We start from the raw sequence: 139,781 nt of genomic DNA, 5'->3' as shown, positions 1-139,781 counted from the left end.
TTAGGCTTTTTTTATATACATATATATATAAGTTGTATTTCTTTTCTCCCCCTCCTGAGTATCCTTGTCCAGCCCTCCCATTCCAGCCATAATTAGCATTGTGATCCGAGTGGGTGCCACGTGGGAGAGGAATCGCCACTTTCCCAGATAGAGACGGCCCTTCCAGGAACCAGCAGCCTCTAGGCCAAGAAATCCCCAGTGCTCGGTCTCCACCCAGCTCCTGCTTGCCCGCTTTGGGAGACCTGGTCACTTGCTTGTAGGTCCTCCTGCCCCTCACCTCCACCCAATAGCTGTTTGCTGGCTTGCTGTCTGCAAGGCCCACTGCCTTTTGGCTGAAGCATTTGTAGAACCAGCCATATCCCCCCTGGTGGGGGAACTGGGGTCTCTGTGTTTAGCCATTTATATCTACTTTAGCTCTCGAGTCCAAATGAGAATTGGGGACCATGGGATATGGGGGGTGGGCAAGGTGGGGACCCTTTATGTTGTTGAAGGGCCTGGTTTATGGCTCCCTGTGGAGTCCAGACTGCGCTTCCCAGTTAGAGATCAGCCAGCAGTCAAGTGTGTGTTCAGTCCTCTGTGACTTGTTGTCGCCTGCATGCTTCGCCTGTCCCCTCTGCCTAGGATGGCATCCTGTTCTGAGACTTGGCCATTCTGCTGGCCCCAATGCTCTTTGGCGCTTGCATTTGCTTGGCTCTGGTACCAAATAGTTGGGATTCCTGATGAAATCCCCTGCCCCGCGTGTCAGCGCAGATGCTGTGACTGCCACCCACATCCCCACAAGTGCCCTCTTCCCGAGCCCGTCCTGGTATTGACTTTGCGGCTGAGTTCCAAGGTGCCTTTCCTGGATCCCGAGTGTGGTGGCAGCTCGGGCTGGGGCCCCTGGTTCCCAGAGGGTCTGGGTTGTGTCGGCTGCTTTAACTAGGTTTAGTTCCGTGGTGCTTTGGGGGAGTCGGGGAGAACTGAAGTGTGAGGCTGGGTGGATGAGAAAGTTAATTCTGGTCTTCAAATTTATGGTTTCGCTTCTGGTGTTGTGACGCTTGTTGCTGTCTCTATGTTAAAATGCCAAAAATGATTTAGTCGCTGCTTTCTTCCCGCCCCAGTGCTCCACAGCAGCTTCTGGCTTTGCAAGGTATGTTTGTCTCGGCCAGCGCCATGGCCTGGCGGGAACGGATCCGAGTTCCCACTGTCTCCCATCACGTGTTCAGCTAGTCAGTCCAGGGACAAGCTTCTGCAGTGGCAGCGCTCCTGCAAAACTAACCTGCTTTGTCCAGGTCACCCCAGATGCCACCCCTTGCCTCCACATGCCGCCTGAGCCTTCCCTGCTCTCTCTGGCTAGTGCTGCTCAGTGTATGCTTCTCTGTCCTGGAGTTGTGTGGTCACCAAGAGGGCTGAGGATACAATAGCCCTCAGCTGAGCTGGGCTCATCTTCCAGGGAGCAAACCATAGCCAGCAGTCAACTCCTGGCTAGTGCGGAGGTGGGGGTTGAGCAGAAAGTACCTTCTGGGGAGAGATCCTTGAGTCCAGCCACAACCCCTTCCTTTAGACTAAAGTGTCCACCTGAGCTTTCCACTGGGAAACACCTTTAGAACAGGGACAGTGGGAAGTCCTGGGCGGGAGCCACTCTGGCCGCCCGTGGACTGCTGAAGTCTTCCAGTCACTGATGAGAGGGTAGCAGGAAGGGAACAAGCGAGGATGGTGTGATTTGGTTGAAGGTGCCTGGTTTAGTGCTGTTAATTGTCTTTTTTTTATATATATTTCTTGGAGTAAACATTTTAAATAAACGGCATCATTGTTTGCTCTGCCTCGGCTCTGTGTTTCCTCCTCAGTAATATGGACTGCACCCTCAGCACTGTGCGCATGCCCCATAAGAGTGTCCAGAGAAGACTGGAGAGATGACTCTTCTTCCAGAAGTCCCGAGCTCAATTCCTAGCAACCATATGGTGGCTAACAAACATCCATAATGAGATCTGGTGCCCTAATCTAGCCCGCAGGGATACATGCAGTCAAAACACTGTATACATAATATATATATATTTTTAAAAAGTGTCCAAAGAGGGTGAAAGTAGCCCCTAAAGAGCTTCTGGGCCATCCTGGGCTAGAGGAGTACAGAGAGCCCTGACCATCCCTAAAAAATGGATGGCCAAAGGCTGTCATGTTGACAACTGCCACAGGCTTCCTTAGTGGGAGTGTCCACGGAGGTGCCCCAGGACACATGTCCCAGCTCAGGAGTTTCATGGGTACAAGGTCTCATGTAGCTTAGGCTAGCTTCCTGCTTCCAGCATATATGTGATGTGTCAGCCCTTGGTTAATGGGAGCGTACTGGGCATGAAGGTGGCTAGCCGTTGATGTTTATGGGGGTCGGGTGTGTTGAATGTTTGATTTTGGAAATGGTATCACTACATAGCTTCCTCTGGCCTGAATTTTGCTGTGTACACTAGGCTGGCCATGAACTCGGGTCTACCTGCCTCTGCTTTCTAGGTGTTGGGAGTAAAGGTGTGCTCTACCACACTCAAATGTTGACCCTAAGATGTTTTTGACTCGGCCTTTTTTAGGTTTTGGTGCTGGGGATCAAACCTAGATCTCAGCAGTCTCAGCAAGTTTTATCCACCCCAGTCCTGTGGGGTCTATGAGAAGGGAACCCCACATTAAGAACAAGCCATCTAAGACTATCTGGCTGCTTCAGTTTGGCCAGTTAACCCACCAGGGGGCGCTGAGGTCAGCCTTTTGTCTTCCCGCCACAGGAACTGAGCTTGAACCGAGGTCCCTGAGGGCTACTGCACATCCTGGCTGTCATTTCCTGCAACATACATCAGCAGTCTTGAGGGTGAGGAAATGAGGTGTAGTCACTTGACACACTTGGTCACAGGGAACCTCTGCTGAAAGGCTGTAGTCATCCGCCCCCACACCCCTCCAGGAACGACCAGGCCTGGTCCTTGCTGACGGCTGGTGGAGAAGCCTCCCTAGCTCTCTCATGTCACTGGAGCTCCTTAGGACGAGGACAAAGGGACCCCAGATGACCTGCCATCACACCCTTGCCCCATTAGGGACCCTGGTTCCTGGTGACTACAGCGTGGGAGAGTTCTAAGGAGCAGCCTTGTCCGGGCACGAGACAGGGACAACAGCTGCAGAGCCCAGACGTCAGGAGCCAGGTCAGCAGAGGTGGGCAGAGCAAACATAAGACAGTAAGCTAAGCTTAAAATTTTTACGTGTTTTGCCTTCATGTGTGTGTGCATCGTGTACCATGTAGTGAGTGCCCCAGAGGCCAGAAGACGGAGCCCCTGGAACTAGAATTAGTCATCAGTTGCCATGTGGGTGCTGAGTCTGGGTGTCCTGGAAGAGCAGCCAATGTTCTAATCCACACACCTCCAGCTCCTCCCTAGCTGTCTCCTGGAAAGCAGGAGTCCCAGGGCCTGACCTTGGTGCACCTAAGTAGTGCTAGGCCTGTCATTTCACGGCAGAGAGCTTGTGCAACTCGCCAGATCACTGTTACAGAGAAACCATCTCACAAAACAGTGTAACAGCCCTGGCTGTCCTGGAGCTTGCTTTGTAGACCAGGCTAGCCTCGAACTCAGAGATCCACCTGCCTCTGCCTCCTGAGTGCTTGGATTAAAGATGTATGCACCACCGCCCGGCCCCATTCCTGCTGTTAACCATAGTTAAGTTATACACAGGCCAGCACTTGTGTAGGAAGGAGGCAGGAGGATGAGGGTGGCAAAGGGTTTACATTTGCGTGTGCGCCTACATGCATGAAGTTGGAAATCCGTTGTTCCGCTGTGTGGGTCCTAGGGACCAAACTTGAGGTTTACCTTCTAAGCCATCTCTCATGAGCCCTCAAGGTCTCTTTTTGACTATGTAGGGAGTTCAAGGCTGGTCTGGGCAACGTGAGACCCTGTCTCAAAAAAAAAAAAAAAAAAAAAAAAAGCTTCAGAGGTGGATGGTGGGGGGGGGTCACAAGTGATTTTGTATTATCAGCCCTCAGGTTTTCTCATCCACACAAATTGGGCGGTGGAGCCCCAAGGTGTAGATGTACCATGGGGGCTTTATGTTCAGGGCAGTCAGGTTCTGGGATTATCTTCCCAGCCAGACAAGTCTTAGCATTGGCCTCATTCTAGGGTCTTCACACCAGGCTGAGTCCTCCCCAGTGTGCCCTCCCCAATCTGGTGGTTTAGCTGTATCAATCCAAAGCATTTGGTAAGCCCAGGTGTATTGCCCATTACAAACTCAAAAGGAGCAGCGGCTAGGGGCTGCATTCTGCCCAAGTGGGGCAAGCTCCTGCAGCAGCCCTCTCCTCCAAACACAGGCAGCTTCCGTAAGCTGCATTCAGAACCTGTTTTATTTGCTCTGTAGTTATCTAAAGCCCCCCTCTCTCCACACTTCCCTTTCCCTCCAGAGCCATCAAGCTGGTAGATCCAAGGGGCCCCACCCTTCCAGCTTCCCCTTCCCTTCAACCTAAGCACCAGGAATCACATGCCATTACTGCTTTATTACTGCTTAAGTATGGTAAAGACCATTCACTCTGGGTGGGAGGGGGAGGAACTGGCAGCTTTGGGACCCAGGGCTTAGGGGATCATCTTCCACCACTTGAACGCAAATGGCACCCGGCGGATAATAATACAGGCACAGGCATCTCCCATGTTGGTCAGGTAACAGTCAAAGTCTTCAATGAAGGTGCACTTGAGACCCAGGGGCTCCAGTAAGTCGCAGACTCTCTGTTCCAGGCAACAGGTGCCCTTGATTAGGGGCCCAAAAGGCTTGGGGATTCCTAGATTCTTGTCCAATACAACCATCTGCAGCTGTAAGATAGAACTAGGGTCAGGCAGGGCCAGGACCCAGAAATAAAAGCTATCCCTAGCTCTTCTAGGGTGTGGGTGGGTGAGAGGGAGGATGAGTGGGAGGAGCATAGATTTCGATACAGGGAAAAACCACGCATCCCTCCTAGGGTTAGCCAAACTTAAGCCTATGTCCATGAAGGCATCTCTAATCAATCTCCGTGAAATCAATCCACTTTTGCTTAGTTGTCCAGTGCCTGCCAATGTTTCCCTGAAAAACACAGAATTCCCTCTGACTAGCAGCTTACCTATTTGCCTCTGGATTATTTGTTCTGATCCTGTCTGAACCCTATCCCAGGCAGCTTTACGACCCCAGGGGCTCCAGTAATCGAGTTTTCCCACCACACCTAGCTTTGTTCCTTGATATCCTTCTTAACCCATGCATAGCAGCTTTGGTACTAGGCACATGAACCTGCGGGCTACATCACGCTCCCATTTCAGGCTATAACCATCTGATAACAATCCAGCACCATGGCCGCCAATGCACCAGCAGCACTGGCTTGTGTTTGAACCAGCCATGCCCAGTAGCCCTCACCATGTCAGGGAAGAATGGCCTCGCGTAGTGTTTTGTGGTCTGCTGGTTGGAGGGGACGTTTGTCAGCAGCTCCAGGCAGAAGAGCTGCGGGATGGCAATGATGTCCTTCTCCACCAGGCCCAGTTCCTTCTTTAGGAGGGTGCGGTTCAGGCCAATGCATTTCTGCAGCACAGAAAAGGCAGGGAGAGACAGCAGGAATGTAAGCATTATCAGGCAGGAGCTCCCGCTTGATGCTACACAGATCCAGAGAAGTCCTTAGAGCAGCTTCTATCTGGCTCAAATCCCATGAACTAGGAACCCTGTCGGCCATGCGAGCCTTTCCCTAACGCGTAGTATAGCAGTCCTAAGGTAAAGTGAATTGAGAATTCAGAAAAGGCCAGGGTCCCTCACTCGTCTTTGCTGGGTGGCCACTAGTGTCAAAGCCTCCTGCAGGTGAGCAGTTGGGAGCAGAGGAGCAGAGTGGGAATTGTGGGAAACAGAACTCTTCAGGTCCTTCCCTAAGATCTAAGCAGCCACTCCTGCCTACTCAATACACCCTTCCCTTGGGCCCATCCCTGCTGATGCCAACACCCTTGGTATCCAACTTCAGCTTGAAATAACATCAAACCACCTGCCCTAGGCCCATCTGGTACCCACCCTGCCAGGGCAGGTGGTCCCCACTGGTTCTACAGAAGCCACGGCACCAGCGCACCGTGGCATGGTATGTTCTTGGTCTGAGCTGTAAGGACCTAGTGAACAGAGCACCCCACTGCAGCCCCGAGGTCTGTATCTGGGGATGGCAGTTGCCTGTACTCCCCAAGCCCTGTGGTGCCAGCACCATGGGGACAGTCCTGCGCCTCAGGCTTTTACCTCTACATATTCGTTCTGCTTTCGCAAGTTCTCATCGGCCAGGATTTGGGAGATGGTTTTTGCCTCCCTCCCTGTGGAAAGGAAGAGACCAGGGAGGGACAGATCAATGCCCAACATGACCCAGCCAGTGGGGCATCCTCAGACCAGTGACTGCATTGTCACAGCCTCAGGTACCACACCTGGGTCTAGCATCTTATATCTGATGCCGATCAAGATACACAGCACCAGAAAACCCAGGCAGGATTCACTGCCACTAGCCACTCTGGCTCGAGGGGGAAGCAAGCTCAGAGTGTGTTAGTGTGGAGTCATCAGCCGCGCCTCAACTCAGGGCACCTCAACCCTCTGTGCTAACGCGCCCCCCCGTGTATACCAGGAACCTTCTAGCAGTGATCATCAGGCCCAAACTTCATTCCCTCAGGTTCCAGCTCAGAGGCGACACAGCCTTTGCCTTCTGGTATGTATCCCATGACTTCTCACCCCGAGACAAGGTGTCCCTGGACCCTACCACAGAACGTTACTCAGGAGAAGGGTGGTAACAGAGTCTCTAATCCAGGTCGAGAGAATGCCCTGATGCCCCCACCTCGTTATTGGCGAAGTCAGTCCCTTTGCGTCCCCTCACACATTTAGGTCAGAAGATGGCCTGAGGCACACCTTTGTGGGTTCCCTTAAGGGAGAGCTGGAAGTGTCCATGCCACCAAGCCCTGTGGCCCCTCATGGAGGTCATATAGCATCAATTTGGGTGAATGGAGTCACTTTAATGTGGCGCAGAATCTCAGGTCTGCCTGGATAGTAGGGTGATCTCTCCTGGTGTGGTATGTTCCAACAATGGCCATCCCACCACCTCTTAGGATTTCCTGTGCCCTCTTCCACCAAGAATGACAAATAAAGGACCCTAGACCAGTGGTCCTCAACCTTCCTAATGCTGCTATCCTTAAATACAGTTAATGTCCTGGTGACCCCAACCACAAAATTATTTTGCTATTTTTATAACTCATTTTGCTACCATTAGGAATCAATGTAAATATCAGCTATCCTGCATGTCAGGACTCCTGCGAGAGGATCGTTTAACCCACAGGTTGAGGACCGCTCTGGAATGTACTAGGGTGGCCAGGTGGCGGTGGCTCATGCTTTTAATCCCAGCGCTCAGGAGGCAGAGACAGGTGGATGGGAGTTTGAGGCTAGCCTGGTCTACAGAGCTGAAGTTCCAGAACAGTCAGGGTATACAGAGAAACCTTGCCAAAAAAAAAAAAAAAAACAAACAAACAAACAAAAAAACCCAGTTCCTAGGTGAAGAGAAGTCACTTTACCATTAGAGAGGAGCTGCTCTGCTCTGACTCCTTCAAATAGGGTCACATCCCCAAAGCCTTCCTTCTGCTTCTGTTCAAAGAGCTCATAGCAGGCACTGGGGCTGGCCAGCAGGAGACGGAAACCCTGGGAAGGGAGATGAGGGTCACCCACTGTGGGGATCCCTAGGCTCAGCAGATGTACCCTTCTCCGGCCCAACACAAACCTTCCTGTCACCATTTTTATCCTTCACCGGGACAAAGCACATGAACTCGTCCACATGGCCTGTCATCAGCCAGTCTGAGAAGAGCTCCACAGGAGCCTGTACCTGCTGGGCACACACGAAGTCTCGCAGGGTCTTGCTCATGTCCCGGCCCACAGAGCTGGAGGATGGAAACAGTGTTTGAGACGGTGTGGCTCAGGGCAGCTGCCCACCATCCACTGAGAATCAGGCTACCTCCAGGCTGCGGACTGCTTTTGCCAATGGGTAGGGCGGCTTTAAAAAAATTCCTTACTCTGGGCCAATGAACTGGATCAGAAGATAAAAGTACTTCTTTTTTTTTTTTTATTGGAAATCTTTAATTTCTTTTTTTTTTTCATTTTTTTATTAAAGATTTCCATTTCCTCCCCTCCTCCTCCCCCTTCCCTCCCCTCTCTTCCACCCATACCCCCACTCCCTCCCTCTCCAGGCCAAAGAGCCATCAGGGTTCCCTTCACTATGTTAAGTCCAAGGTCCTCCCAACTCCCCCTAAGTCCAGGAAGGTGAGCAACCAAACTGACAAGGCTCACAGTGAGCCCATCCATGCTGAAGAGTCCAAGTTCATCGCCATTGTCCTTGGTTTCTCAGTCCTCCTCCACCGTCAGCCACATTCAAAGTACTTCTTGCCAAGCCTGGGGACCTGGATTGACTCCCTAGGACCCACACAGAGAACTGACTACCTATAGGTTGTCCTGAGTGTAACGTGTGTACATGGTTCTCAAACACAAAATTTAGGGAGGGGTGTGTGTTTGTGGTAGCCCTTACTGTGACCTAGCTCAAGTCCAAATCACATGGTCTTAACTGATTGAACCCCAGACTACATGATCTCCTGGTTTTTAGGGTTAATACCACCAATCCAAACCCATGTTTGTAAAAGACATGTCTAAGCCAGGGGGTGGTGGTGCATGCCTTTAATCCCAGCACTTGGGAGGCAAAGACAGATGGATCTCCGAGTTTGAGGCCAGCCTGGTATACAAAGTGAGTTCCATGACAGAATGGTTATAGAGAAACAGCCCTGTCTCGAAAGAAAGAAAGAAAGAAAGAAAGAAAGAAAGAAAGAAAGAAAGAAAGAAAGAAAGAAAGAAAGAAAAAGAAAGAAAGAAAGAAAAGAAAAAGTCATGTGTTTGGGGTCAGTAGCCTAGTTGGATTTAAACCCAAGAAAATCAAAGACATTTTTGGGTAGTTTTTACTCAGACAGCGCTCCACATGCTCAGGCTGGCCTCAAATCCATAAAGACACGAGTCAAGGAAAAATCTGAACCTAGGACCTCCTGCTTGCTAGGCAAGCACCCCAAACTGCCACGTCTCTAGCCCCGCCCCCAATCTTGATTTTTCTAACCCCAATCTTACCACAAACCAAAGGCTCAAGTACCCTGAAGTCTCAAAAAGAATCCAGAGCAGGCCTGCTGAGGGGGAACTGAGAATTACTGGGACCAGGGTGATGGCCTTTTCCCTTTAAGACAGCTGGTCACCTGCCAGCTGGCCTCCCACCTCACCTGGGGTAAAAGCTGCCACCAATGAGGACCCTGCCTAGCGGGTAGTCTTTGCCTTGAGCCTTGACCGGTGGGGACACCATCAGGTTCCCGATGGAATCCAAGCTGCCCACTCCATGGTCCTCGGTTTGGTGCATCAGGTAGCCAATACCAGGGCTCTAGGAGGGGAGCCGGCAGGGAAAGGAGAGTTATACAGGAAGCCCTGGATGTAGGCCCTGTCTCCTGTCAGGGCCATGCACATCTTTCCCCCAGAGGCTACCTGGAACCCCACCCCCAGCATCCCATCATCCCAGCTCAACACTAGATCTGAGGAGTTCACTAGAATGGAACATAACCCAGCACCTCACCAGTGAGTATTTCATGGGGAAATCTTCCAGCTTGGAAACCCGAGGGGTGTCAAGAACCAAGGACACCGTCTTGTGGGGAGCCTGAGTATAGCAGAAAGCCATCTCATCCTGGACAAGACAAAGAGGGAGATGAACTTTCTTCAGCTGCTTCCTCTTCTGCTACCCTTTTCCCTGGGAGCAGCCAGAGGTAAACCTTCTGGCCAGCTCCTGCTCAGCCCTCAGAATCTTCCCAGAGGCTTCACCCAACACATTCCACCTTCCAGTTTGAGACCGAGAACCTCCAATCCCATCCCAGTGACAGGTCTTGTCAAGTTCTACTTACAAGTCAATTGTTTCTGGTATCTGTAGGCATTCGCCATGATCTGACTTGCCCTATGCCCTTCTAGTAAGACCCCACCACCACCACCAGGGTTTCCTGCTTCTCAGCCAAGGGACTCGTTTTTTCGGTGTGTGCGTGTAGAAGGGGAGGGGTGTCTTTTGAGACAGCATCTCATTTAGCCTTTAAAGTTCTATGTGGCAGAGGACTGGCTTTGAATTCCTGATCCTCCCTGCCTTGTCTCCAAGTGCTGGGATTACGTATGTACCACCTCACACCCCAGTTTACAGGATGCTGGGAACTGAACTTGGACTCTGAGCTACATCCCTAGCCCCCTCTCCCTTTTTTCTGAGACAGGGTTTCTCTGTAACAGCCCTAACTGTCCTGGAATTGGCCTCGATCAGGTTGGCCTCAAACTCAGATCCACCTGCCTCTGCCTCCCAAGTGCTGGGATTGAAGGGGTGTGCCACCACTGCCCAGCCTGCTACTGACCTTTCAATTCAGCTATACCTTAAAGTGTCACCCCTGCCTTACTTTTTTTGTTTGTTTTTCGAGACAGGGTTTCTCTGTAGCTTTGGAGCCTGTCCTGGAACTAGCTCTTGTAGACCAGACTGGCCTAGAACTCAAAGATCCACCTGCCTCTGCCTCCCAAGTGCTGGGATTAAAGGTGTGTGCCACCACCACCGGGCCCGCCTTGCTTTGAGTTTGCTTCTGTACTTTGCTGGAAGGGTCTCTTATTCCATGGTGCAACCCTTCCCTGCCCCTATCACGCCTCACTCCCCCCAAGCACATCTCACATTGCGACCTCCATGTTAATGGCACTGCCACCCAAAGACCTGGTGCCCCACACCCCCATCACAGCCACAGCAGAGCCTGGCTTATAACCCACCTAAAGGTTTCCTCGGCTACCTAAGTGACCCGCTTAAGGCTGTCCTGTCTGTTCCCTTCTTTTTCTCCGCACTTAGAGCTTGGGTCTGGCTGGAGGTATCTGTTCTTAATTCATCTCTAGCCCCTGGTGGCATACCAGCCTCTGGTAAGTGCTCAGATGTGCTTGGTGCAGGATTTCCAGAACCAAAGCTGAGCGAGCTCTGGTCCTGCTGTTAGGCCAGGCACAAGGCCTGACCCACAGCCCAGCTCCAACACTTGCAACTGAGGTCTCAAGTTGATCTTGAAACAAGCTTAGCATCTGGAGGGGGCTGGACTCCAGGCTTATCCTTGACGAGCTGCAGTGGTTTGCTGTCTGACGGTTAAGGTCATCTTGTGACGTGTGCCAAGCCTCCCTGCCCCTCCTCCACAGTTAGGGCACCCCAGGTGGGGTCAGTTACCTGGAGCCACTTGCCCTGGCGGCTGGGGTCCTCATAGACAGATGCCACCTGCACGCTGCTCTTCTCACTCATCCTGGCCACTGTATCCACAAAGCCCTGTAGCTGCATCTCCCTGCCACAAGAGAGAAGCCCACTAGGATTTCCTCAAGGTCCTTGAAACCGTCACACTCCCTATCCCGGGGGGGGGGGGAGGCAAGGGAGAGGGTCACATTCTGCCCACAAAGGTGAATGGAACCACTGTCCCTGTCCCTACTCCAGCATAGCTTGGACTTTTTCTGCCTAGACCATGCTGGCCACTGGTGGTATCCCAACCCTGTTCACACCGGTTCACACCTTTTGATCCCCTCTGCATGCACACGCTCTTTTTCCCTTATGTGGACTCTGCTCAAACCATTGGACGACTGTAGCTCCAACAGGGCTGCCAGAAACTAGGCAGCTCACGATGGATGACCAATAATGTCATTGATTTGTGGGGTGTAGGGATATGGGGACATCTAGATGCCTGGGTTGATTTTTTGAGATGGGGCGCTGTGACTACAGTGTTCTGGAGCTTGCTTTGTAGACTAGACTGGCCTGCCTCTGACATCCGAGTGTTGGGGTTCTAGGTCTGCATCCCACCACACTTGGAAAAACTTGTTTAATATTTATGTATGCAGTGTTCTACCAACATTTATCCCTGAAGGCCAGAAGAGGGGCACCAGATCTCATTACAGATGGTTGTGAGCCACCATGCGGTTGCTGGGAATTGAACTCAGGACCTCTGGAAGAGCAGCCAGTGCTCTTAACCTGAGCCATCTCTCCAGCCCCAAAACTTAGGGTTTTAGTGTTTTCATTCAAGGCATGAAGACTTGTGGATCCACAGTGGACATCCTTTCCTTGGGCATCAAGTGACATTTGAAGGTGATGTCAAGACATCCAATTTAACAACTGGACCCGCAAGAGCTGGCTGTACCAGGAAGTCACAATTGGGAAGTGTACTAGTTGGGATTCTAGTCCAGCATTGGGGGAGGAGAGGATGCTAGTGACACCCCCTCCTGGGTGGCCTCTTACCTGCACAGGTAAATCTCAAGCGGTATCTGGGTGCTGGGAGTGAAGATGTAAGGAGCCACCCGGAACACTACTGAATCTTTGTATAGCGGTATCTCCGGGATTAACTGCAACACATGACAGGTCTCCATGGTGACCTGGCTCCATCTGCCCCCTTCCATCCCTGGGTCCGCAGCTGATCTCCACCCATCCCTGGAGTCCACTGCCTTGCACAGCTTTCTGTAACATCCCCCAGCTGTGCTGAGAGCCATACTCCTGGGTGTCCTGCCTAGCACTGTGGCTCTCTTCCTCTGAGCCCAAGGGATCATTGCTGACCTGGCGGCATACCTGGTCATGAGACATTTCCACTAAAGACACAGAGAAGGAAATCAGGCCTGTAAAGCTGGTGGATGGGAACTCCAGGGCTTCTATGTAGAAGGTCTCTTTCCCTCCATTCTCAAAGGGAGCCAGGACATGGACAGGCTTGTTGGGTCCTACTACCAGCTTATAGGTGTCTTCTAGGAGAGATAAGGGGGTGAGTGGCTATTAGAGCTGTCTGGTTGCTATTGCCAGTCCAGGTGGGCACGCGTAACAGGCTTGTGATCCATTCTGACATCACAGCTGAGGGCTCCGACATTGTCAGTACTGTCATGAGTCACTTCATGCACCATCACCGTACTGTATGTGTTTGCATAGGTATGCACATGCATGTGGAGGCCAGAGGTTGACAGAGGTGTCCTCAATAACTGTTTTTGAGGCAAAGTCTCCTTCAGTGAACCAGGAGCTTACTGTTTCAACAACAGTGGCTGGCCAGAAAGGCCCAAGGATTCCACCACCTACCTCCCGCAGCTGTGGGGTTTCAGGGGCAAGCCACGCCTCACCTAGGCTTATGTGTGTGCTGGCAACTGAACTCAGGCAATTCCTGATTACAAGGGTTTTACCGACCCAAGTTACCACCCCAGCCTCTGCAGCAACGTTTTGTGAAGGCCTCTGACAGACACGCTAGGAGTCAGAACTCCGCTAGAGAACCCATTCTCGGGAATCCAACTTGAACCAAGTAGGTAGTTGCGTCCTTGAACTCACATATCCTACATTTGGGAAGAACTGTAGGAGTCCCTAAAGGCAAGACACTCAGTATACAAAGACGGGCTTGGCAGCCCCACCGGCATATTGGCCAGCCACATGACGGATGGATGGATGACTCTGCAGAGACATTTCTGGAGGGACCTAGAGTTTTGGTGCCCTGCTCCCACCACCAAACCTAGTTCAGTTTTAGAATAGAAGAGACCCTGAAGGTAGAGGGCGACATTATCAGGCTGTCTTTATAGTAGACAGACTCCAACTGTCATTCTCATTGGAAACTGTCCGTCAACTGCGCTACCAAGCTTCTCCCTGGTGTCAATGATTACTCAGAATTCTCACTGCTCCTAGAGCCGTTCATCCAGGCCAGTTATGGGAAGTTAAAACTAGCACCCTTCCACAAACCCACCCCTCCACTTGGTCCCTTTCCCCAGGCTTTCAATCAACCTGGACAGCAAGCAGCACATGCTACTTGCCTCCTGGGGAGTGAGCAGGGGATTGGGTGCCATCCCCATATGGATGCACCATGATGGCTGCCACTCTGGCTTCTGAGCTACTAGATCCTAAAGATTTGCTATAGAGGGGTCTTGGGTTAAGAAGTTGGTTCCGGACTAGAGATGCCTCAGTGATTAAGAGCATTAGCCAGCTCCTTCCAGAGGACACAGCTTCCCAGCACCCATGTGGCAGGCTCACAACCATCTAACTCCACTTCCAAAGAACCTCACAGTCTTGTGGGCCTCTGCAGTCACCAGGCACACAGTGCATTCCTTGTCTACCATGGGATGGCTAACCCACGGTAGACAACGGGACGGGATGGCTAACCCACGGTAGAATGTGTAAATTATCTGGTAAAGATAGCAGTCAGACAGCCCTGTAACATAGATCTGGCCTGTGACTTGCAACTCTAGATTCTGGGCACCCTCTTAAAGGCGGTATAGGGCCACCAGTTGACTAGCATGCCAAGGTGGAGTAGGGCTGGGACTTACTCTGGCGCAGGTAGACTCTTGCCTTGCTTGCCTCTTCCTTGGAGGTGTGGAGGACCAGCCAATAGTCCTTAAGGACAGAGGCGGGACCCTCCACAGACAGGGTCATCTGAGACAGGTTCTGTATTTCTGGGCAAAAGGGTGAACAGGCTCAGAACAGGCTCCGGGGATGAGAAAGTAAGCAGCAGGGATAGGGGTAGAAATTGCATCGAGTCTTGTTTAGTAGTCCAGCATGGCTGAACTCTGATTCCCCTGCCTTAGTCTCCCAGGTGCTGGGATGACAGGTGAGCTCTCATGTCAAACTTTAAGACTTATCTGAGATCCTTTGGCCCCTGGGATGCTCTCTGGTCCCAGGCCTTGAAGGCTCCTACTCACTGGAGAGAGGTTCCCACATCCCTTCTATGGGATCAAGGATTCTCACCACCTTGCGAAGTCAGCTTCTCATTTCTACCCCCCAGATGGCAAAATGAGGCTCGTTCACAGCCAGGAAATAATGAGTTTGGTGTTTGGTGTTTGATATTAAGCCTCTTCAGGGCTGGAGAGATGGCTCAGGGCTTAAGAGCTCAGGCTGCTCTTCCAGAGGTCCAGAGTTCAATTCTCAGCAACCACATGGTAGCTCACAACCATCTGTAACGAGATCTGGTGCCCTCTTCTGGTGTTTAGGCATAGATGTAGGCAGAACATTGTATACCTAATACTCTATTTTAAAAAAAAAAAAGTTCTCTTCATGGGACAAAGGATGTAGCTCAGCTGATAAGAGTGTTTGCTGTGCACAAAGCCCTGGGAGTCCGATCCCTAGCACTACATATAAACGGTGTGGTGAAGCACACATTCCCTCGGGAGGTAGACACACAAAAACTAAAGTTTACGGCTACGCAAAAGCTTTGTCTCAAAACACATACAAAAGAGCTGGAGAGATGGCTCAGCAGTTAAAAGCCCTGGCTGTTCTTCCAGAGGATCAGAGTTCAATTCCCAGGAACTACATAGTGGCTCACAACCATCTGTAACGGTATCTGGTGCCCTCTTCTGACCTGCAGACATACATGCAGGTAGAACAGTGTATATATAATAAATAAATCTTAGCCGGGCGGTGGTGGCGCACGCCTTTAATCCCAGCACTCGGGAGGCAGAGGCAGGCGGATCTCTGTGAGTTCGAGACCAGCCTGGTCTACAAGAGCTAGCTCCAGGACAGGCTCCAAAGCCGCAGAGAAACCCTGTCTCGAAAAAACAAAACAAAACAAAAAAATAAATCTTAAAAAAAAAAAAAACACCTACAGAAGAGCTGAAGAGATGGCTCAGAGGTTAAGAGCATGTGCTGCTCTTCCAGAGGACCTGGGTTTAGCTCCTAACATCCATTTCAGGTGGCTTACAACCAATTGTAAATTCCAGTTCCAGGAGATCTGCTGTCCTGACTTCAAGGTCTCCAGCTCATATGTGGTGCATATAAACTCATGTAGACACATACATGTATGAATACTTTGGTTTTTCAAGACAGGGTTTCTCTGTCTGTAGCTTTGGAGCCTGTCCTGGAACTAGCTCTTGTAGACCAGGCTGGCCTCCAACTCAGAGATCCGCTTTTCTCTGCCTCCCGAGTGCTGGGATTACAGGAGTGTGCCATGATGACCAGTTTGATTTTTTTTTTTTTTAAAGAAAGATTTTTAAATTCTATATGTATTGGTATTTTGTCTCCCTGGCATGTCTGTGTGAGGGTGTCGGATCCCCTAAAAAAATGGAACTACAGACAGTTGTGGACTGTCATGTGGGTGCTGGGAATTGAACCCAGGTCCTCTGAAGAGTAGCCAGTGCTCTTAAACGCTGAGCCATCTCTCCAGCTTATGAATAATTTTAAAAGCTATACACACATCTTTGTATGAAACCATATGGCCTCGTTACACAGCTTCAAGGCATAAAATCCTTTGGTATGTCAGTAATGTCTCCCAAGGGCCTTTGTACATGTTAAGCAAATGCTCTCCTACGAGGCACTACACCAGCCTATGGGAAAAAAAAAAAAAACTTAGCCAGCCCTGAGGAATCAGCTGTGACCTGTATGTGTACTGAGGAATGGCCAAAGCTCCATAGAGATTGGGGACATGGAAGATGTACCTTTGGAGACCTCCTGATCACTGGACTGGTCATCAGGCTCGCCTGTGTCCCCAGGATTACAATTCACCAGCAGGATGGCTCCCCAGCCATTCGGGCCCCACACCCATCTTTTCTGCAATAGACAGGAACATTGAGGCAGGAAAGAGACAAGCAAACCCCCTGCTTCTCATGTGCAGAGCTTAGTCCTGACGGTCCCTGGAGACCCAGGAGGCAGCTTGAGAACGATGACCTGTGACAGTAGAAGGCTTCTGGGTGAGTAAAAGCTAAATACAGGTTACAAGTGGCCACCCGGTTTCAGGAATGCTGGGACAGAGGCCTGCTGCAAGAGATGTGTACCCTAGCGGTCCAGCGGGGAGAGCGCTAACTGCTATGGCTGGCTATATAACCAGGCCAATGCCCGCTGCATACCTGGCTATTTTGGTTTTGTCTTGAGACAAGGTCTTGAAGGGCATCCCAAACCCATCATTCTGCCTTTGCCATCCTAATACTGGGATGACAGGAAGGTGCCACCACATCTGGCTGTTTCGTTTCTAGACGGGAATTCCAGGCTAGCTTGGAATTCCCTATGTTATCTGGGAATGGCCTTCAGTACCTGATCTCTCTGCTTCTACTCTGTGGATGCTGGAAAAACATCCTACCGCACCTGGCTGTCTTTCAGTAAGTCAGAAGTCGATCTTATTAACCTTGACTTGTATAGCAGTGAAAACTAAAGACACCCTGGAGGTCAGATAAAAATGGGCCTGGAGGTCAGGAATGGCTTCCCTTGGGTTCTGCCTTGCTCCCTTGACCAGGTAAGCCTCACCTTAGCCTGCTTGTCACTTGGCATGTCCAGCTGTCCATCTCGGTAGATGTCTGCCTCCAGGGAGATCTCTGAAAGGAAGGAGAAGGTCTCACACCTGGACTGCTGATGCGGCCCAGAAGCTCTGGTGGTCCTCACAGGGCAAGCCCAGCCTCTGACGCTGTTTGAAAGCCTTATGTGGTGTCTTTATGTTGAGAGGTTCAGCATTTTCAAGATTCATGCTGGAGACCCGTGCGATAAGTCAGAGGAAGTCAGACAAAAAAAAAAAAATCTCAATTTTTCTAGAGTGTGATTTTATATTAGGATGTATCCATAGCTAGACTGGGCCACAGGTTAGACACTCCTGGTGTGGCAGTATTCTCAAAGGCAGGCTGGTTCCCAGACTAAGTCAGGGAGGTAGCTATCTCTTCCCCCTATCCTTACTCGAGCTCAGACATGGATTGCGAGGTAACCTCATCCTCCCAGCTTTCCTCCTAATCAATTCCAACAGGGAACCTACCTCCCTACCATTCTAGAACAATCTTTGAACTTGAAGCTACACAATGATCAGTACAGAATCCCTTGGGGACCTAAGGGTCGAGGCTTCTGCCCAAAGACTTCCTGGGGACTACCTTCCTGTGGCATCCCACTGCCCACCCCCTTCCTACACAGATCAACTTCCTTCAACTTTACCTTAGTCTCACTCCTAGATCTTGTGTGAAGCGCCACCTCCTGCCTGGAGGGTCAGGGCCATAAGTCTGGCCCTAGCTTGCCGCTGTACCCTCAGAACCCATCTGTGGGCATGGTGCCCCACTACCCAGTGAGCTTGATTGCTTAGGGGATAGCCGTGTGTAAAACCTGCCATTTGAGTCCACAGTGTTTTAAGTATGCATAGAGTTTGGCTGTAGATGAACATAGTATATATGTATATGTGTGTGTGTGTATGCTTTCATTGACAGTAACATGGGCCAGGGGATGCAGGACTAGAGAATGGAGCCAGGTGATTGTCTTAGGTAGTCAAAGGGAGTCTTATAAACTGACATCTTAAAGCCCTGAGAGAGGCAAGCAAGATCCTAATATCTGGAGTAAAAGGTACTAAAAGAAATGGGGAAGCTGTACAAGTGGCAGGTTCAAGGGTCAAAGAAACCACTGATGCCAAAAAAATAGAAGGGGCAAGGAAAACAGACTCAAGTGTCAGAGGGAGCTGGGTTACTCATGGAGGACTTGTGGGCCGCCATGACTTTGGATTTGATTTCGGTCCTAGAGAAGCTGAAGAAAGCTTGGGAACCCAGGTGCTGTCGTCTGGCATCTTCCTAAAGATACACTACTCTGCTTGTGGGATCAAAACTGGACCCACAGAAATGGCAAGAGGCTGGGAGCCCCCACTGAAAACCTGGGCAAAAATTGAAACTAGCAGCCTGGACAGAATTATGGACTCCATGCGGTCCAGCTAAGTTTACAGTGTCTAAATGTTAGACTGAGTGGAATTCAAGAGGATGAAAGGTGCCACCAAGCCTGAACACCCAGGATGGAGCTGTGTCTGCTGCAATGGGGAAGCTACTAGCCTCAGACAGATGCAGTTAAGAGCACTTGCTGCTCGTGCAGAAGACCCGACTTCAATTCCCAGTGCCCACCTGAAGCTCACAACTACCCGCCAACTCCAGAGTTTGAGATGCTCAGTGCCCTGCTGGCCTCCAAGGACAGAATATACCACTGGATGCACATGGACAAAACCTACACGGAATTTGATAGGCTTGGGGCAGGGTAGAGGAAAAAAATCAGTTTTTGCTTAGGATCCATTAAGTTAGACACATTAAGAAGCTATGTTGGGAAGTCAATACCCATGGATCTATGGGGCTGCCTGAGTAGAGAGTGTTGGGAGTCTACAGAGGCATGAGTGACACAAGCCTGGTACAATTTGGTGGCCAGCTAGGGGTGAAGGGCTCTGCAAAGGGCCTTGGGAAGATCAGGGAGCGAGCTTGATATGTTTCAGGTGACGTGTATCGGGAACGATAACAGATGTGTCTAATACCATCAGGTCAAGGCAGAGAAGACGCAGTGATCACAGGCTCTTACAGAGCAGCTGCGAGATGGAGCTGGCGAGATGGCTCAGCTGTGAAGAGAAGCTACTGCTTCTGAGGAGCCAAGTTCAGTACCCAGCTTCCATCAGGCATCTCAGCCACCTGTAACCCAGTTACACCAGTCCAGGGGCATCTGATGCCCTCCTCCTGAGCACCCATGTGGAGTGCAAGGCCTTCTTAGATCAATCAGTTGCTAAGGGTGGAGATGCACAGGGAGAGGACTTTGGACCAGACCCGTCAGTGGTGAGTGAGGAAGGAGGCAGAGAACGCATGTCGATTCTGGATGCCTTTCTCCTCAGGAAATTGAGAAAGTAAGGAAGAGGCACCAAACCGAGGGAACATGTCTGTGGATGCCTTGGATCCAACGGGAAGCATTTATACACAAGCAGTCTCTGCCTAGCTTGACACCACCTGCCCTGCTCTCCAGAGGAGGGCTGGATCGGCTTCAGCTTCTAGAGGGAGCAAGACTCACCAATGCCAGTGAGGTACAGCACAGCTGTGGCTGTGGGGGACTCCTTGTCGGGACAGTAGTAGGAGACCAGCACCTGTGGAGACAACGTGGAGAATCTTTAAGGGCTGAGAGCAGGAGCCCAGTGCCAGAGCCGTAGACAGCGTCTAAGTGTTTGACGTTGGCTTTGCGCTCTAGCACATTAAGTTTCTGGTGACCCGCTGCTGAGCTGACCCAAGGACCTCGACCACTGAGGACCTTAAAGAGTGTCTCACTGATGGGGTTGGAGAGTTGGCTCAGAGGTTAAGAGCACTGACTGCTCTTCCAGAGGACCTGGACACAGACAGCTGCAGCTGACCTGTTACCAATGGGCTTCAGCTAGGCTTGCCAGTTTCCACAGTGGGATCACCTGGGTAGGTATGGTTACCCTTCTCCCCTCCCCGACTCACCTTGTCCTCGTCCACAGCGGGGCTGGGTGACACCATCCTCACCAGTGCCTCCGTGGGCTGGGCCATTGGTCGCCAGACCACGGCCTCCCCCTTCCCAGTAATGACTGAGCTGGAGATGTTGATCAGAATCCTGGGGGAGCCACGGATGGTGAAGGACTCGCAGTTCTCGGGTGCACACCTGCTTTGCCAGAGACAACACGCATTAGAGGCGCAGGGATGCACTGACCTAGGGGGCAGCAAGGTTCAAGGACAGCCCTCCAATCTTTGTCTTACGGGGTTGATGATGTGGCCAGCTGGTCAGTAAAATGTGGGGGCTCCTAATGTCTTCAGATTTTCTCTTACCATCTCTACCCTGGAACCTCCATCCATTCTCTGAGATTTCCAGCCCCAACTTCACTCTCCCACCAATGCCCCACAAGTGGTCGAGTCTTCGTTTTATATTCAGGCCCCAGCTCCCATGCACGGAGTGAGAAAATGCGAAAACCACAAAGAAAACATCCCCTGGCCTACTCATGGCTACGCCTAAAGTTAAGGGGGCTCTTAGAAGCAAGGGGCAGAAGAAAGCATTAGCTCAGCATCCTAGTGGGACTGCAAGGCCCCCCGAGACCAAACCAGATTCCTGAAGACCAAACCAGATTCCTGGAGACCAGCCAGTTCAGCTGAGAGAAGTAAATTTAACCTTAGATTCCTGGGCACAAGGACTCTACCCAGACTACCCGCACAGGTACCCCTTCAAATGCCCCCAAGCCTCACCCACTGATGTCCAAGGTGAGTTCCATGCCCAGCACACAAATGACATGGGTGGGACTGTCCAGGGACAGGCTCACGGTACTCTGGAACGACATGGCAAGGCTTCTGAGGCAGCCACTCTTGGGTGTGGCCCTTACCTAACAAATAACCGAGTAACCGAACCGCACAGGGCTCTCGTGCCCCCTCGCCCTCCTCTTTAGTAGGGGAAGGAACGCCCCAGTCCGGCCCCCTCGTTAAGGGTTCAGGGCCTCAATCCCACCCAGGTGAGCCTGCTTTTCTCCCTGGTAGCTGTGCGAGGTGCACGGGAAGGGGGAGGGGGATGAGGGGACTCTTTCAGTCAGTAGCAAGGTTTAGCAGCTGCTGTCTGTGGACCCTGCAGCCCTAGGGAATCAGAGGCTAATCACTTGGGGCTCTGGCCTTTTACTGGGAGCAAGAGACATTCTGGGAAGTTGGAACCCGCATGGACAGAGACCGTGCAGAGTCTGCTAGAGTTGCCAGGGTGAAGGTCTCCAGAGGGCATAAGGGGCTGTGATTGGGGTGCTACATCTCAAGGCTGGGGTCTTGGTTCTAGGATAGTGGTTCACAACTTGTAGGTTTAACCCCTACTGGGCTCACATATCAGATACCCTGCGTATCAGATATTTACTCTGCAATTCCTAACACTAGCACAATTACAGTTATGAAGTAGCAACGAAATAATTGTATGGTGGGGGGGTCACTGCAACATGAGGAGCTGTTTTCAAGGGCTGTAGCATTGGGAAGGCTGAGAACCATGGCTCTAGGGTGTGTGCTACTTGGCAATTGATGGAGGAGGGGGCTTGACAAAGTGTTAAGGTAGCAGTTGGGGAAGCAGGTTAGCTCTGCAAGTCCCTGGTCCTGGCAGACAGCCTACTCCTTTTCCTAGTGATAAAGGTGACACAGTGGCCCACAGCTGTGTCTCCTGCCAGCACAGGGATGGGGTGGGAGTGGGGTAGAGGGGTGGGGGCGGGGGCTGGGTAGCACCAGCTGGTGCATGGAATAAATCTGTGGCGCCCTGCTTACAGCTGTTGTCCATCTAGGCCCACAAAGCAGAAAGGAAATTTTATAATTATCGTGAATTTTAAAATTGCTAAAACAGGGGTCAGCATTCTCACGTCCTGCAATAACTTGCCGGGATGACAGGTCCATCAGGGAGTTTCGTGGTCTTTTTCAGAGATGCTTACCTAGGTCAAACCACTAAGCCACGTGTGGCGGTTCCTGCCTGTCAATCAGTTCAGCATTCAGACTGAGGCAGGATTTCTGTGAGTTTGAGACCAGTCTGGGTTACAGAATGAGACTGTTTCAAAAACCACAAGCTATCATATAGCATTCCATAGTAAACATTTATTGTTAGGGGAAAAAAGACCCAGTCGAGGTAGGCCAGCCTGTCGTTACAGAGTGAGCGATTGGGCGATTCAATAAGATTCAATAAGAGTGTGTCAAAGTTTTTAGAAGGTGGGTGGATGGGAGTGTAGCTCCTGATAGAGAACGTATCTTCCTCCAGGTCCTAGGCTTAGTTCCCCTTGTTCCCTCACTGAAAGCTGAGCGTGGTGGCTCATGTCTGTAACCCTGGAACTTGGTAGACTGGCAGGGTTCAAGCATAGGATGCCAGCCAGGGCTAATTAAGGGGACTCCATATAAAAACTTCTCCAGCTTATTTCCCAGAAGACCTTGGTGCAGGGCAGAGCTTAGAGGAAGCCACCTCCATTCCTCTGTTTCTCCTTTCTACCCACCTATCTGAGGAGTGATGGTATCAGCTGCCAGCCGGCTTCCGAGGTGCACACCTGTGATCTGTACACTTGGGAGGAGGGGGCAGGGAGGGGGCTGTGAGTTTGAGGGCAGCCTTAGCTACAAAGGGAGTGTCAGGCAGGTTAGGACTACTAGCAAGACATTGCCTTCCCTCACCACTACCCCACCCCAAAAGGAAAGCAAACAAAGCAAGTGACAGCAAAGGCAGAAACTGGAAGCTCAGTAGGAGCTGGAAGTGGGGAACCTCTGGAAAGCGAGGGGCCCAACCTCACAGCCACTCTGTTTCCAGCCCTGTGGAACTGCTGTTGTCTCAAGTCCTCAAGAACTACGAGGGACTCGGTTCCTTCCTTGCAGTCTCTGAGGAAGGGAGTGAGATGAAGGGATTTTTTTTTTTTTTTTTTTTTGGCTTGATGAAGTTAAAGAAATGCCAGGATTGGTCGGCTGGCTAAGTGGGTAAAGACACTTGGCATCGAACCCGATGTGTGGAGTTTGGTGTACAGACACACATGATAGACAGAGGAAACTCAGCGTTTTGAGTGTCCACACATGTGCACTGCTGTATGAGGCTATATACACAAACACACACACGGTGGGGCATGTATGTGCCCCACTTTTAATCCCAGCACTTGAGGCAGATTTCTGGGTTCGAGGCCAGCCTGGTCTATAACACAGAGTTCTGGGTAAGCCAGGGCTACATAGAGAGACCCTGTATCAAGGAGAAAGGAAGGGAGAAAAGAAAAAGAAAGATCAACAACACCAAGAGTTTCTCTAAGGAAGAAGTCCGTCCATGGGTGTACACCAAACTGAGATCATTAGCATCATAAGAGTGAGGTGGTAGAGACCAGTATTTATTGGGAGAATAAAGAGATAAAAGGACATTATTTGATTGCTTTGTAAAAGCCCTGGGTCACAGTTATAGGCTGACAGCTTATCATTGGCTGGGGTTAAATTTTGTAAGCAAAATTTTCAGAAAATAACCCAAATTTCACTTATTATTTGTAATGGGGCAAGGTAGAGGTTGCTGTTGAGACCCATCTGATCTGCTTTTATCTGCTCAAGGATTCTGCAGGCCTGGTGCTTTGTTTAATGTGTTAAAGGCATTGTCCCCACTCCACGGTGCTCTCTAGAGGTGATGGACTCTTAAAAAAATGTTTTTACAGCTGGGCGGTGGTGGCGCACGCCTTTAATCCCAGCACTCGGGAGGCAGAGGCAGGTGGATCTCTGAGTTCGAGGCCAGCCTAGTCTACAAGAGCTAGTTCCAGGACAGGCTCTAGAAACTACAGGGAAACCCTGTCTCAAAAACCAAAAAAAAAAAAAGCCAAAAAAAATGTTTTTACAACGGTTTTATTTTATGTGTAGGTGCCTGAGTGTAGGTAAATGCACCACATGTGTGCATGAGCCCACGGAGGTCAGAGGGCACATCAGATGCCCTGGCACTGGAGTTACAAGCAGTTGTGAGCCATTATATATGTGCTGAGAACTGAACCCAGGTCCTCTGCAAGAGCAGTAAGTGCCTTTAACCACTAAGCGGTTCTCCACCTGAGGGCTGCGACCCCTTTCACAGGGGTGACATATCAGATGGCCTGCATGTCACATATTTACATCCCGATTCATAACAGTAGCAAAATTACAGTTATGAAGTTTAATGCACATCATTTTAGGGTTGGGGGTCACTACCACATGAGAGTAGCAGCGTTAGGAAGGTTGAACAAGCCTTCCTCTTTTAAAATGATCGCAGCTATCCTCCTGTGAGACAGAGTCTTATGTGGCTCAGGCTGGTCTCTGACTCGCTATGCATCTGAGCCTGGCCTCGAATTCCTGTCCCTCTTGCTTCTGCTTTTCCAGTGCTGGCCTCGCACACAGTGAGAAGCTGGCCAACACACCTGGTTTCCATTTGAATTTAGCCAGGTCACCCTGTAGTTTGCTCTTTGGGTTTTACCCTGGCTCTCTTGGAGGCAGCTCCTTCTCCCTGACGACGGCCGGCTGAAGCAGTCCTTCCACTTTCAGGGCTGCTTTCTCCATTAGCCTCCCACTACCCTTTTGCAACCTCAGATCGCTCCTCTGTGGGGTCTGTCTACTGCGTAGCTTCCCACTGACCCTGGCCTTTCTGGGCTACAAAATGTTGCTTTGACTCAGACAATTCCAGGCCCTGGAGCAGCTGCTCCATTTCATGGCCAGACTCAGGTTTTATCCATCCCTTTCTTGTGGGCAGGGCAGAGATTTTAGGAAAGAATCCTGTTCAGGACAAATCTTACTATCTAGCCTAGGCTACTTTTAACTCACAATAATCCTCCTGCCTGAGCCTCCTGAGTGCTGGGAATATAAGTGTTCATCTCCAGACCTCTCAGAATCTGAGGTTTAAAAAAATTGTATTTGCATGTGTGATATTTGTGCATGCGTGTGTGTGTGAGAGAGAGAGAGAGAGAGAGAGAGAGAGAGAGAGAGAGAGAGAGAGAGAGAGAGAGAGAGAGAGAGAGAGAGAGAATGCACGCTGCATCATGCCTGTGGCCATCAGAGGACAACGTAAGGGAGGTGGGACTCAGGTCTTCAGGTTGTACCCACTGAACCATCTTGCTGGCCCCAAACACGAGTCTTTTGAGCGCTGTGCCAGCCCTCACTCTATGCTTAGTTCCACCAAATTCCATCATCCCTACAGTGTTCCAGGCCCTGTTCCAGGCAGCCCGACACACCAACAAGCAATGCCTAATTGTTGAACTTAAGTTTGTGTATTGACTGGCTGGTTGGGGAGCCCCCAGGTGGATTTATCTTGATTTTCCTCTGACCAGCTGGGATTACAGGCATTATCATTTTAACATGGGAGCCAAGGATCCAAACTCAGACCCTCACGTTTGTTCCATGCATGTTTTATCACACAGAACCATACCCCAGTTTCTGGAGGAATGTGGTTTTATTCTCACTAGTACATAGGGTGTGTGAGTCCTGGCACACCAGCGCCACTCACTGCATGCACGTGGCAGTCACGGGACACTCCGTGTGGTCAGTTTTCTCTACCTTTCCACGGGTTCTGGGTACTGAACTTGGGCTGTCAGGCTTGAACTCAAGTACCTTGGGTCCAAGGAATAGGTTTCTATTTATTTATTTTTAATTAATTAGCTAATTAATTGAGCCTGGGTCTCATTATTTTGCCCCTGGATAGCCTGGAACTCAATATACACAGACCAGGCTGGTCGTGAATTTACAGATTGCCTGCCCCTGCCTCCCAAGTGCTGGGATTAAAGGTATGAGTCACCACCCTGGGCTCCAAGGCAAGTGTTTTTAAAGGGCTGAGTGTGTAGCTGATTGGTAGAGAACTTGCCCAGCACCCATAGGCTCTGGGTACTTAAAAAAAGAAAAGACAGGCTGGAGAGATGGCTCAGTGGTTAAGAGCATTGCCTGCTCTTCCAAAGGTCCTGAGTTCAATACCTGGCAACCACATGGTGGCTCACAACCATCTGTAATGAGGTCTGGTGCCCTCTTCTGGCCTGCAGACATACACACAGACAGAATATTGTATACATAATAAATAAATAAATATGCCGGCGGTGGTGGCGCACGCCTTTAATCCCAGCACTCGGGAGGCAGAAGCAGGCGGGAGGCAGAAGCAGGCAGATCTCTGAGTTCGAGGCCAGCCTGGTCTACAAAAGCTAGCTCCAGGACAGGCTCTAGAAACTACAGGGAAACCCTGTCTCACAAAACAAAAACAAAAACAAAAAAAAAAAAAAAAAAAAAAAAAAGACACATGAGTTAAGTCAAAAGAGCTCCCAGTCATAGTTGAAGCTATTCACCTCATGGGTGCTTTGAAATTAATTTCAATGTGCTTTACAGAGAGGGTGGGACGGGGGGGTGAAACTCAGTGATAAAATAAAGACACAAAACCACATCTTTATTGCAGCAGCTCTTGAGCAGAGCTGAGCTTGCTAAGCAAGGATCATTTTAGGGCATGCAAAGATGGAGGAAGAGCCAGACATGGGCAAAGCAAGCTGGCCACAGCAGGGAGTTAGGGCCACCCCTGGGGAAGCCCAAACATCCCCAAATCTCTTGCTGCACCTTTCTGCAGGGGCCCAGCTACCTCTGGCCAGGACAATCTTTGAGGTAGGTCGCCAGAGGCGGTAGCTCAGGGCACCATGTGCCACCACTTGAAGGCGAAGGGCTTCCTGCGGACATTGGTGCCACAGTGAACCTCCCCGTGGTACACGTGGTAGGCATAGAAGTCATTGATGAAGGTGCAGTGGAGGCCCAGCGGCTCCAGCAGGGAGCGCACCTTCTCCTCCAGGCAGCAGCGGCCGTTGATGATGGGCCCGAAGGGCTTGGGGATGCCCAGGTGCTTGCCCAGCACCAGCATGTTCACCTGCGGGAAAGTGGGGGTCCAGATCAGAGGAGACAGTGGCTAGGGTGGGACCCACAGGTCTACTGGACTAGGTTTCTGTTTTTAAAGATTTTTTAACTTTATTATTATATTACAAGCATTGGTGTTTTGCCTACATGTATGTCAGTGTGAGGATGCTGGATCCACAGAAACTGGAGTTACAGGCAGTTGTGAGCTGCCTTATGGGTGGCTGAGATTTGTAATCCAGACCCTCTGGAAGAGCAGCCAGTGCCCTTAACCTCTGAGCTGTCTCTCCAGCCCTGGGTGTTTTCTTCTTGTAACAAGCCTTCAATTGGTAAAAAGTCACATGTTGTTTAAGTTTGTTGAAAGGCTGAACCACAGTGAATTATGACGCCTCAGGAAGAGAGGGGGACAGATGGAGTCTACATATAGCTCAACATGTGGAGAAGACATCTCAGTAGCCAGATTTGAGCTCCCGACTTGAAACCCCAGAGCAGGCTCCTTCCTGAACTGTAGCCCCCAGTCCTACACCTGCCCATGGGCTTTCTTTGGAGAAGGCTGGTCAAACTCCATGGGAGGTGGGAAGATGCTTGGGGTCACAGTTAAGTAACAAAGGGGTCCATGCTCTGAAAGGTCAGATCTGGCCCTGAGATTGTTGCAAGACTCTGAAGAGGCTCTGGGTGCCATAGTGGACATGTGAGCCTCTCAGTGTGAAGGGAGAGTCACCTGCACCCACCTTAGGCCTGCTTTAGGCCTCTCATTGGTTGCATGCTGAGGTTTAAGCCATTTGAGTGAGATGAAGTTGGGTGGTGGCTGTCACCTCCTTACCATGTTTGGGAAGAAGGCCTCGGCCTTCGGGTTCCCTCTGGAGTTCCCCACGAGCTTGAAGAGCTGTGGAATATCAATGATGTCGCCCTCCGCGAGGCCCAGCTCCTGCTTCAGCACCACCCGGTTCCAGTCAATACAGCTCTGGTGGGGAGACCAAAGGGGTGCATTAGGGGAGGAGGAAGTGTGGAACAATAAGGGTGGGTAAGAACCAGGGTGTGGGCTCCCAGGAACCTCACACACTCCTTTCCTGCTCTCTACCTGTTCTTGGGCTTCAGACCCTGGGGGCCAGTAGCCAAGCCGCCTAGGGAGCAGCCCTGCAAGGCCGCCACCCCACCCACCCATGTATCTAATGGCAGGCAGTGTCTCCAGGGCAGTCTGGCTGATACCTCCACATAGGCATTCTGGTCTCTCAGTTTCTTGTTGGACAAAATGTCATTGATTGTCTGGTTTCTTCCTGTCGTGGAGGAAGAGAGAGAAAAGATGGACCCAATTTAGGAGGCAGGCTATCATACCCCAGTGAGGGAGGGGCAGAGCTGGACCCAGTGTCTCCATCTCTTTAGTGAGGATGTTTTAATTCAAGATGCACTTGCTCACCAGGTGGTGGTGGCACATGTCTTTAATCCCAGTACTCGGGAGGCAGAGGCAGGCAGATCTCTGTGAGTTTGAGTCCAGTCTGGTCTACAAGAGCTAGTTCCAGGACAGGCTCCAAAGCTACAGAGAAACCCTATCTCGGAAAAAAAAAAGATGCACTTGCTCCTGTATGTTTTGGAGGAGGGGTTCCAGAAATGCTGTCTTTAGTGGTAAAACTTAGCACACTCTAGCACCAGGATTGGCACAGAGTCAAAGAAACAAGGACGGTTGAGTGACCCACAGAACCTCATTGACACAGAGGATAAGGAAGGCGACCTAACAGAAGAAGCCACAGACTGAGACCCAGGGGCAAAGCCCAAAGCGGCACAGAGGACAAGCTGCTGCTTGAGAGATAGGATTCCAACAGAGTCAACCAAGCAAACCAAAGAACTCCATTCCGATGCCAGCCCCGGATCCAGCAGCACCAACTGTGGTGGCCCCAGCACCAATAAATGAGGTAGCTGTGTCAGCGTCCCCAGGAGGTGGCACTGGCCAGCTGGAAAGGGAAGCTGCATGAGGAAGGCTATTAGGTGGGGGCTCAGGTTGGCTTGGAGGCGACACAACATGGCTGGACCCCTGACTTGGGGTGGATTAGGACTGAAGAAATGAATGGGGCCCTGGTGCTCTGGGCTCTTCCAATCCCAGAGCTTTAACCCTTGGTCTCAGACCCTGTGTGTGTGTGTGTGTGTGTGTGTGTGTGTGTGTGTGTGTGCACCATACATGCATCTGATGCTCGAGCAGGCCATAAGAGGGCGCCAGATCCCCTGGAACTGACAGGTAGTTGAGAGCCATCATGTGAGGGCTGGGAACCGAACTCAGGTTCTCTGCAAGAGTAACAAGTGCTCTTAATTGCTGAGCTCTCTCTCCTGTCCCTATATTTACTTTTGAGACAGCCTCTCATGTAGCCCAGGCTAACCTCAGATTTGCTATGTAGCCTAGGATGACCCTGAATTCCTGGTTCTCAACCTCCTGAGTGCTGGGATTATGGGCACGCACCACCATGCCCAGTTTACAGTGCTCAGGGTAGAAGGGGCTGATGCCTAGCAAGCCCTCTTCCATCTGAGCTAAGTCTGCAGCCCCAGAGCCAGATGCTGTTAGAGAAGGAGGAGACTGGGGTGGGTGTGGGCTCTGTGCCAGAGCGCTTCCTTGGTGTGCATAAGACCCTGCATTCCAGCAATACAGGGAAGGAAAACTAGTAAGCAAAGGGGCATGGGGCTGGTTTGCTCAGCTCTGTCTAACACACTCAAATATATTTAGAGAAAACTCTTGTGTCCCAGAAGGTCCTTAGCCTCTGACCCTGCCTGTTGAATTTATTGAAAACATTATGTCCCATGGACTTTTGCTCAGTTCTTTCTCTCTGTTGCCCTGGGGCCTTCTCAGTTCCCTGTCTGTAATTTTCCCTTTCAGTTACTTCACGGACTCTTTTCATGCTGCTAACCCTGGTTCATACCCTGCCACTTCCAGGATACCTTCCCTGAGCCATACTGACTCAGGCACCCCCAAAATACCTTTTGTTCTCTTAGTAGCTCATTGGGAGTTTGGGGACTCTGTGCTGAGTATGGTGCCCCGCACACAGTCGGTACACAATCTCTTTAGACCCACAGTATCTCATGGAACAGTGGAGACTATAGACAGTAGAAGAAGCTGTCCACACAGGATGCCAGCCATGGTCAACTTACTTGGGATCCCTTCGAACAGCGGTACCTCGCCATGGCCCTGACTCTGCAGCTCCTGGAGCAGCCGGTAGCAGGCTCTGGGGCTGGACATCAACAGTCGAAAGCCCTGCTGGGAAACACTGGAGTCAGAGGGTGGCTCTGCCCCCCACCTGGGGTTTCTAGGAGGGGGGATAGCACCCTCTGTCGCCTTCCCATCCCCACAGAGAAGGAGAGCTGGCTTGGAAACCCAGGAAGAAGGGCTACGCACCTGCCTGTCAGGTGCTGGGACGAAACTCAAGAACTCATCGATGTGACCCACGAAGAGCCAGTCAGAGAAGAGCCTCACCGGGGCCTGCACCTGCTGGGCGCACAGGAAGTCCTGGAGGGCCTGATGCATGTCTCGGCTCTCGCTGCTGTCCTCACAGGAAGAAGTTATGACAGTCATCAGCATCATCAAACAATACAGGGCCCTGGAATCCCACCTGTGGATCTTCCCTCATAGAAGGAGGGCGTGAGGAGGGTCATGGGGCCCTCCTGTGAGATTCCAGTGTCTGCCTGCACCCCTTCCAACTGGATGAAGGTCTTCCCTAACCCTGTATCGTCACGTGCTCTCAAGAGGCGCGAGAGCACTGGTTCTCAAACTGGGGATCAACGACCCCCCTCGGGTCAAAACACCTTTTCACAGGGGTCACCTAAGACCATTGGAAAACACAGATATTTACATTACAATTCATAACAGCAGCAAAATGGAGTAGCAACAGAAATAATTTTATGGTTGGTGGTCACCACAATATGAGGAACTGCATTAAAGGGCCTCAGCGTTAGGAAGGCTGAGAACTACTGTACTAGATAGTGTGTAGCAGTGCGGGAGGAAACTTGAAGGGGAGAGGAGGTCCATGGATGCAGGGAGGCGGGGGAGGAGTCATCCATGCTGGGGTGAGACTTCAAGGATGCTTCATGGTGACCCACCCACCTGCAAGTAACCTCTCGCCCATGCTCAGTGTAAGCCTAATTCACCCCCAAGTTGGACGCTGGAAAACCAATTACTTTGGTCAGTTGTTGATCTTAGCTGGAAAAGTTCATGCAGTGGGCGTGGCCATGGGGACAGTGGACTGGTAGAGGACTCAAGGCTCCGCCCACCTATGGAAGGGACCACGGAGGAGCATGGGCTGCTGCTGTTGTTGCCCTGATATTTGAACAATTTAGGCTTTGCTGCTACAACTTCCTTGGAGGGAAAATGAGGCACAGCCACTGAGGCTCATAGGATCAGGGTCAAACCCACAGAGAGCATTGCCCACTGACTCAGCCTAGATGCCTGTGTGATGGAGAAGCATGGGCTTTGGAGCCGGTCACGCTCACTGTGCCACCCCTGGTTTCTGGCATATAGTAGATGCTCAGTAAACAGTCACTGACTGAAGATTTGTAAGTGGGCAGTGGTAGGCCCTGGAGGTTCCTCTCCCTATGTGCAGATTCCTCTCAATATCCTCTGACCTCTTGGGTTTGGAGAAGGTACAGGAGGCTCCACTGTGGCTTTTGTCACTGTCCACTACCCCAGCACCTGGGACCTGGCCACCCCTCCTGTTCTTCTCCTTACCTGGAGTAACCACTGCTCCCGATGAGGATCCTGCCAAGTGGGTATTCCTTTCCTCTGACGGTGACTGGGGGACTCACCTCCAGGTTCCCGAAGGCATCAAGTCCTGTGACCTCTGCTGTGTAGGGCCCTCTGGTCACATAGCCAAAATTTGGACCCTAAGATAGGAGGAGGAGACGCTGAGAATCAGAGGCAGCTGTCCCTGGGTGGCAATGGTGACTGAGGACTTAAGGCTGGTTTGGCCACGGGAAGGAATCCTGTGATTGCCAGAGAGGAAGCTTATGACTGTGAAGTGTGGAAGGGTTGCTGGATTGAGCCAGGGACCCTCGAAAGAGATGGGGCTTCTTGGGTCCCTGGCACATGTGCAGAACAGAATCTCAAAGCATTCTTTCTGCTCGCTCTCTGTAGGCTGGCAACAGGGAAGGAGTGGAGACAGGGACTCCTTCAGCCAGTTTGAGGAGGGACAGGAGTCCAAGCCACCCCTGAGGCCAGCACTTGGTCTACAGCACGTCCCCATTCTGACCCTGGCCTGGAATGGGTTTTACAGAGCATCTGTGACATCTCCATGTGAGTCTTCATCAGAGGTCACACCTGTTACCCCCAGTATGAGTTTTGTGGGTGCTGTGGCAAATCACCACCAGGACAGTGGCTAATACCACCCTGGTGTATCCTCCTGCATGTCTAAAGGCCTCAAGTCACTTGTCACACGATGGAACCAAAGTGTGGCCTCACACCCCTCATGGAGGCCCCAGAGGAAGAGTCTAAAGAGAAAATGTCTTGAGCTGGCTGGATGCCTATGTGGGCCTTGTGCTACCTCCCCGCTGTAGTCCTTCTCTGCCTTGCTGTGTGGGAAGGGCAGCCCAACCGCTGCCTCCTCCATCTGCTGGTGCCAGCAGCTGGCCAGGTGGCCTTGCCATCCCATGGAATCCCAGCTGTGAGCTGAGCCCACTACCCACATCACTCCTCCAGCCACCAGCCACCTCCGCTCCCGCAGATGCTAGACACAAGATGCCAGGTGGGTCTTGGCACCTGCCTGGCTTCCTACTTGTCCTGCCCAGAGAGCTGGTGAGTCCTCCTCTCATCAGCCTGCCACCTTCCTATGGGCCTCTCTTCCCAGGGGACAGCCTGGAGGTTGCCTCTCCCGATGGCCCCCAAATCCTGCTGGCCTGGTCTTGTGGAGCATCTCAGAGTGTGAGCACTCCCCACAGGGCCAGGCACTGCTCCTCATCAATCCTGGTCCTTTTCCACTCTGTCCTGACAAGGAGTCTAATCTCTTCATAACGGATGGGAACGGACAAAGTCCTGGCAACCGTAGGCTGGTGCTCCCACCTCCAAAGGGGATGAACTCGCCTCCACCATCAGCCCACACAGAGAGCCTAGCTACAGCTTGGTCACAGGCATAGGGTGTGCCAGGAAGAAACCTGTTAACGAGACGGACATATCCCTACAAGCCTCTGACATGGGGCGGGCCACTGCCTCTCCCTGGACAGCAAAATACTCCTGGCTGCAAAACGTGTTCCTTTTTCTGAGGGTTCTAGGCCCCAGTTCAGGCTAGAGTCTTCCGGGGGGGGGGGCTGGATGGGGAAGGGGCAGGGAGGCATTGTGGGAGGCCTGGTGTCCTCACACAGAGCCTCAATTTCTGCCTCTGTGGAATGGGCCTAGTGATAGCATCTTAATGGTTGTCACGTGAAATGAGTCAGTCCCTGCAGAGAACTCAGCACCGTGGCTGGAAGCACATGGGCTCAGTAAACATACTATTATTGTTATTTATGATGGGGACAACCTGTGCTGAGCTGGCATCTATCTACCAGGCCGGGCCAGTGTGACTCACCAACATGTCAACTCCCACTCCCAAATGTGTTGACCGTAGCTGATAAAGGCCCGGCTGATCCCGAAGCCCCAACACAGCCCCAGTGGTGGCCCCAAAAGACAAACCACACCCAAGAGATGGAACTCCTGTCTTGTGGCAAGAGCACTCTTAGGTAACCCAGGATGCCCCTGACAAGGTTATTCCAAGGATGAGCTCATTCCTGAAGAGGCACTGAGAAACCAGATCTTATCAGGGTCATGGCTGGAATAACCAGCACCGCCCCGTTGAGTCCCGCTGGAGCAGAGATTCAGCTTTGGGGACTCGGCTGCTCATGGACAAAGGGTGGGGCCCACAGGGTTCCTACCATGACCCGTTTGATGGGGAAGTCCTTCAAGCCTCTGTCCCTCGGGGAGTCGAAGACCACGGGCAGCGTCTTGTGGGGAGCCTGGATGTAGCCAATCTCCATTTCATCCTGGAGGTGCACAGAGAGGCTGCTGGATACGCCACAAAGTCTGTACCTGGTGTGATGTGGACCCGCCCCACCTGCTACCTATTGCCATCTAGAACAAACTCTGTGGGACACCTGGGCCGAAAGAATGGCTCTGAGGCTGCAGACCTGTGTCCTGCATGGCCTGCTGGGAAAAGGAATAGAACAGAGACCCTGAATCTGGGGAAGGGGGACGACCCTGGGCTGAGGCTGGGATGGGTGATTGAGCCTTGTCCTTGAGGAGAGACATCATCCAGTGTTGGGGTATCTAGGGGTGCTGAGAGGATGCTGGGGGACCCAGAGGACTCCCAGAATGGCTAGAATAGGCAGAGGCTTCAGTGGGAAGGCAGTTGACTGAGTCCAGGTGACAGTAGCCTTCTGGACCTCACAGGAGCAGGCAGGAGGCCCACCCGGGACTCTAGAGGGGTGTCCAAGTTTTCAGAAATGAATCTGGTGGGGACTTTGCCCCTCCAGCAAGCAGCTGTGCAGTGTGTGGGGACAGTCACTATGAGAAGTCACAGGATAGAAACTCTGGCTAGTGGGGACCTGTCTGCAGCGTCCCAGGGATGAGCCTATATCAGAGGTGGGATGACAGGGGCGGGACTTAGGGGACAGGAAGAGAAATGCAGACCCACTGGAGGGACGGCATACATGGAGGGGCAGCCTTCATGCTGGCCTTTGATGAGCATGACTGGGGTATGGGTGATGAGGAGGGGAACGTCTGCGGAGCGATGGGCAGAGGGCACCAGGTGAGAGCCAGGGGACGGCCATGGAGATGGCGGGGGCCACCAGCAACTCACAATCGATGTCAAATGAACTCTTAACTTGAGCCCCCGGTGTGAGTATCTTCCAAGGCTCCTTCCTCCCAGTCCATCCCAGGAAGGATGGCCCCAAGTTCTAGGCTGTGCCCCAGGAGCCCACAGCCCGCATCTATCCCTTGGCCCTCTGGTGGACAGGGCCACGTACCTGCATCCACTGGTCATCCAAATTCTCTTCTTCTGGGCACACAGTCAGCTTGCACTTGGCTTTCTTGGTCAGAGCAGTCAATGAATTTAGGAAGTCTTCGTTTTCAGAAATCCTACAAACATTAGCCCTGATGTCCACAGAGCAGCGATTTGTCCCTCCCCCCAGGGTCCTGAGCAAATTATGGCTTCCAGTGTCTGATGGCAGTCTTTTTTTTTTTTTCCCATTCCCAACAAACATAGCACCCAAAATTCAGGGCTCTTCCTAGTGCACCCAGACCCCACCCCCCTAGAGCTTCACCTGCACACGTATACCTCCTGGGGGGGCTGGGTGTTGGGGGTCATGATCCAGGGGGCCACACGAAACGTCACACTGTCTTGGAACACCAGAGCCTCAGGGAGATCCTGGAGGGGAGAGATGAGAAGGTACGTCATGTCAAGCAGGGTTCATCTGCTTCCTCTCCCCGACCCTCCTCTAGACTGAGACCTACCGGGTTAGATATGTCCAGCAGAGAGACTGTGAGGGGAATGAGTCCCTGGAAGTCAGCGTCAGCGAAAGCAAGACCCTCCACGTAGAAATTTGTGCTGTGTTGGCCGCCTGGCAGCTCCAGGCGGTGTGAGAACTGCTGTGGGCCCAGGACCACCTTGTATCTGGATGGCAGCTTACCCCCTAGACAGAGGCAGAGCACGCTTAGCCCTAGCATGCCTCTGTGGCTCCGATTTCCTCTCCTCCATGCTGAGATGCCTAGAGTCAATGTGTGCCACTACCCAAGGGTCCCTGGAGGTGGTTAGGAGGGGAAATACCCAAACTCCAGTTGGGACCTTGTTTTCCTGACTAAAGGGGTCCAGGAAGGGCACGACAGGTGCCAACACCATCCCTAACTCCGCTCCGTTCATCTATTCATTCGTATACTCATACGTTCAGTTATCCCCAAGCACCCAGTGCTGTCTCCTGGGTGACCATGGAGGAACAAAGACCATTGTGTACAACAGACACCAATTAAAGCAATGGTAGAGGGAAGTGGGGGGGGTGCGTCCTGGGGGTGGCAGTGCCTAGACGGAGGCATGTTGGGGATTGCTACCACCAGACCCTGAATTTTCTGTAAGCAACTTGTTTTCCTCTGCTCTGAGCAGCCTGCAGCTGCTCTGAGCACGAGACCCTGATGGCAGGGGAGTGGGTTCTGATGAGTCTGCAGCTGAGAGATCCCGAGAGCTGGGGCGTGGCCAGAGCCCTATATAAGCTGCCCCTGAGCACAATAAAGGGGGTGTTCTTGTTTCAAGGATGACCCGTGCCTCTGTCAGTGTGTGTGTATGTGTGTCCCCAGGCCCTTGCCTGCCTCATAAACGTCCTGTAGTTTAGGCGGTACAATACAGGCGTAGTGCCGTAGTACAGGTGCTACGGGACCGTGTAGCAGGGACGCGACAGAGGCACAAAGTTAGTCACCGCTCCATCAGCTTGATTAGCTAGTTCATCTAGGATGGAAGGGTGGGACCAAGCTGAGCCTTGGAAAGCCCCCTCCTGTCCACCATCCCTGGGAGAGCAAAGACATCAGTATGTGCCCCTCCCCCCGGGCCTCCACTCAACATTTTTAACCATGCACACCGCACAATGGCTGCTCTGGCCCTCTTGCTGGCCACTCTGCCCCCCCCCCCTGCATTCCTGAACCACGCAGGCTCATTCAACCTCAGGGCCTTGCACTTGCTATGCCCCCTGTCTGGGATGCCCTTCCTGCCTGCTACCCCCCCCCCCTGGTCTGGGATGCCCTTCCTGAGAGTACCCGCAGTCTCCTGGGACCTTCCTCTCTCTCTGCCCCAGTTCCACTCCTCCCACTGCCATTCCTAATGATCTTACCTGTCACCCTCCTATCCCACTAGGATGATGTGACATGGGGCAAAGATTCGGTCATGTTCATGGTTGTGAGCCCAGGGCTCAGAACTGAGGCTGGCAATGCCGGGTTAGCGGGTGTGAGGGGCTGCAAACTTATGATGTCTGGGCCACAAGGGGGTTCATGGCACCCGAGGGCTGTAAGGGGGTTCATGGCACACGGGGCTGTAAGTGGTTCATGGCACACGGGGGCTGCAGTGGGTTCATGGTACATGGGGGGGTGAGGGGAAAGAGGGAGGGGGAGTAGAAGAAGAGCGAGGAGCTAGGAAAGAGAAAGAGAAATAAGTGAGAAAGGAGAAAGAAGAAAAGCAAAGCAAGGGAGAGAAAAGAGAGGAGGGGGAGGGGAGGAGGTGGGCGTCCACTGGAGGAAGTCCTTGTGCCCAGCTGGGCCGTGGCATCTACTGACTGTCATCTGGAGGCAGAGGACAGAGGCCTGTGCCTGGCACTCAGAACCCAGCACACCGTAGGTCCATGGGAACTGCTTGCCAAGGGGAGTGGGGCAGGGCAGCGCCCCATCTGGTGGGGGGCAGAAAAGGAGCATGGGGTCACGGGAGGCAAGGGAAGGGCCAGGCCTACTCACGTGTGACCCGGAATACCCTCACTTTGTTCATCTTGTTCTTGGCCACGTGCAGCACCAGCTGATATTTGGCAAAGAAGTCTTTGGGAGTCTTCGTGCTTAGGGTCATTGGGGACATGTCCTGCAGGTCTAAAACAAGAAGCATGTGGCCCAAGATTGTTATATCTGTATTATATCTCTAGTGCCCAGCTCCCTCCAGCCGCCTCCTGGTGAAGCCCACACTCCCACACACCCTGCCGGAAAGGAACCTGGTCTATTTTCCTTTTTTAAAATGCTGCTCTTTTTGCTCATTTTTAAAATTACATTTACTGTTTTCTTTTGTTCCACAGCCCTGGCAACTGAACAGGGAGTCTTAGGTATACAAGGAAAGAACTCCACCGCTCACCCCCAGCCTGCGTTTATTTTTCGTGTGTATGCATGGGAGAGGTTGAAGGCGCTGTGGTACGTGTGGGGTCAGAGGACAGGACAGTTTGTACAGCCAGTTCTCTTCCTCTACCATGCTGCACCCCAGTACCGAACTCAGGACATCAGACTTGGCAGGGAGCACCCCTACCCTGCCCTGTGAGCCCTCTCGCCAGCCCCTGACTCTATTCTCTTCAGCATATATTTGATGTTTATCTGTGGATGTCTCCAAAAGGGGGAACCAAGGATGGAAACCCAGAGCAACAAGGCCTTCTGTCCCATTGTCATTTCTTGCTGTGACCCCAGCACCCAAATTCCACAGCACAGAGAGTGCCCAGGAGAGCAGCACGTGGTGGGTGGCATGGATTTGTGTATCAGGGTGATGGGGAATACGCCAAGTGGTCACTGCTGGCTGCTGGGCTACGGTGAAGGAGGCAAGGATATGGGCTCAACATGGATCGGGGTAAGCTTTGGGAAATCCCGCAGCTCTTAGTGCCTCAATTTCTCTACCAGTAAACAGGGGCAGAGAGAATGCCAAAGGGTGGGAGCCATTGTTGTCCAGAGCCCCTGGAGTGCCCACAAGGTCATGGTTAATAAATATCCTTCAGGGATGTCCCTGGTGTCAGTGTGAGATACATATTTGCTCCCATACAGTCATAGCCACTTTAGCATCCCCCACCCCACTGCTGCCGCCAGGGAAGGTGGGTGGCTTGTCTCAGTCTTCGCCCCTGGCCTACCCCAGCATCCAGGATGAGTACCCATTGAGACTCTGAACCTCTTAAACCCGCCAAGGAGTCAGGCTGTCTGGGCCGCAAATACTGACTGCAGCTGAGTAACTGTGTGACTTTCACAAGCTTGACTTCTTGTCTTAACTTTTTTTTAAAATTTATTACGTATATAGTATTCTGCCTACACGCCAGAAAAGGGCACCAGATCTCATTACCGATGGTTGTGATGTATTTGCTGAGACTTAAACTCTGGACCTCTGGAAGAGCAGCCAGTGCTCTTAACTGCTGAGCCGTCTCTCTAACCCTTGTCTTAACTTCTTAACTTCTCTGTGCCTCAGTTTCCCCATCCGTTAGCCACTGGGGTCTTGTGCAATATTTGGGGACCAGCACTCCTTTTTTTTTTTTTTTTTTTTAATTTGGCCCTCATGTCTGAGCCATGCCCAGATGTGTGGGCTAGACAGGGGCCAGCATGGAAAGCGGAGCCTCTTGGGGAGCCCACACTGGTCTCTTCGGACTGCTGCGTGACTTTAGCGGGTCACTTACTCCCTTGGGACACTTTTCCATTCCTTCCTCTATGACATGGACATGCTAACACAAGCGTGCTTCCCGAAGTCAGGGACTGCCTTATAAAACCGCATGGGCAAGTGAGCCTTATTGACGTGTGAGGCCCTTGTCCCCTTTACCTTTGTTGTCCAAGACCACGTCATCCTCGAAGTCCATTCTAGAGGACGTGGGGTTCTCCTTGTCACAGTTCACCAACAGGATGGCGCCTTGGCCACACGGGCCCCAGGTCCAGGTGCGCTGGGAATATCAGAAGGGCAAAAGACGCTGTCGGTAACTCTCTCGGATCCCATCAGCCCTTGGGAGACAAGTGCTGTTTTTTTTTTTTTTTTTCTCTCTCTCTCCCACTTCACCTGTTTCTCTCATCCAGGAATTCACAGGCCCAAAGAGTGGATTTCTGATGGCTCCAGATATAAGCGAATCTGGATGTGAGTCAGAGGTGTTCGTGGTTTGTTAAAGACAGCATCTACTCTAGCCGAGGCTAGCTTCCACTTCTAATCCTCACCTCTGATAGCTGAGATCAGAATACTGTGCAGCCACACCCAGTCTGTGTAGTGCTGGGTATTGAACCCAGGACTCCGTGCATGCTAGGCAAATCCTCTACCAGCTAAGCTACATCCCAGCCTCAATTCATCCATTTGTTTTTTTAAAAAGGAGCCTGATAGTAAAATATACTTTAAAAGACTTTAAAAAATTGGCTTAACAAACAAACGAGTCAAATACATAAGAAAGATTCTAATCCGTACAACTACTCTCATGTGACCAAATAAATCACTCTTTATTTGAGTGCTACTCTTGGTACCAGAAACCCTCTGCCCAATGATGAACTAACTGGGTGGCCCAGCCTGTAGAGATCTGTCATAATATGATAGATTAAGCAATATTGGATAAATTACGATGCTAGGTGACATTCTAAGCCACACTCTTCCCCTTCCCTTACTATTGATGGACTTCATCATTTGGAGCCTGCCAAAGTGTACACTAGCCACCAACACAAAGTCACGCAGGCAGTTCTGAAGTTCCAAGGACACTCTGGAATTCGCCCACAGACCCTGGGTTAATGGTCGACCCTATGTTACCCCGATCCACCATCTTTCTGCAACACACACTCCCAGCCATGCCTCGCTTCTCTCTCCCTCCATCCCTGTCTCTCTTCCCTTCCCCATCACTCACTGCCACACACCCCTGTGCACAGCTCCGTGGGAAACTCAGCTATCAGTCATTAAAGGTCTGGGGAGCCTTTCTGAGCCACAGCTGGGACCCATTACCTGGGTGACTCTTGAGTAGGCTAACGCCATTTCTGAACCCACAATTGGTTGTAAATATGACCTTGTAAAAGAGATGGAATATGCCTAAGCCACAAGGTCACCAGTTATTTCCTGGTAAGGGAACCTTACAAGTTAATACGAGACGCCGGCGAGGTGACGCTGTTCAGCCTGCCACCACCAGGAGGCGCGATAGGCGTGCACCATGTCCCTAAAGTGAGTATTGACGGACATTTGAGCCTTACCTGATCCTTCCCAGCCCTAGCAGGCTTCGCTCTGCCTGCTTTGCCAGTGCGGGTGACATCTGTGCTCAGGGAGATTTCTGGAATGGGCATGAGATGGGAGAGTTGGTGAGCGTGAGCCGCAAGGCTCTCAGACTGGCCCTGACGGTCGGCCCCGAGGATGGGAACTTCTCTGTTCCACCCTTTGTCCTCAAGAAGCCACACTAGAATTCAGAGAACAAAGTTCTGCCTTCCTCGGGAGCCATGACTGTGATGCCAAAGCAACTCCCAGCCACCCCAGTGAAGTCTCCACACCCTGCCAGGTCACCTTGCCAATTTCTCCAAGAACTCTGCCCCTCTCCCCCAGCCTCAACCCACCATCTTCATCTGGTCTTTGTTACGCATGTGTGTGTGTGTGTGTGTGTGTGTGTGTGTGTGTCTGTGTGTCTGTGTCAGGGAAAAACAGTCCCCAAGCCTACCCTGTGCAAATGTCAAAGCAAGGGACAGGTGTGTCTGTGAACTCCTTCCCTCTACCAGCAAATGAGACCACAGTTGCTTCAATAATGTAGACCTGTGTGCCTCACAGTGTGACACAGGGACAATGGTCTGCACAAGAGGGGCGATATGACCTTTTACTATTGTGCCATAGCAGATTCACTAATATGCATGAATCTAGGGACATAGCATTAGAGTCACGGTACCCCGGGCTTCCCCACCTCTCAGCAAGCAGTTCCTTGAGCCTCAGTTTCCTAATCAGTGAAATGGGATCACAGGGTTAAGTTCCCTGGATTATTGTAAGAATTAAATACAATTTAATCTCAGCACAGGTTCTGGCATTAGAGTAAGCCCCATTTTATTTAAATCTATACTCATGAGTGAAGCTCATCATTTAGATGACACCCAGCGACTTCATATGCTATTTATATATTTAATACACACTTAAAGAGTAGATTATTCAGGTTGAGTTCTCATTAAAAATCTATTTAATTTTTAAAGATTTAGATATAAGGTCTCACACTATGTTGTCCAGGCTAGCGTCTAGCTCCTGAACTCTGTGATTCTAAGAATGAACTTTAGCCGGGCGGTGGTGGCACACGCCTTTAATCCCAGCACTCGGGAGGCAGAGGCAGGCGGATCTCTGTGAGTTCGAGGCCAGCCTGGTCTACAAGAGCTAGTTCCAGGACAGGCTCCTGCAAAGCTACAGAGAAACCCTGTCTCGAAGAAACAAAAAACAAACAAACAACAACAAAAAAAAGAATGAACTTTAAAAAAGATTTTATTTTTATTTATGTGTTATGCATGTGTGTGGTGGGGGTCTATGAGTGTAGTTGCCTGTGGAGGCCAGAAGAGGGCATTGCATCCTCTGGAACTGGAGCTAACAGGTGGTTGTGAGCCAGCTGATGTGGGTACTAGAAGTCAAACTCAGGTCCTCTGTTGGAGCAATACACGCTCTCAACCACTGAGCCATCTTCCCAGTCACAGGGATAGGTTCTATTAAACATGAATATGAAAGAAATACAAGTACATGTGTTTAAATGGGTCATTGATATGATAAAAATGAAATGTAAATAATGGGATTTGGGGAACACAGAATTATCTGCTATAAAAAGCTATAATATGAGTGGGGTGATGGTGGTGCACACCTTTAATCCCAGCACTCGGGAGGCAGAGGCAGGAGGAACTCTGTGAGTTCAAGTCCAGCCAGGTCTACAAGAGCTAGTTCCAGGACAAGTCCAAAGCTACAGAGAAACCCTGTCTCGAAAAACAAAAACAAAACAAAAAGCTACACACACACACACACACACACACACACACACACACATATTTAATGAAGCATTAAAAAGGTATAGAAATTTGTGTATAGAATCCAGGCCCCTACTTCCTAGCCTGAGAAGTCAGTTACTACACTGTGATATGAGCCTTTACCTGTGCTTATATTAACTAATTACCAGGGATCCACGTAGCTGGAAACTCGTCCTTAGCTGAGGGTGACCTTGAGCCCCTGACCCGTCTGCCTCTACCTCTCAAGGTCTGGGAGTACTGAAGTACACCCCACACCAGGTGTATGCAGTACTGGGGGTTGAACCTCGGCTTCATGTTACCTAGGCGAACACTCCACCCTCATCCCCAGCCCCCCATCTGTGTTTCTTTGTGCTCATTCTCTGGGGAAGGGGAACTTAAGAATCACCAGTTGGGTGGCTAGCTAGAATTGGTCATTTTTCTTTGCTTGTTCTAAAGTAAGCTCTGGTCATGTTGTGTCTAGGAAAGATGCCCTGCTGTGTGGAGACAGAAGGCAGCTCTACAGTTCCTTCCTTCCCTCCCTTCCCTCCCTTCCTTCCCTCCCTTCCCTCCCTCCCTCCCTTCCTTCCCTCCCTCCCTCCCTCCCTCCCTCCCTTTCTTTCTTTTTGAGACAAGATCTTAGTATTTACTTAGTATTTAGCCCTGGCTGACCTCCAAGTGCTGGGATTAAAGGTGTGCACCATTAGCTGCTCTTTTGGGACCCTGGTCATCACTTACCCACCCCAGTGAGGTACAGCAGGGCTTGGATGGGTGAGGCCTTGGGTACATAATATGAAATTCGAACCTATAAGAAAATAACAGACCATTCATGCATTCATTAGTCATTCAACAAGCAGTCTGAGTTGCAGCACAAATTCTAATTGATCTTAATAATAAAAACTTGATGTCAACTATCAGGGGGTAAAAGCTGTAGGATCAGAGAAGCAGAGCAGCCAGTCACTAGAGAGTTCTTTCTTCTACCAGGGCTCAAACCAAAGGGGCAGTCCTGTCCTCAGACAGCCTCCTTAGACTGCACCATACCTCAGACTGCATTGAGCTCCTGTTTCTTCTCGTTTTATCTTCCTCTCTCTGCCCAACCATATCACTCCTGTCTCCACTTCTCTTGTGCTGGGGTTAAAGGCGTGTGATCCAAAGTTCTGGGATCACTTTTGTGTGAGCTGTTTCTCTTTTAGATTGGATCAATTTCATGTAGCCCAGGGTGGCCTTGAACTAACAGAGATCCGTCTGTCCTCCCAGTCCTGGGATTAAAGATGTGTGCCACCACTACCTAGCCTAGCGAGTTAGCTCTGTACTCTGATCTTCAGGCAAGCTTTATTTGTTAAAACACAAACAAAATATCACTACACTGAGCCCTGCTGTGTGCTGGCTTAATCCAGTTCAACTCAGCTAATGATGATGCTATCAAAAAGGGTCCCAAGGGAGTCCAGGAATGGAGGATCCACTCAGCCAGAGAAAGGAGTGAGGGAAGACTTCACAAGGAGGTGTTTACTGGCTGTCAACTTGAAACAGTATAGAGTTATCTGAGAGGAGAAAACCTCAATTGAGAAAATACCTGTATTGAGAAAGTTCTAGCTAGAAGACTTTTTTTTTTTTTAAATTAGTGATTGGTGGGGAAGGCCTAGCCCATTGCAGGTGGGGCCATCCCTGAGCTGGTGGTCCTGAGCTCTACAAGAAAGCAGGCTGAGCAAGCCAGTAAGCAGCACCCCTCCATGGTCTCTGCATCAGCTCCTGCCTCCAGGTTCCTGTCTTGTGTGAGTGCCTGTCCTGCCTTCCTTCAATGATGAACAGGCTGTAGAAGTGTGCGTCGAATAAACCCTTTCCTCCCTAATTGGTTTCTGGTCATGGTGTTTCATGGCAGCAATGGTAACCCGACAAGGACAATGTGTAGCTTGAGAAGGGGAGTAGGTGGAAGACTCTGGGGCATCTCAGCATTACTGCCCCCCATCCCCTGGGAACCGGGAACCTGATAATCACCCACGCGTGCACTGGGGCTTTGGGTACTTTCCCAGGAACTCTCCATCTCCTTTCTAGTTTTTCTTCAATAGACCTAGGTCCTGGAACTGGGGCAAAACGACCTGCAGATGACCTGCGGGTGTTTCTCCTTGCTCAACCAATCCAGCAAGTGCCGTGGCATTGATCAATTATAGTTAGCTGACCATTAAATGAGCTAGTCACAATAGCTGACAAACCACTCCTGGACTTCCCCTTTGATTCTGCGGGGGTTTTTCCTTTAAAAGTAGCCTGTAACAGCCACTTGGGTTCCTTCTCCTCACAAGGCTGAGGGACCCTGTCGCGCCAGAAATAAAAATTCCTCTTGCTTTTGCATCAACTGTGGTATGAGAGTGGTCTCTTGGGGTGACCCTTCCTCGGTAAGTGGGCTTTAGGGCCCAACATAGGGACTCAGCAGCCAGAAATGAGGTGCAAGTGGCATAAGAGGGAAAGAAGGAATAGGTGGTGGCCAGGGAACTGGTCTTCTGCAACAGAAGGTTCAAGTGTCTCTCACAGGACCCAGTTGGACAGCATCAGGTCTCTAGGCAGCATCCAAACAGGGAGGCTGAGGCGGGTCGTGGGGTGGGGGGAAGGATGCGGGAATGGGTTGGGGGGGGAGGGAGTAGGGGAGGGGTTGATGGTGGGTGGGGGCAGGAGGCTCTCCCAGGGTGAGCCCTGTGCATGGAAGCAAAGAGTTCCCATGTGCAACAGCGGTGGGGCTGACATCCCCATCCTCCCTCAGCCTCTCCCACCCCACCCACCAGGCCTCATCCCATCATCATCCCCCAACCTACCCCACCGTACCCTCAACCCCCACCTCACCCCATCCCACCCTTACTCCCCCCTCACCCACCCCATCCTTAGCCCCCACCCCACCCTTAGCTCCCACCACACCCCACCAGTCAGTCCCCCACCCAACCCGCAGCCCTCCACCCCGCCCAGCGGGTCCCCGCCCCCACCCCAATCATCACACCCACCTTTTGGTCATCTGTGCTACTGCTGGCTGCTTTGACCTGTAGGGTCACCTCCAGCTGGGGGTCCAGAGGCCACTTGGAGGTACCAGTGATGCTCTTCTTGGCTGGAGGACTGTGGGCGACATCTACGACCACTCCTGGGGAGGCTGTGATGCCGAAGGTCGTGCAGCCCTTGGGAGCAGAGCTGTGGAGTGGCAGGGGCCGGCAGAGACACTGGTGAGGAGAGGGCCTGGCCCCCCACGATATTGGCCCCAGCAATTCTCCTTTCCCCGGCAGGGAGAAACACAGGCCACCGCTGGGCTTGCTTTGGCCAGAGAGTAAATACCATATGATTGCCAGAAGGGGATAAGAATACAGAAGGGGAGGCTTCTGATGGGGGCCTTACACTTGAGCTAGAGAGACAGCAGAGGAAGGTATATATCACAGGCACCTCCCACACACCCACAGAGCAGTGTGCATGCAGAGCCCTTTAGTAGTGGGCATGCCAAGGGCTGTCTGTGTATAAAGAATCACACACTCAGAGATGGCTCAAAATACCCCCAAACAAAAGCCCCGCAACAACAACCAAAACGAAATCACACATATTTCTGGGGTGGTGGCAGAACAAATAATCTTTTTTTAAAAAAAAATTTTTTTTTTGAGACAGCCCTGGCTGTCAAGGAACTTAATGTGCAGACCAGGCTGGCCTGGAACTCACAGAGATCTACCTGCCTCTGCCTGGCTTCTAGGCAGACATTCTTGAGGCTCATCCTCTCACAACACAACTCGATCAGGGGTGGGCCGCACTTTACAAAGCAACATGAATTTGAGAGGGAGGAGGTGAGGGGAGAGGAGTCACATTGGAGGCCGGAGAAGGAAGGGAGGAATGATATCAGCACATACTCATGCATGAGATTCTCAAAATAAAAATTACAAAAGTTGTTGGGAGCCAGGCCGACCCCAGGCTTTCTCAGAAGTCCTGATGAAAGGACAAAGGGACCTTGAGTTCTATGCTCTGCTCAGGGGTGGCTGGGGCCAGGCCTTGAAGAAGTTAAGGTTTCAGTTCCTGGGCACCTAACTCTTTCCTGGTGAAGACACTGGAGTTACCCATCTGGGGCTATTGTGTGCTTGGTCTGCATTGCACTTGAGATACAATGTGTTCCCTTTGTGCAACATTGCTTGACTAGCTTCCTGCTGGACTTTGTCCCATGATATAATGGCTTTCTGCCGACTCTGCCCCCCTCCCTGTAAACTGTATACAGATGCTGTACTTCTTAACAAATGTGCTTGGTGCAAGCCATCAGCTTAGGCAAGATCTTGTCTCCACGTCCCTATATTCCTTATTTCTCATCTGCTGGTTCAGGTCGGAGGGCACCACGGAGTTTAGGACTGTCTCCAGGGATCCCTTCCCTGTATGTATTCTTCAGACGTGTGGTCCTAGGCCCAGGGGCAGCTGCCTCAACCTCCCATGGAAACAGGAAGACAGGCTTCCAGGCTTGATCCCCAGACCTGCGGCTGCAGACTTGGAGTCCAGTGGTCTGAACTTCCTCTGGGCACCCTCGGGCATGAGAACCACACCCAGGAAGCTACTGATAGGCAGTTGCTGAGTTACCCAACTGAGCAGAAGCTGAGGGACGCAGAGCCCAGGCTCAACCAGGCACAGATGAAACTAACTGGTGGTTGAGAAAACCTGTTTTGTTTTTATTATTATTATTATTTATTATGAGGCAATTATTTCATTTCAAAGTCAACAGAACCTGTGGCTGGTCGGGGGAAGAACAGTGCCCGGATTTCTTTCCCCAAGAGACTGAGGTGATGCAGCTAGGAGGTGAGGGCATGGGGCAGGTGGGCTTGGGTCAGCAGTAATGGGGACACAGCAGGAGGGTAATGGGGAGCCGGTGAGGGTTGTGGGGGAAGGGAGAGACAGAGACTGGAACAGTGAGGTCAGTGGAGGCTTCTCTTTGGTGAGGTCACAGGGCAGGTGTGGAGGAGCTTGCTTTCTGGAACATTCTCTCTCCTTTCTCTTTTCCTCATCCCCACCTTTTGAATCCACACTACACTCCAGAGGCAGAACTGTGTGAGCAAAGAGGGCAGAGAGAGACTTTCCTGGAGGATTGTGGGAAAAGGCTAGGAGAAATGACTTGGGGCCTGCCCTGCTGAGAGGGGAAAGAATATAGTATATTTTCTTCTTTCCTCCCTTTCTTCCTTCCTCCTCCCTCCCTCCCTCTCTCCTCTCTCTCTTTCTGCCTGTCTGTCTTCCCCACTCTCTTTCTGCAAAAAGATTCCCAGGTGACTGAGTGTCAGTGAGACCCCTTCCTGTACTCAACTTTCTTTTACTCAACAAAACAGGACACTACTGTATGTGAGGCCTGTCCCTCCCTAAGTGCACATTCAAGTGTGCAAATGTATGCATGCATGAATGCAAACACACACACACACACACACACACACACACACAGTGATTATTTTCCCAATCCATAGTACTCACTCCCAGCATAGGCCTGTGATCCCATTGTGGACACCTTCTAGTGTCCCAAATAGGGACACCATTTGACACCACTCATCCCAAACCACCTGTGCCTCTGTCCCTTCAACACAAGCGAGGACATCCTCACCTGGTTCCCATGCTTGTAGGGTCAGGGAGCAGGATGCTAGCACTGGGTGCCCTGACTCACTGGGCCACAGAGGCCAGCGTGTCTGCTTTAGCCAGTAGTCCTGGGGGAAGGATTCACTCAGATAGCACAGCCTGTGAGGGGCAGTTAAAACAATTTATTTATGATTTCATCAGATTCTGGTCATGGCCATGTGAAAAGCACAAGGACCCGAATTTGACCCCCAGAACCCATGTATAAAAGCTAAGTGAGGTAGCTGGGCGTGGTGGTATACACCTTAATCCCAGCACTCAGGAGGTAGACAGGAGGATTTCTGTGAGTAGCCTGGTCTACAGGGCGAGTTCCAGGACAGCCAGGGCTATACAGAGAAACCCTATCTCAAAAAAAAAAAGAAGAAGAAGAAGCATGCTTGCATCCCCATGCTGGGGAAGCAAAGACAGGTGGATCCCTGGGGCTCACTGGCCAGCCAGCACCTCATTCTCCATGGCTATCCCATGACTTGACCCGGATATCTGCCTCCTCCCTCGTCCCTTGTAGTCTATTCTCACATGGCCACACATGGTATTCCATTGCCCAACACACCTCCATGGCAGTCCACAGCAAACCAGGCCTTGAGAAGAGCAGAAGTCCTTCCACTGCCCCACCCAAGCTGCATAGGATGCTGCTGCCTCTGCCCAGGGCACCCCTCCCATTCTTCTCCCCACTGACTGCTCATGCCCCTGCCTCGGGTCCTTTGCACTAGCTGTATGGGCTCTTCACAGGGGACAGACAAACATCCACACTGTCATCAGCACCCCTGGCTGATCATATGTCATTGCTCTGATCTCCCCGTCTGAAACCCACAATCAGGACTAGCCAGACGGTTCAGCCGGTAAAGGCACTTGCTGCTAGGCCTGTGAGATGGGCTCCGTTTCCAGAACCCACACAGTGGAAGGAGAGAACCGACTCCCACAGGTTGTCCCCTGACCTCTGAAGACAGAGCCTGAGGGGTAACACCTGAGTTTGTCCTGGCCTCTACACGCTCTCCCACACACCTGAATCTACAACCACGTACATACCTGCAGACACTACGAAAGAAACACCGTGACCATGACCTAGGGAGGGTTAGCCTGGGATCCTGGCAAGGATGATGGGCTAGCGCTGGCTCCTGTCATCTCTGCACCCACCTTCAGCAGCTCGTCCTCTAAAAGAGACACCAGGCTTTCTTTTGCCTGTGTCCCCAGCCTCCCACTAGTGGCCTGGGGACCCCCCAGACCCTGAGTGTTTTCCTCCTGCTAGTGTCAGTCAGTTTCTGATCATGGGCGTGTCCCAGAGACGTCACTGGGGCCTCAGCTCTGTGGGGGAGGCTGCAGTAATCCCCACATGAAAGGCAACAGCAGACTCTACCCTGAGGCTTCCTCCACTGTCCAGTGTGATCTAGGACAAAGGTCTCAGCGCTCAGGACGTCCTCAGCCTATGTTTGGTGAAGGAACAAGGGAGTGGAAGAATGAACAAATGAATTGGGGATCTGCCCGGTACTGTGTGGAGTACCTAGCAAACAGCACTGCGGAGTACCTAGCAAACAGCACTGTGGCGTACTAAACAAACAGCCCCATGGAGTACAATTGCAATTGTCACACTTAATCTTGAGAGTCATTTCACCAGGCAAGGAAACCTAGCCTCCCTTCCATCAGCCTCCAGCAGGGCCGCAGCAGCGGTATTTCTACCTCACAGAGAGCCGGCTGTGGTGGGTCCCACCCCTCCCAACTTATCTCCCTAGCAGATCTCTTGGCCAGAGCCTGAGCTGGGCCAGCAGCATCCTGCCCCTGCTGGCATTGCCCACCCCGCCCCACACGCACAGGCTCACCCAAAGACATCCAGCGGGGTCGCGGTGCCCACCACACACACAGCATGGGTGGGCTGCTCAGGGGTCACATGGATCACCGCGCCCTGGGCCATCCTAGGTCAGTAGGCAGCAGGAGGCCCCTGGGCTGGTTCCTTTATAGTGTGCCAGGCGAGGCCATGAGTCAGCATCTGCCCTGCCCCGGAGGCCCAGCCCCACTTCACGCAGGTGCCCCAATGGGCTGCGGAGCCTCCTCTACCCTGGGCTAGCCAGGACCTCCAGGTGGGTGTCCATGGTGGGCTTGGCAATAGTAGAAGGGCCAAGCTCCCTGTAGCCTGGGAGAGGAGGGCACAGCCCGTGCCCTTCACCACCCTTGCCTGGGCCAGGACTGGATAGTCTTGCCCAAGCACACTTAACTGGGCATTGGGAAGAAGGTGAGCAGGGCAGGATGCTAAGCCGGAGGTCATGCTGGGTGTGGCTGAGTCTCTCAGGGATCTTCTCATCGGAACCCCACTCTCTGCTCTCAGGACAGCCTATGAAGCATGGGCAGTTACAGTCCCCTCCCACATCTCATCCTCCAAGCTGCTCCGAGATCAGCACACACATGATCACACCCACTTTCCAGAGGGAGAAACTGAGGCATGGTGAGGCTTCACGCCCAGTCAGGGTTTGAACAGAGGCGTCACCACAGGTAGGGCCTTTATTAGCAGCCTGCCCTGGTGATGTGATCTTTCCAGACTAAGGCTTCTCACCGTAACACCAAGCGTCCAAGGGCAGGTGACTGACTGCCAGCCCATTTTATAGACAGGAAAACCAGAAGCTTGGGGAGGGAAAAGACACTTGTCCCGGGGGGCCGTGGATCACCTGTGACAGGGCTGCGAAGGGAAACCGGGTTTCTTGACCTGGAAGTGAGGTTTGCTGTATATCCTGGGTCTCTGCCTCTAGGGGGTCTCCCCCACGAGATGGTGCATGGGTATGGGTATGGGCCACCCCTGCCCCAAGGCTTTCATGAGGGCAGGGCACCTGGTGCCAGGTCTGTCTGCTAATGGGGTAAAGGGAGGAGTGGGAGTCCAGGGTGAACAAGTCCCAGCAGGGAACACCTGGAGGTATAACCCAGGAGCTCTTGGGGGGCTGTGGAACTGGGGTTTTTTTCATCTTCCCATCTGGCTTCGAATCAAAGGCTTTACCTCATGCGATCCAAGCCAAGACGACCACAGAATTAGGCAGACCTGAGCACGCAGCCTCCTTGCCAATGTCCCCAGGTCTGGGAGGAGACCACTGGGTCCCTGAGAGGCAGGTCCAGTGGATTCCTAAACAGGAGCTAGGACTAGGGTCACTTCCTGTCCTCCCAAGGATTTGTCCAGGACTGATGCTCTGCATGACTTTGCTCACGCTAATTTGGGAGGCCCAAATTAGACCAGTCTCTCAGGCTGGTCATGTGATTAAGAGTCTGTGTTTCTCATGTTCCCTTGGGGAGCACGAGATCCGGCCTTCATTCTGTGCATGTATTATTGTTAGGCCCACGGTCACACAGCAAGTCAGCGGGAGGAGGAGAATGTACCCAAAGGCTGTCCTGGAATAGCTTCCTCAATTTGTTCTTCTCTCGCTCTCGGTCTCTCTTTTTAAATGGGGCCGGCAGAGCAGGTGGCCTTTGATGAGACTTGAGGGGGCTGATGACAACGTGACTCTTTGACTGGTCCCTAGGAAGAGCCAGCACAGCTGTGGTATAATGACACAGTAAGGGTCACTTCTGTCCATCCATCATTGCGAGTCCTGGGGACCCAAATCAGGTCCCCGGGCTATGTGGCAAACACCCGTGGAACCATCTCCCTGGTCCCCAACTTGATTTTTGAGACAGGTTCTCTCATTGGTCGGAATCCACTAAGTATGCTCTGCCGGCTTCTGAGGGGTCCCAGAAGGTCTCTTTGCCTCTTCAATGCCGGGACTCAAGCGTGTGCCTCCACCCCTGGCCTCGTGTATGTGTTCTGTACCTGTGTGCACACGTGTACGAGACTGTGTGTATGTGGGTAGAAGCCACAGGGCAATGGTGGGTACCTTCCTTGATTGCTCTCCACTTTATTCTTTGAGGCAGCGTCTCTCATTGAACCCATGCTGACTGGCTAGATTTACTGGCCAGCGAGCCCTACATATCCTCCTGCCTCTGACTCCCCAGTCCTGGGATCATAGGCCAGGCTGCTGCACCTGGCTTTTTTATGTGGATGAGGGGAATCTAAACTCAGGCCCTGTCCTCACGCTTGCAAGGCAAGCATTTTACTGAGCGAGCCCTCTCCCCGGGCTTTACCCACTGGTTACTGAGAGGTGTATATATTTAGGATGCGCAGGGGATTGGAGGATGTTTATGTTGTCATTAAATTAGCATCATCATTACTACTACTATTATTATTATGTGATGAGGGCAATGCCTGGAGATCAGAGGACAAATTTATGGATCCGTTCTCCCCTTGCACCTTTACATAGGTTCTGGGGATCAAACTCGGGTCGTCAGGCTTGGCGGCAAGCCCCCTTACCCACCAAGCCATCTTGATGACTTAAGATAGCCATTGTCAAATGGTGGCCACAATCAAGCTAACTAAGGCATCCATCTCCTCACATAGGGAACTGTCTTTTTGTCCTTTTCTTGCCTGTCCCTGTCGGTGGACACTTAGATTCTTCTCGTATTATGATGGTCTTCCAAATAGTGATTTATTCGTCTACACCCACGGAAGTAAGAGGGCAGAGGCAGACGATTGCATTCCAAATGATCCCATCAAACCACGCCTCCCTGAGCCCACTCCTGGTCGTCGTTGCCCTGTCCCTGTTTGCGTGGTTTCTGTTTCCACGGTGTCATTTGCGATTGATGTCATTGCTGGTGAGATGGACAGATACTATGGATGCTGGGCATCGGCATTAGGATGGGCCTTGCAGGCATTTGGCGACTTTGAAGAGTTGTCACCGCTGTGCTTTGCTGTCAAGACTGCGATCACATCTCTCCAGCAGCAATGCAAGGACTGAGCTGGCAGCCTTCAGAAATAACACTGGCATTCGAACTTGAACCTGGGGCAGGTTTAAAATAACACAGACACCTGCACTTTCCTCGGCCGTGTGTGGGCCGTTCTCTTCCCGGATGTGTTTATCTGCATGCTGGAATCACACCCAGCGGAAAGCTGCCAGGGAGGGCTGGGTCGCCCAGTGGCCAGGTGTGGTCAGGGCTGCCCCGGGTTCCTTGGCTACTGCTAGCTCTTCAGTGCTTCCGTTCCCTGTCTTCCAGATCTCACCAAGCTCCCCAGCAACGAAGCAGGGCCACTCATCATCTTCAGCTGTCACTCAAGAGTTCCGTGGTGTAGAATGAACAAGCTTCCAGTAGTTACAAACGTCATGCGTAGCCATGGCACACGCTCACAACCCTGCACTGTGTCCCTGCTCTCCCAGTGGCAGCAGCTGGCTGTTGGCGCATTGTCCTCCCATCCCTGGTCCCTGGCAGGTACATTGTCTCCCAGGTCTCAAGCATTCAGGCCTTGGCTTCTTTGGGATGTTATTGTTACTGAATTCGGGGTCATAGTCTGTGACCCTAGATGCCAGGCTGAACCACTCGATCTCAAGAAGTCAATGAAAACAACCACATAAATAGCAAAGAGCAGAAAAAGGAGACTTAGTCAAAGTGGCCCCATCGGGAAGCGGGACAAAGTGATAGGGTGACCCTTTCAAGTCCATCTTCAGGGTCCTGAAGGGAGACTGAAATTTAAATCTCAGGCTGGAGAGATGGCTCAGAGGATAAAAATATGAGAGCTTGGTGCTCTGGCAGAGGACCTGAGTGGACTCCCAGCACCCACACGGCGGTTCACAACCATCTGTAACTCCAGTTGCACGGATCTGGTGCCCCTTCTGGCCGCTGAGGGCACACACACAGAGACACACGTACACATAAATAAAAATAAAGTTGAAAAGATCTTTAACATTTAAGTAGAGGGCCAGGGATTTGCAAGCCTAAGCATGCCATGATCAAGGCGTGGTCCTGCTCACTGATGACCTGTCATCGTCTGGGCTCCAGTTTCTTCAGAAGGGCAGCCTAGTAAGCTGTCAGGATTGTGGGAAGTCTCTTCCTGGGAGACAAGTTCCATCTCTGGCTGTTGCCAGGTTTCAGCCTTTTCCTTCTCCCACCATGAGATACCGGAGGGGGCTGCCAATGTTGGGGTGATCTATTGAAGAACACAAGTGTCTTTTAAAATATCCTCATCTCTTCCCGGCAATTCTGGTGCGTGCAGAGGACATTCCAGAGCTACTGGTCGTATCCTGAGCTTTGGGTCACCCTCTTACCTGCTGGAGAGAAAAGGTCGATTGTAAGAATACTCAGTGAGAATGCAGCTGTTGCTCAGGCCGCCCCGACCTGACAGCGAAGACGTAGCAGGAAGGCCTTGTTGATGCACAAACACAGCTCTCAGCTCAAAGGGAAGAAGAGATTATTCTGAAGCTGAATATGACTGAGTATGATCTGGTACCGTTCAGGTCACCCTCAACTCTGTGGCCCAGGGTGGTAACTGTTTCAAGAAGGTTTTTTTGTTGTTGTTGTTGTTGTTTTGAATTTGATGTCAGCCTGGAATATATATCAAGTTCTAGACCAGTCAAGGCTACCTAGAGAGAGACTACCTCAAAGAAAAATTCATAAATCAAGGTATTTCTCAGGTTTGCTGGTGCAAACATCAGGCCACAGACGCGAGGGGAGCTCCACTGGAGGCCTCCGATGCTGTCTGGTGACATCCTGAGTGTTGAGCTGGTGGAAGCCAGCGGTTTAAGTTACGTCCCCAAAGATCTCAGTGGAAGCCACAAGGGGCCATGTTAGACCCTGGTGGACACTAAAGATAGCCCAAAATAAGTTTGCTCCAGGTCGGCAACTCCAGGGAACTGACGCTCTCTGGCCTCCGTGCCCACCCGCACACATGAACTCATGTAGACACTGTGCTGGCTAGTTTTATGTCAGCTTGACACGATATGGAGTTATCTGAAAGGAGGGAAACTCAACTGGGAAAGGCCTCCCTAAGATCCATCTGTAGGGCATTTTCTTAATTAGTGCTTGGTGGGGGAGGTCCAGCCCATTGCAGGTGGGGCCATCCCTGGGCTGGTGGTCCTGAGTTCTACAAGAAAGCAGGCTGAGTGTGCCAGTAAGCAGCACCTCTCCATGGCCTCTGCTTCAGGTCCTGCCTCCACATCCCTGCCCTAAGTTCCTTTCCTGACTTCCTTCAGTGATGAATGTGAGTGTTACAGGAGGCGAAGCCCAATTAACCCTTTCCTTCCCAACTTGCTTTTGGTCATGGTGTTTCATTTAGCAATAGAAACCCTAAGGAACATCTACACAAACACATAAAATTTTTAAAGAAAAAAATGTAATATTCCTTCATTCATTCTTTCTTTCTTTCTTTTGGTGTGTGTGTGTGGGGTTAAGGGGGGGGGGGCTTTCTCCACATACTTTCATGGGCTCATGGACCCTGGAGCCCAGTTGGGGAGTTCAGAGTAAAACTCTAGCTAGACCAGACCATTCCAGTGTGACTCACCACCACCCCCATTCCCCTTTCCAGTCCACTTGCCCTCACCAGGGAAGGGGAAGCTTATTGACACAGCTGTCTTCCACCCACACACTTAGGGACTCCTCCAGCCGGCCATGGCATGCAGGGTGATTGTTAGAACACAATCTTGTTCTCCTGGGAGCTTCAGGCAGCTGGCCCCTTGCCTGCCCAACCCCAGCAGCCCTCTTGGTGAGCTACCCATGGGCCACTACTTGCCACAGGCTAGGCTTGATCTATACATGTATGCTCATGTATGATTACTATGCTCATGCATGCTCACTATGCCCAAGCATGCTCACATATGAATTCTGTGTTTTCCTTGTCAGTCACCACCTCTTAAAATCATGCGATATACCATACATCAGGATGATGCGTAAACATATGGGAATCTTAAAGGATATTAAAGTGAAGCCTGGCAATGCCACCCAGCTAAAGAAACAGAGCCTTGAGATGCTCACGGTCATCTCCCTGACTCCACCCTCCACCCCCAGCACAACTGCTTCTTGCAGTTGCTATTCCCTTGTTTTTGTTTATGGGTTTTACGTTATTGTTAGGGTTTGCCTTTGTGCTGAAGGATGGACACTGTATGCCTCTATGCCGTTAAGGGGCTTCATCCATGTGACTGTGTGGGGCACAGATGGCCCATGGTGGCTATTGTCAGACATTCCAGCCCATGCATATGGGTAGTAGGTGTTCAGTCACGGTTAACGTGACTGTCGTTGGGTTTGTTCATGCGTCCTGGAGCACAGCTTTAGAGTTGTTCTAGTTATACTCATGAGTTGCCCTTCTGGAGCAGGGTGTAGCCCCGGCCAAGCCGATTGCATGGCATCAGGCTGTTTTTCATGGTCGTGTGGTCTCATTTCGTTAGTAGCCATGAGACTTCCGCTGCCCCACACTCTTGCTAACTCTGCTGCTGTGCATGGCCGCTGTCTTCTCTGCAACTGGGGAGTAGCATGCATTCCTAGTTAAACTGTTCATTTATTATTTATTTGTGTTCTGTATGTGACATGTGGGAGGGTTGTGGGTATGAGTGTGGAGGTCAGAGGACAATTTTCAGGAATGGATTTTCTCCTTTGATCTCCTTTGGGTTCTGATGATTGAGCTCAGGTCACCAGGCTTGGTGGCAAGTGTTTTGACGCCTTGCCAGCCTGTGAAGCCCATTTGAGCAGTGGGTAAATGGACACAGTTGGTGACAGGGTGACTTCTTGTAGATCAGTGGTTCTCAAACATCACCAGGACTAGAGTGGCTTAGAGACCCCATCAGAATACAGATGGGGGCTGGGACAGAGTTGCTAGCCTGCTGGCCTAACATGTACAAAGCCTGGGCTTTGCTGGGTGGTGGCGGCGCACACCTTTAATCCCAGCACTCAGAAGGCAGAGACAGGCAGATTTCTGTGAGCTCAAGGCCAGCCTGGTCTACAGAGTAAGTTCCAGGACAGGCTCCAAAGCTACAGAGAAACCCTGTCTCAGAAAACAAAAAATAAAAGAAAAAAGAAAAAAAGAAAAAAAAGAAGAAAAGAAAGAAAAAGAAAGAAAGAAAGGAAGGAAGGAAGGAAGGAAGGAAGGAAGAAAGAACGAGCCCAGGCTTCCATCCCCAACACTCTGTAAAGCAGATATGATGGTGCGTGCCTGTAATCCCCACACTTGGGAGATTTAGAAATTCAAGATCATCCTCAGGTACATAGCAAGTTAGAGGTCAACCTGGGCTCCATGAAACCCTGTATCTGAACAAACGAACGAATGAATAGATGGATAAATTCCCAGGCTTTCTCACCAAGCTGTCACAGAGCGGGAAACTGTGTCCATAATAGTTATGGGATGGAATAGCTGCCTGGGAGGGGGCCAGGAAACTAAGAAATGAATACGCTGGATCTATGTCTGCCAGGCACCCATACTCCTTAAAGAGCACAGACTAATGTCCCTCTTCCCCATCCACAGAGCAGTGAGCAGGCCTAGGGTGGCAAACAAAACTTCAGCCTAGAGCATTGGCATACCAGTCACTTCCTCCCTTGTAAACAGGAAAAGGACCACCTAGATAGAGACTGGGTTCTGCCTCCCTACAGAGGCCAGTGTCTGTCTTCAAGCTCTGCCTCCCCAGACGGAGGCCAGTATCTATCTTCAAGTGCTTAGACTTTTCTTTTTTCTTCCTTTAAATGTATTTGTTTAGAGGGTTTTTTTTTTGGGGGGGGGGGGTCAGGACCGATGGCTCTGCAAATAAACACACAGAGACTTCTTATTAATTATAAATGCTCAGCCAATAGCTTAGGCTTGTTACTTACTAGCTCTTTCAACTTAACCCATATTTCCTATCTACGCTCTACCATGTGGCAGTACCTTTTTGCAGCACAGAGTGTTCATCTCCTGCTTCCTCTGCATCTGGCTGGAGACTGCCCTCTTCCTAGTGTGTGTGTGTGTGTGTGTGTGTGTGTGTGTGTGTGTGTGTGCGCGCGCATATACCTATATATTTACACATATATATCCCAGAGTCCCTTGCACCCAAACATAGCCACTGGCAAGGTTGCACATCCCTTCTGATCTGAGGTGGTCAACAAGCAGGTTTGCCTTCTGTCTTCTCCTTTCTGTCTTCTCAGGGTCAAGTTCAAGGTGACTTTGGAATCCACACTTGAATGATCGTCTCAGCCTGGGTCTCCGAAGGGCAGTGTGGAGTGAAGCTGTCTCACCCAACCCTGACACACAGTGTGCTCACTATTCAGATCTAACCACACAATTTAGTAGCGTCCGTGTGGGTGGGGCATAGGCCACAGTGTGAAGTCCGGGGCCAGAGGACGACTCTGTGGAGTGAGTTCTCTCCACTTTGATGTGGGTTTCAGTGATCAACTCAGTTTGCCAGGCATGTACAGCAAGTGCCTAGACCGACTAAGCCATCCCCCTCACCCCTTGACCCTCCTTTGCCTGCAGACTTGGGCAGGAGAGGCATGTTTATCATAGCTGGTTTGTCTATGCTTCCTCATGTTTCTGCTGGAGCAGCTGGCCTTTGGGGTGAATACATCCCCCATACTCATCCTCTTTTGTATCCGACCCTGGAGTCATCATCTCGCCTTTCAATAAAGTCAGAGAGCTTCATATGTATTCTAGCAGGATTTGAAAGGATGAACCCCACCTCCATCTGTTAGGAAAAACCTTAAGGAGAGCCTCTCTGCTGACGTAAAAAGCTCCAATCAAACCAGATTAGACAAAATCAAAAATGCCCACATTTAAGGAATGCCATGTTCTCGGGTGGCCAGGAGCATGGCAGGAGGAAGACAGTGGGAGAGCACAAGCAAAACCGGAAACATGTTGTTCCTTCTCTGGGCAGCAGCCTAAATACCCTGTGGGAGTGGTCCTGACCCTTCCCCGGGGAGGGGTCAGCGCTTGGCAGGCTGGGAGTTGGAGTCCAGAGGTGGAGTCCGGCCCAAGGCAACTCCCAGGGAAGGGGGCCTGAGATGGAGCTTTCTGCTCCATTGGCACCCCAAGAATGACTGCCTGGGGCTGGGGTGATGACCCCAACTTAATATTACAATATGTATTCTAGCAGGATTTGAAAGGATGGACCCCAGGAACTGCATTCAATGCTGAAAGAAATTTCATTTTGTTTTGGTTTGTGGGTACCTCATGCATGTCTAACCAGACCCAGTGATGCAGAGCGCATCTCTGAGGCAGGATAGAAAGACAAGAAAAATTGTGGGGACGTGAAGGAACCCCTCACCTTTCTGCCTTTCCAGCTATGAACCTACAATCTAAACCTAGGAATCTCGCCAGAAACCCTATTTACAGGGAAGGAGCACATACTTGTGTAACCCTGGCTCTCGGCTTACCGCACTTGTGATAGCCCCAGCCAAGGCCTCTCCACAGACACTCCACAATCTCATTCACCATGAGAGAGGAACGGGAACCTAACACTATTGTTTGTTTCTGTGATCCCTGAGAGCAGAGCAATGGAACCTATCTCCTGGCTCAGACGGGCTTAGCCCAGAGAACAAGGGTCCCAGAAGCCCAGGGACCATTCCAGCCACTCCTAGCCAGACGCCCTCAGGTCTGTGGATCCCCAGAGGAGCTAGGATAGGTAAAAAGCAAGCAAGGTTTTATTGAATTGGAAACCAGCTTCCCCCAGGGGAAAGGACTTGAAAGAACTTGAAGGCGTGTTCCCAGCCCGACCTCGTGGTCCACGTCCCATCCCCCTGCCCCTGCCCACAGGACTGGAGCCTAATTGGCTTGGGCCTGTAGGTAAACAAGGGATTGAGTTCAGAGATTCCTGTTTGACTGAGATGGATGGGTGTGGGGTGAGGTGGGAGAAACAGACTGGGGGAGGGGTAGAGGGGGGGGGAATCGTCTAAGAAGTTTCAAGAAGGAACCGGAAAGTGAGGAAAGCAGGGTGGCAGGCAGTCAGCCATCATTATTTCCTCGGTGACTCAGGGCCTTTTTAAAAGTCCGTTTCTGGGGGAAATGTACAGCTTTGGGGAAGACTTTACAGGCTGCGGGTCCCATGTCTGCGTTCCTGTCAGTACAGAGGTCACTGGGAAGCCTCCCACTAGTTGGCAGCTGTCTAGCTGTCTCCCTCTGCGATAACCTCCCTCCCCTCACCCCCTTACCCCCACTTCTCTTTCCTGCCCAGCTGTGCTGTTCTCATCTCTGTCACTAAGACAATGAATTGCTACTCTTTCTGGAATTGTCCATACCACACTTGGGGACATCTCACTTCCTACGCCACTTCCTTGGAGGCCCGTAGCCACACCCAGGCTTTTGGGTGGTGTCTTTTAGTTCTTTACTTAAAAAATTAAGTATGTAAGCCAGGTGGTGGTATCACGTGCTTTTAATTCCAGCACTCGAGAGGCAGAGGGGATCTCGGTGAGATCAAGGCCAGCTTGTTGGACAGAGTGAGTTTCAGGACAGCCAGGGTGATTACACAGAGAAACCCTGTCTCAAGAATCAAAAATCAAATAAATATATGTATGTGTATCTGTGCAGGTGTACCAGGTGTGCACAGGGGCCCACAGAAGCCAGGAGGGGGCGTGAGAACCCTGTTGGGACCATTTGGAGTCCTGGCCTCCAGCTGCTCTTCCCTGCTAGAGATCTTTACTTTCCTTCTGATTTGAGTTACTGAAAGCTGTGTCAAAGTTGTTTACCAGCTCCGCTTCATGAGAGCACGGGTTGCCTTGGTCTTGAGGATCAGAGGATAAGGTTTTCACCTGTTGGCCCACCTGACTGTTGGGTATGTAAGCCTCCCTGGGCCTTTGAATAAAGGGCTTCTTACCAGTGACTAGAGGTCTGTCTCTGTGTGTCTTTGTATGTTTCAACCTCCAGCCCCTTGCCCAAAGCTCGTGAACTATATGGTAGCGCATAGAGTGCAGACAAGCATTGTGCGTTGCAGAACCCCTGGAGCCAGAGTTACTAGATGGGGAGTGGGGGTTGGGGAGGCTCTGGGAGATAAACTTTGGTCCTCTAGAATAGCAGTAAGCGCCCTTAAACTGTGAAGCCATTTCCTCAGCCGTGGGGTGCATTTCTGAGGCCCCCGTTTCTCCACACCCTGTGTTTTCAGCATGTTTTAAGGTTATATTTAATAAAACCTCAAACTCTCCTTTACACTGTCTACTTCTGAAATTTCGACCTGCACCAAAGCCACAGATCCTGGTTTGATCTGAGCCAAGATCCTTAAAATCTAGGGGGATTCTTCAGGCTATTGTGGGTGCCCGTGTGAAGTTGTGTCTCTGTCCCTTTGCAACTGGCACTTCCAAGCACTCAAATTCCTGTCCCATCAAAGCGGCCTCCAGTCCCAGGACCAGTGGCCCTGGTCCCTGACAGCTTGCTCAGTCCCCGAGTCCGGCATCCCACCCTTAGGCTTGGTTGTCTCATCTGTGTCATCAAGGTGCTCCTGAACTCCCAGTCATCCTGTAGCCCAGACAAAGCATCTCACCATGTTACCCACATTGGGGATTATTGAGCGACAAATTCCAGAGGAATTTGTAGCCAGGTAAGCAAATGCCTCAGCTGCACTGAACCCCCTCAATTTAATCACCAAAGAAAGGCCGAGATGAGACCCAGGGCATTTGCACTTCTGCTGATTTATTGGCCAGCTGGACCCACAGAACACACACCTGGAGACAGCCAAGCCCCTCCCCTCTCCCTGTATGTGAAGAGGTCCAACTGTCCCAATGAGTCCTGCCTTGGTGGCCTCTGGGGTGGGGCTCCCTGGGCCTCTCCTGCAAGATGGGGGTATGGACAGAAGATGAAGGGCTAGGTCAGTCATCTCTTCTTCAGATATCTCTTCTCCTGCACAGAGCCCCCTGGCCAGTTGACCATCCCCCTCCAGATAGTGGGACCACCACAGTCAATCCATGTCTTAGGAAAGATGTTCTTCACCCAGAAGCCAGTCTTCCTAAGCTTCAATAGCCCTCCAATCACTTCACCTCCCAGAGGATTTGGACAGCCAGGTTCTCAAACGCCGGATAATGGGGAGCGTGTTAAGCTAAAAAGTGACACCTGCCATTCCCAAAGCATCGATAGGCACCCACTGTGTGACGACAGGCTCACAGAGGCACCCACTGTGTGACACCTCAAGCTGGGTGGGACAGAGGCGGGTCCTGGCCAGGAACTTGCAGTGGAAATGATGGTCACACTTTGACCTAAATGGACCCCCTGGTACTTCCTGGGGGTGGGGTGGGTAGATTCTCTATGTGGAATAGTCTGACTTCACAACCATCCCTTATAGGGTGGGAGGCTATCAGCCGAAACAAAACCCCGGGCCTTCCATCATAGGAAGCACAAGCCAAGTGGCTGATGAGATAATGTACCCATGCTTCTAGACCCTCAAGTGGATTTACCCACAGAGAAGTTTGGGACTGTGTGTATATGGTATTTAGGAGCGTCCCATAGTCATGTTGGTCTACACGAGAGTCCATTAACACAAGGCCTTTCTTTGGGGGGCACCAAGAGGACTCATGCCTGGGAACTGAACAGGCTGCAGATAAATGCAGGCGCTTCAAGAGGAAAGGCTTCTGAGGGGAATAGGGCACCCTGGGCATTCCATTCTAGAAACTGAGAGTCTCTTGGTGCTTGTTGCTCAGGGGTCTGTCTCAGTCTCCATGGCCTGGGCGGATGCCCCATCCCAGGGGAAGGATGGGGAATGGGCGGTGGCTCAGGGTATCATATGCCACCACTTGAAGGCAAAGGGCTCCCGGCGCACATTGGTGCCACAGTGAACCTCCCCGTGCAGCATGTGGTACGGCGTGAAGTCATCGATGAAGGTGCAGTGGAGGCCCAGCGGCTCCAGCAGGGAGCGCACCTTCTCCTCCAGGCAGCAGCGGCCATTGATGATGGGCCCGAAGGGCTTGGGGATGCCCAGGTGCTTGCCCAGCACCAGCATGTTCACCTGCAGGGCAAGAGGGGTCCCAGATCAGAGGTGGGACTTCAACATCACCTTCCTACGCTGGAAGCCCCAGGAGAGCCTGGTGTTATCTCCGCGCAGCCTTGAACATATCTGCTCTCTCATTCCTGTGTGGTGGGGGCTGGAGAGAGCAGTGAATCCAACATCTGCAGAAGGATCTGCAGAGCCCAGCCCCGCGATGTCCCCAGCCACTCCCTTCCTCATTGGTGATCTGTGGTGGCTGTCATGTTTGCACAACAGAACCCCCTACCTCCTAGTCTCTGTTGGACTAAGTTAAACAGCTGACCAGGATGAGCCAATCAGATTCTCTCTCCCAGAAAGTTAGAGTTGACATGGGGAAAGTCTCAGTCTTTGCCTAGACAGGTCCTGCATCTCATGGTCATGTTCATTGTGGTGGTTTGAATGAGAACGGTCCCCATAGCCTCATCTATATGAACGCCTGGTCCCCAGCTAGCAGCACTGTTTGGGAAGAATTAAGAAATATGGTCTCAGGGCGAGTTCCAAAAAGCCCACGCTGTTCCCAGTTAACTCTATCTGCTTTGCACTTGTGGATCAGATGTAAGCTGTCAGTTGCTGCTCCAGCGCCGTGCCTGTCCACCTGCTGTCTCATGCCTTGTCGTGAAGGTCAGGGATTCCCACTCTAAAACTGTAAGCCCCCATTAAATGTCGTCTTCTCTACATTGCCTTGGTCGTGGTGTTTTATCAAAATGGCAGCAAAGGAACAAAGATGTTTGTATCTGTCTGCCTGCGGAGCAGCGAAGGAGAGGGGGCAGCGTCTGTCTGCCTGCGGAGCAGCGAAGGAGAGGTGGTAGCGTCTGTCTGCCTGCGGAGCAGCGAAGGAGAGGGGGCAGCGAAGGGGAGTAATGTGGACACAGAAACAAGAGGGCTCCAGGCCACGCTGAGGGCTTCCTGTCACTGTCCCCACCCTCAGATGTCATAGTGTCCTTGTGTCAAATCTCCATCTGAGCCAGCTTGGGTGGGCCTCTGCTTCTAGCTAACACAAGAACCTCAACCCTTGCACAAGCTTCCGGGAACACGTGGATTAATTACAAGGCCTCCCCAAGCATGCAGGAAGGAAGGAAGGGGAGCGGAGAAAGGCGTTGCAGGCAAGGGCAAAAAGCCAGGGAGGAACGGAAAAGAGGACCGGGTTAGGGTTAGGGTTGGGTTAGGGTTAAGGCTAGGGTTGAGGCCAGGGTTGGGTTAGGGTTGAGGTTGGGGTTAGGGTTAGGGTTGGGTTATGGTTTGGATTAGGGCTGCGCTTGGGTTGGGGTTACAGTTTGGGTTAGGGTTGGGGTTAGTGCTGGGTTATGGTTAATGTGTTAGGGTTAGTGTTTGGGTGGAGTTATGGTTAGGGTTAGAGTTGGGGTAGGTTAGTTTAAGGGATACAGGCTCTGAGACTGGTGAATTAAGAGACCAGTTTCTTCCCAGGGCAGCAGTATCAGTCCCTGGCCTTGTGTTAGACGGCAGCATAATTCTATGAGCCTCTGTCAGATCCACTCAATCTAGACATTTGAGGGGGACTCCAGGCATCATGGGTTTGAGATGCAGACTCAAGACTCAGCACAGTCAAATCTACAGTTCCATTAAACGCATGTTTTTTATGAATCTTTCTGGTATTTTCAATCCTATCTTATAATGGTTGTACTTTGTCTTATTTGTGGTCTGATCACTTAACCTCACCATACACAGTAGGTTGTTGGTAGATGCCCTTAGAGGAGTGAGGAGAGTTTCCCCTCAATATAGGACAGGGATAGCTCTTAACCATCTCTATTCCCCATGGTACATCTGGTTCTGTATGGGGTTATGGCAGCTGAATTGGGCATGACCCCTCAGCTCCTGGTTGAAGCCATGTGCCTGCACAAATGATTCCATGTAACTTTTCCTCATGCCACAGATGTGAAGTAGGCCTCATCCTTCATGGGTGGCCACAGGAAGCCACTGTCAGCCTGGGCGTCCTGGGACCCCGATTCCCCTCACCATCACCTGTTGCTTATCACAGTTCCACACACAAAGGCAATCGAATGTCTTCCCCTAGAGCTGAGACTCGGAGCTCATCTGAGGATGCCCAGGTGGGGAACTCACCAAGTCGGGGAAGAAAGCCACAGCCTTCCTTCTCTCCGTCTTGAAGAGCTGTGGGATGTCAATGATGTCGCAGTCAGAAAGGCCCAGTTCCCTCTTCAGCACCTCGCGGTTCCAGTCAATACAGCTCTGCGGGTTGCCAAGGGACCAAACTGGAGAGACCTTGCCAGTGTGGCTGAGGCAGGCATGCAAGTGCCCACCAGCCTACAAACCCCACCTGCTTAGATCCCTCCCCACCATGTCCTGCTCCTCTGTCTGAGCAAACACTGAGAACCTCCATCCTACACCCCAACTTAGGGGATCTCATTCAATACATGGTTTAAGATTTCTGTTGTCGGGCTGGAGAGACGGCTCAGAGATTAAGAGCATTGCCTGCTCTTCCAAAGGTCCTGAGTTCAATTCCCAGCAACCACATGGTGGCTCACAACCATCTATAATGGGGTCTGGTGCCCTCTTCTGGCCTGCAGGCATACACACAGAAAGAATGTTGTATACATAATAAATAAATAAATATTTAAAAAAAATATTTCTGTGGTCTTTAATTGTGTGTGTGTGTGTGTGTGTGTGTGTGTGTGTGTATACCTGGATGCAGTACCTTTGGAGGCCAGAAGAGGGCATCAGATCCCAAGGTAACCCTACACCTGGCTGTTGGGGCCACAAACCTTGCTGTTATTCCCATGTCTCCTTTTCTGACAGGGTAGGCTGCAATGCTTTTGCCCACTGACTTAGCCTCTTCACTGTGTCTTCACACTGTCTTAACTTCAGGGCTGTAACAGGCCATACTTGCTGTAGACGCTGACATTCTTCCTGAGGGTTGAGCTGTATCTCTCATATTGCTTACAGCTCTGGGTGCTCACGGCCCTGCCTGTATTTCTCAGATGCACAGGGCTCACACCCTTCCCCCAGGTTAAAGGAGGGTCTGGGCCTGTTTCAACCTGACTGACCTTTTGTGAACTGTGGGTCCCAGATGTCTGCCCTGGCTCTGACTCCAGAACTGTCCACACCCACGTGCCACCCACAGCCCCACGGCCTTTGTACCTGTGCAAACTTATTAAAGTTGATAAGGTTCTGGTTGGAAAGCACCTGATTGATAGAGATGGTCTTGACCCGCCTGTCACCTGCGCAAGAGACAAAGAGGCCTGGGGGCACTAGCGCAAGGCAGGATGAGGGCCTCCCGCTCTGGAGACCAGAGGCCAAGTTCATAGCTGCTGGTATGGTTGAGTCAACGGCTCCTAGAGTTGCCTGAACAAGGGGTGGGCAGCATTTGCGAGAGCTTAGCCTAGCCAATCGGCAGATCCGGAGGAAGAAGAGGCATTGGAAGAGTCTGGTTGCCAGGGGTAACGAACTGCAGAGTTTTACTTGAGTTCATTGGAGGTGGTAATGACTAATTGGGACTAACCTGGGTACCCGGTAGTGGTTCCTCTTCCTCCAGCTCCTGGGGGAGAAGCTGGCTCTGTTGCTGGCCCTCACCCCAGGGCTGGGGTTTATAGGTTCTCTAGGCAGTGAACCAGCCAGTCCCAACAGGCTAGGAGTCCAAACCAACAGGTTTTGGCTTGCTTTTTAGGAGCGACTTCAGGCCTAGCTTTTCTACCCGCCCAGTGGAGGCCATGGAGACAGAACTGGTCAAGGGAGCAGAGTTTGCAGCCCACCTCCCCAGCTGCCAGCTTACCAAGCCCTGATCGTGAGTCCTGAAGGAAGCTCCTCTGTGGTCAGTGCCTCATTCCCCTGTACTCTGCAAGGGACGTGTCATTACCGCCACCTGACTGACATGGGAACTGAGGCTCCAGGTGCTCAGGTGACTTACCCACGGTCCTACAACAAGGGCTTGGGGGGCCCTGGGAGCCAGGTATTCCTAAGGGACTTCTAGACCCTCGTTTAACCTGAGAAAACTAGGGATGCCAGCCATGAGCATCCGAGTACGTGGAGGGGCAGAAGAGGGCTCCTTTGACCTATACACATAGCTGTAGGTCCCATGTCCCCACCTGGAGGCAGACAGTCTCATTACAGGCCAGCTCTGTGGCATTTTTTGTGAGGCCTTGGGGCCAGCACCTCCTCCCTCTGAGCCTCAACTAACAGCTGATTCCTCTCAGCACCCCACCCCACCCCCGGGGCCAGTCAGGATCATCAGGATAGTTAGTGTCTGTGATACCCCAAACCTGGGGCCTGACACTCCTAGGCTCTGAATAAGCCACAGCAGCCTGGCCTGGTGTGTCTGCAATTGGGGGGTGTGGCTGCTGCATATGGCTTACCTTCCCATCTGGACAGGTTGAACTAACTCTGGTCCACCTATTGTTCAGGTTTTTTGTTTTGTTTTGTTTTGTTTTTCGAGGGTTTCTCTGCAGCTTTGGAGCCTGTCCTGGAAACCCTTGTAGACCAGGCTGTCCTTGAACTCACAGAGATCTTTTTTTAGATTTAGTGAATCTCACTAGGGTCTCTGTGGAGCAATGGCTTAGGGGACACAGTCGCTGTTTTATTTTCTGGGCCCCAGTACTGTGCTTGGAGCAGGGAGACCTAACAAACCGAGCAGGGGACCTGGAAGCAGATTTGGTCCAGGATATTCTCTACCTCCCATGTGACTGAGAAAATGTAGGATTTTAGTGCCCCAAAGAGCTTTCTTGTATTTTATTTGTTTTTGGTTTGAGCCAGGTTCTCACTAGGTAGCACAGGCTAGCCTCACATTTATACTTACCCTGACTCCATCCCGATGCTGGGGTTCCAGGCCTGCACCATGCCCTGCTACAGTCCAGCCAGCCCTGCCCATCTAACTGCTCCATTTTGAATAATGAGAGCACAGGCTCCTCATTCAAAAACGGGGTGAGGAAAAGCCTCTCTAAACACACGAGAGTAGAAAACACTCCTTCCACAGTCTCTCTTGACTCATCGTAGTGTCTAAAATTTGCTAATTGACAGAGTATCCGTGGGGGCAGTGTGGCCCTTCACAACCCTGAGGCCTGGCTCTGATGTGTCTTCATGAGAGACACACTCCGCTGGCATGGGGTGACTCACTGAGCCAGGCACCTCCCTTGCCACAGGCTCACCACCGCAAGCAGCCACCACTGGAGGTGGCCAGACTGCCACAGCCTCCTGGCAAAGATGTGCCGGCAAGGGGCTCCTCCCACCAAGGTGCCCTTCGGCTGTCCCTGAAGGACAAGGGCAGTAGATGCCAGGCTGTGGGCTCTCCCCCCTGCCAAACCCAGGCCCTGTTGCAGGTGAGGGCGCAACTACATTCCATGATGACCAAGGAAAGAAGGCATGGTAGCTGGGGCTTCAGAAGCAGGGAAGAGGGTGGCAGAGAGCTCCTCCGGGAGACAGAGGCCACTGATGGAGGCTCTGGGGCGCCAGCAGCTTTGCAGACCTGTCAGACTTCATTTAAATCAAACCAGTGATCAAGGAACACTAAACCTGGGATCTGGGACCTTCTATGTGGAGGCATGATGGGACATCCCTGGGCACACCTGGCCCTCACCTTCTTCTCCAAACCCTCTGCCCTGTGCCTATCTTAGCTCTGCCCCCACCACAGGCAGTGGCCACTGGTGAGGCAGCATGTGTCATGTCAGGAGGAAGCATTCCTGAATTTGGAGGGGGGTACCACTTGGCTTTAAAATGCTCATTCCTTTCTGAAATCATGGGGTGCTCAATACAGGAGAGAGACAATACTGTTTCAGGGGGGGACTTGGCGTCTTTACTCACCAATGACCCCCTCAAAAAGGAGGGACCTGCCATGGCCCCACTTCTGTTTTTCCTGGAACAGCCTGAAGCAGGCGGCGGGGCTCGCCAGGAGGAGCCTGAAGCCCTGTGTGTAGAGAGCAGGCACAGCTGAATTCATGGCCTTATGTACCTACCAGCCCCAGCCCAGCCCCGGCCCCAAACTCTCAAGGCTGCCAAGACATGGCCACAAGTCCTTACCTTCCTATCTGGAGCAGGGACAAAGCTCAGAAACTCATCCACGTGGCCCACAGCCAGCCAGTCCACAAAGAGCTCCACCAGGGGTTGCACCTTCTGGGCGTGGAGGAAGTTTCGCACCACCTGGGTGACTCTGCGGCCTCTCGACCTGGGCCAGGGTCAGGAAAAGACGCCAGAATAAACACACACTCGGGAAGAAACAGAACGGCCAGACGGCAGCTCTCCCCAGTATCTTACTCCCAAATGTGCTCCCAGGCATACTGGCACAGACCTAACATTCCAGCATTTGGGAAGTTGAGGCGGGAGGATCGCCAAGTTCATAGTTAGACCAGGATAGGTAGTGAGTTTCAGGCCAGCCTGAGCTACATAGTAAAACGTTAATCTTAAAACAACATATTACTTTATAAGCAGGAAAGACAGTAAGGCATGTTTTACTATTCCACGCAGGGTGGGTTGCGACGACCACACTTAGCACAGGCTAGCTACGGTGAGGAGTCCTCAGAACCACGTTCTCCAGGACACTGAGTCACGCCATCCCTACTCACATAGTTGAGTTAGTTTACACTTCTCTGGCAGCCTCAGTTTCCCCAGATGTCAGTGGGAGAGGTCAACAGGAGGGTCATACCAGCGGGTCTCACAGTCCTAGTACTTTTCTGTTCATGCGTTTACGATCCATCCTTCTTTGGCCTTCTGGAAAAATGACTACAGCGAGATCTCAATGTCTTCTCTCTAGGCTGACTCAGGATCCATCCATTATGTGACATCATCTGTTCTAGTGGCTTTGCTTAACTGACTGTGACTATTATCTCCTTCTCCATCACCAACCTGTATCACGTGCAGAATACACCGTGTGTGTGTGCACGCGCACATGTGTGTGTGTGCACGTGTGTGTGTACATGAAGGCTACTGTCATCTCAACTCACATTTTGCTTAACGCCTCTCCTGCTCTCAGAAAAAGATCCAGTGTTAGTCAATTTCCACCGTCTTATGAACAAGGTTTAACTTGCTGTTTTTCTCTATGCTACCAGCTGCTACCTTATATGTTACCACATATTTATGTCACAGAGGACTTCAGTCTAGCCAGAATGTGGTGTGTGTGTGTGTGTGTGTGTGTGTGACTCGATCTCTCTGGGGCCCCTTAGAGAGGAAAGGGTTGTACTTAATGACATCTTCGGTCCCTGCTCACTCTGGCCTGCTTCGAAGGTACTACCTGACTTCCCAGGATAAGCACAGTCAGTCTGCAGAGTGGCCCACCCCACCCAGGACTTCCCCGCTCTCCATCCCCACCAGCACCAATTCCAGCCAGAGCCTCTCACCCAGGCAGGTTGCCCCCAATGAGGATCCTCCCCAGGGGGTACTCCTTCCCATTGGCCACCACGGGCGGGCTGACCTCCAGGTTGCCAAAGGAGTCCAGGCCACTCACAGAGTTGTCTCGCGGTTCCCGAGTCACATAGCCGAAATCTAGACCCTGGTGGGGAAAGCTGAGTCAGGCAGGGGCAGAGTGCCAGGAAGAGCCTGAACTCACGTGCTGGGCTCTGAGTCCCTAAAAGATGGGGTGGGAGTGAGCTCCCATTCTTCAGGTGGAAATACTGAGTCAGATATGGGATGGGTCTGGTTTTATGTCACATGTGCAGGGGGCCCAAGTTGGGAAGTATTCAATTGCCAGGTCTGTGGTGGGCCTGTCAGGCTGGTGCCATTTTGCCAGTCACAGACCACAGAGGTCGGGCCCAGTGACTGTGTACCCTGATCAGACAGAACCTTCCTGGTAGGCAGCTGTCATCGTGATGATGACAGTCGCTTGCAAAGCTGTTCCTGCTACGCAGCATGTGGATGACACAAAGCTTTGCCTGAGGTGTAACCTCCCCCCCCCCCGATCAGCAAAGAAAATTACATAGCACTCTATCACATTAGAAGCACAGATAAATGCGCACTTTAGCGTTAAGTCTATTCCATATAAGTGTGGGATAGGCTTATACCAAAATTGTCTCTTTACAAATGTCACTGGCCCTCTTTCAGACAGTAACTGGCCAGCTGTCCTTCCTACAGACCAGGTTCCCTGTATACCCTGGGTGTCCCTGGGGATGTGTCCTCTGAGTACCCAGGGATGCATTGCCCCCCCTCCCACTCACCAGGATTCTTTTGTAAGGAAAACCCTGCAGCTCCCCATTCCTCGGGGAATCAAATACCACGGGCAAAGTCTTGTGCGGCGCCTGCACGTAGCCCAGCTCCATCTCATCCTGCAGATGGGGAGAAAGGCCACAGCTGTGGATAGTCAGCAGCACCCCCAAGTGCTGGTTACTGAGCTCTTGGGGAGGGTGGCTCCTAGGGTGTGAACTGTTCTCTGCTCTTTGAGATGAGGGAACCAGCGAAGTGAAGGGGGTGGGGGCTGGGTTGCCTATGAGAGTCACATAGGAATAAATGAGAAAGCAGACTTTGGGGTGTGCCGGTGCTGGGGCTGGGTGGGGTGGGCACAGAGGGAGACCAGCATGGCCCGAGTTCAACACATGGGACTAAACCTCAGAGTTTGTCCCTTCCCAGAACCACTGCCCTGGCCCAGGGAGCAAATGAGGTTCAATCTCCCGCCTCCTGCCTCCGGGTCTTGGCACAAGCTAGTCCTCTGTCAGGACCTCCGGATCCCATCCCACCTGATGATCCAAGTCCCAGCCTTTGTCAGTACAGTGGCCGGGTGTTCGCTGCATGAGGTCATCAGCAAACACCCAGGTGTGATTACAAGAGGCCAGAGAAGAGGAAATGACGCTATGCAGGGCCTGTGGGGGAAGTGCCTGGGGAAACGGCCAGCCGCGAATATTCCCCAGAGTCCCAGTACAGCTCCCACAGAAGCCCCGCCCCTGGCCCCTCCCTCCTGGTTTTTTTCCTCGGAGGATCCTCCCCCATGGCTCTTCACCAGAAGCCCTGCTCCTTGGAGCCCCCTACTCCATCCATTATTTCCCCAGAAGGAACAATAAGGCTTCCTCCACTCCCCTCTGGCACTCTGGTACCCCCTTATATCTTGGACTCTTGGTTATCTGAAACAGTCATTTACCACAGTGGGGCTTCCCAGCCCGGTGCAGCTGACATGTTGGACCAGACTCTTCCCCATGGGGCTTACCTTGGCACTGGAGTTTTAGCGACAGGATGGGACTCTAGGTGCTAAAGGCTGGTCCCTCTCCCCCACCCCATGCGACAACCACAATGTCTCCAGATGGTACCTAATGTCCCCTTGAGGGACAAACTGCCTCTCAGCTCAGCTGCTGCGGGCTGGGAGTGTGTAGCCTCTGCCACCTTACCTAGAGGCCTGCCTGTTGGAGAACTTTTGGAACTAGGACTCTATGTCTGGAGCCAGAGAACCCTGGGTTCTCTTGGGTATTTCCTTGCAGGATGCTATCCTAGCAGGGCAGCCTGTGACGTTGTTACCTGGATCCAGCGGTCATTACGATTCTCTGCCTGTGGACAGATGGTGAGTTTGCAGCCTGCCTTCCTGGCCAACTCCTCCACAGCTTCCACGAAGCACGTGTTATTTCTCACCCTGTGAGCAATCCGGGAGGAAGGAGGAACTCAGAGCTGGGGCTCAAGAACAGAGCCGACTCCAAGGCTAGGACTCCACCCAGACTCACCGGCACACGTACACCTCCAGGGGCGGCAGGGTGCTGGGTGTCATGATCCAGGGCGCCACCCGGAACACCACAGTGTCAGTGAAGATTGGGGTCTCGGAGAAGTCCTTCACAGGAGGACCAAGACAAAGAGTGCTGGACTCAAGTGTCTGGTAGCCAGAGGAGACTATGGGTTCTCTGAAGCCCCTCCTCTAGGGTCCTCAAAAAATTCCCTGGCTAGGGCTTTAGATGTAGCCCCTCTGGAGGGAGGAGTGCCGAGTGCTTGCCCAGCATCCAAGTCCTGGGATCTATCCCTACCATTGCATAAAAGTGGGCATGGCAGTGTATGCCCAAAATGCTACCACTCAGGAGGTGTAGACAGCCAGGTTAGAAGTTCAAGGTCATCCTTGGTTAGCATGAGCTTAAGACTAGGCTACAAGAGACCCTGTCTCAAAACAAACAAATGTTCCTTGACTTCTCTAGAGGATGGACCAGTAAGATACTGAAGGGGCATGAGGCCTTTAGCTCCTGTAATGTCCACATCTGCTAGGAACCTTCATCTCACCCTCTGCCGGGCCACCCTTACCTCATTGGAGTCATCCAGCAGGGTGATGTGGAAGGAGATGAGCCCTGGGAAGCCTGCATCGGGGAAGGAGAGGCCCTCCACAAAGAAGCGCTCCTCATCGCCATTGAGGCGGGGTACCTCGTAGGACACTCGGTCCGGGCCCAGAGCACACTTATAGGACTCGCAGGAATCCTCGGGACCTAGGAGAAGAACATTGGCTGCGGCTCTTGGGCTGCTCAGGGAATGTGAAGGTCTCAGGAGAGTTGAGCAGTCTTGCCTAGGTGCAAGGCAAACAGCCTTTCAAAGGATCCCTTCCTCTCCTACCCCCAGAGAAAGAGAAAAGAAGGCATGGTGGGGAAGGGCGCTCTTTTCTAAGAGACAAGGTAATGTTTACCCTAACCCAGCATGCTGCCTCACCGTCCTTCCTACAAGAACATGCAGACAGGGGTTGGAGAGACAGCTCAGTGGTTAAGGGTGTTTGCTGTGCTTGCAGAGGACTCAGGGTTCTGTCCCCTGCACCCATGCTGGAAAGCTCACAACCACCTGTAACTCCAGCTCCAGGGAATCTGATGCCCTCTCCTGGCCTCCATGAACACAGGCACACGTGTATAATACCCTCCCTCCCCTGTGTACATAAATAAAAATGAATCTAAAAATACATGAGTGCAAATCTCATTAAGAAGCTCCACTTCAACCGGGTGGTGGCAGCGCATGCCTTTAATCCTGGCACTCCAGAGGCAGAGGAGGGGGACCTCTAAGTTCAACGAGGCCAGCGTGGTCTACAGAGCAAGTTCCAGGACAGTGAGGGCTACACAGAAAAATCCTTTCTCTAAAAACAGACACCAAACCAAATGAAACCAACCAAACAAAAACCTCCACTTCAGGGGTCTAGTAGAGAAGCCTGTTCTGCAGGCTGCAAAGGTGATGGCTTAATCTATAAAGTGCTCGATGCACAAGCAAGAGAACCCACCCAAGTCCTGTGCCCAAAACTCATGTTTAAAAAGCTGGTGAGGGACTCTGACTCAAAAACGCACAGGACAGTACCTGAGGAATGATACCTGAGGTTGTCCTCTGGGATCCACACTGCATGTATGTACAGACACACACACATACATACATACACAGATACACACACACATACACACACACACACACACACACACACACGCATGCACACACACACACACGCACGCACACCACACCAGCCCACACGTCTGATTGCTCTGCTACCAGGGCATCACTGGAACCTGAGCTGAAATGCACATCTGCCCAAGGTGGTTGGCTGGGTGCCCAGGATGCACTTACCACACACGTGGAAGACCCGTGACCGTTCCGCATCACAGCCGGAGGTGTGGAGGATAAGTTTGTGGTCGTCAAAGAGGGCTTCAGGTCCCTGGGTCCGTAGCACCATGATGGACATGTCTTCCAGATCTGTGAAGCGAGACAGAGGGAGCTGACTGACAGCTGCTCCAAAGGGCACTGGGTGTCCAGGGCTGGGGACCCCAGTCTCAGCTAAAGGAGATACTAGAATCTGCTGGTGTGAGCGAGAGAGGTGTCTGTGCATCGGTGAACATGGGATACTGCCCTGCTTTGTGTCCTCTTTGTGGCCCACATATCCTCATATGCCCAGAGCAGAGTTGAAGGCCACCTGGGCATCTTACTGGGCAAGCCATCCCTTTCCCTTTCCATTTCCAGGGGATGCCTCCTTTAGAAGGCAGCTCCTATGAGCAGAATGCAGGGCCACACTCCAACACAAGTCAGGCATCCAGTGGGAAGGGGTCTGGACGTGGGGTTGGCAGCCCACGGGCTGGATGTGCAATTTGGGGGACCCTTCTAACCTGTGAGCCTCAGCCCTCTCCTCTTTAAACTGGGGTAATGACACTCACCCCCTTGGAAGATTAAAGAAAGGTCTGGGAAAGGGCCTTACACACAGTAGGTACTTAAGAGATGCCAGCAGCCCCTTCTCTCCTGCAGGAAGAGAATACTGGGTGCCCCAGCATGAGTGCCACAAGCAGTGGGGACCGTGATGAGGTAGCCTGGCTGGGTTCTGAAGAATCTCATGGTGAACTCTGACCCTTCCCTGTCTACTTCCAGAGCCCCTCCTGGGGGAAGGGGCCCCCATGGAGGAACTGAGGAGGAACCCTGGGTACCCAGAGACTGGGCTGCCCCAGCACGCTCACCTTGCAGGCAGCTCACATGTTGGTCACAGTTATCTTGGGCATTACAACCCACATCATCCCGATCACAGTTCACCAGCAAGATGGCTCCGTACCCATCAGGCCCCCACACCCACTGCCTCTGTCAACGAGAAAACACAGCTGGCAACAGGGAACCCAGCCAGACCAGGGCAGGTCTCCTACTATGTACTTCCAGCCAGCCTCCTGATCCTCTACTCTATCCTATGAGAAGTCCACTTTCATCAAAGCAACCTCTGCTCCAGAAACATTATTAAGTCCAATCTACAAGGCTGTCATCATGGCCGGTTGTGGTCCTCCATGACCTTCTTTCTTTATGAGTATTTTTTTTTTTTTAGTTTTAGTTTTAGTTTTTTTGAAACAGGGTTTCTCTGTAGCTTTGGAGCCTGTCCTGGAACTTGTTCTCGTAGACCAGGCTGGCTTCGAACTCACAGAGATCCACCTGCTTCTGCCTCCCGAGTGCTGGGATTAAAGGTGTGTGCCACCACTGCCCAGCATGGGTAACTTCTTGACTCTTCTCTCATCCCCCTACCAGCTCAAGTCCTGTTCCAGCTAATGGAATCCCTTCCCAACCCAGCCCAGGCATTCCTTCTTCCTGCAAGTCCTCCTTGCCCCTCCGGCCACCTTGGCCTCTTCTAAACCCCCTATGAAACACCGCCGAGACTGCATCAGAGACCTTTAATGGTGTCTTGTTCAGTAGGCTGTTCTTTCTGCCCAGATCTGGGTCCTCACATTTATTACCCATAGGACAAATCTACACAGTGCCTATTTTTGTCAATGAAGTATTATCAGAACACAGTCCATGATTAGCCTACACATTAACTGGCTGTTTCAAAGTAGCATAGGTCACAAGGCCTAAAGCATTTACAATCTGACTTCTATTTATTTATTTAGCTTTTTCTGGGGGTTGGGGTGGTGGGTAGTGTTTCTCTGAATAGCCCTGGCTGTCCTGGAACTTGCTTTGTAGACCTAGCTGGCCTTGAACTCAGAGATCCACCTACCTCTGCCTCTTGAGCTCTGGGATCAAAGGTGTGCACCACCCCCTAATGGCAAGGCTTCTCTCTCTCTCTCTCTCTCTCTCTCTCTCTCTCTCTGGTTTTATAACCCTTGACCTAGTTTATAGACCTAGAACTTTCTCCTCATCAATCAAGGATAGCCCAGGACTGGGAACATATATTATGGTTACATTTGCTGATGACTCCAACCATGTCTGGTCCCTGTCTGGCTACCTCAACCTTGAGTCAACTGGAAAGAAAGGGGACACTCATATGGCCTTGCCCCTCTGACCTGGAGCCCGGGAACTTCATACCTGCTGCCCCTGTTTCTGAGGCTCAATCAGAAGCCTACCTTATCCACGAAGCTCCTGTCCTGCCGGCCCTCACAGTTCATGTCACAGTCCAGGGTGATGTCTGTTGGGAGGCAGCAGCAGGTGAGTCCCCATGATAGACATCTTGGGCCAGGTAGATGAGGGCCATCCCCCAGGAGACACCCACAGGTTGGGGCCCTGGAGCGTCCCATCCTTGGACAAGAGGAGGGGCTTTGGGGAGGAAGGAGGGTCATAGTAAAGAATGGACCAAAGACTGCTCCTGCAGGAAGCTTCCCTTGAAGGTAAACCCCAGAACCCTTGCTGTGAGGAGGGGCACAGTGGCACTGAGCCCAGGTGGCTGGGGGACAGTCTCCATCTACAGGAGACTACTTCAGCTCCTCGGGATGGAGCAGTGAGCTTGGGTTTTGGTGTCAGAAGGACACGGGTGTGAAGCTGGGCTTGGCCACCTCGCTGCACAGCCTGGGGAACGCTGCCTTGGCATTGCCTCTCCCCCCACCCCCAGGTCATTTTCAGTCTTCCTCTCTGGAAACCGGAGCGTTCTTAAGGAGTAATAGTGCAGTGCTTACAAGGAGAGAGAGAGAGAGAGAGAGAGCCCAAGAGAACTCGGGTGATCTTATTCACCAATCATGGCGACGAGAATGGGGGAATCTCACTGCCATTACACGGGTAGAAGCAGCTCCCACACAGAAGAACAGATGTAGAGAGATTCCAGCTGAAGAAATCCGACAGCCTACCTGCTTTGCTACATGTTTTTGGCTATAAGCCACATAGAAGATAAAGGGATCACAGCAGAAGACAGTATGAGAGTCATTGGGTGGGTGGCTCTGGGGGCTGACCTTATTCCCAACCTGACAAAGTGACTGATGTGCACAGTTGGGTGCCTGTAGTGAGTTTTGGTTTTGTTTTTGAAACAGGGTCTCACTATGTAGTTCTGGCTAGCCTAGAACTTGTTATGTAAATCAGTCTGGCCTGGAACTCAAAAAGATCTGCCTACCTCTGCCTCCCAGTGATGGGATTAAATGCTTGTGCCATCATATCTGGCTTCCATTTTATCTTTTTAAAAATATTTATTTATTATTATTATTAATTATTATTATTATTATGTATACAGTGTTCTGGTTGCATTGCCTGCACGCCAGAAGAGGGCACCAGATCTCACTATAAGATGGTTGTTAGCCACCATGTGTTTGCTGGGAGTTGAACTTAGAATCTCTGGAAGAGTAGCCACTGTTCTTAACCTCTGAGCATCTGTCCAGCCCCTCCATTTTATCTTTTTTTTTTTTTTTTTTGGTTTTTCGAGACAGAGTTTCTCTGTGGCTTTGGAGCCTGTCCTGGAACTAGCTCTTGTAGACCAGGCTGGCCTCGAACTCACAGAGATCCGTCTGTTTCTGCCTCCCGAGTGCTGGGATTAAAGGCGTGCGCCACCACCGCCCGGCCTCCATTTTATCTTTTAAGGCAGGATCTCTCATTGAACCTGGAGCTCAATGATTGCTAGTCTGGTTACCCAGCAAGACTCTAGGGTTCTCTTGTTTCCAGTACCAATGCTGGGATTACAAGCACAGGCCAGCATGCTCCGCTTTTATCTAGGTGCTGCAGATTCTAGCTCAATTCCTCACACTTGTTCAGCAAGCACTTACCCATCTCCCTAGGCCCTTCATCTCCTATGTTTGAATTTTCTAATGTGTGCTTTCTTTTTCAATTTAAAAAAATTAAAAAAAAAAACCCACTTACTTTGTGTGTATGTGTGCGCGTGCACCTGCAAATGTCCCTGGGACCAAACCCAACTGTTTGAAAAGGCTCAGAGGGTATTCTACTATAAGAGCAGCGTGCCCAGCTTCTAATCTTTTTTTTTTTTAAATAAAGGTTGGGCGGTGGTGGCACACACCTTTAATCCCAGCACCTGGGAAGCAGAGGCAAGTGGATCTCTGTGAGTTCGAGGCCAGCCTGGTCTACAAGAGCTAGTACCAGGACAGGCTCAAAGCTATAGCAAAACCTTGTCTCAAAAAAAAACAAAATAAATAAATAAATAAATAAAATAAAAATAAAACTGAAGGTCAGCAGCAGCCCTCACGGGGCTCCCTGGCCACACCCTCAGACCTGCTCAGCTTACCCACACAGGTGAGGTAGAGTACTGCATAGGCCAGGGGCAACTGCTCACGGCTGGAGTGGTAGGCTATCTGAACCTGCAGAGAGACATGCTCAGTGTCACATATATGTCTTACAGAGAGGCCATTGGACTTGGTGGGCAAGGGCAGGACCCTCAGCTACCTCTGACACTGTAACAGCTCCCCTTTAATCTATCCCTTGGCATGTCTGTAAAGTGGGCACCATCTGTCCTGGGTTCTACTTTCACCAACAAGTACCTGGACTTGAGTCCAGCATCTCTCGGCCAACTTACGATGCCCTATCTGAGCTGCCTCAGTTTCCCCACCCTTTCTGACCAGAACTGGAGATCCTTTGAAGTTGGGACCTGCATGGGCCCCCATTTTGCAGGTGATAAAACTCAAGAGCCCCGCATTTGACCTGACCATGTTTGTCACTCGCTGGTCACGGAAGCAAACTGCCCATGGGCTCTGCTGTGTGGCCTGGTTTCAGATCTCATATTTGCCCATCGTGACTCTCCTGGGTCAGTTTCTGACCTTCTCTGGGCCTCAATTTCCTCAACCATAAAGTGGGGGATAATGATGGTTTCTACCCCATAGAATGGGTTACAGTCAGGTGGATTAAAGGGGCAGAGAATGTGGGGGTTCATCACAGCTGGCCCAGTTTCATCTCCTAGCCACTATAAAGGTTATGAATGGAGGTGACCATTTTGGGAAGCTGGTGGCGGCAGTTCTGTCACATCACTGACCCTTTGACCTGTTCGTCTCCCTGGGGCATGCCCTGCAGACACATCCTCCTTCATCTGGGTCATAGTGTCAGGACCCTGTGGAGTCCACCGAAGCCTCAGCCTGGGAGTCTCAAAATTCTGCACCAGTTTCTCACAGGTGGGGGAGGAGAGGAGCACCTTCCTCACACCTACTGACCCATGAGCCCCAGAGTTCAGGATTGGGAGTAGCCACACAGTCTCAGCCTGCAAAGCACCACGTGGGGCCTCCGCAGCCTGACAGGTCCTGTGGCCCAGCCCCAAGGACTCTGTGATCCTCACCAACTTGGCTACCCACTAGGACTTGTGACAATAGATAAACCACACTCCTCAGCCTCTATTTCTTCCTCTGAAAAAATGGGTTCATTGAGCCTAGGGCATAAGCCAGATTCAGAGGGGGGGTATGGGAAGAAAAGTCAGGGAGGGAGCCAGATATGTGGGAATCCTTCTGTTCCCTATCTCAATAGGCCCCTTGAGAGCTACTTGGTGTCCCATATAGGGGAGGGGGCCAGCCCATGACATATGGGCTATCCAGGGCTTAGAAAAGGTCAGTGCTCCTTAAAGGGCTAGCTCCCCCAAACACTGCCCTTGCAGGAATGTCTTGCTGGTCTCCATCAGTCATTCAAGGGAATATCACCAGCCACCAGCTCAAGGGCCATTCATTTCTTCTGTTTTAAATCTCTCCTGCCTTTTGAATGGAGACAGGAAGAGGGTGGGTGGGAGGGAGGTGAGACCCATCAGGGACTGTGAGCTCCTGGGTACCAGTTTCCTCCCCATCCTGCTCTCTATCCAGAACAGCAGAATCACCCTAACCAAGCCCTTCCTTATGGATGGGGAAACTGAGGTCCAACTCAGCAGGACTTTGCTAACTCCTCCCCTCACGGGGGCTGGTTAACCAGGAGAAGACACTCAGGATCCATCCCCACCCACCCTGGGAGCAGGACTGGAGTGTTCCCACACTACAGATAGACACACAGAAGTGTGAAGTCTGGACTTGTAAATTGCAGGACTGATATTCACACCCAGCAGTGTGACCTCAGGTTGAGTGCTCCCCCTTGGAGCTGTGGCGCCCTACAGAAAGAAGGGGTGCAGGGCTAGGGGTGAGCTCACATGACTGTCATTAAGGTGATTGCTAGGGGAGTTCATGACCACGATGATTTCCAGCCCCTCATTGAAGCACCACCGCCTGGTTTCAGCTCTTTCTCGGCTCCTCGTCATGCTGGGAGACACGTAGATGTCCACGCCGGGTGTCCCATAGACCTCAAACATGGCTGTGCCCTCAGGGACCGACCTGAGAAGAGCGGGGGATCCATGGGCAATGTGACAGGAACTCAAACCCCCTCCCCCCAGGGAAGCCTTTCCCAGGCTGCTCACAGCAAGGTCTGGGCAGCAAAGCCTAGGCAGGAACCACAGAAACTCACACACACTCCTGAGCCTAAGTGTTGAGATCCAATACCTCACCACCATCCTACTCATTTGGGGCTGGTGATCATACACACACACACACACACATCACACTCACAGACACACACTCACACACATACATACACACACACACACACACACACACACACACACGGCAGAAAGACTCAGAGAGATGGAGGAATCAGACAGACATGAATTGGGCACAGTGGTGCACACCTTTAATCCCAGTACTCAGGAGGTAGACAGGTGGACCTCTGCAAATTTGAGACCAGCCTGGTCTACAGAGCTAGTTCCAGGACAGCCAGAACTACACAGTGAGACCCTGTCTCAAATCTCAAAAAACAAAACAACAGAAAAAGAAAACCCACAAACAAACAAAAACACAGGTAGCCACTGAGCCAAGGAGGAAGGGCTCTCTCTTGCACCCCAGGGAGCACCCCACTCTCAGAGGCAGCTGGCATCTAGTAACCCAGGCAGCTGGTCAGATTTCTACAGCGGGCCCACCATCATGCTTGGTCTTGTATTTGAAGAAAGGGCCAAGGTGCCTTGACACCTTCCTGATGTGAAGTCTTTTGGCTCAGAGGCCCCCGTCACCTCAGCTCAGCACCTTTGGGCTCTTCCCTAGGCCACCCTGCCAGTTACTGGGAGTCCCTAGGGAAGCTGGAGACAGTCTGTCTGGGAGGGACACACAAACGTGGTGGCTGCAGCCGCCAGCACACACTGCAGCCTTGGCAGAGTGCTCGGCAGTGCCAAGGCCATAATCAGCAGTAGTTGGCGATCTCAGGGTCCCATTTCAGCCAGGTGACCTTGACTAGTCACCTAGAGAGTGGGATAATGACACACACTTGGCCAGCCTCTTGGGAAATCAGGAGGCTCAAATGTATTAATAGCCGCGAGAAGCTTGGAACATCCCTGCCCAGGATATGGAAGGGGCTATTAAGATGAATTAGGGAGCAGGCTGTGGAGGATGGAGACAGCTCTGAGAGTGAGCTGAGGTGATTTGAGATACGTCTGAGGAAAAGGGGGCTTCCTTCACGCTGGAAAGCCTTGGGAGGTCAACGTTGGACTGTGTTGGATTGATTCCCGCTTTAGCCGTCCTTGAGGGGGTGGTGAGGCAAAGTGACTAAACCAGGGGTCCCTGCAGTCAGGAAGGCCCGGTTCAAATCCCAGCCCACTGCTCACACCTGGAGGATAGGACACAGCCTCCTCAGCAGCCAGCCCGCTCTATCCAGCTGGGATGACAAGGGGGTGTAAGGAGTGGACGTGGCTGAAAGCGGTCAGAATGAAAGCCAGAACTGTTTTTTGCCTATCGACTTAGTGGCAGCACCTGAATCTAGTATAACTCCCTTCTGCACCTGCCTGGCGGGATTTCCAGTCCTTGGCGCTGACTCAGCCTAAGACACCAAATGTAGTTTTGTTTTTGTTTTTTTTTTTAAAGATTTATTTATTTATTGTATACACAATGTTAAGCCTCCTTGTATACATGCAGGCCAGAAGAGGGCACCAGATCATATTACAGATGGTTGTGAGCCACCATGTGGTTGCTGGGAATTGAACTCAGGACCTCTGGAAGATCAGCCAGTGCTCTTAACCTCTGAGCCATCTCTCCAGCCCCCCAAAAGTAGTTTTTAACTAAGTTGCTATCGTTCTATTCACCAATCAAGATCCAGGCGTCAGATGTGGGGGGTGAAAACCTGCCAAATCAGAGAGGCTGAGAAGCAACCAGCTGACCTTCCTTGTTGGTCAGAGACCCAGCAAGAGAGCATCTCTCCACCCATCCCAAACCAAAAAAGACCAAGAATCTCTAAGCCCCTCCCTACTTCTTCCTGTGAGACTCTCATCTATATTCCTGAGTCCTTCAGCCTCTCTATGACCAATTCTTGTCAACTAATCACTGGCTCTGCCCCCGATCCAAGGTTAATTTTACTAACACGGTCTCGGAGTTTCAGAATGTCATCAAATATGCCTCAATACATAATCTTATTTTAGTGCCAGGGAAACTGAGTCAGGCCAAAGATAAGACTTCAGACCCTCATCCAGGGTTGACACCCCAGCATGGAAGCTGTGTGTTGGTATGGCCAAGGTGGTTACCGGAAGGAAGGAGAACCTGGGCCGGGAAGCAGATGCTTTTTTCCAGAAGTTAGGAAGTGCCTGGAACCTCTCTTGGGCAATACACTTCCTCGGGCCAGGCCTCCATGACAGACAGTGAGGCAAATCTCACAGCCTAGCTTCCAGATGACTGTAGGCCATTTCTCCTAGCCCGAGTGAGTTCATTCACAGTCCTCCCAGGTTGCCTGAGTGTGGCCGTGCACACGGCGAGGTGACCAGCTTTGCAGGAACCAAGGCATGTTTCCGGGGACATGGAACATCCAAGGCTAACACCTAGGCAGGGGCTGGTGAGCTGGCTCTGCCGGTAAGGCGCTTTCCACCAAGATCGATGACCTGAGTTTGATCCCTTGCCTACGTGGTAGAGAGAAGCGACTCCTCCAGAACATTGTTCTCTGACCTCTACCTGCACCATGTGTTGTGTCCCCCACACAAATGAATAAAAAATAAAGGTAATAATATGTTTTTTTTTCTTTTTTCTTTTTTTTTGGTTTTTCGAGACAGGGTTTCTCTGCAGCTTTTTTTAGAGCCTGTCCTGGAACTAGCTCTTGTAGACCAGGCTGGCCTCGAACTCACAGAGATCCGCCTGCCTCTGCCTCCCGAGTGCTGGGATTAAAGGCGTGCGCCGCCACCACCCGGCCTAATATGTTTTTTTTTTAAATAAAAAAAAAAACTGGGCAGAGCCGGGCAGTGGTGGCGCACGCCTTTCATCCCAGCACTCGGGAGGCAGAGGCAGGCGGATCTCTGTGAGTTTGAGGCCAGCCTGGTCTACAAGAGCTAGTTCTAGGACAGGCTCCAAAGCAACAGATAAACCCTGTCTTGAAAAGCCAAAATAAATAAATAAATAAAAATAAAAAAATAAAAATAAAAATAAAAAAATAAAAACAAACAAAAAAAATCCTGGGCAGTTCTTGAAAATGGGGACAGCTCGTTTATCCTACAGGTGGCCAGTCCTGGAATCTTATGGACAAAACTCCCAGTGCCAGGGTGCGGCACAGACCTGGTCACCAAGCTCTTCTGATGGCTACTGATGCCTGAGCCTTGTGGTAAAGGGACTGTCTGGAAATGCCAGCACGAGGATGACTTGGGGCGACACCGCCCCATCCTGGGAACCCTCAGCCAGCTCTTCCTCTGTGCTCTTGTCCCCTGCCCACCATGAGGATAACACTGGTGACTTTGATAAATGAAGCTGCACGCTACCATCTTGCTTTGGGGAAACTGAGGCTCACGGGTGACTTGTCCAGAGTCAAGCAGTTGTTGACAACTCCTTATCCTGTGGCTTAGCTGTTCTGTCCTTGCTCCCGGGTCAAGCCAACCTGATGCCGTCCCCTCTGGCTAAGGTTCTGGCCTCTAGAACAAAATTGCTGATGAAAGGTTCTGGTGGCTAAAACAGGAAAAAACAGACACGGTCCCCTCAGCACTGGCCTGTGGAGACAGAGACCACAGTTCAAACAACACAGGCTCAGAGTGGCAGTTTCAATTAGCAAGGGCCCCAGATCCCCCTACCCTACCGGATTTGTTCATAGAACTAGGCCCAGGAAACTCTTGGCCCATCTGACCCCACATCCTGACCCCACCCTGATCTGGTCCTGGGCAGTGGTGGACACACTGACCCTTCTCCAAAGACTGAATGGCTCTGAGACTCCCGACTTGCTTCTTGCTGAGTGCTCTGAGCTCCTATGTCAGAGCCCCCACAAGGACAGAGGAGCCTGTACATGGACAGAGGAGCCTGCATGTGGACAGAGGAGCCTGTGCGTGGACAGAGGAGCCTGTGCATGGACAGAGGAGCCCGCACGTGGACAGAGGTGTCTGTACGTGGACAGAGGAGCCTGCGTGTGGACAGAGGAGCCTGCACGTGGACAGAGGAGCCTGCACATGGACAGAGAGCCTGCGCGTGGACAGAGGAGCCTGCGCGTGGACAGAGGAGCCTGCACGTGGACAGAGGAACCTGCACGTGGACAGAGGAACCTGTGCATGGACAAAGGAGCCCGCATGTGGACAGAGGTGTCTGTACGTGGACAGAGGAGCCTGCACGTGGACAGAGGAGCCTGCACGTGGACAGAGAGCCTGCGTATGGACAGAGGAATCTGCACCATTGGTCCAGGAGGTTCTAAGGCCTCAGAGAAGAGCTCAAAAGGCACTTTTCCTTCTTATTTTTATTTTCTTTTTTAAAAGGATTTTTATTTACTCATTATATACACAGTGTTCTGCCTGCACTGCCTGAACACCAGAAGAGGGCATGAGATCCTATCATAGATGGTTGTGAGCTACCATGTGGTTGCTGGGAATTGAACTCAGAACCTCTGGAAGAGGTCAGTGCTCTTAACCTCAGAGCCATCTCTCCAGCCCCAAAAGGCACTTACTAAGCCAACCCTTTCTGGTGTCTTCCAGGAAAGTGAGGCCCAGGGAGGAGGAGCCAGCGGTTCAGGATGACACAGCGCTGGAGACACCCAGGACCTAAACTCAGGGCTCCTCCTGGCACCGCTGGGCAGCTCATCAGTGCTATGAGCTGTCTGCTCTCCCTCCTAGGGGAGCAGCTCCAAGTCGCTCAATAAACGAGTAGGGCCAACTTCTCTGTTTGTTTTGTAAGAGCCCCAAACTGCAACTGGGGAGTGGGGATGGGGAGGTGCTGGTGCTGAAACCCAGGAAGAACTTCCAGCATAGTAAGATGTGCTTTCCCACCGCAAGGTACCCCAGCCACACACATTGGCCTTGAATTTATGGAGCCAAGGAGGACCTTGAGCTTCTGAATCTCTTGCCTCTGCCTCCTGAGTGCTGGGATTAAAGGTGTGCGCCATCACCGCCCGGCCCAGCAGTACTTTTTAGAAAGTCCCACATGGCTCAAAGATGCAGCGGGGGTAGAGACACTCCGCTGCCGCCGTGAGGAGGGCTGCCACCTCATCACCAGGTGTGGTCACTTAAGACGCTTGCAGAGAACAGCTTTCTTGGAGAAGCCTGGAGTGGCTTTCCGATGACGGAGACATCCCTAGTGGATCTCATTCATGGCTCATTCCCTACCCTCTGGCTTTCCCAAGAGCTGCTTCTGGGGTTTGCTCAAAAGTGACTGAGATCTACCTGAAGGTCAAGGCGGCTGGGCAGGTTCAGGAGAGGCCAAGAGGCACCTGTGGCTACTGCCCCACTGCAGGTGTGCAGACCAGCCCCGCCTCTCTCCCTGAACATCCACGGATGGGGCCCCCGGGTCCCACCACCCCACAGTATCTTGCCATCATTGTCACCAGTCATCGTGAGCTGTTTGGGTCTCAAGGCCTGGTTTCTATCTCAGCTCATTTCTCTATACCTGCGTAAGTCCTTTCACCCACCAGGCCTCAGTTTCCCTATTTAGAAGAAGGGATGGGTGAGCCCCAGAGGCTGCCACTGGGCCAGCTTGGGGACTGCTTTCCACACTCATAAGTGACATGTCATAAAGATGACAGCTTTCCAGACAAGCAGTCCCATGAGCAGCTCCAGGGGACAGACACCCAGAAGTGAGTCACGGGGTAGAGGAATGGTTGACGGTCGCTTTCAGACTGTCTTCCCGCCTCATTGCAGCCTGCGACTGTGGCCCCGGTAAGCTCGCTAGCTGTTCCAGAACCTCCTTCTTCCCAGTGTGAGCCAGCCTTTCTTTTTCTGCCTCCAAGGCTGAAGTTTCAGCCTTACACCTCCGCCCTGAGGAGGGTCCTTGTAAGAGGCTTGTGAGAGCCTCAGGAGGCTCCTGCACCTCACAGCATAGAATGGGCCAGCCTTGTGCCCGAGCCTCACCTTGCTCATGGGAAATGGAGGTGAATCAACACCTCCAGTTGCCTAGAGAAACAGATGAGGCCCGGAGTCTCGCCTCCCTTCCCTGGATGCTCAGGAACTGCTCCTGGATGATGCTCATGTGGCCAGTCAAACTCTGCTGAGCCTTCTCTCTCCTGCCTCAGCCTTCAGGCTCCTCCTCCAGGAAGCCCACTCTGATTGCTCAAGTCATGCCATTTCCTCTTGCGTCTATTCCTCCACCCCCTGCTGTGTCCTAGCCAGATGGTACATGGCAGGTTTGGGAACACTCGAGACTTCCCTAGGATCAGCACAGAGTCATAAAAAGATGGCAGTGATAAGGATGGTGACAGAGAGGATAATAAAGTGTTTTGCTCACGCTAGCATTGGCTCGGTACTCTATTCTGCATACCAGCCATGCCCGCCTCCTCTCGTCTCTTCAAAGGAAGGACTAAGCAGTTCACACGTCCTCCTACCTCTCTGCCAACTGGCTGTGTGACTTTGGACAGGTTATTTAACCTCTCTGGGTCTTGCTTTTCTCATCTATGAAGTGGTAGCCTCGTGCCACTATTAGATGGTGCCCACACCATCTAATAGCCTGGTGCCCACTACATCACCGGCCCACAGTGCAGGCCACTAACAGCCTGGTGCCCACTCACACCACCAATCCACAGTGCAGGCCACTGACAGCCTGGTGCCCACGACATCACCAACCCACAGTGCAGGCCACTAACAGCCTGGTGCCCACGACATCACCAACCCACAGTGCAGGCCACTAACAGCCTGGTGCCCACCACTTTGCAGAGCTGGAAGCAGAGTCCACAGGGAAAACGTTCTAAGAAGAGGTGGCTGGGAAGGACCAGAGTCAGGGCTGAGTCACCACCCTGCATCTCCTGGCTTGCAGGCCAGGGCAGGGCTTTGGGAAGAGCCCTCCAAGATGTCCAGTCTCACTCCCCTTCCAAGATACTTCTGCAGCCTTCACTGGACAGCAGCCTGGCCTACGCTGGAACTCCTCCCCCAGGTAGGAACGGGGCCTTCCACTTCTAAGAGTCCCCAGACCTGGGCATGGGCTAATACTCAAAGGCCACGTTGAGTGTGTGAATAAATGAGGCAGGCCATTTCCCAGGGGGATTGGCCATCAGGGTGAGCGGACATCCTGGAAGCCCTGCCACCACCCACAGTCCCATCCCCAGTCTTCTAGGTGAGTCCTCGCCATTGCCCGCCTCATTCACATCAACAACCTTAGCCGCCTGCCTCTCACCCAGCCCCTCCCCCATCCTCGAAGGCACCTCTGAGGGGAGGAGGAGGAGCCATCCCCAGCTTGGACGGGTCAAACCGGAGACTTATCTACCCACCGGGCACAAGGCAGTCGGGCAGTGAGTCACTTCCATAGGCACACAGCCCCAGAGCAGGCCATGGCGCCAGGCAGCATCCACCCCCTCCTGTCCTGCCTGATTCTTCGGAAGCCACAGACTCCCCTCTGCACGGCCCACAGCCGCCCACCTACCCTCAGCCAGCTTTAGCTCCTGGTGCCCGGTTCATCCAGACTTGGTTATTTCCTGTGATTGGCAGCTCACTCCCTATCCTCCACACCTGGAACCTCTTTGCTCCCAACCAAGTTCACACCACTTTTTAGTTCTAGACATTTGTTCTCAGAGGGCGTGAAACTTTGGCCCCTGCGACATTTCTGACGATAACTAGAGACATTTTTGGCTGACCCAAGGAGGATGGGAGCACCGCTGGCCCCTGGTCAGTGGAGGCCAAGCATGACCCTCACAGTGTCACAGCGAGTGGTATCATCTCACAAGGACTTCTGGTGTCCCAGTGCTGGTCAAGTCCAAGACGAGGGCAGGGAGAGGAGAGGTGGCACAAGCCAGACTCGTTCCTACACCCACTACCCAAACCACCCTGGAGTGTAAAGGCTCGGCCAGGCACGTAGCAGGAACAGTGCGTAGGCGGACAAGAGCTGGCGATGGTGAATCTGAAGCCCCGGTGCTGCAGTGGCTGAGCGGACGTGAAGTCTTCAGCAAGTCTGCAGTGGGCTTAAAGCCCAGCTTTGCTCCCTGGTGACTGGGTGACCAGGCTAATGGCGCACCCTCTCTGTGCCTCCATGGGCACTAAGTGACCAGCACCATATGAGACAGTGTTAAACGGAAGGGCTCTTGTCAGGGTGGCGTTTGAGAAGTCTGACCAGCTCTGGGGAGGGAGCGTAGCACCTTAAGTGCTACGTGAGATGATGTGACCTTTAAGAAATGACTTAATTCTCCCCATGCCCATAAACCCAGGAGCTGTAGGACAAACGGGTACATCCTTCCTTTCCTTGGGGGCTGTAGACAGGCTGCCCAGCCTCTCCCAAGCACCCCCAAAGAGAGAAATGGGCCCATGGCCCCAGACCCCTCTAAGGCCCTGGATGGCGTTCAGCTCTGCAGGTCTCACCTCCCTGGTTCAAGAACCCTACTGACAACAGCAAGGACCCAAGCTTCCCCAGTGGGCAGGTGTTCCAAGGTTAAGGCAGCCAGGCCCACCCTGTGCCCTGAGGAATACCCACACAGCTCCTAGGGATTCGCACGAAGAACCCCAGACCCTCCGGGGTCTCTTACCCATAAATGTCCACAATGGTCTCAACACCTGCCACACACACGGCGCTGGTAGGATGTTCAAGCGACACACGCACAATCCTCTGCAGAGACATGCCGGCCTAGGATGGGGGCTTTGGCCACCAAACCCAGCACTAGCCAGAGGTCCCCCTGGATGTGGCTTAAAAGTACCCAGCCCCACCCCTCCAATCCACGGTGCAAACTCATTGGCTCCAGTCCTAGAAGCCCAGCCTCTTCTCAGAGGACAGATAGCCAACCCTCTCTTCAGGATTGGCGGGAAGGGCCCTGTCATTTGCATATGAACCCAAGGCTCCCACCCCAGGGCACCCAGAGAGTTAATTTCTACCTAGAAAGAAAGCAAGTCCCCACAGGCACTTGGCCAGCACATCTGGATGGATGGGGAAGGGGGAGGGCAGGTAGGTCTTTGCCTTGACCCTTCACGGTCCCGTTGCCTCTCCTTTCTCCACACTGCTGAGAATGCAGGTTCCCAGGCCTGTTCCAACCTGGTGCAGGCAACGGGATTCTTCATGCAAGCCTGTGAGAAATGCTGGAACCTGTCTCCTTTTCCTCCTCTACTTCCTCCTTCTCCACACCCCGCCCCCCCCGACTCACCTCCCCATCTTTCTTTTTCTTTACTTTTTAAAAATTTTAAAAATTTTATTTGTTTATTTATTTATTTATTTATTTATTTATTTTTTTTTTTTTTTTTGGTTTTTCGAGACAGGGTTTCTCTGCAGCTTTTTTAGAGCCTGTCCTGGAACTAGCTCTTGTAGACCAGGCTGGCCTCAAACTCACAGAGATCCACCTGCCTCTGCCTCCCGAGTGCTGGGATTAAAGGCGCGCGCCACCACCGCCCGGCTTATTTGTTTATTTATTTTGGTTTTTTTGAGATATGGTTTCTCCTGGAACTCACTCTGTAAACCAGGCTGGCCTCGAACTCAGAGATCCGCCTACCTCACTGTGTCCCCAGGGGTGGGATTAAAGGTATGCACCATCACCTCCTGGCTTTTTTTTTTTCTTTTCTTTCCCTCCCTCCCTTCCTTCCTTCCTTCCTTCCTTCCTTCCTTCCTTCCTTCCTTCCTTTCCTTCTTTTTTTTTTGAGACAAGGTCTCCAATACCCCAGACTCACTATGAGACTGAAAATGGTCTTGAACTTTGATCCCCCACTTCCCAAGTGCTGGGATTATAGGCGTGCGCTGCTCTACTCAGTTTTATCTGGTGCCAGGGATCAAAACGAGAGATTTGTGCATGCTAGGCAGGCACCCTACCGACTGAGCCGTATCTCCAGCTCCCACTGGCCTGGTTTTTCTCTCTCTTTAAACATATTATAACTAATGCATATATATGATTTTTACGTTGATGTATTTATGGAGGAGGCTGTGCACGCGTGTGCCACAGTACGTGTGTGAAGACCAGAGGAGTTGGTTTTCTCCTTCCGCTGTGTGCATTCCAGGGTAGAACTCAGACTGTAATGTGTACTGGCGAGGAATCTTTACCCACTGGGTCATCTTGTTGGTCCCCTGCCTTTCTTAATTAAAAGCCTGAGTTGTAAGACTGGACTGGGCTTCCTCCCTGCCTCAGGGGCTTCCTGGCGGAGCGTCACTTTTTCCCTGTAAGCAATGGCTGCTGTGAGGCTGGAGGAATCAACAGTGGCTGGTCTAACAGGGAGCTGCACTCATTCTTCTGACTGCTGTTGCTATTGCTGGTGGAGGTCAAATCCTCCCAAGGGGGTGAATTACACAGAATTGAGTATCGGTCATTATTAGGAGTCAAAAATGTCAGAGCAGGAGACCCACTTGTAGGTAGGGAAACTGAGGCTGAGAGGTGTCAGGAATATCAAGAACAAGGACTCTGGGAAGAGAAGTCTTGGGTTCGTTCGGATCAGGCTACACCACGTACTGATGAGGTTGCATCTCTTCATCTGGGGCCTCAGTTTCTTCATGTGTAGAAAATGTGACCAGTCACCTGTTCTGGCAGAGATAATGGCTGTGGAGCTCAGAACTGCTGACTAGTGTCCTTCCCTCCCCCCTGTGGCTGCTGCCCTCCAGGGCAGGGCAGGGACTAGGATCTATTTCCCAGGGTCTCCCATTTGGAACCCGTGACAGTCCCTTTGTGGCAGTGCAGTATTTGGGAAGGGTAGTCCTTAAAGTAGTCAGCACCCAGGGCAGCTTCACCAGAATTCTGGAGAAAGTCTCCCTAACTGTGGGGAATGGGTGGAAGGGTGGGGAACCCCCCCCCCCCGCAAGGATGCTAACATACGTTCCCCACCCTGCAAGGATGCTAACATACGTTCCCCACCCTGCAAGGATGCTAACACACTGAGCTAGGGACGCGATGAGTATCATGCCCAGAGTCTCCATCTCCCTTTGGAAGTAAATCCCTGCCGTCAAATTCATCCAGCTGGCGCCAGTCTTTAAACTGCATTTTATTATAGTACATGTATTAATTTATTTTAAGTGTGTGGCCATATGCATGCCACGGTGCATGTATGGAGGTCCCAGGCCCATTTGTGGGAATCTGTTCTCTCCTTCCACCATGTGGGCCCTGGGAATCTCACAAAGGTCATCAGCATTGGCACCAAGTACCTTTACCCACTGAGCCATCTTGTTAGTCTAGTCCCAACTTTTAGAAACAGTCTCATGGTTGATTCAGGCTTTTAGATGTCAGTGATTTGTGGACAGCTTCTTAGTCCATAAAAAAAAAGTTAAAATAAACCTGTGTCAGAGGGTACAGTCTGAGGTCATAGCAAGCATGTACGATGGGAAAGGAATGGTAGATAGTTCCAGGCTCCTGAAATCAAGCCATCAAGGCCGGTAACTCAGTCTGAGAATCAGGGCTACAGAATCACGTTGGCCAATGTCCTGGCCCCAGAACATCATGCCCCTCCTCTAGCAGGACCCAGGGCCTCCCCGCCCCTTTTCATGCTCCCAGACAGGGATAAAGCCAAGGGATGGGGAGAGAAGAAGAGGCAGGTCCCTCCTCCCAGATAGTATCTCAAGCCAATAGCAGGGTGGACGTGGGCATATGCCCAGCATTCTCTTGAATCAGCTGCTGCCTAGTAATCACCTGCCTCAGCCCAGGAAGCTGTTCAGCTGACAGGGCCCGCCTGTGGCCTGCTGAAGCTGAGCCCACGGATTTGTGGCAGGGTGCATAGGGCAGGGAAGCAGGGCCCCTCACTTTCCTCTCTCCGTCAGTCCAGGGACAAATGAGGCAGCCACTTACAGAATGCACAACAATCTTTTTATTGTTCAGAAAGAGGGTGGCCACTCACCCAGGACCCCAGACAGCCTGGGCAGCAACTCCAGAGTCCCCCATGAGGCTCCGAAGGCTCACTCCCATGTTCGCCAGGGCTCTGCCATCTCCCCCTCAGAGACCAAGCCCTGCCCCCAACCTTTCTCTTCCTCCTCCTTTTTCTTCTTCTCCGTGGCTCAGCCTCAGCTGGGTCATGATTATAAGAGGAGGGTGTTGATGTCGGGAGTCTACAAATGAGGTTCCAGTTCCACAGAACCTTCTAGAGGGAGAGGTGTCAATCCCTACCTGGCCATGTCCACCCTAACAGTTCCATGTTAGCCTTTGCTAAGTGAATGTACAGTGACTACAAAGTAACAGCAGCTGCCTCAAGCCTGGGATAGCACCAGAAGCTACTAGAAATGCAAAGACAGAATCCAGCGACTGGCAGCCTGGTGTGACTCCCTGACCAGAAGAAGAAGGGAGCAGGTAGCTCGGTCGGCCAGCCGTGCCCTGTAGTTGGGTCTGCCTGCCTGCTTGCCTACACAGGCCTCTGTGACCTCACCCAGCACTATTAGCCTTCAGGGCAGCTGTCTCTCTGACCGTGGGAGGTTGGGGGGGGGGGGGACACAGGCCTGCCGTGGGTTTACTAGGGCACCGCAAGTGTTGTGCAGGGTCCCGGGCTGCTGGGGGAGTGTGGGCCCTCCCCTCCCACTGCCTGCAGCAGGTTGAGGAGTAATTACAGACTATTAGAGGAAATTAATCCCCACCTCCAGATGTAACTTAATGACCCGCCCCACCCTCTCCTAACATCTTGAGCCCCCCCTCCCCCCCGTCACATCTGGAGCAGCCTGCAACCTTCAGATTCCGAGGCCCCAGGAGTCCCAGGCTTCCAGCTTCCCTGCCCCAAGATGGACAGCCTATTTGACTTCCTGTTTGGACCGTCCTGCCCGCCCAGACTTCTGAGGGCCTCCCTATAGCCCCCAGCGTCTTCCAAACGGAAGTAGCTAGGGCTCCTAATTAAAGGCTGTCCCAAGAACTAACAAGCATCCTGAGGATGGAGTGGATGGAGTAGGGCGTTAAAGGGGCTTAGGTGCCTGCTCGCTTTCATTTTTGAAAGGGGCCTGGCCACTGGGCTTTTGTGTCCTTGCTTGCCTACACACAGCTGAAGGGTGCTTGACGGCCATGGCCTGAGGTCCCCTTAAGAAAAAAAAAAAAAAGATGTCCCAAATCTTCCTTTCCATTTTACATAATCCAGGAGTCACATGGAACCACGGTGCTCTCATCCCAGGGTCCAGGCATGGCGGGCATTCCGAAAACAGCTCCAAAGCCATTTCTCCGGCTCCAGAGAGGAATCCAAAGAGAGGGGAGCAACTCAAAGTGGGGTGCGCCTGCAGAGGCCATGCCTTTAACAGGCTCAGCTGCCGATCTTGGCTCTCTGGGAGCTGTGGCTGGGGAGAGGAGAGGGAAGAGTGGCAGTAGTCGCCCTGGGCAGGACAGACCGCTCCAGAGACCAAGAAGTGTGGTGTGGCCCTGGAGTCCAGCTGACTACAGCAGCCAGCCTATTTCCAGGTCCCAGGAGGATGGAGGTTGGTTCATGTCCCTCACCCTTGCCCTGGCACTCCCGTCAAGGGGGTAGCAAGGGTGGTGGCCGGGCAGGCTCAGGGCACTGAGTTCCACCACCGAAAGCTGAAAGGTTTCCTTCTCACATTAGTGCCGCAGTGAATCTCCCCAAGCAACTGGTGGTAGGACAGGAAGTCGTCGATAAAGACGCAGTGGAGGCCCAGCGGCTCCAGCAGGGCGCGCACCTTCTCCTCCAGGCAGCAGCGGCCATTGATGAGGGGGCCAAAAGGCTTGGGGATGCCCAGGTACTTGCCTAGAACCACCATGTTGACCTGCGGGAGAGAGGAAGAACCCCACTGGCCACGAATGTACTGCACCCAGAATTCCTTCTGGGCTCTGGCTCTGCTGACCCATCCTCACCAGGACCAGGAAAGGGTCAGGAAATAGGATCTGAGGTGGGGGTGGAGAATGTGCCCCTTATAATCTGGGAGTCATAAACAGGAAGATGGCAACTTCGAGGCCAGCCTGGGCCACAGAAATAAAACATGTCTCAGCATGTAAAAGAAGGCACAGAGCCGTGCAGGGTAGTGCTGGTGCTGGGATGTAGCTCAGTGGTCGAATGGCTCCTAGTTAATGGCACGTATGGTTAGCTCTGTGCCAGTGACAGTCACCCCTTCCTCCTATGCTTTCTTCCGTCACTCAGACAATCGTCATCTAGTAACAAGTTTGTCACGGACAGAGACTAGACGTGCAGATCGACGGACCCGTCCTATAACTGTCCTTGCCAGTGTGGTGATGTCTGTGCAGTGCACAGCCTGCTTGGCTGTTCCTAGCTGTCCTTAATCCTCAGGCTGGGGAATGCCACGGGTCAAAGGGCAGGGAGGGGGCTAAGAAGCCACTTTTACTGCCGTGGCTGGGCCTCTGCTCCTGGAGTCAAGAGTCACAGCCCAAAGTCATGGGCCTTAACCTCAGCCACGCCCACCTGCTGTGGGAACCAAAGCCCAGTGTCCCCGTGCCATTCGCCACAGATGGCTGGGTAGGTTAAAATCACTTCCTGTCCCTGGTTGTTACCTACGGGCCACATGTGGCATACCATGTCATCCCAATGACTCGGGGGATGCCATGTTCCACTGTAGAGTGCCGAGTGCTCACCCCAGCAGGGAAAACTCGAACAGAAGGCAGAGGTACAGCTTCAAGCAGTGTTGTTCAGTGAGGAAGGATTTACCTGCCTGGTATTGCCTGATATTATTGGTTGTTATAGAAGACCAGGGATTCCATTAAACACCCTGCAGTGCCCAGCAGCAGGATGCTCAGGTAGTAAGCTCCTGTCTTTGGGGAATAGTGCCCTGCCAGTCTGGAGGCTAGACCTCGGGGACAGCCAGGAACTAGGTAGGCACCCTCTCACTCCAGCCTGCACACTCCTTCCCCTAACTCAGTACTACTCTGGTCTTGTCCTAGGAGAAGCACCCAGGCTAAAGGCACCATAGAAAAGGAGGGTCACCTCCTGCTCCAGAGTCCATTTCTCATTGAGGCCCTCACCCTGGCAGGAAATGGGTCTATGGGCCAGCTAATTTGATAGCATCACTTAGCCCCGCCCTCCTGACTGAAGACTCTTGGCTTCATCTGCACGTCAGCTGACCAGTGGCTACTATTTGTTCTGCCTGCCAGGAAGGCCGACATAGAAGCCCCTCGGGGAAGCCTCAAATGAAGGCTAAGGTGGGAACAGGGCAAGACCAGCCTCCAGATGGAGGATAGAAACATCCCTGTCTGCCTTTCCATTTAGAAAATGAAATCTCTTGGGATGGGCTGGTCTCCCCGCTGTACAGCACTCCCAGCTGCTGCCCACCAGGTACCAAAGGCACCAACTCACTGTGGCCATTGGAGATGCCCCAGGGCATGTACCTGCCCTGTGTAGGAACTGCTGATCGAGCTGTCCCCTCTCCACCTCTGTACCCACCGGTCCTTGCACCACCAGGGACTCTCACCATGTCGGGGAAGAAGGCTTCTGCATAGGCTCCCTTCAGGAAGAAGAGCTGTGGGATGTCCAGGATGTCACTCTCGGAGAGACCCAACTCCCGCTTCAACACATTCCGGTTCCAGTCGATGCATTTCTGGGGAGGGGGAAGGGAAGCCGTGCCCCAGACAGGAGACTCTGAGTGCACTGAGCCTGTGTGTAGCCCAGAGCACCGCTGGTGCCTCGGAGACTCTCAATGGCTTAGTGCAAAAGGAGCCACGGTTGTCTGAAGTGGGGAAACTGAGGCTCAGAACAGCTCTCCCAGCCGCACAGAGCTAGGAACAGTTGAGGTTTGGTTCCAAAGGATCCTGTCACTTGATTGCAATTTTTAAAAGTTGTTTTTATTTTATGTATATGGATGTTTTGCCTGCCTGCATGCCTGGGTGCTATGTGCATGGCTGGTGTCAACGGAGGTCAAAAGAGGGCATCAGATCCCCTGGAACTGGAGTTACAGATGGTTGTGAGCTGCCATGTGGGTATCAGGAATTGTACCTGGGTCCTCCGGAAGAGCAGTCAGTGCTCTTAACTGCAGAATCTTCTCTTTAGCCCCTGATTACATTTTTAAATGGTGGTGTGTGTGTGTGTGTGTGTGTGTGTGTGTGTGTGTGCGCGCGCGCGTGTGTGTACAATATAGGCCCATGTGGAGGTCAGTCAATTCCTTCCTTCCACTATGAATTCTGGGGATCAAACTCAGCATCTCAGGCAGCAGTAGCATTTACCTGCTGAGCCTCTTTTTTTTTTTTTTTTTTTTTTTTTTTTGGTTTTTTCGAGACAGGGTTTCCCCATAGTTTCTAGAGCCTGTCCTGGAACTAGTTCTTGTAGACCAGGCTGACCTCGAACTCAGAGATCCGCCTGCCTCTGCCTCCCGAGTGCTGGGATTAAAGGCGTGCGCCACCACTGCCCGGACCTGCTGAGCCTCTTTGATGACCCCCTGTATTTTAACTTGCTGTCCCAGGGCTAAGTCTTCTGTCCTGCCCCAGCCATCTAGGTAAAGTCCCTGACTTGTTGAAGAGGGCCAAAGGCCTCCTGCCTTCACTGAGGCCAGCATTGCACACAGGGAAAGCATTGCCTTTGGTAAGTCCTAACCCTTCCCATACTTGTCCAACCTGCTCTCTGCTCAGGGCCCCTGAGGACCCCATGTCTCTGCATCTCACCTTCACACTCCCAGGGTGGGGCTTTGGATTCACATCTGTGGACGGGGACTGCACCCCCAGAGCCAGGCAACGCCAGGTGCCTGCTGTGGTCAGAAGGTGGCCGGCCTGTCCTCACAGTCTGCCAGCCCCCCGAGGATGAAGTTCACTCCCACACCCTCAGACGTCTACAGGACAAACCGAGGCTGGGCCGTGTCCCCCACTCCCTGGATCTTTGCCACCACCCAGTCAGTGTCCTGCCCTCACCTGCACGTGCACACTGTCCCTCCTGAGGTGTTTGTCGGCTAAGATATCGTTGATGCTTCTCTTTGTCTTATGCTTGAGGCCTGTGAAGGACAGACAGTGAGTGAGCTTGGGAACAGACAGACAGTGTGTTTCAGAGACAGACAGACAAGACAGGGCGTGGGTTCAGGGACACTGCCTGGAGCCCACAGGCCTGAAGCAGCACAGTGCAGGCTAGCAATGCTAACACTAGCAGGAAGGTGAGAGAGAAAAGGCCAGACACTAGAAGGCTGGTTCCTGCTGCAGCTAGGATGGAAGAAGAGTCAGAGATGCTGAGAAAAAGCCCCAGGGCTCCTCACGGCTCCCAGCCCTGACCTCCCACACCTGCTGGGGCCAGCTTAATTCTCATTGATCTTTAAGACCTTCCAGGGAGGGTGGTTTTCATTTGCAGTTCAGAGAAGGGAATGGAGGTTCTAAGAGGCAGGGTGCAGCCTCTGTGACTCCACCTCCAGCAAGAGCCAAGGCTAGGATTTGGATCCAGGTGAGACCCCTACATTTCTCCTGAGGTCTAGCCTAGGAGTCATGCCACCATCAAAGTATCTGGGATGACTCCCTAGCCCCTCGGTTTCCCTCCTTGCCCCAGGGCGGCAGTAGGTACATCCCCAGGGAGGGTGATGGAGGGACAGCATCCCCAAGCCGTGACTGGTGGCAGCATCGTGGCACTCACCATCAAACTGTGCTGCCTCCCCGTAGCCCTTCTCCTTCAGCTCCTGGAACAGCTGGAGGCAGGCACTGGGGCTGGCCAGGAGCAGCCGGAAGCCCTGCCACAGAGGGGAACAAATGGCTCAAAGCCTGGGTCCCTGAGATGCCAGAGACCTCCAAGGACTGAGCTTAGGAGCCAGACGTGCCCTGGGCTCCTTTCTCTCCATCCCTACCCACTCTACCCACCACCCAAGTAGGTCCCAACTGCAGGCCCTTCCACCTCATCCAGGTGTGTCCCTCTGCAGCTGCTCACTGACCCCATCAGAGCGCTCCCCAAGATGGCTGGACCAGGATCACAGGCCACTAGGAAGCCCCTCCCCCTGGATGGTTTTCTCCATGAGGGATTCTGTGGTCAATGTAGAGACCAGAGCCCACATTCTAATTAAAATCTCCCCAGCCCCCATAGGATGTATGGACCTGAAAGAGCGCAGAACCCTCCTGAGCCTCAGTTTCCTTACCTGTAAAATGGAAGCAAGCGTGGGCTTGTTGGAGGGCTCCCTGGCTAAAAGTGTGAGTCTGCCTTATAGTAGGTGCCTAAGGCATTCTCTCCCCTCTTACCAGTGCCATTCCTGACTCTTGGAGTGTTCTGGGTCTGAAAACACCGGCAGGAAGCACAGATCTCCTGGCTTCCTCCAGGAAGCCCTCCCTGATGAACGCAGCCTAAGTCCCAGGGCACACTGATCCCATAGGACTGAGCTGGCTGCAGTGCCCATGCCCCAAGCCATCATCCCATCAGGCCAGGCGGGGGCAGCAGCGACTCAACCGGAAGACTGTGGGGTGGTGACACAGGGGACTCACCTTTTGGTCAGAGGTGGGCACGAAGCTCAGAAACTCGTCCACGTGACCCACGGAAAGCCAGTCGGAGTAGAGTTCTACGGGGGCCTGCACCTGCTGGGCCTGCAGGAAGTCACGCACAACCCTGGCCATGCGCCGCCCACTGGACCTAGTGAGGAGAGAGGCTCGGTCAGTCATCTTATGTCCCTACCGGGTACATGTTCCATGCCCTCACAACCCTCTGAGTGGGTCCTCTTTACCAAAAGGGAAACTGAGGCTCAGCGAGTTAAGGTGACATAGCCTGGGCCACGCCGCTGAGAAAGGTCAGGGCCACACTCCACGGTTACAGGCCCAGAGATGTGCAGCCCAAGCTGAAGCCATTGGGAACAGAGTGGGGATAGGGATGTCCCAGGCGGAGAGAAGCAGGCACCGTGGGTTAGGGGATAGGTGGACGTGGCAGATGCAGGCCAGGCCAAGGTGTGTGTGGGGGGTAGGTTTGGCAAGGGGGTGGAGCTTGTTTGAGCGAGGCCTTCTGCACCCAGCCAATCGCCCTGAGGAATCTGAAGGCTTCGTATGTTAAAGAGAGGTTAAGTCTTATTTATGCCAGAGTGTGAAACTCATACTGCCTCAGGAATTTAGGGTTCCCAGAAGTTCTTGAGATGAAATCTAGCATTTCTTAAGCGCCCTTTACCTGGGAAGAATAGAGCAGAATGTGTCCTCCTCCACCTCCTATGTAGCTAAGGATGGCTTTGAACCCCTGGTCCTCCTGCTTCTACCTCCCAAGTGCTGAGATCACAAGCGCAAGACCTTAACGGTTTATATGGTGCTTGGGTTGAACCTAGGGACTCATGCCCGGCACCAACTGGTTTACGTTCTCAGACCCTGGTCTCTGCTTGGGCATGGATCTCAGGGCATGGAATCATCAGGGTCTGGCTCTGACCTTTCTCAGCTGTGTGGCCCAGGTGGTCTTCTCGGTTCTCTGAGCCTTGGTCTCTCCTCTGGGAAAGAGGACCCACTCAGAGGGTTATTTTGTATAAAAAGATCCTGTTCCCAACCAACCGTCCAGCGTAAGGCCGTGTTATCCAAAAGCTCTTCTCCAATGTGGAGACTGTCCTAAAAGAGGAGTGATGTCAAACCTTCTCAGTGACCAGCAGGAGCCTTCCTGTCTGGGTGGCCAGTGTCCTCTTCTATTTTTTTTTTTTAATGCCTATTTCATACTTGATCCCTGATCCGTCCAGAGGGAGAATTTTAAGAGTCAGACTATGTACCTCTTCCGGTTGAAACCCTGGGGTTGCTCCCATCTTACCGCCAGAAGCCGCACAGCCCCTCCTGACCTCCTCCTGACCTCCCCATGGCCCATGGTCCACCTAACGCCCACCCTGGCCCTGACCCTCTCCTCTCCATTCATTCTGGTCTTCTGCTGTCTCCTGAACTTACCAGACACACTCCTGCCTCAGGACCTGGGCACCTACTCTGTCCCCGCCCTCTGGAGTCACAGTCTTCTCCCCATGGTCCCATGGCACCTCTCTTTCCGCTTCTAGGTGTAACTCAAATCTTGACTTCTTCCTCAGCCATATCCCAACCCCCTTCATTTTCCTCCACAGCACTGGGTCCCCAGCTGGGATACTAACTCATCGGGGTCTGCTGGTTACCCACCTCTCAATCTGGCTCTCACCCGCTGCTGGGATGCACACTCCACCAGGGCAGGGGCCTAGTCTAAGCCACGTTCTGCTGAAGCCCCAGCCCCTGTCACATAATATCTGCTTCCGAAACTATGGTGAGTTGAGGCAGATGCCTCGGAGTAACAGATAGGACCGAGTGGCTTCAGAGGCAGCTCAGTTAGTACGGTGCTTCCCTGCCACACCTGAGGTCCTCGGTTCAGTTCCCTGGTACTGCGTAAGCGGGGTGTGGCGGCACACCTCGGTCACCACAGCATCTGAGAGGTGGAGGCAGGAAGATCCTTGGCTGTATTTTGAGTTTGAAGTCAGACAGGAAGAAAAAGTTCGTCATTTACAGAAAATGGAGCCTGGAACCTGCTGCGAACAAGCTTGACAAAGGCCCAAATGAAGCTCCTGGTGAGAATTGAGGGTGCAAGGTGGGGACCACATTCTTTTGTCTGCTTACTGTAGTTTTTTGAAGGGCATCTTTAAAAACAATGAGATGGAGAGAAAGCAAACACAGTTCAGCAGGTGCTGCGTGAAGGTGCTGCGTGAAGCCCCTCCTTGGGACTCTCTCCCACCCTCCTTTCTGGATGCTGGAGCAAGGAGGAGGCGGTCCCAGTCCCAGGTGAGGGCAGGTTCGTCTCTGCATCATCACCAAAGCCACCACCAGGGGGCGGAATTGTTTAATGATCGGAGTGCATGAGGGGAGACCACCAAAGCAGCCAGGAAAGTTCTGGTTTGTTGGGTGCCTACTGTGTGCTTGGCTTAGGCTCTTACACTTAATGCCACCTTTGGTCCTCAAGATCATCCTGAGCTGGGTGGTGGCAGCTCACCTTTCATCCCAGCCCTCGGGAGGCAGAGGCAGAGGCAGGAGGATCTCTGAGTTTGAGGCCAGCCTGGTCTACGGAGTTAGTTCCAGGACAGCCAGGGCTGTTACAGAGAAACCCTGTCTTGGAAACAAATGACCCTAAAAATGGTCATCCCAGGATGCACGTATATTAGCAATGTCACCATCTGGGGGTCACTCTGTGCCCTCCCATCTTGTGCAGCACGGGCTTCTCTTTTCTCCCTCAGCTTTAGCCCCTGCACACTGGTCTCCTCTCGGGCCTCTAAAGCCTCTGGCACGCTCCTATCTCAGGGCCTTTGCAAAAATTTTTGTCTTGCCCCGGAACATCTTCTCCTGAACATTCAGCCTTGTAACCATCTTCCTTCAAAACGTCTCGCTGTCAGATTCTTACCGAGACCAAGGGGACAGGTGCTACCTCCCAACTGCGTGCCATGCATGGAGTACTCTACTTGGGCCATGTCTAATTACACAGCAGCCCCATGAGGCTGGGGCTGGCACTGTCCCCATTTTATAGACACGGACACCATGGAGCTCAGAAAAATTACTGGGATTTGTTTTTACTGACAGGGCCTCACTGCATAGCCCTAGCTAGCTTGGAACTGACTAGGTAGACCAAGCTATCCTGGAGCTGGGATCTTGAAGGCTGCCTATTCTGTTTGCTACTGAGGACAGATGTCAGGGATGGTAGGGGACACCAGCCCAACTTGTCAAATTCTATGGGACCCATGGCGGATACCTGGATTCTGACAGCATCATTAATCCGGTGTGACTCTAGACATGTGGCTGTCCCTCTCTGGGCACCAAGGTTTCATCTTCCACTTAGGGCCTCATTCCTGGTTTTTAACAGCCCAAAGGCTGACGCATAGCTCCTCCATAGGCCACACTGGGCACCTGGAGACTTTGACTTCCTTGTTCCTTTACGTGAACCTAGAGACTCCAGAAGGGGTTTCTGTGGCTTGTGTGTAGAAAAGTCTCCTGACTGGGACAGATCTACCCGCCCCCTGCACCCATCCCAACCCTCTGTGTGTGTGTGTGTGTGTGTGTGTGTGTGTGTGTGTGTAGAGACCGGAAGTTGATATCAGGTGTCCTCTTCTAGTGCCCACCACCCTAGCTTTGGGGTCAGGGTCTCTCACTGAACTTGAGATTTATTGTTTCAAGTAGGCTGGCTGCCCAGAGAGCCCCAGGGACCCTCTTGTCTCTGCACCCAGTGTTGGGATTACAAACGTGGCCTGCTATGCCTGGCTTTTTACATGGGTGCTGAGGACCCAAACTCAAGCCTTCACCCTTGGGAAACAGGCACCTTACCCACCAAGCCATCTAGTCAGCCCCAAGGGAGAGACTTTGTTTTTCAAAATACAGTTTCTCTGTGCCACCCTGACTGTCCTAGAACTTGCTCTGTAGACCAGGCTGGCCTCTAGTTCTCTTGCCTTGGGAGTTTGAGGGGCAGGATTAAGGGCATGCACCACTACCACCTTTAATTCTAGAGGAGAGGTTTTTTTGTTTGGTTGGTTTTGTTTTGTTTTGCTTTGGTTTTTCAAGACAGGGTTTCTCTGTATAACCGCCCTAGCTGTCTTGGAACTCACTTTGTAGATCAGGCTGACCTCAAACTCACAGAGATCCGCCTGCCTCTGCCTCCTGAGGGCTGGGACTAAAGGCATACACCATCAACGTCCAGAGAGAGTGGGCTTTTTATCAAGCCTGTTCTACAGTTGAAGAAAAAAAGGCATGGAATATAAAAGAAATCATTTATTTAAAATGCAACAGCCTTGCTCACCCCCACATCCCTAGAACTTCCTTTTCTGTGTGTTGGTTTTGCTTTGCTTAGTACCCCCACCCTTTTTAGTCTGTTCATTTTATTTGTTTGGGTTTTTGGTCTTGGAGACAGAGCCTCACTCTGTAGCCAAGGCTGGCCTTGAATTTGCAACCCTCCTCTCTCAGCCTCCTGGGGTTACAGGGTTGTACCTCCATGTTTAGCAGCCATAGGACTTTCACCCACGCCTGGCACCTGACCTTAATTTGAATGAATAAATTGTGCACCGAATATTTGCCAGACTGTGGTGAGTGCCGGCTGAGTGGTACAACGAACATCAAAGGGCTTCGGATCCTGGAGACTCACAGGTGGCCCCCTGAAGCCCAGCCCCAGTGAGCTATCTGAGGTAGACGGCCAGCGGGGCCTCTGTCCATCTCCTAGCCAGCCTCAGCCAGTGCAGCAGGTCTGAGTACCCCAACTTTGGGTCTCACTTGGTACCAGTAAAACCCACCTTGTCTGATTCAGCAGCCCCAGGCTCTCCACCTGGGGTTGTGTGGCCAACTGGGGCTCAGAGGACAAGTTGGGGCACACCCAGGCTCCACACCCATCTCCACAAATGAAAGGGGCATGCAGAGTTCGTGATAGGGTGAAATCAAAGTGGGCTTCAAGGAGCACACCCTTGTCTGGCTACCTGGGGGCAGGGAGGGACCCACTACAGGATGAGCAGGCATCTGCACCCGTCTGAGCGTTAACTGAATCCTAAATACCGTGTTCTCTGCGCCATCACTGCGGGCCTGTGTGGGTCACTGAGTCAATCTGCCACAAGGGTTCCAGCAGCCTGTTCTGCCTCTGGGCAGCCTCTGGGCCCTTTCAAGACAGGCCAGCAGTGACTTTGCCTTCCCCATGCAAAGAGCCTATCCCTGCTTATGTAGCAAAGGGCACGTTACCTCCTATCAGACAGGGTCTCATTAGCCCATGCTGGCCTTGAGTTCTCCACATAGCTGAGGATGACCTTGAACTTCTTATCCTCCTGCTTCCAGTCACCCCAGTGCTGGGATCACAGCTGTGAGCCTTCACTCTTGGCTTACTACAGGAGATCAAACCCAGAGAGGGACTCGAGCATGGTAGGCAAACCCCTATCAGCTGAGCTCATCCCCAGCCTCTGACATGCTGGCTTAATGTGGTGATTATCCTTATCAGACTCCGGGCCACTAATTTGTCCCTGAGACTTTACTATCTGTATGACAGTCATTCTGTGAGCTCTGGAGAGCACCTCCCAGTCTGGACGCTGTGATAGTCATTCCCCATGGGTTCTGGAGAGCACCTCCCAGTCTGGAGAGCACCTCCCAGTCTGGAGAGCCACGTGGAGGAGGTTATTGCTTCCTCCCACACCCGCCACCCTCCCAGGCCACTCACTTGGGGAAGTTGCCACCGATGAGGATTCTGCCCAGTGGGTATTCTTTGTTGCCCACCCTCACCGGTGGGCTCACATCCAGGTTGCCGAAGGAATCCAGGCCAGAGGCACCTGCGTACTGGATCTCCCGGGTCACGTATCCGAAGTCAGGACCCTAGAGAGGCACCGTCAGAGCACCCACAGACAGGAGGGTCAAGGGGGAAGGAGCTACGCTTACAGGAGGGAAAGATACCAGGCGCCTGCTCCTCGGGTCTCCGCACCTAACTCTCTCTACCCACTGAGCAGTTCAAGATCTAGTCAGTGCCCAGAGGTGGGTAGAGAGCTTCCAGGCCCTTGGTCAAGCAGCATACATCTAAAGGAGTCGTGCATGGACGGGCATGGAAGAGAGACCATGGATACGAAGTGAAGGGAGAATGGAGCCCACCAGGCCTGGGCCAATGGCTCGGGAGGTAAAAAAAAAACACTCGCCATGCTAGCATGAGGATCTGAGTTTCTGTCCCAGCACCCACATAGAAGTTGGGTGTGGTAGCACCACACTCTTGCAATTCCAGTGCCGGGAGGCAGGGTAAAACCCTGGGACTCACTTGTCAGCCTCACCTAATTGACAAGTCCCAGGCCAACAGGAAGACACTGTCTCAAAAAATAAAGAAGAAAGAAAGAAAGAAAGAAAGAAAGAAAGAAAGAAAGAAAGAAAGAAAGAAAGAAAAGAAAAAAAGAAAAAGAAATATAGTGGATAGCTCTTGAGGTATGGCACCCAAGGATGACCTCCAGTCTCCACATGTATATGTGTGCACACCCTCACTCACACACATACAAATACCCCACACATTAAGACTTATGAGCCGCTGGGAAGATAGAGGGCTCATGCCTCCTGAAGTATGTGCATACCAGGAAGAGAAGGCGTTCAGCACGCTCAGCCTCCACAGTAAGCCAAGAAGAAGGAAGTGCCATGAACCCAAAGGGAGTGGAGGCCGAGGGGAGTCACAGAGCCAAGAGCCAGGGTGCTCTGGTTCCCCCCCCACACACACACTTACCCTGCAGGATTCATTCCCTCCATTGCTAATATTCCTTTACTCAGTGTGAAGATGTGTTACCGTGATTGGTTTAATAAAGAGCTAAGTGGCCAATAGCTAGGTAGGAAGAGGTTAGGCAGGACTTCTGGGGACAGAGAGAGGCAGCCAGACACAGAGTAACTAGGACATGCAGGAGGAGAGGGGAAAGCTATAATCCACATGGCAGAATGTAGATTAATAGAAACAGGTCAGTTTAAGTTATAAGGGCAAGTGGGACAAGCCTAAGCTAAGGCAGAGCTCTCATAATTAATAAGAAGTCTCCATCTAGTTATTTGGGAACTGGCTGGCAAGACAGAGAAAGGCTTGCTACACCCCACCCCACCCCCATTCAGGTCTGCTAGCTACAGGCTTGAGACACCCTATTCCCAAACTCCCACCTGGATCTGCACTGTCCTGGCAAGAAGGGACTTGGGACCCATAAATCCACAGAAACTGGGCCACCTCAGGAGAAGGTGCCACCAATTGTAAGGTACAGAAACTTTGTAGGTACCAGCTGGGGTTCGTGCATGGGTGCCCCACTGGCTCCTTGCCTTGGGCAAGTTGCTTAACCTCCCCAGCCTCGGTTTCCTTGGTAGTGAAAAGGAAACTTTATAATTAACAGTAATTAATAATAAGGCAGAGTGTTTTGTGGATTGAGTGTGAGAAGCCATAAAAACAAGGGGACACTCTCCAGAACCGGTGCACAGGGAGTACCACAGTCCCTGGCAAGCTTGCTAAGGGTACACTGCCCCTCAGAGGCAGTCTGGTCTCCAGGACTGCTGTTTCTGTTGACTCCCACTGAGAATGACCCCTGGCCACTGAGAATGACCCCTGGCCACTGAGAATGACCCCTGGCCACTGAGAATGATCCCTGACAAAGAACATTATTGTTCTGTCTCTCCCAGGATGGGAGACAGTATAATGGGAGTGGGTTTCTATTTGCATATTATTTACATACAATTTGCATTCTTAGCTCGAACCAGCCACCCACTCTCCAGGTTGCTGTTATCACCCCCAGCAGTATCTGGACCCTAAAAGACCAGGTGAGGCTCCACCAGGGCTCCCAGGAGAGGAGCCACCAAAGTCCTGCATCCCCCACTTCCTCCCTCCCCACCTCGTGTACTTGGGTTACACACCAGGATCTTCTTAAGGGCGAAGTCCCTCAGGCCTCTGTTTCGAGGGGAGTCAAAGACCACAGGGAAGGATTTGTGAGGGGCTTCGATGTAGCCAAACTCCATCTCGTCCTGCGTGAGGAAGAAAGATCTACAGCAGGCCTTCTCAGGGGCTTTCAGGAAAGCTGATCCCAGACAATGACATCACCCAGGTCCTGGAGAGGACACGGGGCTGGGGGTGGGGGTGGGGGGAGGCCTCCAGGGTTCTATCCAGAAGACCCGGCCCCACGTCAGGGTGCCTGGAGGAGACAGGAGAGATGGCTCCTGTTGGAGGGTGGTCTTCAGCTCTGTGCCTGTGCTGTTCTAGCATGGGCCACACAGGCCCGTGTCCCCAGACTTTGCAGCTGGATGTGCCTGAGCTCCCGTACTCCCAGGCACCCGCCCCCCATCCTGTTCTTCTCTGGACCAGCCTTTCACCCACCTGGATCCAGCGATCGTTGTGATTGTCCACCCGGGGACAGACCACTAGCTTGCAGTTGGCCTTCAGAGCCAGGTGGGCCATGTCCTCCAGGAATTTGTCATTGCGGCCATGGGCGTCTGTCACACTGCAATGACAGTGACTGCCGCTGGGACGAGAATCCAGCTGTGCCAGACCCTGCATCCCTGGGCGCTGAGCCTCAGATCCATCTCTACCCTGGAGAGACTGGAAGACTTGTGGGTGGGCATCTCATCCCTAGATCACATCAGGTGACTGGTGCCTGAGCAGGGCAAAGCCAGGCTGGGGAGCCCAGAGAGGCAGGGTGCCTGAACTAGCCCAGGCAGGCAGTCCAGGGTGGCTATGGAGATGACCTTGGGCTGATGCCACTGATGGAGGGGCCAGTAAGTGGGCTAGCCTTGTCTTCTCAGAGCAGAGAGTGATGCTGAGGTCTCTGAGCAGACAGGAGGCTGGGACACTCTTGGATCTAGGTGGACAGATGGCCTTTAGTGGCCACATCCTCTTCCTATGAATTTGCATCTGGCCCAACAGGGCTTGTCTTCCACTCCTAACCTGTGGTATTTCAAAGGTTGACCAGCAGAGGCCACTAGATACTAGGACATAGCAGAAGTACCAGGAACACCCAGCATGGGCAAGACTCAACAATGGATCCTGTGACTGGGTCCCTAAGTCCTCAGAAGATGCAGAAGTGACCTCAGAAGGGTGAGGCCAGGTCCCTACAGTTCCTGGCACACATGCAGGGCCCAGCCCCACAACCCAGATTTTTTTTTGTTTTGTTTTTGTTTTGTTTTGAGATAGGGTCTCAAGTAGCCGAGGCTGGATTTGAACTCCCAGTCTTCGACTTCTTAAATGAGGGATTACAGGCCTGTACCTCCACACCTCAGCCCAGTTATGGCTGGGCCTCCATAACAGGTGGGGAGCCTGCAGACTTGGAGCTGGTGCTGGTGACAGCGGTGTGACCTCTCCTGCAGTCCTGTGGCAGCTCAAGGCTGTGACACCATCCCTGAGTGAGGGCTGGCCAGCATTACCGCTTATCTTTTGGATTGGGCAAGGTGGGGCTGTGGGGAGGGCTCACCTGCAGACATACAGCTCCAGGGGTGGCTGGGTGTTGGGGGTCATGATCCAGGGGGCCACTCGGAAGGTCACGCTGTCTGTGAAGAGCGACACCTCGGAGAGGGCCTGGGTGAGAGGAGCGCTCTGTGACTTTGTGGGCTCCAGGCTGCCCTCTGTTCCCCACGCCCCTCCCATGACCCGGCCCCCTTCTAGCACTCACCTCTGTGCTTACCAGGCTGACACTCAGAGAGATCAACCCTGAGAAATTGGTGTCAGGGAAGGCGAGCCCTTCCACGTAGAACTGAATGTCGCTCTCCCCGGGGTGCCGCTCCACCTCATAGACCTCGTGATGGGGTCCTAGCACCTGCTTGTAGTTGGAGAGGGAGGTCCCACCTAAGGAGAAGAGGGTCAGGCCAATGTGGGGACAGGGTCTTTGGGGCCGGAACCCTTCCATCTCTGAACTGCCCAAGCATAGTGACCTTGGTCCAATGTCTCAGCCTCTCTGAGCTTCAAGTGAACTGTGCTAGAGAAAAGCATCTAGCCCAAAAGGTGATGAAGACCCAAATGTCCATCCATAGCGGCTATAAACAGATTATACCCAATAAAGTACGTCCATAGACGTGTGCTTCTCCACCCACAGAAAGCAATGAGTGCGCGTGTGTACCACATAATGGATGACTCTCATTTGTGGAGACAGAAGACGGGAGTGGCATCTGTTGCGGTTGGATTTTTATTGGGGTGATTAAATTCATCACCACTAGACTAGACCCCAGTCCCCTAAAGCCACAGATTCTGATTAGAAGAGTCTAGCAGTTCAGCCAGGATTTGAAGCCAGGCCCTAGCCTCCAAGGTCCCTTGCCTCTCCTTGATTGCTTGGGTGGGGCCCCCAGACAGCAAGAGTTTGGTGTTGGCCTACTGGCTAGAGGAGCCAGCAAATCACGTGGGGTCAGGGAGGAGCCTAGGTGCCCAAGAAAGTGGGCTTGGCTTTGTGTGTCTGGGCTTCAGTTTCTCCCTCTGTACAATGGGACCGGCAATTGGGCCCCATCCTTGGCTGCCATACTGTGCCCCGGGGAGAAGTCACACAAACCACAATGAGTTACAAAACAGTGACAGAGGCAGAGAGCCAGGGAAGGAGGACGGGGATGAGACAAACCGCCACCACTCACCTCGGGCACAGAAGACCCTCAGCCTCCTGGAATCGGGCAAAGACACCTTCAAGACCAGCTTGTGGCTTTCAAAGAGTTCATCAGGGCCACCGCAGCTCAGCACCATTGGGGACATGTCCTGCAGGTCTGGGAGAGTGACTTCTGAGACAAACGCCCCCACCCAAGACTGTTGTGGAATGTTATTTTAACTAGGCAAAGATGTGTTACATTCGTGTATGCTGCTGTGCAAAGTTCTGTTACAGCTGTTGATGCTGTATTTGTTTAACCATGTACAGATGTGTGCTTAGTTATGTAAAGATGTGCTGTATAAGCCGGGCGGTGGTGGTGCACGCCTTTAATCCCAGCACTCGGGAGGCAGAGGCAGGCGGATCTCTGAGTTCGAGGCCAGCCTGGTCTACAAGAGCTAGATCCAGGACAGGCTCTAGAAACCACAGGGAAACCCTGTCTTGAAAAACAAAACAAAAAAAAACACCAAAACAAAACAAAACAAAAAAGATGTGCTGTATTTGTTTCACCTGGACTGTAGTTAGGCAGGCGAGGGATAAGCGGGGCTAGTGGGCAGAGAGAATAAGTAGGAGAAACCTAGGGAGAAGAAGGAAAGGAAGAGAGAGAGAAAGAGAGAGAGAGAGGCCTGGTGTCAGAAGCCAGGCGGCTGCCAGCTGGATGTGAGAAGTAGTAATAGTAAGATACACAGAAGGAAAGAAAGGTAAAAAACCCCAAGGCAAAACACAGATGAAGAGAATCAGGTTAAGTTATAAGAGCTAGCAAGAAATGAGCCTAAGCTAGGCAGAGCATTCATAACTATAAGAAGCTTCTGTGTCTTGATTTGGGGGCTGTTTGGTGGCCCAAAAGAAAGCCTGGTACACAAGACCCCCTCTTTCCCTCCCTCCTCATCTCCCACGTCTGCTGTCACTCACCCTCCAGTGACCTCAAATGGCTGGCATGCAGGTCCTCCCTGGACCCACGGACGTCTCTGTCGCAGTTTACCAACAGGATGGCCCCAGAGCCCCCGGAGCCCCAGCGCCAGGTTTTCTGTGGCACACGGGAAACTTGGGTTAGTCAAGCCTGGGAGTTCTGGAACTAGACATGGCCTGGGTTAGCTAAGTGGTCAGCCCAGAAGTTTTCATATTCTGTGTTTGTTCAAAGAGTTAAAGAGGGGCCGTGGACACGGGAAGCAGAACTTTAGTAAGGCTCAGACTCAGAGTCAGCCATCCTTGTGCAGTGAACAACCTGTGTGGCTGTATGCAGTGGCTCTGCCCAGCACCCACAGTGGAGGAGCAGGGTGACGTCACCACATGGCTCTGCCCAGCACCCACAGCGGAGGAGCAGGGTGATGTCACCACATGGCTCTACCCAGCACCCACAGTGGAGGAGCAGAGTGACGTCACCACATGTCTCTGCCTAGCACCCACAGCGGAGGAGCAGGGTGATGTCACCACGTACAGAAATGGCCACATTAAGACAGAAGTCGCCTCATCTTGATCTCCATGAAGAAGTCTCTCCCATTCCAGCATTTCCCTGGACCTAACGTTCGTCAGGGCCTTGCAGGGCCTTCCAGACTAAGGACCAAGCTGCCTGACTGTAGGGTCACTACTGTCCTCAATACCTGATATATTTTCTCCATTTGGCAAGAAAGTAAAGAGAAACTCTGGGAGGAAACCCTTAGGTTGCACAGTTAATCTTCAAACCCAGGTCTCTGGGATGGCACAGGCCCATTGCTGGCTTCCATGACACCCATGACACCCTTGCCCACCCCTCTGAGTAGATGCCACCCTGTGCCAGGGTCCATGCCATGGCTTTCATTGGAGCCCCTGCCTACAACCCCCTGGAACGACCTTGTGCAGGGTGAATACACAGCCTTTCATTCGGGCATCCTGCCCCATCTTGTCCACAATGCCTCGAGATCCGGGCTGACTCTCTGGATCTTTCCCTACAAACTGTAACTCCTGCCCCTGTGTGGACTACATGCTTCCCACGGGACAATGCCATCCTCCTTCCATTCTTCATGGCCTAGCTGTAGAATGCCACAGCCCCCTCTACCGGAAAGAGGTCATCCAGTTACTCAAAAGGCCTTTTGTGAAACACCTGCCATGTTGAGAGGTTCCGACAACCCCCTCCCCTCCATAGAAACTGCAACAAGAAGAATAAGGCAGACCAGAAAGGGTACGTGTTTTTCCAAGAGCCACACAGCATGTCTGTCTTGGCCTAAGCTACTGATCACTTGAGCCAATTTGGCCATCCTCCCATGAACAGTGCCAGCATCACCCAGGTCTGCCTGTCAGCTCCAGCTCCACACTCTCGGGGTACCCAGCGTCTCACCTTGTCACCGGAGCCTTTCTTCACCTTGCCTGTGCGGCCCGTGTCAGCATCGAGGGACACATCTGCAAAGGTCAGACAGGTCACCTGTCTCTCCCTGTGATGGCAGGCCCAGTCATCTTGACTCCCACCCCAGCTGATGAGGAGCCCAACTCTGGAGACTCGACATCTGGCCCTGGGGCTCCGTCTAGAATGGCACTGGTGGATCTGGTGTTGGAGGGACACAAGTCACTGGCTTGGCCATGTGTGTTGGGTGACTATGACCCTGGATTTCTATGCCACACACAGGGCATCCTTAACTGTAGTCACTGGGGACCCATGGTCAGGGTCTGTTGTCTTCAGGGAAGGCTGCCGTTGTCTCTGGATGAAAGAGGCACGTGGCTCTTTGTGGTTCTAGGTTGAGTCTTAGGGGTCCAGAGACATGTGGGACTCCCATGAGGAAGCCACTGTGGCTCAAGCGGGTAGCGATAACATTTCTAGACTATTGTCCTAAGCATTGCTGGGTCTCCATCCCTGTGGTCCTGGACAAGTTTGGTGTTCCCAGGAGACAGAGGGGAGAGGCGGCTGGCTCCACCTCACCTTCACCATGCTCCAATAGCTACCATGTCCACAGCCGGGCAGAAGCAGGACTCACCAACACTAGTGAGGTAGAGCACGCTGTGACCCAGGGCGCGAGCCTCCGGCGACTCGAAGTAGGACACCTTCACCTGTGAAGGAAGTTAATCCTGAGAAGTTGAAGCGGGGGACATGGGGGCCACACCCACAGCTCTGTTGTAAGTCAGTCCTGAGAGCCATCTAGGAAGGGGACCTGGGGCCACACCTACAACTCTGTTTTGAGGCAGAGGCAAAGCTCTTTGGCAGTTATGACCTGGGGTGCTGTTCCAGGGTGCCAAGCAATTCGAGGAGAAAGGAGCAGGGCTACAAAGAGGACATGGTAGCTCCAAGACCTTCTGGATATGAGAGGGACAGACAGAGGGACCACTATCCCTGCTGGCCTAGGCAGTTTGACCTCCCTGGGCATCGTTCAGTCTCCGTACTGAGGGAATGACCATTCTGGTCCCATGAACACAGTGAATGTCAGGATTTTGCCAAAGTCCAGACTCCCACCCCATCCCACTTGACCCATGTGACAGGATTCTGTCCAGGGAAGGTTGCCACAGGCCACCATGTGCAGAGCCACACACAGGTCCTACTTGGTCCCATCCAGAGAGAGCACTGGGCCAGGAGATGAGGGAACATTGTGTGTGGGAGACACTAGGACCAGCGGGGAGGGGTCAGCCCAGAGGTGGCTTTCTGGGTATGCATGGAGGCTTGACTGGGTGTGCTGGGGTCCCGTGTGAGTTCATATGAGCGTGGCCACGGACTCCTGCTGGGGGAGCACAGATGTTTGTGGGCAACTGGAGGGAGTAACAGAGCTGTGTGGATCTGAGGGGCGACCAGGTTGTTCCCGTGTGCTGTGTGATGTCGGGGTGGATGAGGTGGGCTATGGGTCTGGGTCTCTGTGTGGAGCTTGGGGGTGACCAGGTTGTTCCTGTGTGATGTCGGGGTGCACAAGGCCTGAGTCTCTGTAGGGATGTTTCCAAGATGACACAGAATGGGATATAAGCTAGCCTGAGTTATGCTTACCTTGAGGTCATTTAAGTCCTTACTGACTTTGTCTGCCACCACCACCACATCCACGTTGGCATCCAGGGGCCAATGGGCCCGGCCTGTGGGCTCTGCCACCCGTGAAGGATCATAGACCATGTAGATCTTCACCTCAGAGCTCCCAGACACCCCGAAGGTGTTGGCACCCTTGGGTACATCACTAAGGAAAGAGGGGGAGCGACAGGGGCTCAGAGTGTGACCGTGTGAGGCCGAGACTGGAATGTCAGCTTGGAGGGGACACCTTACCAGTGGGACTGGGGGCCCTGCCTCCAAGTCTCTCTGCTCTAACCACATGGTCCTCCCTTCTGGTTCATGAAGATGCCAAGCCTCCCTGCCTCAGAACCTCCTTGTAGCTGGAAGCCTGCCCCCAGCATCCACAAGGCTCACACCCTCGGACTTTAGGGCTCTGTTTAAACGCCCCCTTTTCAGCTACCCTCCGCAGATGGTTAAGGTTAATCGAGAGCATCAAGAAAGATCTAGGAGGGTGTTGGTTATGCACGCCTTTAATCCCAGCACTCAGAAGGCAGAGGCAGGTGAATCTCTGTGAGTTCGAGGCCAACCTGGTCTACAAGAGCTAGTTCCAGGACAGACTCCAAAGCTACAGAGAAACCCTGTCTCGAAAAACCAAATAAATAATTAAAAAAAAAAAAATAAAGAATGACGTAGGAGTCTGGACCTTAGCACAGGCCTCTGAGGGATTGTCTTGATTACATTAATTGATGCAAACAGGCTGGTCAGCAGGTGAGATGGGTTTGCCACCAAGCCTACTAATCTGACTTCAATCCCAAGGCCCGGACGGCAGAATGAAAGAACCAGCTCTATCTGACCTCCAGTCACATAGAGCACACACAGAGAATTTTAACGTAATTTGTTAATTGGTGTGGGAATACCCATCTCAATTATGGGTGGGGCCATTTCCTGGGCAGGGGATCCCAGACTGTACAAGGGCAGAGGGAGGGCTGAGCAGAAGTATGGCTGCTCTCACGGCTCCCTTCTGACTCTGCATACGTGGCCACCTACTTCCGGCTCTGGCTGCCTGACTCCCCACTATGATGGGTGCACCTTGAACGGTGGACCAGGTTAAGCCCCTCCTCCTTTCAGCTGATTTCACTGTGTTGCTTTATTACAGCAATGGGAGGAGAAACTAAGATACCCCTCCCCCTACCCTTCTAGCTAAGGCTGCATCACCTGCGTACCTGCCCTTCCCTGCTTTACCAACAGTGGGTGTCGCTGTCTAGTTGTCCTGCCAGCATAGTTCCAGAGGGCAGCCAGTTTGCCATGTTTGCCGCTGGATCCTCAGAGAGTGTGCAGACACTCAACAGACACGTGGGAGGAAAAAATGGATTTCCACTTCCTGCCAACCTTGGGGTTCCCTCAGTCCCATCTGCACTGGAGCGGGGTGACGGTACCCACTGACATGGGCCCCACCTTACAGCAGCCTCTCCCTGCCCACCTGACACCAGGTACCCAACTGAAGCGCCAAAGGTCTTGGCCCTGGAGACATAGGGATTCATTAGTCTGCTGGGCCTCTCAGCTGCTGGACCACCTGCGTGGGGTCCTTCTGCAGCCACAGTTGTGAGGTGGACACAGGCTACTGCGCACCCAGGGTCAAGTCAGCAGAGTCTTTTGACTGACGGATACAAGCTGCCTATCTCTGTCAGACTCTCGCCTCGTCTCAGGCCCCCCGCAAAGCCCTCTTCCCTGAGGAGCTGTGCCCTAAGGAGACATCAGAAGAGGGGACACACACTCATGTCTCTCTCCCCCACTCTCCAGTGCTCAGGGCGGTCTACCCTAGCGCCTGTAGCTGATGAAGTCACTGAAGACAGGTCCACTTACAGAGGTCCCCCTGACTACAGAGACAAGGTGGGAGGCTTTTCTCACATCCTTCTGAGAATCCATCCATGTACACCTCTGGGAAAAACCCTCCCACAGCCTCTTCGTAGTCACCCTGTCCCTGCCAAGTAACTGTCTTCATTGACAAGAGTGATGATGGCCATAATCCCTCTGGTCACACCCTAGGGCTCCCCACAGCCCCACTGATGAGGCAGAAGCAGAGGGCAGGGGTCCCCTGAGCCACCATCAGAGCCTCCTTCCTGCTGCACTCCCATTGCCATGGAAACTGCATATGTCCCATCCCCTCCACTTCTTCCAGGCCAAGCCCTCCTGCAGCCTTATCCCCATGATTACGGCCATTCTGCCCGCACAGCTTGGGGCCCCAGCTGGTCCTTGCTCCTCCCTGTCATCCCAGAGCCTTGAGCTCTATATAACCAAGGATGGCCTGGACTTCCGGATCCTCCAGCCCTTGAGTGAATTGTTCAGTCACCAACACGTACAGGGCCCCTTCCCTCCCTCCCTGCTGGCTGTCCCTCTGCCCCTGCCTCTAGAGGGCACCAGCTCCCAGCACTCTGCAGTCTGCCCTCCCCCCCTCCCCCCCCCCCAGGTTTTATTTGGCAATGGCACCAGCTCCTGACCCCAGGCTTCCAATGCAGCTGCCTCCATCTGGCCTCAGGCATCTCTGTAGCAGGCCCCACACACTGTCCTTACTAAGGACCAACCGGCTGTGAATTGCCCTGTCAGCACCCATGGAACCACTGCTGAATCCCGACACTCCCACACCAGGCCTCAGTCCCCTGACCTGACCCTCTCAGCCTTTGAAGCTTTGGTCCTGGGACATTTTTGGCCCAGCTTTTCCTCTGTCAACTGCCTAGTTTAACTCCAGCAGCTGGAGGCAACAGATCCTCTGGATCTATGGCTGCTGACCTTGAAAATGACCTCTGACACTGCCTGACTGTTGAGCTCTCTGTCTGTCTCTGTCTGTCTCTGTGTCTCTGTCTCTCTCTCTCTCTCTCTCTCTCTCTCTCTCTCTCTCTCTCTCTCTCTCTCTGTCTTCCGCTAGTGGAGCAGATGGAAGCTCTCAGCTACTGCTCCGGCACCATGCCTGCCTGTCTGCTGTCATGCTCCCTGTTTTGTCACAGGTTTAATGGTGCCACATCCCTGTCTAGCCACCTTCACAGGTAGGGACCAGTTGTGGCTTCCCTTGAGAGGCAGCCATAGGTAGAGCAAGCCTGCAGAGCCCTTCCCTGGGGCATGGAGGAGCCTGTCCAGCCCGATTCTGCTGCCTTCAAGGCTCTGGCCACCCTCACCCCGTCTATGTTAGTAGCGGGTACCCTGCAAGGTCCCAGGGTGGCAGCAGAGTCATGGCTATTTCTTGTGGTGCCCGAGAGGGGCAGGTTTTGCCAGGAGGGTGCTGTGTGTCCTCAGCTTCTCATTCCCTTGGCATCCTGGCCCTACTCCTCCTAGAGCCTCAGGCATTGGACTGGCATTACGGGTCCTGTGGGTGGGCCATGAGTTAAGGGACAAGCGTGTGTGGGAGCTAGGGTAAGCCCAGAAAATCCACAGTTGGATCCGCTTCTGGTATACATTACCATGCTACCCAATGCCTCCCATGCTGCCTCTGCGGGGTATCTTGCTGGGAAGCTCCCAACAGTGTGAAGTTCTGGTAAGCCCCCAGACTCACAGTCAAAGGAAGCCTCCTCTCTAAAATGAAGGGGCAGGACTGGCATGGTGGTGCATTCCCCTAATCCCAGCACTGGAGAGGCAGAGGCAGGCAGATCTCTGTGAGTTTAAGGCCAGCCTGGTCTGCATAGCCAGGTCCAGGCCAGCTGGGGTTACATAGTGAAACCCCATCTCAAATGTAATGGGGAGGAACCAAAGGGGCTATATTGGTTGGTTTTTGTCAACTTTGCACAAACGATGGCTATTTGGGAAGAATTCAGAAAACGCCCACATGAGATTGAGGGGGTTAGACTACTGTGGGCAATGCCATCCCTGGGCTGGTGGTCCTGGGGTCATGGAGAGAGAGCCAGTAAGCAGCACTCCTCCAGGGCCTCTGCACCAGCTCCTGCCTGCAGGTTCCTGCCGTGAGTTCCTGCCCTGCCTTCCCTCAGTGATGGAGCGTGGCCTTGGCTAGCAGCTGGAGGAGGTTCCTCACACTCTCCCCAGTTAGAGAACGGTTCCTTTTGCTAGGCCGTGGCAAATAAAGCCTTTCCTCCCCCACGTTTCTTCAGTCATGGTCTACATCACAGCAATAGAAACAAGTTAGAACAGGGGCCATGATCACTTCGGCTGTTGCTCTCCAACCCAAACCGCCATCTTCATATCCATGTCCATTGTCACCCTGAGAAGTCTCCCCAGGCCTCCACAGAGTGTGACCTCTGGTCCCTGACCCACTCCGCCTTGGTTTTTCTCCTCCATAAAATGGGCACATTTACAGAGCCACCCCCTGGTCTGGTGAGGATTCTGGCGATGCTGTAAAAAGTTGTGCTATGTTTGGTAGCTGCCGCTGTCACTCTTCTTGGTCTGTGCCACCTGCCCTGGCTTAGCACCACTGCCCCCCTCATCCTTGGCAGCCTACAACACTTGGGATGTCTTCAGGTCTGCCCATATGCTGGAGAGCAGGGGTGCCAGCCTGATTCGTCCTGGAGGGTCTCCTGCCTGGTGCCAGGAGGACGGCCAGCCAAACCAGCCGCGGTGGAGGCCATCAGAACCTAGAGAGTTCTTAGAGAGCAGCAGCAAGGGGGAGTGCAGACTTCCCCAGTCTGCCCACTCGCTTAGTCAAGGTATACCTGCCTGCGTGCCAGGCCGTCTGCCTGGACTGCTGGAGGTGCGGAGGGGGCGGGCTCCGAGCACCTCATTTAGCTTAGTTTGACATACTCTTGACCTCTTTACTTCCCCACAACCCTCTCAGGTGGGCGTTTCTTTCTCTGTTTAAGAGATGACAACATTGTCTCAGAGAGGTGAGGTAACTTTTCTCAGGTCACACAGCAGGGAGCCACACGGTTATCCTCCCATCTCTCACGTGGGCTGATATCATAAAGAGCATGTGACCGGGGCATGTCCTGCTGAAGGGAGATCACATTGGAGGTCGTGGGAAGGACTTGGAAATGGCAAACTCCCATCCAAGCTCCTCTTAGAGGCTTTCTTTGTGAGCGAGCCTGGGAGACAAAGCAGGAAAGTCACCATCCTGTTTCTGTCCCTTCCTATCTACCTAATCCTCTCAAGGTTAGCCAGGCCAGAGCATGGTGACTGTGACTTTCTGGTTCTGAGAACAGTGAGCACACACTTGATGTGCTGTCTGGAGTCCCAGGGGGCTCATCTTGACCAGGCCCCACCCCAGCAGGCCACAGTCTGAGCGCTTCCCATGCCAGGCTGCAGAAGTCTACCTTTCAGGCCACATGTCCCTCCAGGCTAGGAAGCTTGCCACCTGGTCTCAGGAGAAGGGTAAAGAACGAGACCTCTGTGCCACCCACACACACACAACTGGGGGCATTGCCAGCAACTGAGACATCGCCAGCAGCTGAGCTGGAGCTGGCTAGGCAGGGCTTATGAGAGGTCTGGGCTGGGTGGTGGCCCAGTAGGAGCAGGAGGTGCGTGCTATCTCATAGACGGAAACAGGGAAGGTCACAGGTTCAGGTGACTGGGAGCTGAGGATGGGTGGCAGGTCAGACCCTACCACACAACTGGCAGTCCCCCCAGGCTGACCTGGTCCCCAAAGTCTCTACCTCTGAGAGCCACGAATGCTTCTGTTACATCTGCTTTCGGCTCAGTCTGAATACCCTTGTACTGTATGGTGTGGGCACCATGGGACACAGTAAAGAATGGCACCCGGAAGAGGCACCGTGGCCCCTGTTCTCTCTGACTCCATCCCCAGCCTGTAGAACAGGGGTGATGCCTGGGTGTACAGAGCAGAGAGGAAGCCTGAGTAGTCACGTATGGTTTACTGCAGAGATGAGAATGAAGCCCAGAGCATGCGCACTGCCATGCCCTGCCCTGCCCTCCTCCCACCCCTTAAACAGACCCTGGAGCATGGCACATTTCCAGATATCAGGCTCCCCTGAGGTAGAGATTATAGAATCTGGAATCAGGACGACCTGGGCTCAAATCCCAGCCCCAGCAGTTAAATTCAGAAAGTCTCTCAATCTCTCTGTCTTAGTCTCTTTGCAAAGTGGAGATTATAGTGATTTCTGCCTTGCAAACTTTCTGTAGGAGTTAACAAGAATATTGTGGGAAGCACTCCCAGCAGCCATGGCCACCGCTGCTATGAACCAGGGTCTGGTCTGAGAGGTGTGAGGAATGGGTACCACTTGGGAAGAGAGACGCGGGGTCTGAGAGGCGTGAGGGGTGGGCACCACTCAGGAAGAGAGACTCGGGGTTCTGAGAGGCCTGAGGGGTGGGCCCCATACGGGAAGAGAGACATGGGGTCTGAGAGGCGTGAGAAGTGGGTACCACTTGGGAAGAGAGACACCGGGTCTGAGAGGCACAAGGTGTGGGCACCGCACAGGAAGAGAGAAGGGACCCATAGAGAAAGCTGCAGTGACCCTCTTCACTCTCAGCAGACCAAGGAGCCAGACCAGTTGGACGACCACACAAACCAGCGTATACAGTGGTGATTGATATCTAAGATGCCAGCACACAGGAGGCAGAGGCAGAAGGAATAGGAGTTCAAGGCCGACCTGGATTATGTAGCAAGACCTATCTTAAAATAAATAAGCAAATAAAACCAGGGACTGGGGAAATAGCACAGTTGGTAAATACTTGCAAGTATAAGAACCTGAATTCAAAGCCCAAAACCCACATTAAAACACCTGGGTGTGGGCTGGAGCAATGGCTCAGTGGTTAAGAGTGTTTACTGTCTTGCAGAGGACCCAGGTTCAATTCCCTGCAACCACTAGACAGTTCACGTAACTCTAGTTCCAGGGGATCTGATGCCGTCTTCTGACCTCTTTGAGCACTGCATACACGCACACACACACACACACACACGAGACCGACAGATAAAACAGCCTTAAGAATTAAAATAAAATAAAAACCTGGGTGTGGTGGCTCATACACCCAGGAAGACTCCATAGGAATCTCCCTAGAGATCACTTTCCAGAGAGTGTATTCTAATAGGCAAATCCCAGGTCCCTGTCTGAAAGAAGCCAGGGTAGATGGCTCTTGAGGAAATACATCCAAAATTATCCTCTGACCTCCACAAACATATGCACATGCAGGGACACCAACACACACACATGCATGCACGTACACACATACATGCATGCACGTACACACATACACACTTGCACACACACGCACACACACCACATATACACATACAGCACACACACATATCACACGCACACACACAACACACCACACACGCACACATGTACACCACATACATGCACATACCACACACACAGCATACATACAGAGCACACACACACCACGCAATGCACGTTTAGGAACAAGAACAAACATCCCGCACATTGTCTCTCAGTGAGTTCCCCTCAGCAGACACAAGTCAGGTGGACTCAATGCCCCAGAGCCCAGCAAAGCAGGTGAGAGTGTGTGCTGAGTGATGGGGCGGGGGGGGCAGGGGAGATAGCAGGGGGCTCTTCAACCAGGTGGAGAGGGCACTCAGCAGCCAACCTTGGCTTTCCCCCTCGGTCCCCCTTTAGCCGTTTGCAGCCGGCAGGAGTCATGAAGGGTCATGGCTGGGCCAGCACCACGCAGACACATTTCCTTAAGGTGTCCACCCTATTGGGTGTGTCCGTGACCTCTCCTTCCCAGAGATAGCGATCGGTAGCTCAGGAGCACCTTGCTACTACACCCTGTGGTTGCTCAGTGCCGGCTGCCTAGCCAGCCCAGGAGGAAGGCCGTCAACTGGCAGGTCTCCCCACAGTGGGTACAGGGGCCCAGGTGGCAGCTGTCACTCTTATTCTTCGAAGCAGGGGAAGACTAGAGCCTGGGACCAAAGTACCCCGAGAGAAAGGGCTCTGATTGGGAGTCAGTGCAATGAGTCATGTTCCTCTCGCCAAAGCAGATCTGAGGCCTGTGGGTGATGAAATTCCTCACTAGTACAGTGGGAGGACGAGGGATGCCGGCTGTATGGGCACACAATAGGTGACATCACCCCCACCTAGCTAGCCTGAGAGAAAGCAAGCCCAAGGTCACACAGTCTGCAAGGGCCAGTACGACCCCTCAGCTATTCTGTTTCGAGAAGCCACCCAATTGGCTACCTCTGGGAGCTTCTTCCTATATAGTGCGCCCAGGTGTGTATTGGTGGGGTGGTGGAAGGGAGATCTAGCCCTCCTCTCTCCTCACTACGACCAGAGATTGGGCCCACACTCACCCACGTCCAGAGCCTTGGTGGCCCACCTGGCTCACAGCAGGCCTACGGCCCTTGGGAAGTTGTGACCTGTCTTCTGTCCAGCCTAAACAACTCTATGCCCAAGACCTAAGCCAGGAAGTATGGTCAGATGTATGGCCCCAAGGGCTTGTTGGAAGCACTTGCTAGTAGGGTTACAAGTGGCCTTGAACTCTAACACAGAATGACTGGGGTCCTGCTCTGGGGTCCAGGCTGTACTTGGAGGCCCAGACACAGAGGCCAGGTTTGTGCCCCTGTCCACAGGATCCAGCTTTCTCAGTTCCAGCACCAGGTCTGGGTGCTTTGGAATCCTGGCCTTTTCCACTTGTGGCTGGGTTCCATCCCTGTCCTCTCCAGATGTCCAGGGTCCTTATCCAGCTTGGCATGTCCCTACCCCACACATCCTGGGAGGCAGGGCCACAGTGAAGGCAGGGAGCACACTCATCAAATGAATGCATCCTGAAGATAGAGAGGCATCCACACCTAGGCGGTCAGCTCCTCCAGGTCCACACTATTCAAGGACAGCAAGCACTGGACCTGGCTGGACACAGCCCAGCCGTCACCCTGCCCCATCCCCCAGGCCCCAAGAGACCCTGGCCCTGGGTCCAGGGACGAGAAAGCAGAACCAGGGCTTGAATGTGAAGCTGCTAAGAACCCAGGAGGAGAGGACCCAAGGAACAAGTCACACGCCAAGATCCAAACGACAGAAAGAAGAGGCATGAGGGTGCCAGAGGGCTGGATCCCCAGCCAGCTCAGCACTGTAGGTGGCAGCTCGTTCGGAGGAACTGTCTGTGGAACGTAGGGAACGGACCTCTGAGACCAATACCAGTTCCAGGTTTTCCGTTTTGACAGTATTGAGGATTCGACCCAGGTGCTCCTGGCAAGCACTCTACCACCGAGCTACACACCAGGTCTCTTTTCACTTTTGAGACAAGGTCTCACTTAGTGGCCCAGGCTGTGCTTGGACCCGCAGTCCTCCTGCCTCAGCCTCCCGAATGGTGGAAGGACAAGTGTGTCCCCTCATCCTGCCTGATGCCAGAGCTGTGCGGATGCCCACTGTCCACTCGCTGTCCTGCATCTGATGGCTCTCAGGCCACCATGAAACCCAAACAGGGCCTCCTCTTAGTGGCCTCATAGTCCAGGAACAACGTAAGCCTTTGGATGTGACCTCCAAATAAGGGCACCCCTCCTTCTGTAGGTACAAGGACAGGCTGGAGCAGTGAGAGAGAGAGAGCCCAGCCTGGTCCCAGTGGCGCCTACAGCCTGTCAGTCCCTTGAATTAGGATCCCATCAGTCCTATAATTACTTCCCTGGCGGCCCAGCCCAGCTTGCCCATGCCCCAATGAGTTCTGAGAGCACTGATCTACACTGGCAGCCAGACACTGAAGGGCATTGCTGGTTTTGGAATTCAGGAGGCCCAGGAGATGCTCAGGCATGGTCCTCCCCGTGGCTCCATACTCCTGCATCCCAAACCCCAGAGCTATAGGACTGGAAGACCCTATTTGGCTTTGCTGAAAGGTAGGAGAGGGTGTTGAAGCTGCCCATTGGAGTGAGGAGGTCAGGGTGATGACATAGCCTATTGGGGATGGGAGTCACAGCCTGCTGGGGAATAGGCTTCAAGTACTGAGATAACCCATGAGGAAATTGGGACAATGGTGCTGAGATAGCCCAATTAGGGGGTGGTCTGCAGCACCGGCTGAGTCTGGTTACCCCTTGGTACACAATTAACCACACATCCGAACATTTTTCCAAATAGCCAGGCCATGCGGCCCCTGGGGAATGAATCACTTCCTCTGATGTCACCTTAAGCGCCATCACCTGGAGGCTCAAACTCTGGGCAGCTCAGGGACTGACACACCAACCACTTGGGGGGCCTTCCTCTGGCTTATCAGCAAGCAAGACCAGTTCTAGGCCTCAGCTGGAGCTACTCACCAAGCAAAGGGGTGAGGGAGCCCTAAGTTCATCATTCATCATCAAGTGTGACCCAGCTCCCACTCAGCCCCTGGGGGAGCCTCAGGCTCCTGGAAGCCCCACTGGCTTGCCCATCCAAAGCACCTTTCCCCACTGCCACTGATTTCTGGGCAGGAGAGCCCTCCTCAGGGAGAACTCCTATGCTACCCCGTAAACTCTGGGTAGCTGTGATGCTGGTCACTACTCAGGGTGCAGAGTGACACATTAATCCCTCCTAGAGCCAGTCAGGGGACTCCACAGCCAAGACGGCTTCCTCTGCTCTTATCTGGGTCTGTCATCCACCACATATCCTACCTTGTTCTTGTCCCCTCTCACTTCTGAGGAGCCATGGGAAGAGCAGACATGGGGGTGCCCACAGCCGGCACAGCCTGCCAGGCACCTACAATGGAAAGGGTTCTTCATATGCACGTCTCAGTTACCCCCAAGCCATGATGGGGTTCCCATTGACTCTCAGGGGCAGTGGCATGCCCAAGATCTCACAGCCAGGGACCAACAGGACAAGGATGCGCTAGCTGAGTACATATCCTTCATGCTGAGTTTCAGGGGGCCTGGTGCACCCAATCTGAGTTTGGCGCACACGGTAGAGATAATCTGTTGACAAAGGCAGACCTGCCTCCCTGCCAAGTGCCTTAGTAGAGTAACACAAGGCTGAGGTTTGAAAGAACCTTCTAGAAACAACCTTGTCCCTAGGCGAGAGCAAGAGCCTGGGATCAAGTAAGGGGGACCCATGGGCTCTCCTTCCCTGGCAACAATGTCAAATCAGGACGGCCAGAAGCAGTACAGGAGGGCTAGTATCCCTTGAGTGTCAGCTAAACTGCAGGCTGCAGGATACGGATGTCCCTCCCATGCCATTGCTAAAAATTCACTGGGGACTGGCTCTGAAGTAGAGCACTTGCCTAGCAAGTGTAAGTCCCCAGGAAGTGCCAAAACGTTCCCTATCTCTGTCTCTTTCCTTTCCCTCTCCCTCCCCCAGCTCCATTCAGTGGACTCTTTATTCCTGAAATCTAGATTCCTATGCTAAACAGACAGGAGTAGATACGATCCCCCTAGGCATATAGATCTGACGAGACCAGCCCGAGCACTGGTCCCCAGCAGCAGATGGTCACAAGTTCCTGCTTATCCCTCCGCATTCCTGTCACCTGGGTCCCACACCACTACTAGAGAGGGGGACAGTTAGACAAGGCATCAGTGGAATTCAGGTAACTGAACTGCTTCACCCGCCTTACTGGGCAAGCACAGTGACTGAGTCCCAATAGTGATCTGAATTCAGATGGTGCACTGGGAACCCCCAGCCCTCAGCACCTTCTGGAAGGCACCTAGAGCTCCAGAGGCCCCAGATGTCACCATAACCACCTTCCCCAGCAGCCAGCCGAAGAGCTGAGGCTGTACTGGGTCCCTGCATCCCTGTCTAGACAGAGCCAGGACAGGGAAGACTTGGGTCAGTGGGGGAACTGATGTCACGGCTGTCCTATTCAGATGTCTCTCTTGCCACTATCAGAGCCACCATCAAGGCCACTGCGACAGTTGTCATCGCCAGCACCACCGTCATCTCTTGCCAGCCCGAGTCCCAGGCGGTGCTCCAGGATCGTTTCTTAAATTAAGTCATTGAGTTATCCCTTGGCCACTCCCTCTTAATCCTAGTTACTCTGGTTGTCCCTGGCTGGCCTCCAAGGGTCAAGATGTCACATGCACACCCCTAACCACAGAGAGGTGGAAAATTGGCAAGACACGGAGGGAGGGAAGGAGGGAGGGGGACCCAACCCTCTTCCCTGGCTTAGAGCCCCAACTCCTTCTGAAACTCCACTTGAAGACTGGCATGTAGAACCCAGACAGAGCTTGGTCCCAAAGACGCAGATTAATCTTCTGAGGCTACCCTCATTTAGGGACTGGACCCAGTGTCCTGACCCCAGAGCACCTGGGTAGACCCTATTCCCTTCCCTCCCAAGCTCTGGAGCCAGCTCCACCTTCTCTGGTGTCGAAACATCATCCTGCCTACACCCTCCTGCATATTCTTTGGCCTGGGGATCTCCCACCAAAGCACAGGAAAATGCCCCAGCTCTTACCTGTAGACATTCACCAGCGTCTCCACACCTACCACACACACGGTATGAGTGGGCTTCTTCAGAGATAGCTGCACAGCTCTCTGTGGGGCCATCCTGTGCCCAGCTCCCAGCCTTCTGTTTGGGCTAGCTCAGGTGCCCAGCAGCCACAAGCCCCGGCTGCCTCCCCGGCTCCCCAGCTCTTCTTGGGGACACCTGGCTGCCGGGCAGGAGCGTGCGTTCTAATGGGTTGGTGCTCTCTCCTCCCTTTTAATTTCACCCTGCAACCTGGGGAGCCTGCCTGAGCCTGGTCCCCACCTCCTGGCTCCACGCCCAGTCGCCTAAGTCATGGACTGTCAATCTAGGAGGCTGGGAGGGAGGTGTCTGAAGCTCTCTGTGGGGTGGGAAGGGGCCCTGGGAACAGCCCGGTTTAGCTGCCAACAGGAAATTCAGGGGGTCTAGTCATCTCACTCTTAGGTTCTCATGCCTGAACCCACACTGTGTTAGCCTTTCTGAGGGCTCCATGTGAGGCACCAGCTAAGCAATTTGTAGATCCTGTCTCCTATGTGTGGCAAGCCAGTCTTCAGGGTCAGCTCAGTGGATGAGCATTGGATGGTTCAAATCCCAGCCACGGCACTCAGAGCCACTGAGGGGACAGGGTCACTTAAGTAAGCTCTACGTGACTGCGTTTAGCCATGTGTCCAACAGCTGCTGTAACAGGGAACCTATGGGGTGAGAGGTCAGGGCAGTGGGAGAGAGTTATCCTGGCCTAAAAGACGTGCTGGTGGCTGCTCAGGTCTCTAGAACATTGCTAGTGAGGGGCAGAGATGCCTGTCCCCAGTTCCATCTAACCTACACACCACATGGTGAGGCGATGTCCTGGTGCCCAGAATTCAGGGGGCACAAGTCAGCGGTGAGCACCCTTGACCAGCCACAGGGGTGGGGACTTGATCAGGGTCTCACAGTGTTAGCCACCATCCCTGGCTTCACTTCTATGACTTCATTCCCACAGTGGCCCCATGAGGAGGGTCTGAATTGTCCCCACGCGACCGTCGAGGATGGAGGTTTTCTCAGGTATCTTACTCAGCCTTCCCATTAGCAAAGCTAGGACCAGAGGCGGTGTCATGTGACTATGGTCTACACACCTGCTTATGCACCATCCCCAATATTGTTTTCTTATTCAAGAAAATTTGCTGCCTTAAAGTTGCAGACGACCTGTGGGGGAACGTCAAGAAAATAAAAGTTACACAGAATGCGTTTGTTAATTTTGACGTATGTTCTTCTGATCATATATGTGTAACTGTGTGTATGAGAGGGGACAGGCACAAGCACAGACAAAGAGACAATTGAAGTGGCTTTGTAATTTGACTTTCTTTTTCTTCTCTCTTTTTTTGCTGAAAGCCCAGCCTCAAACTTACTACACTGCTCAGGATGACCTTGAACTCTCCATCCTCCTGCTGCCATTGCTGGCATTCACTGCAGTGACACCCAGTTTTATGTGGTACTTGGGATCTGTTTAGCTGGGTGGTGGTGGCACATGCCTTTAATCCCAGCACCTGGGAAGTAGAGGCAGGCGAATATCTGAATTTGAGGCCAATCTGATCTACAGAGTGAGTGCCAGGACAGCCAGGGCTACACAGAGAAACCCTGTCTTGAAAAAAAAAACAACCCTTCGTTTTACCTATAGACATCAAGGCTAAGCCTCAGTTTTCTTCCCAGATACAGAATCCAGAAAAGCAGCTTTTCAGAAGTGGTCTCTCTACCACTTTTTCCCCAAACCAGAAGAACCAGGACCCCAGTAATTTTGTCTAAACCTATCTGGCGGTAGAAACATAGCCATTTCCCATGAAACAGAGTAAGGAATGTCAAGTGAGCTCCCCCAAAGTACACAGGCTTTCATTGAGGAAGTCTGGATGGATGAAAGGAGGGATTGATGGATAGACCGGTGGAGAGATGAACAAAGGAACGAGTGGACAGATGGGCGATGGATAGACAAACAGATGGAAGAGAAGAGACAAGGGAGGAGGAAGCTGAATGACATGATGGGGACAATGGCAGTACTGATGGCAATGAGGTCTGCCATACTAGTAATCACAGACCCAGCCTCACCCTGTGCCTGGCAGTTTGTAAGACTCTTCCACATATTCGCTCCTCCAACCTTCCCAACAATTCCAGGTGACAAGTTCCTATCAAGCCTGAAGACCCATGGCCTGGCTGTGCTCTTAGCCAGTGTGGGGAGGGCAGGGGCCAGTAGGACCTGGCTTCTCCAAGGGGTCACTCTCAGGCTTGAGGGAAAAGAAGGGAGACACGAGGGCTGTGGAGGAATGGGCAGGGGTATCGTGGAATACACCTCTATTTTACGGGGTAGGAACCGAGGCCGGAGCGAAGACGCACTTCCACGGCCGGTTTTCTGCACACAGGCCTCCTCGCCTCTACCTGGGCTCCTGAGCATCCACAGGTTCCTGCCAGGGGAGCATTAGGTCCTTGGCTTCTTCTGTGTACTTTACCATGTTGCTCAAACAGGCTTCATGAACAATTTGCACAATCATTTGCACTGTTTTAGAAAACAGCATGTGCTGTCTTTATTCTCTCATTGGAGGAAGCCCACGTATCTCCTCTCCAGCCCCCTCTGGGGACTCTCTGAACCCTCCTTACTTCCCTTCCTTTTCTTCTACCTGAGAACAGTTCCTAGGAGACACCATGACCTGCCCAGGCCCCTGCCCTACCCACAACTCACAAAGTCACATCCTGCACGTCCAGGCTGTGGTCTCTTTGAACTTGAGACTCCAAGTTTGATGGGTCAGACCCGGGAGCAGCGGGGGTGGAAGCTGGGTGACTTCACCACTTCCTCCACAGATGAAATAGTCAGCTCACAGTTCCTGCCCTGGCTGGGGCAGCTGAAAAGACAACGCTATGCCGGGGACAGCTGTCCTGTGATTGTGGGACTGAGAGATTCTTCCAGCATGCCCCATGCACAAGCCGGGATACGGCAGCTGGACAGGTGTCTAGGGCTGGGCTCTGACATCTATGTCCCACCTCTTCACTAGCTTTGTGGAAGCTGATCATTTTTCTTTGTGCATGTATACAACAGAGATACCACCAACAAGATCCTGTCCTCGTGGGGCTCAGACAGCATGGAGCTGCACACACAGTGACAGCCAGGCAATGAATGAGCAAGGAGGATGAAGAACAAAAGGGATGGGGAGCATTAATACAAATGACTCGGGAGTAAAATGGAAAAATAACAATACCACAGATACACATACACACACATACACATAAACACATACATACATATATACACATAAACACACACACACATATATATATATACACACGCACATACACACACATACACATAAACACACACATACATACATATATACACACATACACATAAACACACACATACATACACACACACACACACACATACACACAAACACACACTCTTAGTAAGTCCCAGGGTGCTGCTGAGTTCAGAGACTCTAGGGCCCCAGCTCCAGATGTGTGGAACTAGATCAGAATTCTCACCCAAGACACCTTTCAGGGGTCAGGCAGGCTGCTCAAATGGGAGGAATTGTCAGAGGTGAGGTGACAGGGCTGGGTGGCTACTGTGGCCCAGGGACACAGCCTGCCTAGGCTGACCACAGCTGCTGTTCCCTGAGAACAAAACCCCAGTACACTGCATCATGGTGTGGGCTCTGGGTAAGGATAGGGTTAAGTCTTTTGGGGGAGGACCCTGGATGTCTGTGAGGTTAGGCATCTGGGCCAGGGGAGCCCTGGCAACCAGCAAGACATAGGAACGAGGCCAGTCCAGGTCTTGGGACAAATCTGAGGGATCCTGAGGGTGCCTTGGGACTGCCAACCCCAGCTGTGGCTCTTCCAGCCCAAGGATCACACCCGCCCCCTCCCCTGGCTATGCTTGCCCGGGACATCCTGCAGGAAGGGGCATCTGTAGAGACCCTAGATCCAGACCCCTTTCTGTTTCTCTTGCCACCTCCCCTTCCAGGACCCCAGGGAACTGCAGGGACAGTCCCACCTGCTTCCTGCTACGCAACCTTTGCTCTGAAAGATTCTCTGTTGCCATCAGAGGGTCATGGCCTCTGGGCTCATTTTCCAGTCAGGTTAGTCTAAGCTTGAAGGGAGTGATGACTTACCCAAGGTGACATGGGAGAAATCACAGGAAGCTGAGCCAAGACCCAGCGTTTTCATTCATTCATTCATTCGCCCATTCACTCATTCATTCAACAGACATCTAGAGGGAACTTGTTATTTCTGGGTACTACCCTAGAACCCAGAGTTCCAGACAGTGGGTGAGTGCACTCAACTCTAGTTGGGGTCCTCCAGATACCCTCCAACCTCTTTCTGTACCACTGCCACCAAGGCAGGATTGCTGGTGCCCGGGGAGTGGCTCCCAGATGCTCTGACTCCCCGTGTCATGAGAAAGCTGTGTACCAACCAATTCCCTGAGTCCAGGGGCCCCTGGGGCCTGTGGTTGCAATGGCAGGAAGGGGTGAGAGCCACAAGCCGCCACATGACTCTGCCAACCCTGTTCACACAGAGCCTAAAGCCCAGGCTCAGCTCTCTGCTGAGGGACACCTGAAGCCCATGCGACCGTATGAACAGTGCTAAATGATACCTTTGCTGGGGCTGGGTCAGGCTTGGGCACCAGCTGAGCAGGCACGAGGATGCTGCCCTCAGGGGCTTAAGTTCCACAGTGCCACCCGGCAGATGGCCAGCTCAGTGACCTCAGATCACTCTGCTCTGTCTAGGCCATGCATGGCCTCCACATCTCTAGAAATGGTACTGAAGGGGCCCTTTGCCCGCATCTTCAGTCTCCCCTTTTCTTGGCCTCAGACATGAAGCAATCACCCTCCAGTTCACCTTCCCCGCCTCGCAGTTTCTCTTGGTCACAGGCCCCCCCTTCACGATCACTGCCACCCTGACCCGGACACCACTGTCTCTCTTTGGAGACTTCAGCAGCTTCTGGTGTCCCAGGCCCTGGCTTGCTGCGGTCTGATTATGTCTTTTCTCTCCTGAAAGCCTTCTGCCCAGCCTTGGATGTGGGTCAGTTGGTAGAATGCTCACCTAGCATGCCTGAGGGCCTAGGTTCAATCCCCAGCACCAGATAAACAGGGTATGGTAGTGTGTAGCTGTAACCTCAGCACCAGGGAGAAGAGAGGTTAGAGGATCAGGAGTTCAAGGTCATCCTCAGCTACGTAGGGAGTTGAGGCTAGCCTGAGCTACATGAGAACCTATCTCAACAAAATGAACAAACATAAAAATATAAACAAACATAAAATAAACATATAAACAAATAAACAAACATAAAAGAAAATCCAAAAATCCCCAGGATGGAGAAGGAGGCTGAGTGGGAAGCAAAGAGATTTTGTGGCCTGGCCCTTGCAATTGGGGCTTGGCTAAGCCAAGGTACTGGGCACATGGCTGGAGTTCTCCATGACTCCTCTAAATTTCTCCTTCTTCTTCTTCTTCTTCTTCTTCTTCTTCTTCTTCTTCTTCTTCTTCTTCTTCTTCTTCTTCTTCTTCTTCTTCTTCTTCTCCTCCTCCTCCTCCTCTTCCTCCTCCTCCTCATCTTCTTCTTCTCCTTCTTCTCCCTCTCCTTCTGCTTCTCCTTCTTCTTCTATAAAATGCTTCATGAACTTGTGTGTCATCCTTGTACAGGGGCTGTGCTACTCTTCTCTGTTTCGTTCCCATTTTAGTATATGTGCTGCCGAAATGAGCATTTAGTCTTCTCATTTTTAAAATCTTCAATAATGCACAAGTTTAGAGACATACATTAAATAGTAGCAGACTTATGGCTGATGCTCAGGAAATCAGGAAACACAAGTCTGACCTGGCATTCTAGGTCTCCAAGAGCCTCAACGACCCTCCTGACTGGATGCCTAGTCTTAATCCCTCTGGGCCTTCCTGCTGCTCCCACTAGGACTTACTCCCTGACCTGGTGTTTCCATGAGTTTCAGGCCTTTCAGCCCCCAGGACTCCTCCCCTCCACCTCTCAGTCCTTCACACATCCCAGAAGACTCAGCATTCATTGCCTTGGTGGGTTCACACTCCCATCATGGGAAAAAGGGTTGGAGAATGTCCACATAACACACTCTCTAGGAAGGTTAGGGTTCTCAACCTTCCTAACGCTGCAACACTTTAATACAGCTCCTCATCTTGTGGTGACCCCACCCCACCATAAAATTACCGAATTGCTACTTCATAACTGTAATTTTGCTACTGTTTGAATCATTCTGTAAATATCTGATACGTGACCTTAAAGGAGTTGCGATCCACAGGTCAAAACCCACTAATCTAGGGATTTTTTTTTTCTCTTCAGATGAGGATATTAACTCAAAGGAGAAATGGAGAGAGGAAGGCGGGACTGTTATGGCGTTTATCTGTATGGTAGATTTAGCGATGAGTTCCCTAGTAGACCAGGAAAAAAAGAAAGTAGCATAGATCTCATGAATCATGGCATTCACAGAGTAAGACTAAGCCAGCTGAGGGAGGGAAGCCAGGCTCTTCTCAGCCCGGAGGTCTGACTCTGGGTGGAGTTTAATAAATGGGTCACAGGAAGAATCCTGTGTGGTTTATGGGAGTCGTATAGTTGTATCTGGATGGACCCCCAGGCTTGCCTGGGGGATGGTATCTACAGACACACACGCTCTACCTCTGCTAAACTCTCCTCTGAGGATTTGTTGTTTTAAGCAAACTTTTGGGCAAAGAGAATATGACAGTGATTTGAATCTGTCTTGAAATTGGCTCTTCCCCGAAACAGTGAGGGCAGAGGCCTAGGCTCCAGGGACATCCTGTGGAAACATTAGCCCAGGTCCAGCACCTTCCACTGGCTCTCAGAGCCAGGACATCCTCAGGGAGCCTAAGTCCCTCTTCTGGGCATCCCTCCAACACAAGGCTTTGCCAGTCAGCTGGCCCTTTCACGAAGCTTGCCCCACCTGCCTCATGAGCTACATGGACACAGGAGGGCTGTGTGACAAGTCATAAACCACACAGCAAGGGGACTGGGCATGTGGCTCAGTCGGTAAGCACTTGCTTAGAACCCATGACACCCTGGATTTTATTCCTGGCACTTAATAAACTAGATTCTACAGAGGTAGCTCTGCCTAGTGGAGATTTCCCATCAAGCTCTGGGCTCTTGTCATCCATACACTATGCCAAGTGTATGGACAGACCATCTGCATCTACGGGGTCAGACTGTCTGCGTCTACAGGGTCAGACCGTCTGCGTCTACAGGGTCAGACCGTCTGCGTCTACAGGGTCAGACCATCTGCGTCTACGGGGTCAGACCATCTGCGTCTACGGGGTCAGACCATCTGCGTCTACGGGGTCAGACCATCTGTGTCTACGGGGTCAGATCATCTTCATCTACGGGGTCAGACCATCTGCATCTACAGGGTCAGGACAAATCCACAAACTTCGCCAGTGTCACCAGCTACTCCTGATTCGTCTCATTGTGCTGATTAATATTGATGATCAGCGGCCGGGCGGTGGTGGCGCACGCCTTTAATCCCAGCACTCGGGAGGCAGAGGCAGGCAGATCTCTGAGTTCGAGGCCAGCCTGGTCTACAAGAGCTAGATCCAGGACAGGCTCTAGAAACTACAGGGAAACCCTGTCTCGAAAAACCAAAAAAAAAAAAAATATTGATGATCAGCCTGTCTGGGAGGGGCTAGCTAGATCAATAGTTAAACTCAGAAGACTCACTCAGAGTGTAAATGTCACTGTTCCCGGAGCTGGAGTCCCAGACTCAATAAAAATGAAAAAGTGAGCTGAGTTTGTACTATCCTCCTCCGCCTCCTCACACAGATGCCACATGACAGCTGCCTCGCCTTTCTACTGCCGTGCCTGCCCGGCTATGATGGAATTTACCCCTTAAGTGGGAGCTGAGAGAACGCCTCTTTCTTCTCTTTCTGCCTTCTGTTGCTGTTGTTTGGTTTTGTTTTTTGTTTTTCCAAGACAGGGTTTCTCTGTGTAGTCCTGGCTGTCCTGGAACTTACTCTGTAGACCAGGCTGGCCTCAAACTCACAGATATCCACTTGCTTCTGCCTCCTGAGTGCTGGGATTAAAGGCGTGCGCCGTCATGCTGAACTGAGATTCTCTTTCTTCAAGGGTATCTTGTTAAGTATTTGCTTGTAGCAACCAGGAGAGTAACTGATACACTCGGTCATTGTAACTGTGGGCAACCACAGTGTCTTTTATTCCATTCCCGCCGTACTTACTAACATCAAACAAACACCCTCAGACCCCTCGTCACACACGTCACATGTCATGTCATGATATCCAGGCTACAGAACGGCCAGGGAAGGGTTCAGAGAGCTTTGGGGTTCAGACAGCTGAGCCCCTCCAGATGAGAAATAAAGCAACATGAGCACAAGGCCGTCAATGCCAACTGGGTGGCAACTCCAGCCGTCAGACTGAAAAGGGTCCTGTGACCCACGTGTCACCTTCAGGGATACATCCCACCTGAGCTGAAGCTGCCAAGGGACAGAGATCATGAGACGGAGTCTCCGCTTAGAAGATTATTTTCCTGGGAGGTGACTGAGTGAGGGGTTGGCACACAAGGCCACATGGCAGTCTTGTGGTGTTCCTTGACAGTCCTAGTGTAGGGTGACATCCGGTGCATGGATAAGCCCACATGACTGGTGTTTCTGTGTGATGTGATGTGCTCACAGGTGTTGCTTATTGGCATAGATAAACCATTTATCAGTTTGTGGCTCCTGGTGTCCTGGCAGACGGCAGCTGTTTGCTTAGATAAACAAGGCGGAGTCCTCTGTCTTGGCACCTGCACTCAACATGGAGTAACTCACGGCAAACCGCTGCTTTGTAAAACATGATAATTCAGAGCAAAACCAGGCTGAAGCCTCCACACCTTACCCCATGATGTACCCAGAGCAAAACCAGGTTGAAGCCTCCACACTGTACTCCATGATGTAATCCAGAGCAGGCACAGCCCATTGTCCTCACCTGCACCCCATTTCTCTCTCCCATCTCAACCTAAGCAAGACAGTGATCCCCCAAGCCCCATTGCACAAACGGTTCCTCCCCTTTCCCAGAGCTACCCACCATCTATCCAGCAGCCATTTCTTGGGCACCTGCCTTGATCCAGACCTGAGTTGGTGAGGGAGACCTGGTGACAGCCTGATTTCAGGGTGTGTCTGTGTGTGGGTGGGTGTCTCATGGGGACCTGGAGTAAGAATACTGGGACATCTCTGCGGATGTGGTGTTTATATGCACATGCGTGTGTACCTGTGAAGGACAGGGATCGGTGTCGGCTGTCTTACCCCATCACTCTCTGACTTAGTTTTTAAGACATGGTCTCTCGCCCGCACCTGGAATCACTGATATGCTAATTAGCCTTCGTGTTCAAGGTATGGGCTGTGTCAGCTTTCCAGTGCTGAGAGGACAGATGGTGCTGCTGTGTCTGGCTTTTTACACAGGTCCTCATGCTTGTGGGGTGACTGCCGTGTCAACTGGGCCATCTCTGCTGCCCTCTACTAGGACATTAAAAAAAGTGTTTTTTTTGTTTTTTTTTTTTTTTGTTTTTGTTTTTTTTTTTTTTTGGTTTTTCGAGACAGGGTTTCCCTGTAGTTTCTAGAGCCTGTCCTGGAACTAGCTCTTGTAGACCAGGCTGGCCTCGAACTCAGAGATCCGCCTGCCTCTGCCTCCCGAGTGCTGGGATTAAAGGCGTGCGCCACCACCGCCCGGCTAAAAAAAAGTGTTTTTGATTTGTGTTTTATGGGTATATGTGTATGCCCTCTCTCTCTCTCTCTCTCTCTCTCTCTCTCTCTCTCTCTCTCTCTCTCTCTCTCTCTCTCTCTCTCTGTGTGTGTGTGTGTGTGTGTGTGTGTGTGTGTGTGTGTGTGTGCTCATGCATGCACACATGTACATGGGGCAGGGATAGCGTAATGGGCTTACTCTCATGTTAGAGGGCATGGCTGTCCCTAAGGGTGTTTGACTCCTTCATCTTCCAAGACAACATCTTAGCAATAGCTCTTTCTTTCTTCTTCCCACACTGCTCCCCGCCCCACCAAGTCGTTGGTTTTGTCTGGAGCCCAACCTTTCTGGTTACAAGAAAGCTCAAAGACACCGATCCCTGGGGGCCTTAGACCAGGTTGTCTAGGCACCAGCCATGTAAGCCACCTCCCTGACAGCCTTGACCTGGCTGTGTCCTGAGCCAAGAGCATCAGAAGAGGAAGCTTAGACGTAACCTGAAGTCCAAAGGCTCCACAAACAGAAGAACTGAAAGTCAGGATCAGGACTAAGCCTGGTAGAGACTCCTCCCCCACCCATAGTCCCTATGACTCCTGCAGGAGCCTGGGCTCAGCAGATCCTCTAAGAAAACCATGAACGACTTAGCATTGCTAAGAAGGTCCAGAGCCCAGAGAGGGAGAGTAGTTAAGCCAAGGCCACACAGCACATTCTCTTTCTCCCATATCCGAGGGGAGGAGGGCACAAGGCAGAGGATGAAGAACCAAGGACAGTAGTAGGGCAGGCAGAACCAACAGGGTGTGAGCCCAAGAACCCGTGTCCCTTGGCTGCCTCAGCCTTCTGGGGGTGCTTTGGACCCATCTGTCTGCAGGACTGTTAGGAACACCAGCTATATACCTGGCCCACGTATCAGGCCCTTACACCATGGCCTTCCAGCACTTCCCAGGGAGCTGGCTGTGAACACACAAAATGCATGCTGGCCCCTCATGGTTCACCTCCTCCAGGAAGGCTTCCCAGCTGTCTCTGGCTCTCAGGAAGTGTCTGTCCTTGAATCCACACAGCGTCTCTACTATGGAAAACTTGACTTCGGCCCCATTCCCTTGTCATTCTGTCAAGATTTATGTTCTGGAGATGGACAGGGACAGGACCAGCTCAGAGGAAGCTGGCTCGTGTGAAGAAAGTCTTAAACTCGGGTCTTGTCAGGCCGAAACGGAAGCAATATACCTTGCAGGCTAAGGCTTCTGTTTGCCATCAAGATAGTTAAGAATTAGTTCCTGTTTGTCCTTGTGTGAGTCCTTGCAAGTTAAGGTTTCTATTTGTAGTTAAGGATACATTCCTGTTTCTTAGATCTGACGTAAGCCGCAAAACATGCTCTTCAACCCACGCTAAACTTGTGACCCCACTCGCATGGTATCAATCCTCCCCCTTGTTCTCCCCCTTTCATTGCGTGTTCTAACAACGTGTAACAGCCAAGTCTCTTGCCCCTGTGAACGCCTTATCTCTCCTATAAAAAGAACCCCGAGAGGCTGGCAGGGCTGCTCTCTAAAATCCCAGTTTAGGGAGAGGCAGCAGGACTGTCCAATCCAGACTGCACCCCCAAACAAAGCTTGCTTCAATTAGACAATCATGGATTCAGTCTTTCTCCTCATAATGTCTGTCTCATAGGTGTTCTGAACCATCAGCCAACCGCTGGGCAGCAGCTACTGCCCTTGGTGGACAGGGTCCCCGGGGTTCCCTAGTGCCCCGGGGCAGGGCTCTTGGGGAGCGGGACCCCCTGTGGGCAAAACTCTCAACATAACCCTACCTCTCCTGGCCCTGCATCCCAGTGGTGATGGGTGGGGAGAGAGAAGAACAGGGGGACGGGGACGGGGGACGGGGGTCAGGGGGACAGACGGGAAAGCTGAGGCAGAAATGAGGAACACTCAGAACAAGACAAAGAAGAAAGCAGGAGGAAGGCAGAGGCAGACAACAGCTGGAGAGTCCTGACGGAAAGAGTAAGGCCCAGAGACAGGTGGTGACTGGCTCTGGGTCACACAGCAGGCAGCTGCAGAGGCACCTCCCCTGGCACAATGCCTGGCTCCAGAGAAAACAAAGTAAATCTCATTAAATCTCTGGCAACATCTTATCAGATGGGTGACTGCAGACACGTAGATCTGTCAACACTTCCTGCCATGTGTTCCTCCTCCCCTGCCTCCTGCCTCTCTCTGCTCACTTTCTGGAATAGGCAGCTGGGGACTGCCCAAACTCGTCCTCTCCTTTTGAACCTGGAGCTGGATTCCTGCTCATGGCAAGGACACCTCCCCACCCCTGCTAGGCTACCATGCAGATGATGAGAGGCAGGTGGCCGTATCAGCGGGATGTCTTCAGCTCCCAGCTCTGGCCTTCTGGAGGCAGAGGGGGCCCTATCTGCCTTAGGCATCTTCCCAGGTTCACCCCACAGGTAGGTACACGTGAACAGGAGACACAGGATGCCTCCGCCGGCTCATATGGGTGATGTGGGACAGTCGTCACCCCCTCACCCCCTGATCCTGCCACTTCCTGGGCTCCCCAACTGTGTCTCGTCCTGGAATAAGATGTTAAGTGGCTGACCTGCAGCTCCTCCCCTCCGCATACAGCCAGACCTGAGGTACACAGGGCTGGGACAGGGAGTCTCCAGCGATGTCTCCTCAGACACAGTTCCCCTGTCTGCATCTCACAGATCGAGGGGAGTCTCGATGGCCTCAGAACCACAGACCAGTCTCCATTGCCCTTTGCCTTGCTGGGCTTCCAGACCTCCCCTCTCTCCTTCAAGGGTCAGGCTTCCAGACCGTTCAGGTGACAGCACTCCTGAGGGGACAGGGGTCATCTAGGCAATGGTGCTGTGATCTGTTTGACTCTACTGAGCCCAGAGAAGGAGGGCCAAGTGCCCATGAGCACGATGTGGGGATCCGTTGCAAACATCCAACTTGAAGATAACTCACTACAGACATGCACAGAGAGGCAGTGCCAGGTCCTGTTCAGGGCGGGGCCTTTCTGTGGGAGGTAGCCCTGGAATGGTAGCCTGAGCCAGGGAGGGTTTCTGACCTAGTTCAGGCATGCGCCTTGTTCCCCTGTCCCCCCTCAGGGTGCTCAAGGTTGGGTGTCCACAATGCCTCCCCTTTTGGTAAGCTATATTCCCCAAGTGACACCCTGGCTACCAGATGGGAAGCATTTGCCACCTAGAAGGGAGTTAGTGGCATCGGCTCATTAGACAAGGGACAGCTGAGAGCCCTAGGGTCCATGGCTCCGAGTACAGTGGTCTCTCTGTTCTTGCCTCCGTATCTCTTGGTCTGAGCCTGGCTCCCAAACAGGCCAGTCATGTAGGCCATCCTGTCTGGCATCACATAACCAATGGGTCTGCCCTCTGTGCCCCATGTGGCTCAAAGTCTCCTGAGTCCTTTTCAACCAGGGCAACCACAGCGTTCAAAACAGGTTTAGCCTTTGCCTGAGCTGGACATCTTCCTCAGAGCCCTCATAGGCAGGGCCCTCTGCACCCCCACCAAAGCCTCTACCCTCCCCAGCTCTTCTGTTAGCCCCCACTGAGCCCCAGACACCAGGTTCTTCAGCCAAGGTTTCCATCAGACCCCATGGAGCCAGCCTCTGTCCCCCAAGTTTAGGAAAACAGTGGGTGAACAGCTCACTATATGTGAAGGTATGAAAGCTTGCTTCTCAGCTCCCCGGAGTTTTGAAGAAGTCTCCTTGGGGTGGGGTGTCACATGAGCTCAGGAGGCAAGAGCAGTTTAGACAGGAAGGTAACCCCAACTCTACCTTGAATAGATATATGTAGTAAGCAACCTGCTCAACCATTCAGAGAGTGGTGCATTGTGGGGAGGGATTCAAAGAGCACAGGGCTTTTTTTCTGTTTGTTTTGTTTTGCTTCTCCAAGACAGGTTTTTACTGACCCTGGCTGTCCAAGAACTTGCTCTGTAGACTAGGCTGGCCTTGAACTCACAGAGATTCACCTGCCTCTACCTCCTGAGTGCTGGAATTAAAGGCGTGCACTAACACTGCCCAGCTAAAGTATACAGGAACTGGCAATGTGAGTCTGAGTTTGCAGCTAGCTTTTCAGCTATGAAACCTGGGCTTCTCCCAGCCACGACTCTATGTGTCTCTTTCAGAAGGTGCCGTGTATTCTCAGCCTCATAGACCCAGAGTAGGGTGGGAGGGGGAGAAGGCTGAAGGAGCGGGAGTAGGCTGAAGAAGGCCTGCAGTCAGAAGAAGAGGCAGAAGGTGGTTTTCCCAGCAGGACCAGCCTTGCCCCCCTGTGGGGGAGAGGTTCATCAGCACAGTGCTAACTACTGAGTGGTTCTGGTTCAGATCTTAAGTGTTCTCTAAAAGTTCCTGGTGCTGAGTTGAGAGGCGGGGCCTCTGGGGTGATGGATCACTGAGACTCTTACATAGTTGATTTATGAATTCATCGATGGACTCGGCTTACTAGGGCTGCTGGAAGGCG

At 52.4% G+C, this 139,781-nt stretch overlaps 5 protein-coding genes and 1 pseudogene across 9 annotated transcripts in view; 1 reads left to right on the top strand and 5 right to left on the bottom strand.

The window, feature by feature from the left end:
• Rcc2 (regulator of chromosome condensation 2) overlaps nucleotides 1-1,794 on the top strand; it is a 24,713-nt gene extending 22,919 nt beyond the window's left edge. For all 4 annotated transcript variants that reach the window (XM_038333419.2, XM_038333421.2, XM_038333422.2 and 1 more), the window contains one exon: nucleotides 1-1,794. This exon is cut by the window's left edge and continues 361 nt beyond it. The gene's annotated coding sequence lies outside the window, so the exon portion shown is untranslated.
• Nucleotides 1,795-4,559: 2,765 nt separating this feature from the next.
• Nucleotides 4,560-21,029, bottom strand: Padi6 (peptidyl arginine deiminase 6). Its single transcript, XM_038335553.1, has 16 exons — nucleotides 20,938-21,029; nucleotides 20,185-20,362; nucleotides 19,760-19,832; nucleotides 17,231-17,298; nucleotides 16,429-16,540; nucleotides 14,329-14,454; nucleotides 12,611-12,780; nucleotides 12,287-12,390; nucleotides 11,237-11,348; nucleotides 9,596-9,703; nucleotides 9,252-9,406; nucleotides 7,724-7,880; nucleotides 7,521-7,644; nucleotides 6,214-6,284; nucleotides 5,365-5,526; nucleotides 4,560-4,793 (listed from the first exon to the last, which is right to left on the bottom strand). The coding sequence occupies exons 1-16, from the start codon at nucleotides 21,027-21,029 to the stop codon at nucleotides 4,560-4,562; spliced, it is 2,046 nt and encodes a 681-aa protein (XP_038191481.1).
• Nucleotides 21,030-26,815: 5,786 nt separating this feature from the next.
• Nucleotides 26,816-49,922, bottom strand: Padi4 (peptidyl arginine deiminase 4). 2 transcript variants are annotated; one of them, XM_038334166.1, is made up of 16 exons: nucleotides 49,831-49,922; nucleotides 45,397-45,577; nucleotides 43,148-43,214; nucleotides 40,655-40,731; nucleotides 39,267-39,384; nucleotides 37,457-37,582; nucleotides 35,483-35,661; nucleotides 35,293-35,396; nucleotides 34,996-35,107; nucleotides 33,907-34,014; nucleotides 31,736-31,890; nucleotides 30,410-30,554; nucleotides 30,162-30,268; nucleotides 28,243-28,306; nucleotides 27,857-27,997; nucleotides 26,816-27,049 (listed from the first exon to the last, which is right to left on the bottom strand). In XM_038334166.1, exons 1-16 carry the CDS (start codon nucleotides 49,920-49,922, stop codon nucleotides 26,816-26,818), a joined length of 2,010 nt encoding a protein of 669 aa, XP_038190094.1. The 2 variants fall into 2 exon arrangements, with proteins under 2 accessions (XP_038190094.1, XP_038190093.1); XM_038334165.1 differs by having other exon boundaries at nucleotides 28,243-28,310; nucleotides 30,166-30,268.
• Nucleotides 49,923-62,496: 12,574 nt separating this feature from the next.
• Padi3 (peptidyl arginine deiminase 3) lies at nucleotides 62,497-89,246 on the bottom strand. The gene is made up of 16 exons (XM_038334394.1): nucleotides 89,155-89,246; nucleotides 80,381-80,561; nucleotides 78,515-78,587; nucleotides 76,425-76,486; nucleotides 75,063-75,180; nucleotides 74,188-74,313; nucleotides 72,904-73,082; nucleotides 72,342-72,445; nucleotides 72,142-72,253; nucleotides 70,857-70,964; nucleotides 70,044-70,195; nucleotides 68,731-68,875; nucleotides 68,515-68,617; nucleotides 65,863-65,942; nucleotides 64,828-64,953; nucleotides 62,497-62,730 (listed from the first exon to the last, which is right to left on the bottom strand). The coding sequence occupies exons 1-16, from the start codon at nucleotides 89,244-89,246 to the stop codon at nucleotides 62,497-62,499; spliced, it is 1,995 nt and encodes a 664-aa protein (XP_038190322.1).
• Nucleotides 89,247-94,040: 4,794 nt separating this feature from the next.
• Nucleotides 94,041-125,693, bottom strand: Padi1 (peptidyl arginine deiminase 1). The gene is made up of 16 exons (XM_038334761.1): nucleotides 125,602-125,693; nucleotides 113,359-113,539; nucleotides 112,367-112,439; nucleotides 111,736-111,797; nucleotides 110,334-110,448; nucleotides 109,417-109,542; nucleotides 108,471-108,643; nucleotides 108,273-108,376; nucleotides 107,183-107,306; nucleotides 106,726-106,833; nucleotides 104,540-104,691; nucleotides 98,890-99,034; nucleotides 98,057-98,150; nucleotides 97,354-97,433; nucleotides 95,928-96,053; nucleotides 94,041-94,274 (listed from the first exon to the last, which is right to left on the bottom strand). The coding sequence occupies exons 1-16, from the start codon at nucleotides 125,691-125,693 to the stop codon at nucleotides 94,041-94,043; spliced, it is 1,989 nt and encodes a 662-aa protein (XP_038190689.1).
• Nucleotides 125,694-131,223: 5,530 nt separating this feature from the next.
• Nucleotides 131,224-131,324, bottom strand: LOC119818073 (annotated as a pseudogene).
• Nucleotides 131,325-139,781: the final 8,457 nt, after the last annotated feature.

Source organism: Arvicola amphibius, chromosome 6, assembly GCF_903992535.2.
Source record: "Arvicola amphibius chromosome 6, mArvAmp1.2, whole genome shotgun sequence".
NCBI classification, from domain to species: domain Eukaryota; kingdom Metazoa; phylum Chordata; class Mammalia; order Rodentia; family Cricetidae; genus Arvicola; species Arvicola amphibius.
Note: the sequence above shows the minus strand (reverse complement) of the source record. Positions and strands in the feature narration are given on the sequence as shown.

Excerpts from the sequence above, each read along its gene's own strand:
- Padi4 (XM_038334166.1), bottom strand. The coding sequence starts at position 49,922 with ATGGCCCAGGGCGCGGTGATCCATGTGACCCCTGAGCAGCCCACCCAT. Across the intron at positions 28,307-30,161 it reads TTCGAAGGGATCCCAAGTAA|AAACCAGACAATCAATGACA; the intron begins GTTGACCATGGC and ends CACGACAGGAAG. Across the intron at positions 27,050-27,856 it reads AGGCCTTCTTCCCAAACATG|GTGAACATGCTGGTGCTGGG; the intron begins GTAAGGAGGTGA and ends ACTTTCCCGCAG.
- Padi1 (XM_038334761.1), bottom strand. The coding sequence starts at position 125,693 with ATGGCCCCACAGAGAGCTGTGCAGCTATCTCTGAAGAAGCCCACTCAT. Across the intron at positions 97,434-98,056 it reads GGAGGCAGCACAGTTTGATG|GCCTCAAGCATAAGACAAAG; the intron begins GTGAGTGCCACG and ends TGTCCTTCACAG. Across the intron at positions 94,275-95,927 it reads AAGCCTTCTTCCCCGACATG|GTCAACATGGTGGTTCTAGG; the intron begins GTGAGAGTCCCT and ends TCTCTCCCGCAG.
- Padi3 (XM_038334394.1), bottom strand. The coding sequence starts at position 89,246 with ATGTCTCTGCAGAGGATTGTGCGTGTGTCGCTTGAACATCCTACCAGC. Across the intron at positions 75,181-76,424 it reads ACAGGAGCTTCGTGGATAAG|AGGCAGTGGGTGTGGGGGCC; the intron begins GTAGGCTTCTGA and ends TCTCGTTGACAG. Across the intron at positions 70,196-70,856 it reads TTCCTTACAAAAGAATCCTG|GGTCTAGATTTCGGCTATGT; the intron begins GTGAGTGGGAGG and ends TTTCCCCACCAG.
- Padi6 (XM_038335553.1), bottom strand. The coding sequence starts at position 21,029 with ATGTCGTTCCAGAGTACCGTGAGCCTGTCCCTGGACAGTCCCACCCAT. Across the intron at positions 9,704-11,236 it reads GCCAGGGCAAGTGGCTCCAG|GATGAGATGGCTTTCTGCTA; the intron begins GTAACTGACCCC and ends TGTCTTGTCCAG. Across the intron at positions 7,881-9,251 it reads GGTGGCAGCTTTTACCCCAG|CTCTGTGGGCCGGGACATGA; the intron begins GTGAGGTGGGAG and ends TCCATCCTCCAG.